The 136,185-nt window shown below is 40.6% G+C and overlaps 3 protein-coding genes across 3 annotated transcripts; 2 read left to right on the top strand and 1 right to left on the bottom strand.

Annotated features, from left to right (window-relative positions):
• The first annotated feature begins 22,810 nt into the window (after positions 1 to 22,810).
• On the top strand, positions 22,811 to 37,230 carry LOC137294857 (uncharacterized). The gene is made up of 5 exons (XM_067825992.1): positions 22,811 to 22,911; positions 23,466 to 23,608; positions 24,151 to 24,514; positions 25,624 to 25,842; positions 31,206 to 37,230. The coding sequence occupies exons 2-5, from the start codon at positions 23,507 to 23,509 to the stop codon at positions 31,421 to 31,423; spliced, it is 903 nt and encodes a 300-aa protein (XP_067682093.1). The 5' UTR covers positions 22,811 to 22,911; positions 23,466 to 23,506; the 3' UTR covers positions 31,424 to 37,230.
• A 1,421-nt stretch (positions 37,231 to 38,651) lies between these two features.
• LOC137294588 (glycogen phosphorylase, muscle form-like) lies at positions 38,652 to 79,191 on the bottom strand. The gene is made up of 18 exons (XM_067825634.1): positions 78,751 to 79,191; positions 62,251 to 62,352; positions 60,960 to 61,142; positions 60,361 to 60,492; positions 53,518 to 53,629; positions 53,016 to 53,098; positions 51,009 to 51,152; positions 49,932 to 50,024; positions 48,492 to 48,638; positions 47,891 to 48,054; positions 46,942 to 47,056; positions 46,153 to 46,254; positions 45,157 to 45,363; positions 44,208 to 44,429; positions 42,577 to 42,704; positions 41,873 to 42,007; positions 40,768 to 40,834; positions 38,652 to 40,521 (listed from the first exon to the last, which is right to left on the bottom strand). The coding sequence occupies exons 1-18, from the start codon at positions 78,994 to 78,996 to the stop codon at positions 40,342 to 40,344; spliced, it is 2,562 nt and encodes an 853-aa protein (XP_067681735.1). The 5' UTR covers positions 78,997 to 79,191; the 3' UTR covers positions 38,652 to 40,341.
• A 49-nt stretch (positions 79,192 to 79,240) lies between these two features.
• LOC137294586 (CCAAT/enhancer-binding protein zeta-like) lies at positions 79,241 to 106,076 on the top strand. The gene is made up of 28 exons (XM_067825633.1): positions 79,241 to 79,380; positions 80,339 to 80,434; positions 80,619 to 80,668; positions 80,915 to 81,206; positions 82,220 to 82,322; positions 83,177 to 83,365; positions 83,915 to 83,982; positions 84,706 to 84,831; positions 85,119 to 85,164; positions 86,181 to 86,224; positions 87,445 to 87,529; positions 87,727 to 87,811; positions 88,152 to 88,248; positions 88,627 to 88,711; positions 89,621 to 89,735; positions 91,330 to 91,471; positions 96,879 to 96,959; positions 97,384 to 97,431; positions 98,737 to 98,902; positions 99,022 to 99,164; positions 99,475 to 99,574; positions 100,191 to 100,311; positions 102,597 to 102,694; positions 103,016 to 103,073; positions 103,372 to 103,604; positions 104,306 to 104,402; positions 104,998 to 105,122; positions 105,743 to 106,076. The coding sequence occupies exons 1-28, from the start codon at positions 79,258 to 79,260 to the stop codon at positions 105,913 to 105,915; spliced, it is 3,189 nt and encodes a 1,062-aa protein (XP_067681734.1). The 5' UTR covers positions 79,241 to 79,257; the 3' UTR covers positions 105,916 to 106,076.
• Positions 106,077 to 136,185: the final 30,109 nt, after the last annotated feature.

The raw sequence follows: 136,185 nt of genomic DNA, 5'->3' as shown, positions 1-136,185 counted from the left end.
GCACCCAAATGTGTGTCTGTTCTCGAGACAGTAACTTGTGGGGTGCGTTCATGGGTGAATTTACTAGAGATTTCAGTACCCTCCCCTATGATCTATGATTGTGCAAGAGGTTTGTTAACCGCTGGTGACAGTAGTGTTACTGGAGCCTTTATGATCATGTATGTGACTGTAACAGAGCTGTCATGACTTTAATCTTTATGGCCATATATATGCAGCTGTACTATAGTCGTAGCCATCTTGGCCATCTGTGACCGATAGCACTAGAGCCTTCTTGACCATATGCGACCGATGGTACTAGAGCTGGTTTGACTATCTGTGACCGATAGTACCAGAGCCTTCTTGACCATCTGTGACCGATGGTACTGGAGCTGGTTTGACCATCTGTGACCGATAGTACCAGAGCCTTCTTGACCATCTGTGACTGATAGCACTAGAGCCTTCTAGACCATATGCGACCGATGGTACTGGAGCTGGTTTGACCATCTGGGACCGATAGTACCAGAGCCTTCTTGGCCATCTGTGACTGATAGCACTAGAGCCTTCTAGACCATATGCGACCGATGGTACTGGAGCTGGTTTGACCATCTGGGACCGATAGTACCAGAGCCTTCTTGACCATCTGTGACTGATAGCACTAGAGCCTTCTAGACCATATGCGACCGATGGTACTGGAGCTGGTTTGACCATCTGTGACCGATAGTACCAGAGCCTTCTTGACCATCTGTGACTGATAGCACTAGAGCCTTCTAGACCATATGCGACCGATGGTACTGGAGCTGGTTTGACCATCTGGGACCGATAGTACCAGAGCCTTCTTGACCATCTGTGACTGATAGCACTAGAGCCTTCTAGACCATATGCGACCGATGGTACTGGAGCTGGTTTGACCATCTGTGACCGATAGTACCAGAGCCTTCTTGACCATCTGTGACTGATAGCACTAGAGCCTTCTAGACCATATGCGACCGATGGTACTGGAGCTGGTTTGACCATCTGGGACCGATAGTACCAGAGCCTTCTTGGCCATCTGTGACTGATAGCACTAGACCCTTCTAGACCATATGCGACCGATGGTACTGGAGCTGGTTTGACCATCTGGGACCGATAGTACCAGAGCCTTCTTGGCCATCTGTGACTGATAGCACTAGAGCCTTCTAGACCATATGCGACCGATGGTACTGGAGCTGGTTTGACCATCTGTGACCGATAGTACCAGAGCCTTCTTGGCCATCTGTGACTGATAGCACTAGAGCCTTCTAGACCATATGCGACCGATGGTACTGGAGCTGGTTTGACCATCTGGGACCGATAGTACCAGAGCCTTCTTGGCCATCTGTGACTGATAGCACTAGAGCCTTCTAGACCATATGCGACCGATGGTACTGGAGCTGGTTTGACCATCTGGGACCGATAGTACCAGAGCCTTCTTGGCCATCTGTGACTGATAGCACTAGAGCCTTCTAGACCATATGCGACCGATGGTACTGGAGCTGGTTTGACCATCTGGGACCGATAGTACCAGAGCCTTCTTGGCCATCTGTGACTGATAGCACTAGAGCCTTCTAGACCATATGCGACCGATGGTACTGGAGCTGGTTTGACCAACTGCGACCGATAGTACCAGAGCCTTCTTGACCATCTGTGACTGATAGCACTAGAGCCTTCTAGACCATATGCGACCGATGGTACTAGAGCTGGTTTGACCATCTGGGACCGATAGTACCAGAGCCTTCTTGGCCATCTGTGACTGATAGCACTAGAGCCTTCTAGACCATATGCGACCGATGGTACTGGAGCTGGTTTGACCAACTGCGACCGATAGTACCAGAGCCTTCTTGACCATCTGTGACTGATAGCACTAGAGCCTTCTAGACCATATGCGACCGATGGTACTGGAGCTGGTTTGACCAACTGCGACCGATAGTACCAGAGCCTTCTTGACCATCTGTGACTGATAGCACTAGAGCCTTCTAGACCATATGCGACCGATGGTACTGGAGCTGGTTTGACCAACTGCGACCGATAGTACCAGAGCCTTCTTGACCATCTGTGACTGATAGCACTGGAACCTTCATGATCATCTGTGACTGATGATACTGCAGCCATTTTACAGCCTGTCTGTGACTCTACTGGAGCTTTCATGACCATATATGTGTTTACCTTAGTAATCTTGGCATAAAGATGTGTGTTGGTGTCTTATCTCAGAGGACCATGTGTGAGTTTGGCTGTACCTGAGCACTGATTATGCCAGCACCGATAATACCTGTATGTAGCTGTGCACGTTGATGATCATGTTTATGTTTTGGTCGCTTTATCCTTGAGGACCATCTGTGTGTGATTGTTCAAGAACCTTCATGACTCTTGTTGTAGATAACCGTGATAACCCGCGTGCCTTCCTCTGAGTGCCCATGCATTGTAGTACCCCACTTGGTGTGTGTTGGCGACCATCTGTGTGTTGTGCTCGAGCCTTCGTGAGTGGTTGTGTCACTCTCGGAGGACCAACTGTGGGTGAGCTAGAGAAAACATTGAGAACCATTTTTAATGTTATGGGGACGCTTGGAATACCTTAACCGCCCAAAGTTTGACTACCCGTGCGTTATATCGTTGCTTTTGTCTTTTGGCAGTATTGACCAAACCACGTTTCATTACGTTAGAGCGGAAAGAAGAATATTTTTTTTCGTGAAAAGAAATAATGCTGTGACACGGTAACGTAGATTTTGCATTCATTTTGAATCTGGTGTTAAGTATTTATACCAGTTGCAAGTTGGTGCTGCTGTTAAGATATCATTAAGAACCACACTTTTGTTTAGTCAATAAATGTTACATATCATCACTGAATGTTTCAGAATAATAACTGAGAAGAGTAAAAGACATCTTACTAGTTAGTATTATTTGAAACCCTAGCATCTGATTCGTTACAGCAAACCTGCAATTCTACCGCCCGTGACTAAGGTGGCGTGCAAACAACTGTGTATGAAGGTCGGAATTATGTAAATACAATCAGGAACCGTTGCCCATCGCTTTTCCCCATCCCAATCATGTCAGGTTCAGTTGGCCATGTTGCCGGAGTGTCATTTGTACTTAATTTCATAGTACTGACAGGGCGTGTTGATGGCAGCCACAACACGTCCAACTTGGCTCTTGTTATAAATATTTGAAGAAGTCATCCCCAAAAGTGCCAGAACACGAAGAGGATCGTCTGATTTATTGATTTCCTGTGTTAAAGGTTTGCGGAAATCGCAGACGTGATACCTCTTAGTCGCTTTACTCAGTGGCAGCAGCGATTGTGTCCATGAATTGTGGCAACCATGGGGGTGTTTTGTGTAGAGACGAGCTATCGACCTGCAATTTGGTCTTCTTAACGAACCGATATCGGAATCGTGTACAGATCAATGGATTTCATTACGACACCATGTATATGTGGTAACGGAAGCAGTCGGGAGACAATCCTGACAAACACACACCAGGAGTCGTAATCAAGCTCATTACGTCACCGACATTGAAATCAGTGTAAACCTCGCACTGATATATGCCTCCGCATAAAGTCTAGCATATCGGTCAATTTTGTGCAATTCAATGGATAATGCATACTCTCTGCATTACGAGAGCAATGTATACACCTGGAACACGAATCGGAACAACTTATTTGTTAGGCAATGACATAAAAAATGTTTACGGGTATGCCGAGAACTTATAGCTACCAGTAAGCGTAACATATTGCACTGAGACAAAAATGTTTACTTGAATAGAAAATAAAAGTTATGTGAGTTTCAGTTATTGCATTTTAGTTTCAAAAAGGTTGTACAAACATTTGAAACGTGCCCTTGAAACGTCAGGTGACTAAGATACTAAGATACTAAGACAGTGCATGTACCATATCTGGACAAGAAATGAAAGTTGCCAAACCAGGTAATAGTGTTAGTATGACGTGTGGCCATCACTCGCTGGGATGGCTGACTCTAGATGTATTCCTGTTGAGTTCAACAGACAGCAGTATCTGTCTCTGAGGTACTTGATTATCACATTAGTGCGATATAAATGACAGTAGCCAGTGTAAATACTAGTACACATGTTGTAGGCTGATCCAGAGATTGAGCCCCACTGGAATATTGCTATAAAGCGGCGTAAAACCAAACTCACTCACTCACTTTCTCAAAAGGCGTACCTGCTTCTGCACGTGCGAAAAAAACATGTCAACACGTTCAAGTTGTCGGTGTAATGTTCGGACTACACACATCCTCATTGATCACATCATTCTTAATATCGAAATGTCGTTTGTTACGTGTTCAAAGTCATGATAGCTTTGAGCAGAGAGCGAAAGGGAATTTATAGTTGAAACAGATTTCCAGTAGACTGTAATCGGCAGGGTCTTCATCACATATACCATTTCTGCCTTCACCATGGAGATTGTCGAGACGGATTGCCCACAGTAACTCACGCGTATGAGAAGAGCAGGATTTTACAGTTATCAGAAATATTCCTGTCACTTCACGACGAGGGAATACAAACCTATCTACCTAATTGTTGTCATGTGGAGAATTGATCCCGCGTTAGAGGCATGGCGACCTGGGTTGTAACCACCCCCATCTCCCCAACCACCACCCCCTTGTATTATGGACCGGACGCTTATAATCTGTGACCTCTCCTAACGTGTTATTAATTCTGTTTACCTTCATCTTCGTCTGTCACATTTCCAATTATTGTTCCTCCCTCGCTGATTCTAGGAAAGCAAATTATCCCTGCAACCTATACTTGTCATGAGATCAAGCTAACATGAGTAGTTTTTTACGTCGTTGTTTAGAATCATCACAACTAGAAGCGGGCTCAACATGTTGTATCCATGTGAAGAATCAAACCCCATGATGAGCGTAAGTAATGTGTCGATACTGCAACCACTAGGCTACACAACCCTTCACTTAAAATAGGCGAGGCTAAGTGAAACGGAAAGGGATTTACTTCGTATTTGAGAATATTTCCTCATATGACGTCGTGCATGTGTGGGTATGTGTGGCTGCTTGTACCACTCCAGACTTAAGCTGGTTTTATAGTGCCAACTCACTGAGATGCCCTGCCGAACATAAGCATGAATGTCCACTCAGACACGATGTACTGACTCCAAGTCGACCAGTCCTTGTTGTACCCGAACTCGAGGCAGAGACCAACAAGTGCCATATTTAACGTGTTTTGGTATGACGCAGCTTCACTTAGGGGTGACGTGAAGAGAAATGGATTTTAACGTTGTACTTCAGATTATTCCGCTCACGTGCGTGCATGTGTGTGTGTGTTTGTGTGTTTGTGTGTGTGTGTGTGTGTGTGTGTGTGTGTGTGTGTGTGTGTGTGTGTGTGTGTGTGTGTGTGTGTGTGTGTGTGTGTGTGTGTGTGTGTGTGTGTGTGTGTGTGTGTGTGTGTGTGTGTGTGTGCGGTTGTTTGTACTAATCCAGACGTATCTGGTTTTACAGTGTTACCTCTCTTAGATGCCATGCCACAATTAAGCACGAATACCCCACTCAGACTCAATGGCGACCAGACCTTGTTGTACCATATGTCGGTAGAGTTACAATACAGATGTAATATTGCTGATTGTGTCACAGGTAACCCCCCCCCCCCCCCCAAATCACCACTCCTTGGCGAAAATACTTCCTAGTGTTATATTCATCAAGTACTAACAGCGTAATTAATAATTCAACCAATTACAACCATATGATCACATCGTGTACTCTGATACTAATTGCTTCTTGGTCAGACAATTTTCAGTGAAAGTGCGGTCGTTAATTAACCCGTGCACATGAAAAACAATTACTAAAGGCGATAACTGGAGACACAATCAGTAATCAGCTCATCCTAGATTAAGTATGACGCTTTCTTGTCAAGGGACGAAGCCACTTTTCTTGACTGCATTTATCTTTCATACGACCACATTAAGCCAGCTCTTATGTTCAGACGACATCAGAGAAGAGCAGACGACATCTATCAATGGATTTGTTTGATAATGATGGGCACTAGTTTCGGCTTGAGCGCATTCGTTCAGTCATAGTTACTGGACAAAGAAAACATATTTCGGGCACAGTAATATTACTGTTACAATTTAGTCTGACAGAATGGTGTGAGATCACAACGAAGACTTTGCAAAGCTTACCTGCAGAAGGTCGTCGAATACGCTGCCTTTGATTTTTCTAGCATAAGCTGATTGTAGTGTGGGATAGCAAGATCTTTCAACTTCTACACATACAGGTGCATCAATAGCGTCATCAGTCTCATGAAGGCGCACCCATGTTGTCACAGTATATGTTCAAATTAATGATGTGCCCTTCCATGCTTACAGGTGAATATATAACCACTTTCGGTCATCCAGCTAAAAGATTCCATTTGGCATAAAACCAAAAATGGTCTAAACTAGAGTCTAAAATTCCATTAACAGAACAGGAAAAATCAGTGGTGACACCAGGTGTTCGCGACAAGGACAAGGCTGATTTAATTTAATATACAGGACAAGTCGTTTGGACGTATCTTAATGTAAAACATCACCACAAATCTATTTTTATTCTGAACCATGTGTTTGTTGATTAACAACCCACTGATATGAAAGCAGTCGAACATTCGATTTTTCTCGGAATGAATTTCTTATAGGATTAACTCGGGTAATTATAAAGCGATCTCGCACAAACCCAATTCTAGAAAGGCAACCCGTGTACACTATCCCTTGGAGGAACTGATGGACAGTTTCCCAACGGTCATTAAAGTCTCGTTTGGACCTTCTTTACCTCCTTTACTGTAATGGGACTTTTGTCTGTTGGCCTACTCTACACATCTTGGACCCAGTTTCCATCACCGTGTGCTACCTATTGAACACAGGCCCCTATCAGTAGAGAGATTGACCTAGTCAAGCTGAAAATGAAAGGCTACTTATCCCTTGGCTAGCTGTAGGTTCTCGAGTGGTCCAGCTGAGTGTGGGAGACAGGGTTGACTGGGCGGCTTATGGGACAGCATTACTGTGGGAATCCAGCTTTAAGCAAAAGATTACTGTTCCCAGGGGTTCTTGTGTCGTTTATTCGAGGCATACCGACTTGCGATGCAGTACTTATTTGCCTCAGGTTTGGAACGAAAGCCAAATGACCTTTAACAAAGTAACGTTGGTCGTATCTCCTTCAACAGGATGTGTGAGTGTGTGTGTCTATGGGAGAGAGCGCGAGAGAGATGTGTGTATGTGCGATGGACGTCTCTCTCTCTCTCTCTCTCTCTCTCTCCCTCTCTCCCTCTCTCTCTCTCTCTCTCTCTGTGTGTACTGGTGTTTGAGCGTGAGTGTTTTGGTGAGTGAAGTGTTTGCGTGTGTGAAATGAAAGCGTTCATATTATTTCATACCTTTGTGTGTGAGAGTTGTTTGTTTGTGTGAATGTATGAATGTATGAGGGGGTGTGGGTGTAAACGCTGTGTTCCAGTGTTGATGTAAGCCCTTATGCAAACGAATACCTGTTAATATATGAATGATATACTGAAATAGTGACGGTGTCATATTACTGTGTATAACATGGAGTATATACTGTCTACGTGTTTCCAAAGCTAGGATTCACAAGACATTTCCAAATGCAAAGTTCAGCAGGCATTTTGACATTTAAACCTCTTTCCGCCCCCTCAAGATTAGGTTTCTGTGATATGTCACTCTGCTCTTTGGTAAAACCGGAACTCCAAACACAGATTCAAATGTTGTCCAATAAAATGCACCTAAATCTGGCTCAGCTCACCAGGACCGGGTATAAACGTGAGCTTTCATCTTGAATGAGTCTTTGATGTAGCTTTAATGACTGGATGACTGTGACTGCGATACAGTTTCAGGGCCACCGGTTTCATATCGGTCAGTCAACGCGCGACGGGGAGAAGGAGTAATATCGGGAAGCCCCACCTTAAGAGCCCCGTTCGACATTGACACGTCCTGACGCAGACTGTGATGACTGTGATGACACGTCCTGACGCAGACTGTGATGACTGATGACTGTGATGACACGTCCTGACGCAGACTGTGATGACTGTGACTGCGATACAGTTTCAGGGCCACCGGTTTCATATCGGTCAGTCAACGCGCGACGGGGAGAAGGAGTAATATCGGGAAGCCCCACCTTAAGAGCCCCGTTCGACATTGACACGTCCTGACGCAGACCACTGGAAGGATAAAGATCCTGCACGGGATGTCCCGCATCTTCTTTACAACATCCTCCTCAAGGTGATATGTCCCTAGCATGGCCGATATAGAATTAAAGGCAGGAGATCTGAAGACCAATAATAGGTGTAATCATTGCGACGTACACCCGCCATGGTACTCTGTTTGATGATTTCAAAACCTCCGTAAATGCCACAACACCAATCAAGCTCCCAACTCCAAACTGATCATGTTGTACAACGCAGCCTGCTGGACTCAAAAGAGGACCGATGAAATGCAGTCTAACTCGTAAACTAATAAACATGTAATATTCAGTGAAACGCTGATCAGAATAAAAACATCAGACCAACTCTGCAAGGCTTTCGCAGAATTGAAGTCCTAAAATATAGGATGGAGCCGACTTTGTCTTTATTTCGTTTTCTTTGGCACCTGGTTGTCCCTTTCTCTGCCCTCCTCCATCGTAACAGACAGTGAACTGTGTTAATATTTTAATGATAGTTTGTTAAACAACGTTGTTTTACTTTTAGGACATAAATTCTGCAAAAACCTCACAGAATTGGTCTGACGTTTATGTCACGACCGGCGTTTCCTCGAGTATTTTGAGTTTATTAGTTTTCGAGTTCGAGCTGTATTTCATCATTCCGCTTTCAAGCAAGTTGTTGGGCAGCAGTTGTCTTATTGTTTTTGTTGTTGCTCAAATCTCGACAGTATCTTGACACGTTTGCAGAAGGCATGTCGATATTCGCCAATCCATTATTTACGATAGTGTTTTACCCGCCTCCAAGGCGGAAGTCCTTCTGTATGGATCTGGCACCGAAGTGCCAGTAAAGACAGCTTTTCCTGTGCCGCCCTCTGCAAATATTTGTCTTCAAGTTCTTTTATGAAGCGACGTCTGCGACATGCCAATGAAGACACCTTGATCTGTGCCATCTACTGATGATCATTATGTTCATGACGGAAAGCCCTCTGCGCTTGGAGCCTTTTTCCGGTGAATATCCGTGAATACACCTTCTTCTGTCCGCCCTCTGAGGATCATTTCTTTCTGACGAAAGTCCTTCTACGTAGAGACACTTGCGAAGCGCCTGTGAATACACCTTGTTCTGAGCCACCCACTGAAGATCATTATTTTCGAGACGGAAGTCTTTCTACGTGGAGACACTTCAATCAATAAGTTACACAAGATTCAGAACATTGCTGCCCGTATTATAACAAGAAGCAAGCCATCGTTTCACATATCACCCATTCTACGATCTCTCCATTGGCTTCATATTCGTGAGCGCATCAAATTCAAAACACTGATTCTCACTTACCAGGCTAATCACAACATGGGACCTCTCTACCTTCAAAACTTCACGACATTGTACACTCCTTCCAGAGCTCTACGCTCCAATGATCAGTTTCTCCCGTGTGTGCCTTCTTATAAACTCAAATCATTTGGTGCCAAGTCCTTTCAGTATGCAGCTGCAACCCTTTGGAACACTCTACCCCTTCATCTAAAATTAGTGCCAACTCTGCCACTCTTCAGAAAGAGACTCAAAGCATACCTGTTTCAAAAGTATGTTTCATAAATCCGTGGATTATTTTGTGCGTATTTCCTGTGACTTGTCAGTGCTTTGAGCATTGCCTCTGTGTGGTGGAAGTCAGCACTATATATTAAATGCTCTTCTTCTTCTTCTTCTTCTTATTATTATTATTATTATTAATGCCTGTCAGCACACCTTTTTCTGAGCCACCCACTGAAAATCATTACCTTCGTGACGGAAGTGTCTGTGATTACTCTTTGTTCTGAGCAATCCTCTACATTTCATGTGGTCCGTTCCCGGTCATTTGTTGGACAGGTCAACTCAGCCGTGTAATGATACCACACACATACGCGTACGTACGGCATAATGAGCCCTCGATGCAAGCACATTCCTTTATTTGTTTCCATCAGTATGTACGTGGGCATATTTGGATCTTCAGTACTGTACAACAAACACATCACCTACAACATAAATACGATTTGGGGTGCGTATAGGAGTCTTGTTGACAACTTCGAGACGAATATGTGTAAAGTAAGTTCATTAAACATAAAAGCGACTAACACTTTCCATATCCAAGAAATCTCACATACCAACAAACTTGAATTAGTGATGACTCTAGGTGTTCGTGAAAGGTGGCTGCGTCCTGCCCCACAGTGACTCCCGCCATTACAGATGCATCTCCAAATGTCTCTAATAGACCTTTTTAGAAGTTTACTTGAGTCTTGTGGTAACTTTGATCGACTTGACAGAAAGAGCTTGTTCCATTGCACCTCGATAGTTAGGAACACCAAATGCTGAAGGGAGGCTGAAAGCTGCAGTCAGCCCTCTAGCTCTAGTCATAATCCTTGCAGAGAAGGGTTTTGTTTGTCACTGAATCTTTATGCGGGGACACTGGTCTCCTTTATTTCAAGCTCAAAAGTTGTGAAACTCCAAATGGTGAAGCGCTTGGGATGTTGCTTAACACAAAGAGAGGCTGGTAGTTGAAGTCGTCCCCCATACATCTTTATGGAGAGGTTTTTTTTGGGTTTTTTGTATGTCTCTGAATCTTTTGTGCGAAGATCTGAATAAGAACCTCACGAAAGCGGCCTCACTGGTCTTTTTCATATCAAGCTCAGGTGGATACATGAGTGGAAGGACATTGGTTATTTGACTGATATCGAACGATAACAGATCATTGATATGTCTGACACTCAAGTTAAACGTCTTGGCTAAATTACCCTGTTCTGATTTTGCAAGACATTTGTGCAGAAATTCTGACTCATGTGTAAACAGATTCACCAGGAGGGAGCATGACTGCTTCACTTGAGGAAGCCCATATCATGTCTTAATGTTTCACACCCAAACAAACTCTGAGAAAGGCCTGTATTTCACATATTGCTTTCTCAGTAACGGTGTTTTTTCACAAAATGGCCTGGTCTCTGTCTATAGATATGCAAGTGTATCTAGGCTCATATTCGTGAACAAATGCCCCACGGTGCATGAAAAGATGTCTTACGTCATTTAGAGTTATTCAAACCCGAAATATAGTTTTGCCAGAGCTGAACCTTTCCAATCATAACTGAAAATCCTTTCATGCTTTTTATCTGACTGGATGTCCATTAAAATAGTTCTCAACTTCATCTACCCAACTTCTAGAATGCCACTGCTAAAACTTTACGCTTTTGAGAACTCTGTTGATAATAATTCCATTCCACACATCTAAAAGCATTCAGGGAATATTTAGAATGTCGTTCTTTGATGTTGTTATGGGTAAGCTAGGTCTAGGATTTGGTGTAAGCTATATTCGATGGAACAAGCTCTGGCATCCTGTACAATGACGAATGAACATTCGTCTCAAAGTGAAGATGATAGAACAACTTTACTCTTATTTTTCTGATAGGGAGACAATGGACCTACAATTCCCAGGGAATGGCAGTTCTTGTGCAAGAAAACTGCTTACAAATATTGCTAAGGCCTGCACTGTTGGTGTAAGACAAAATCCTAAATGCCATAGGCACTATCTTTCAAGGCAGCCAATCTTGATCGTCATTCTAATCACCCTAAAACATTTTAGCTGATAAAGATGGGTCGCTACTTATGGGAGTATTCGCCTCCATAATCACCTTAATTTACAGATCCAAACACGTAACTTCGTTATACTGCCAGAACTCCACCGCAGGGCCAAGAAATGGTTAACACGCTGTGGTTTTACTCCACCGGACAATGCAGCCCAGTAATTACTGCTTTGATCGATAGAGAAGGGCGGTGCCCCGTCCTGGAAATTCAGGTATTTAAAGATGTTGTATGGTTGTCATTATCGTTGAGGAAGGCAATCCTTAAAACACACCCGGCTACTCAAGACGCACGTATGCTACTTACACTCAGTATTTAAAATCCTCTAGGAGCTCTCTCTCATTGTAGCACACACCTATTGCAAGACGAAGCTGAACACCGAGTCACATTGAACTACATGGACAATGTCTATCACAGGAAACTCATCTACATTTAAACTGACGCCCAAACAAGCACTGATGGCTTCGACTGTCACCTGTAACTTCTCACTTTGTCATTTGAGGCAGAATCAGACACGTGGACCACCATAAACCCGTGACAATAAATCATTACACTTGCCGAAAGCATTTCCCGCCATATGTCGGTGGTCGTCTGCTGCGACTGATATTGATCGGACAATGGTCAATAATTCGCCTGACTTCATAACCATTATAAGCTATAAAGCCCCTGACCATCACGTTGTCACGACAGTCACCGAAGGACGTGGACCGTCCATGTCTAACAGGCAGTGCACGGGATCCAAAGGGGGACCAATGCCAAAAGCACCAATGGGATCAGGGAAACAGTCCACATGGCAGACGCCACAGTTCCAGCGGGCCATGCACTACACGTATGTACAAGTTCACAATGTTAAGTAGAAAATCTTCGTATAGCGTTTCCATGGTAACGTTGATAATTTAAAACTTGGTATCAACTATGTAGGTATCCTTCACATGGATTGGTCGATAGGTTCTGATTAGCGTTGTAAGGCTGCCTTAGGTCTTACATAATGGGTCGATATATATATATATAGCTTTGAAAAATGCTTTCAGACTTTAGAAGTCATAAACGCGAAATCTCTTCTGCTTGGAGTAGGTCTCAATGATGTATGATTCCTTGTATTGGCCACGTGAGCATGTAGACGTGCCATTAAGTCCAGAAGTAGAACCATGATTTATGGTAGCAAGGGGTCATATTATCATTATCTACTGTATATCTGACATATATCTTCGCTGAAATCAAATCTGTTCGCCCGAGCTTTGCACACATTTCGTCATTTGAGTGAATGGATCGCCCGTGGGGGGATCTAGATCGGCTACTTTGTATTAAGACACGCTATTGTGTGGTCTAGATTTCCAAGACTGATAGTGCTTGGATAATATTTGAGATGCAGTTTCATAAAATGTGAAATCCTGTGTGTAGTTCCGTTGCAATCTTGATTTGTAACGTCAATGGAACTGCTCCAATCATTTGAGTGTCACTTTCCCTGAATCAGAGCTTCTCACGCCATACACTTTGTTTGTCTGCAAAAGACATGGGTTACACAAATCGTGATGAAATTACTGTCAGATTCCAACAATGGTATTTAGCGGATCTCTTTGTCTTTGAGGACGATCTTCTCGGAATAGGACTGCTTGGATTTACGGGTATGTTAAGCATGTTTTTCTCGATCTTATTTATACTTCCGGAATGAACGACTGATGTACCATATACAATAGGTAACTTGGGTCGTGCAAGTAAATGTTTGAAAAAAATAACACACCTGAAAACGGTGCCTTACCTAGTTCTGAAATGTCATAATTCATATAGTCTCTTTGAAAGCATAATTGTGTTATATTTGCCTTCACATGTAATATTAGTCAATGTATAAACTGTGGCTTGTCACTGATGACGTCATTGCAGTTATTCCTGGTATAACTCAACATACCATATTTACCGTTAAACTCCCACTGACTGCTCACTCGCAGTGCTGTCCGAGTGGACCACAGCAACAGGAACTACTATAGTCTCCATTAATGATTCCGTGTTATAAAACGCCTAGTAACTAATATGGAAATAGGATTGCACTGAATCAATGAATCAGTCATTGAATTAATGAATGGACTATCGGATGAATGCATACCTCAGCAGGAGACTTTATTCAGCTGTAAATTGTCACATCATATTAATCCGTTTAGCAGCGCCAAGAACAACTTCCACGGAAATTTGAAGCGATTTTACCATTTGAAGAATACTTTCCTTTCACTCTGCGGGAGTGTTTTAGATGTTGGTTCCTGCTGATGGGCCGTGGAACAGTTATTCCGATGAAGTACGTCTGTAGATCGTCTTTGAAAGTCCTATCATTATGTAATAGCGTGCTGCGTTTCAACATGGTGTTTTCTGGACACACTGTCACAGCAAAGAAAGTTAATATGTGAGAGTGATCGATTAAACAATCTTTAAACCACTTTGCGTCAATCAAACATGGTTTCGTGGTTTCTTTCTTCGAATATTAATCAAGTTGATATGATTAAAGCGACGTGGAGTATTGGCACCGTGGCACGAATCTGTCACATTTAATAACCATTCTGTACCGTGAGTGCATTCTGGCTATAATGTTAACAGAACAGTCGTTCTAAAAAGTATTTGGCCAATATGCTTTCAATTTAAAGAACGGATCGATAACGAGAAGTGAAGTTCAGTCGCTTGGAAATATAACCTTCGTAAAAGTCGGTAATATTACAGAGGTACCAGATGGAAGCTGAACTGGTTTAAGTGATAAATAGTACTCAGGTTTTTTGCAGTCATAAATATCAGAGATCTGTCAATACACACGGTGATTTTGATGCAGGCTTTGCCGCGCGATGGGAATAGATAGAGTACTAGAGGATTATTTATGTATTTCCCAGACTTTGTTAGTACCGGCCAGTGCCTGTGCAGGCACGAGAAGAGTGTTCTGGTGCAATAGCAGTTTCTGTTTGGTATACTAATTGTGAATTTTGATGTAACAATAAAGCAAAACAAAAATGTTCCTGGTTTTGTTTCGAAATAATCGCATCGGCATGTGTCCTCACCGTATATTAGGGTTATAACCATATACCGTCACATCACGCACAGTGACATTTATAGCCATATAACGTTATGTTCCGTCACAGGTGATGATGCTTACAATGACGTTACAGAGTGTTACAACATGGCTTCACACAGCTCCATGTAATATGTGCAATGCCTGGTAGCATCGTGCACCAGAAAGTAGGCTTATGGAGTAATACCCAAGAGGAAGTTGAATGATAGCATGATGTTACTTCAAGAAGCATCACATCACAAACCACATAACGCCACGCTGTGACGGCACGCAATAGCAACTCACAAAGGAATGAAGATGTCGTCGTGCCTATAACATATTCTATACTTTGATTAACAGCATGCTGATTTCCCGACTGAAAAGATACATCAGTTCATTAAATCTATTTTTAATGAGGTAAAACATGCATAATCAACACCAAACTTTGCAACTCAATTTGAATCAGCTACCCATTCAGAACGAATCGCCTTGAAAATCGTTCCTCTGTTGCAACGGTTGGGTAGCCTAGTGGTTAAAGGATTGCTTGTTCGCGCCGAAGGCTTGAGGGTCCATGCTCCATATATGAATAGGTTTTTTTGTGTCGGGATCATATCAAGAAAATATTTTTTAAATCTATAATACCCGCAAGGACACAAGGGCTTGCGTGTGAGTGGTCAGTGTCTTGACATTACTAATTTAATGATGACGTAGCATAACATCGCTGTCGTAAGTTGTCTTTGTAAACATACGCGCCTTTACTGAAATCAGAACACACTGGCCTAATGTAAGCATATACAAAAGTGCAAATGTAACAGTGAGGTGCATGCCAAGATATATGTACACAAATAGGCTGCGTCGTTAGCTCTCCATAAGGTTCGATGACAGCTCGTTAAGCCATACAACCGACTTAATCAAACACTGATTACGCAAATGGAAATAGCGCTGCCTGTCTGAGTCAGGGGTATTCTGGAACTTTGTGTAGGAAAGCGGCTCGAATATTGCTACAAGCCATATAACAACCATACTCACTCACTCACTCTCTTGAACGCAGATTAGATATGACAATTAATACTGCGTGATAATGAGGACAGGACAGGACTGATGCATCTTTTTAAAGCCGTGATCCTATCATCAGCATGCTGATTAAGGTTTGTATTCATATATTCTGAACTGTTGAACGGTACTCAAGTCTAGAGTATGAGAAAACCCATATGTGAAGTCATACAATTATGACACATGTCTTTTCAAAAGTTCTCAACCTTCGCCGTCTTGTAGTAATGAGGGGTAGACCTAAGTTGCCAATAACGCCTATGATTGACAGTCGGACGTTCGTTTAATCGCCAAACACTAATCAATCTCAAGACAGAACGAGTGTAGTCTTCTTGTATTTCTTTATAGTTTACCCATACACTCCCTACAAGATCCGAATTGATTTTCCCGGGAACAAAAAAAAGATGAGTCTAGGGAGACGTCAGAAGACCTATAGATGGGAGCAACAGCCATCGACTCATCGCGTGTTGAGCCCAACAATGCCTACCATCTTGTTTGGGCAGTTGATGATCGGAGTCTGTTTCCTGAGAGGAATTGATTAAGCAAATTCACACACGGATGTCGCTTACATGTTTGCTTTTTGATGTCGCTTAAGGATCTCTCCCAACGGTATTGGCACGCCGTTCGCTGAAATAACATAGCTTATCAACTACATCTTTGACGTTGAGGAATATTCTCCATAATCCCTCGTCATGAAGCGGATGTGGGCATCTTCACCGTGTCTACCGTTCTAATGATAAGGATATTTGCTTGTATAAAATGCCAGCATATCAGCAGACCTATACATGTACCCAAGAGGTGACAGGCGTAATTGAATCGATTCCCACAGTCATTCTTCGACAAGACCATTAGAACGGCGTGTTTTCAGAAATATGGTCTAAACCATCGTTATAATTCAGAATAAAACTCTATTCTGTTTGGGCGTGTCATGTGTATAGAATGGAACTCTTTCAATCAAATTCGTCCTAAAGGTTTCTTTCCTGAAGTCATTACGTCCCTCTTGAACTGAAAGGGTTCATGGACCAGCTGATGCCGCGCTTCGCGGCGAAACAAAACCAGTTCTAGGTCGTAAAAACAGACCGATGGTGGGAGATTTCTTCTCGTTTACGACCCAACTTGACCCAAAGACGTTTCTATAAACAATTACGTTCTTTCAACACACCCATTTTAAGCCGCTTCTGTCCACAAACCATCTTACCACCTAAATTGAATTCAATTCCGTTTCAAACCACAAATATTTGAGAAATGAACGTGATTACGCAGTACTGTGTTCCCAAACAGAGTTTATCGAACGACCATGTTTGATGTCAATGCATTGTTCCCGCCACTCACTGACCCTGGTGTGTCTTCAGATCCCAACCCGTATGATGATAATTGAATATACGGCCACAGACACACCACTGATAGCATTTCGGGGAGAAATCGATCTGATAACGTTAATTATTTAGGTTTAGTTCGTTCTGTTACATGTACATTACATTTGTACAGTTGGAAAGCACCACGGCGTTAAAATCGTGTAGGCGTTGGGTCATGACGTTTACTTCATGTGCTTCTCACCTCAGTACTCACCTACAGAGGGGACCATTATTCGTCTGCAGTAACCAGATACCTTAAATATGCAGCTGACTTTTTGTCTGTTGGTGATCATTATTGTAGTATGCTGAAATTGACAAGTGACTACATCGGTGATGAAAAGAAGCAAAAATAAAATACAAATCGCAGCAGAGAATGGAAAAGCCTTATGTAATTGTCCATATATATCATTATCCTTGCATACGTTCAAGGATAGTTGACACAGACACTGTATTTCACTGGATCCACATACAGATCCACACTGTATGTCCAGAATATATCTGTTGAACTCCATACACCGATTTATGCTTCCGTCCATTTATCGCTAAGATGGCTTCGGGAAAAGATGGCCCAAGTTGGTCACTGGTAAATTTACCTCGGTCTCCTTCTTTCTAATTTGCATGGACATCTGAAAAGGTCAGATTGAAGTTTCAAGGAAAAGCATGATTAGAAAATACATACAGTCTTACATACATCTTTATGCTTCTTCGAATATATTTCATACCACATTGTAAATGAAAGACCGTTTCGGTCTGGGCAAACGTTTGTTTGTGTTAGGGTTGAGGAATTTTTCAGTCATGCAGATGTTCTTGTCTTGTGTCCGTTGGGACAACATTCTGTGTAGCCAACTTATACTGGTCAGATCAACCAGATTGAGAAATATCTCAACCTACCAGAACTGCCAAGACCAGTAGTTTAGTAAGGTAAATGTACATACAAATTCCCATAAAAGGTAATGGGCAGTTGTTTTATAGATACGTCATGTTCTTCTATCTTGTACACTTGAAAGAGGTCATTTTGTACAGGACATGCTCTTAAACACTGCATATCGAACAAATGATGAACTGTTGTTTGACGTTCTCTGAAACATCGTTCTTTGGGAATAGATGAACCGCTGCTTGACATGTTCTTAAATATTGTCCGTTGGAAATAGATTATATTTTCTTAAGATCGTTCTGATTGGACAGTAGATCGTGTCGTGTGTGTCACGCTCTTAACATCGTACTAAAGACAGAAGCTCAGTTGATTCATGTCTTTTCTTAAACATTGCACATTATACCAAAAGTAATACCATTTACGGGCTTATTTACATTTCTCGTTGAGTGAAGAATGAAAATAGCTCTGGAGCGCTGCTGATCAAAGAATGAGGCTGAAGAACGGTAGACACAATGTGGACAAAGGCCAGAGCTCCACACAGGGTCAATACGACCATACACGAATAGTTTTGCAGACTTATAAAGAGGAGAATCAATGAACAGGCACAACACAAGAAGGTGCAAATGACCACGTGTACGCCCAGGGCTAATGGAGACAGGATGTGAAGCACATATTAGTATGAATATGATATGATTACTTTACCTCCGGCCACGACCGGCGAATAGAGCACTTTGGGGTGTATAGAAACAGTAATTAGACCTCCGCCCTGCAAATACCCTGCCCCCGGCCACCCTGTGAGGATGTGCCCACTCAGACTTGGGTTGACTCCTGCTGTCCACATCTGACGACCACCATCAGAACCACCAATTACGTTAGGCATGCTGCCGGCTTCGAGGGAAAATCAATGGAATAATGATATCGGTTCGTGAAGAATAATGCCTCATTGGTCGGATGATATGGTTGCCGTTGTTTACTTTGTCTATCATATTTGCTTATCAAATGTGTTATCTCCCATCGTGATGATGGGTTAGTAGCGATGGTTTAAATTCTCTAAGGTTTATTTCAGCATTCTCTTTTCGTGGTGGACAAAGTGCGCTTTCAATCTTTCAATATGTAATGAAACATAATACGACCTTGCAGATAACGTCTTCTTCTTGTAATCAATAAAAAAAATTCATTACTGACGCACCAACTTCTAGAAGGCCGATGACTCAAATAAACAAATATATCGCGAAATTCCGATTCCATCATATTCTTCCATCTGAAATGTTCACTCATGTTCACTTGTGTTCACACATATGAAATAGCACAGCACGCGATCTACTTATCATGATTCCTAATTGAGACTTGATGACATTATATCACTTCATTCCAATTTTATTCAGGTTTCTCAGTACATTACACTTGACAAACTATCACCAGAGATTTATCTGTCCGAGAAAGACTTTGCAATATAGAAATGTGTCTCATTTTTTAGACAAATGGGACATATTGAAAAAGAATGCAGTTATTGAGAGCTGGAATTCATGAATAAATTGAAAATATTCAATTCAAATGCTACTATTGATAAGAGCAATGTATATCTCTATGCACTACGGATTTGATCTTTCATTACAGCAAATTGAAAATGCTGACTAGTTTTGGTCTCGACGCACTGGCGTCTTAAATAGAGTTCCAAGTATTGAATGTCAGTCAGATGGACCGGGCTAGAACTCAGATTGCTCAAGGCACTGTCATTGTCGGCCGGTTCACTGTGAATGTGGTCGTCCTCTATCGAGTGAGTTAGCAAGGATGTACGACGCTTTTAACAACATTCCAACAATGTCCATTTCCACCATTTCTGGTGTCCCCCTCCATGATATTACTGGATCGTTGCTAAAAGCGGCGCAAAACTCAGTCAGCCATTTATACTCAGAATCGACCCACGGCCTTTGGCGTGATTTAACTACCGGCGACCCTCTCATCCTGCTGGCCTGTACTGATGCTTATATCATATGCTCCTTGTAGTGTGATGGGAAAAGATTTGTGCTCGAACTATCGACCACCAGTTTATCATCTGGTTACGATCATACCTACCGTACTGCAACACTGCTTCGTCTACTCGGATGAGATTCTGGGTTGTTGAAAGTGTTGTGGGGAACTTTTTCTAGTTTTCTGAGTAAGATCCTTTTGTAAATGAAAGTCCGCTTCGGTCTGGGCAAACGTTTGTTTGTGTTAGGGTTCAGGAATTTTTCAGTCATGCAAATGTTCTTGTCTTGTCTCTTGTGAGAGAACATTCTGTGTAGCCAACTTATACTGGTCAGATCAACCAGACTGAGAAATATCTCAACCTACCAGAACTGCCAAGACCAGTAGTTTAGTAAGGTAAATGTACATAAAGATTCCCATAAAAGGTAATGGCAGCACTTTGGCCCAAATTGACTAGACAGCATTAAAGGATCAGTGTGCACTATGCCCCGAAACAGACAATGAATAAAAAGCCATTTATCAAGAGACTCGTAATTACTGAGAAAACTAGTCGAAATTAGGTACTGTCAGTCAGCTCCGCAAAATGCCCAATTAGTGAAGAACGGTAGATGTAATTGATTCCCCGCCACTTTCTTCCCAGAGTCGGAATCTATCTTCATTGAGCACTTCCGGTTCCATGGCGGGAAGCGCCTTCAGCAGGGCTTTAAAGTGTCTCTTGTCATGGCTAAATTAGTCGCGATTACCGATATCTCCGCTCCTGGACTTACCGTCAGCTAGGGGCCAACATTGATAGTGTTTGGAAATGTCCAGAGATTGTTTGGATTTAGAAATCTCAATCCCCTGATATCGATCCCCCAGTTGTCACCGATTCTCTGAACGTAGGTAAAGTGCACATCAACTAACCCACGTGTGACGGCACTATAAGACCGGCAATAGAAAATACTGAAATTTAGATTTTACAAAATACCTGGATGCAAACAATTGATTAGTGATATTTATTCCTATTATTCATGCAATAAACCTGATGCTCGTGCCTAGTACATCATCATTATATAGCAATGTTTTTCTTTGTATATTTCTGTATATTCAACTTGTACTCCAGGGGGTGTATATAGTATTGTGAGGTGAAATGAGATATTTCCGTCGCGTTCCTTTACAATATTGCGCTTGTATACAGTCAAATACTGTTCTGTCGAGGTTGGAGGGAGCAGCGAAGGTACTTCGAGCTATCCGAAGTTCGACACAACATGAACTATGGAAACAAACCACATGAAAGGAAACCAATGGTTTACTTCGCGTCAGCCGTTAGTTCGGCACATAAAGGTTCGACACCTCGGTGTTTTATCGTATGAAGAACGTGCATGCATGTATGTGTGTGGCTGTGAGTACTGGGCATAAGATGTGACCACACAATCCCCATGTTAAATACCATTTACGACACAGTATACTGGTGATTAGTCAGCCTCGTATTCCCTAAATCATAGTGAACAGACGCAGTAAGTCAGCACAACCATAAATGCCAATTTTCTAGGTCCGAGGTTCTATTATACGGCTTTCGTTAGTAGGATCGCATGATGCCTGGTTATTGTCTCGTCGAAACTTCTCTTCTAGTATTCAGCTTTTGAAGGAATTAAAACGATTTTGTGATCATAATACAACATCACTTGAAAGACATGGAACGCAATGAAATCGATATATCCGTAAATCAAACCCACGGTCAAAGGATGTTCTCTGGCTGACAATGCATCGTCAAAATGACGTACAGCGACCATGCAAAAATCACAATCGATGTGGCATTTAAAAAATCTACTTTCATGTTGAGAAAGCTGAACCGAAAGGCGAAAAAAAACCCCGTGAAAATCATTAACTAGAACACTCAATATTTCTTGTACGATCCGATGAAAATTTTATCATGATAAAAGGCTAAGAGATTTAACTCTTTTTTAACAGTTTAAATGTAGGAATGTACAGAAATTTCTCACGTAACGAAACAAAGCGATGCCACCGTTCCCTTCCTTCCGCTAAACACTCATCTGCCTCTTTGAGGACTCTTTGTCACTGAATCCCAAGTTCCCCAAGCTCTTTGTAAACATGCTAATGAAGCGGCGACTTTAACCAGATTAGGAGTAAGTCAGACAGCTTTTAGCTCAATCGGCACCAGCTTAGTGACAGGCCCCAGTCAGACACATTGTTCTGACTACACTGACCACGACGTTCATTGCAGACTCGTCGTTCTTGAGTACCACACGTTTCAACGAGATGTCCGCACTTGACGAATTTATCCTAACATCGTTTTATACATTACGGTAATGTAATTTCATAGTTTGTATTGTCTTTTGTGGATCGAGAAGTTCAAAGATTCAACAACGTCTGTTGTTTTACATTCTGAAACAAAACAGTACTTATATATATCTCAGAAATACATTGATCAAAGAATTTATGGATAAAATTGATTAAGTATATTCACTTTAAGAAACTGTACTATGCTTAAGATGCTTATTATTTCTGAGGCTGCACTTGACGTTTAGCCTTGCCAGAGGTTTTAAACATTTTGTTTCAAATCTGAACAAGGATTCGAACACATGTTCGAACATTTGCACTGCAGAAATACATTTTAAGAAGAGTTATTTGCCCTTAGCTAATTAGGGGGCCGGCGAATGATTGTTTACCGATTTACATATTTCAAAGTATATCCACTATTTATATGGAGCATGAACTCAGTGAAAAATATAACTAAAGATTAAATATGTTAAATATTACACGAAAGAATATTTTGTTGATATTTCAGTCTGTAAAAAGGCACGATGTAGAAATAAACAATAACCAGTCCCCCGATACATTTGGAACCCAAGTTTCACTTTCGTCTGCTGTCTGCTGTCTGATTACCGGGTCGTCTCGAAACAGCTCAATTTACAGTAATTACAATCATATAGCTAACATTAGTCAACTATATATTAAGGGGAAAATCTGAAATATGCACTGGACTCGAATGCCTGTTCAGGTGGCTAGCGCTTGCTTAGGGATACTGTCAGAATGAATCATTGATTTTGGGGTTGCTATCTGTAATGTGAACTGTGCGTAATGGACTTAGTGTTAGTCACGACGTCTGTTTGTTCCCGCTGCAGGGTAAATGCTGTTGCGCCACTCCGGTCAGAAATTCCTAGCTTGATGCTTGGAATATGGTATCCAATACTCCTATTAACGTTTTAAGTCATTTTGTATCACGGTCACTATCTTAGCGAATGTCTTCAGTTCGAGTTTTCAGAGGCGGGTTTTCATCACAGTATGTAGCTGCTGTATCTTGGATGTGACTAATATTTTTTTTTAAATAAGTTGTATTAGTCTCAGCGATTGTTTCCCACGTTAGATGTCCCAAGTGAAAACAGCTATTGGTGAATCAAGTTCAGCTATTATTTTTCTCTTGTTCAACTCTTTTTGTATGTTGTGATATATTTGTATGTACTTCCAGCAGTGTTGCTTACTGCCTGTCAGGCTCACTGAAGCAATATCATGAATGTGTTGAGCTGGTTTAGAAAGGATCAAGTTCAGAGGAGTACAGAGGACCAAGGGTGCAACATGGAAACAGTCGATGAACTGTTGAGAGAATATCAGGTATTTATCCTGTTGGTGTCAGGGGATCTCTGTTTTCTGCACTTATCATGTTTGTGTATGCTGTTTATTGTGTGGCTTGAACATTTGAATAAAGGATCCATCAATATTCTCTATGTTTTTTTCAAAGTTTGTTTTTTTGAAAAGGATTCATTTACTTAAAATATGTTTTGGGGGGATGATGTTTATGATATGTCCTTTGAGAGAATGAATGTTAAATCCTATTTTCAGTTTGAATTTTTTTTTTACTGTGACAGTAACTTTTTATGTGGTGGGTACTGGTAGCCCAGTCATCTAAGGTAGTACAGTTTACTGTCAAGTGTTGAATCCCAAGGGCATGAAAGAAACTATAATTGTGGGTTCATAGCCAGGTTTGCCCAAATTATTTGTTAGCGCCATGTTTGTTGGTTACACCAAAATGGTTAACATCCAAGACTGTGATCACATCAGTCTTGCCTCCAACATCAAGTTGATACATTGTGAAATAGTTGGTTAAGACAACACTAAACCCAACATATTTCTTTCATTTGTTTTTCATTTTTCAGCGGAGTTGTACCCCAGAGCAAATGGGAAAAATGCTGGAGAAAATCCAGTTACAAAACTCAGTTCAGCATAAATTAGTGCAAAAGCTATTATTTGAAAGAAATCATATCATAAGGATAAACAAGGAACTGAGTATGAAGAACAATGAGCTTGAGAGAATAGTGGAAAGGCAGCGGTGTGAGATGAACAGACTGAAGCAGGAGGCTGGGTATGGGCAGACAGGCTATGGTGGTTTTGGTTATGGAGGAGACAGAGCAAGCTACAATGGAGGAGATGAAATGGCACACTGGCAGACCGGAGTTGATCCATCTCGGATGGCAAATCAGAGGATCCCAGACAATCTTAAACGCAGAAAGTTGCAGAAAGGTAAATTAGTTAGCATGCAGGGATTATGAAAGGGACCATAGGCCATTTTGCACATTAACATGAAAAATGGCCCATTAAAATTTGGAAGTTTACTATTGATACAAGGGCAATAGCCCACTCTAAATTATGTAAATTCCACTGTTGTTAAGATACTTACTGCTGGGTTGATTTTGTAAACTACTGTGGTCTGATTCCAGATGATTGAAGCTTACCTATCATTACAAAATCTGTATTGACAAGGTGAAATAGATTGGTTTCATTTTTTTAACCATGATTTATTGTATTCCAAAATGTATAGGTTTGTCTCAAATTCGGTATTGATGAAAAACAATGTTTTATGAGTGTGTGAGTTCAGTTGAAGACTGCTTTCAACAATATGCCAGCAACAATGGGCTTCACACATTGTATCCATGTGGGAATGTTTCATGAAAAGCTGGTCAAATAATGTAAATGTCCTTAGATGATTTGTCTTGAGAAAAGGCTGATAGACATTGTCCATTGTCTTATAACCATGATCAGTGGATTCGTGTATACTTAATATTTATCTCATCACCAGAGGATGAACAGAGGCATATCATGAAATATGTTACATGCCTAAAGGGACACCAGATGCGAAGCATAAGTGATGGGCAGAACCAAACATGTTGGCAGGACCAAAGTCAAGATTCTTTGCAGCTGATGTTGCTTAAGTTTCAGTGTTTTAGGTCTCATGCACTGTTCACCGGATCATGTGATCTTACATTTAGGCCTTGTTACCATATAAAAGTCTTCTCAGCCGTTACTGTAATTTACAGTGAGCAGAGGAAAGCAGAGTGTTAGGAAGCATATGTGATACATATCTCACCTCAGGCAAGTGTGTTTGTTCAAAACTGACTCTGTTCACCCACAAGAAAATGGGTACCTGGTGGGACAAGTCATGTGACTACAACCTTCAAGCGCCTAATAGGCAGCTTTTGTTATCCGGGTTATAAATGAGCTGTGCTTTTATTGTTAGGGCTATGAGCATACCTGGTGTGGAGTTTGGCATTATATGAATGGACACAGTATCACATTATAATTATTATCCAGCAGGTTTTGCAATGTGACATGTGATGTTGTTGTCATTGCAGTGTATGTGTACCTGTACAGCCCCCAGCGTGAGCAGATTCCCCCTGTCAGTGACATCACATCACGTATCGGAGAAGAGCTTCTTCAAAGGGACATAGAACTTATTCCAGAAACTATTGAAGAGACCCCGGTACCAGAACAAGCCAGACCAGCTATATTGCTATGTGTTAATGTCTCCAGACTTGGCACAGATGTCTCCAATGCCCTTAAAGATGTCAGAGGTAAGTTTTATTGAAGGATCTACTTGGGTTGAATCAGAGATACATAGTAGTGAGTGTGTTTGATTTTATGCTACTTTTATCAATATCCTAGCAATATCACAGCAGGGAACACCAGAAATAGGCTCACACGTTGTACCCATGTGGGGTGTTGAACCCTGGTCTTCAGTGTGACGAGTGATCACTTGAACCACTGGGCTACTCCACCACACCTAGCTATGTAGTATAATAATAAATGTCCACAGGGTGAGGACAGAATTTAATTAAAACTTAATTATTAAGATGCCAACAAACTGGGGCTTCAAACTATCCCCGTGAATCAGATGGGTTTTTCTAAATGCTTTTTCTATTTTACATGTTGTAATTTTAAAGTTATCCTATCTCACATCCTGTACTCTCTCTTAAATATGATGAATGATTGGAAGCGAAAAAACTTGTGAACTTGTCTCAGCCTGTGGTCCAAGCACCTGACCCATGTTGTCCTCATTCCTGGACATCTTGCTGTCTCTCGTGGGTGGCATGCATCACGCTCCACTGCCTATTCACATGGCCATTCCTAAGTGATCATTCTCCCACTTGTCGCTGATTAGTGCAGATGCTAATTTGTGAACTACAATTTTTTCAAAACAAGAATATTGCAAAGAAAGAAATATCTTCCTCTAGGAAGACAAAACTTTGTGATAAATGTAGAACTATCTCTCCTGTTCCTGATCCTGATACATCATGTGTGGATTGTGTGGGTTTTTGTTCCTGGGATAATCATTGTTGCTGTAGTAAACCTCTGACTGAGGAAGCTTTCACTGAACATAAGAAAGCAGGGTCCCGCCGGCATGCAGAGACAGTCAGAAGACATCATGAGAGCATGGCCCATCTTCTTAGAAAGAACTTGAGGTGCGTCAGACCTACGTTCAGTGTTGTTGTGATTACCTACAACACTGGGTTCACAGAACCTACCTATTGGTGATCATACAATGCTTCAATCACCTGCTCTATCTCATACCATACTGACAGTGCTGAGTGATGTGTTGAACCTTTCACCAACAGGTTTGCCGAATTACCACCACCTCCTGCATCGAATCCCCACAAGACTAGGGCATTAGTCTCCAATACAGAGTTAATAGTAATTGCTCTCTTACGATGATTATGGGAGGATGCTTTTGGAAGTCTGACACGGTTTTTTTTGTCACACTAGATCCGAGATGTATAGGTCACTGATGTGAAAGGTTTATGCCAGTTTTGCCTATTGGTTCTGTCTCAATAGTTGTTATCCCATCAATGCAGATAACTCAAGGGACTAGATCCGCATGAAATTCGCCAATTCCTTGTACATACAGAATAAGTTATTGAACCTTACTTCAATCTTTTGTTCTACTTTATTTGACTGGATGTATCTCACTTAGTGTGGCATTAAGGCATGAAACATAGTCTAGGGGAGACTACTCAACATACAATGAGGAGTCTATCGTTTTAATGCAGAGAAACATTGACACTCATGTTTACTGACGTGTACTCATCAAACAATTACGTCAGTGAAGTATGTATTCTGAAAACCAGTGGTTTTCGATATGTTCTACTCACAAGATGCGAACATATATGTGATTAAGCATATGAAAAGGAGCTAGGATCATTTGATGTTGCACTGAACTGAACGTTAAAATAGGGAGATTCCAAAGCGTACCACTTTTCACCTTGTAATCAATGGTGTCAGTGTGTGCGTCCTTGGAGGGGCTGGCTCATCCAGCCTCCCCACTACCTTATATATACATTTACTCCAAGAGGGAGAATGATCTCTAAGGAATGGTCATGTGACAAGGTAGTGGAGTGTAATGTATGCCTCTTGCGACAGAGAGCAAGATGTGCAGGTAGGAGGACAACATGGAGGGCGGGTGCTTGGACCAAAGGCCAAAATAAGTTCACACGTTCTTTAGGGGTTTCCACTCATTCATCAAATTAAAGAGTAAAAGTACTGTAAATGAAGAAATTAACGTGTCAGTAAATCAATGCGCCTTCAAACACACTGCCTAAAATGCGCCAATAAATTAATGTGCACCTATTTACAGAGGTAGGTATACCAGGAAGTGATAGTTGATAATGTGTTCAGAGTTATATAAACAAGTTTGCCATCAAATGTTTATCACTAACTGGCAGTGAGAGGAGTTCATCTCAGGATGTTGTCCCAACAACAAGTACTCAAAACATAAGCCAGTCACCTCGGCTTCAGCTGAAAAGATTAATAAAGAGGAAAGGGCTTATCTAGATTGGCATTTCTCAAACTGAGATGAATGAACTCAGATGATGCATATAAATAAGGCAGTCGACAGGAATTGAAATAATGACCTGTTGGCAATCATGCTGAAGTACGTCATGATTACGGGTAGTTTTACCTGACCCGTCTGCAGAAGAAACTCCTGGGAAGGCTGCACAGATAGAAACTGTCAACAAGGCTATTATTGAACCTACAAGTCCAGAAGATCATGTAATCAGTCGACGTGGCGTCAAGAGGAAGAGACAAAACAACCATTACTCACCAGAAACCAGGGCAAAGATTGCCAAATATGCCACCGAATTCGGAAACACACATGCTACAAAATATTTCAGCAAAGTGTTGGGTGTTAACCTTGGTGAGGGTACAGTATGTGTCATGAAGAAGGCCTACATTGCAGCTAAATCTACGGACAAAACGGATGTAGTTAAAGAACTTGTTAGCCGTCCTCTGTTATTAGGGGAGTTAGACAAACTCATGTATGATCAGCTGATAAAGATACAGGTGGCTGGTGGTATTATTAATAGGAACATAGTGGTTGCTACTGCATGTGGTATAGTTCTCCATGCTAATCGCTCACTGCTTGCAGAAAATGGAGGACCTATCAAGTTAGATAGGAGCTGGTCAGATTCATCTCTTCTCAGGTACAATTGCATCAAGAGGAAAGCAACGAAAACGTCCTGGAAACTACCATCTGACTTCCCATTGAAACGAGACAAGTTCATTAGTGGCATAGGGGAGATAGCTGCATCCAAGAACATTCCAGAGGACTTGATAATAACTTTTATCTAGCTTCATGTAAGAATGTCGAGTTTTGATTGGTCCACGTGACTCTGATAAAATACCATGTACATCCATCACGATGCGCGAGCGGGAGTATAAAAGTCGTGTACTCCCACCATGGAAGTCATACCACCCCGCTATGCCTCGGTGTCGATGCAAAGTGAGAAAAGCGTGCATCGACAAGCCTATAGTAACATGCAGTGCATTGAGGTCAAACAATCAGCCCTACATTAATCTTAGGCAGCACGGCATCCGTAGTGACTCATTCTCCAAACCACTGGTGCACCGAAGACGATGATACAGTACATTGACAATGTTTTTGTTCCGTAACACAAAAGAAGTTAAAAAGAATTTACATTTGCCAGTGCGTCAAAAATCACATCGTTGTGTTTTGGTATTAACACACCTCAAGAAAAGGAGCTTCAAAGTACGATTCGTCCCAGTTGGGTGCACTGGGGAATTACAGCCTACGGATCTCTCTGTAAATGGGGACTTTAAATCAATCATGCGTGAGCAGTTCACCCAGTGGTATGCAGAGAAAATGTCAGAAAACCTGGACAGCGGTGACAACACTGGCGTGGACCTCAGGACTATTGTGAAACCCAGAAACTGTGAATTTGAATGTTATTCATTGCTGTGTAAGTGCTCATGTCTGCAAGAATAAAATTTTGAATCGTAACTTTAATTGTCTTTAGTTATTATCCCATTGAAAAAGTAGACCGAAATGAATTTAAAAAATAATGCGAGCAACAAATACGTGCATGTTTCGCATTAATTTATCATTTGTGTTAAATTCTTGATTTACAGTATATAAGTACACAATTTATGGTTAAAGGTCACATCCAACCAAAAAATCTAACACAATTAAAATACAATTATCACTTATTCATGACATATAATGTACATTGTTGATTGTGAAAAAACAAACAAAATAATAAGTGTGCAATCGCGAATCAAAAGTGCAATATTTTGTACTTGGGTGTTTTCTTCCCTCCACTTGTTTAATTGGCATTTCAGAAGTATGGTGAGTTATGAGAAAGTAAGATTTTTTATGGATAACAACTTCCTTTATTGTATATGATGCGGCGTTTCAGTATGGATTCATATACCCTTGTGAAGCAAAAATGGTAATGGGATAAGAATTCATACCAAAACGTCACATCATATACAATAGAAGTTGTTATCCGTAAATATCGTTTATAGAGATGTTGGGTTTTGTAAATACGTGGTCTCTTCATTTCTGTTCTATCCAATCAACAAATACTGTGATGGCAAACAAAGCAGAACTTGAAACTGACAATGTGTGTTTGCATCGGTTTCCGTCTGATCCAGTCATCATGGAAAAATAGATGCAGTTTGTTTGCAACCCACAGATATAATAACATGTCATGTATACAAGTATCACACCTGTAATTACATAATGTGGCAGAGACAGAACCCAGGTGCACGAGCCATAAATCAATGTATTCTGTTATGGTATATTGTTTGACAGGTGTTAAGTTCAAATTGCATGTGGCCAATGATTGAAGTTGTGTATTGCATATTGTCATTAGCAGACAGGCAGGCAGACATATAGGTATCATTAAACCGGACATTGAGATTTGTCCATGACAGCGACATCTTGTCACAATCAACCAATGTTTCTGTTTCCACAGACATGTATTACATTTCAGTTTTCAAGCTGAGCAATTTTAGCAATGAAATTTGTATTTCTAATGGTACGCTTTCTTGAAAACTTACTTTGCAACCCTGCATGTATGGGACCAGTGTATATCTATTACTGTAGACCCAAGATGCTTGTAATCACAAGAAACATCTCCGTTTTCCAACTTCAACCGTAGCAATAATCCTTGCAAGCATCATTTGCTGTGTTGAGTTACCTTCCCAGTTCAATACACGTGAACCTAATCACTGCATATGTGCTGTGGGTGCAGCACAGCACAACTGGTGAAACCACTTTTTCCCAAAGCACTGGGGGAAAATTAGAGAATTGGTTGAACTGCAATTTTGGAAGCTTTTTTTTCATCTATTTGTCAATTGTATAAGTTGCATTTGCATTTTTTGATAATTTGTTTCTGTAAGTCCATACCTGAAGGTATCAGAATCTGTGAAGTTGTGTTTTGCATTGCATATGACCTTATGGCAAATTTTCAGTTCTAAGCAATAATCTAAGACTTAAGAATAAAGTATGTTGGTTTACATCTGATATATATTCATATAATTTTCTATACGTACAGTTTAGAGAGGTAAGAGGTTAAAAGAGGTACCCTGCAGTTAGTGTTATTATACATGTACATGTATGGAAATTTTCTTTCTCCAGCGAGCGAGGATGTGGCTGTTGTTGTTCTTCATCACAAAGACATCCATGTTCTGCCTAAGCTGTCCAGTGAGAAGAGTTTGACAGGGTCCGAGTTCCAGGAACTTGGTGCCATTGTAGACATGGCCTTCTGGAAGGAGAAGGGGTTACACCAGTGTGATATCAACCAGACTGCTATCATGAAGCTTGCAGACTTTCTTGCAGACTATGCCATTGCATAAAGAAAAGATGAAGGGCCGATCATGTTAAACAGCAACAGTCAGATGCTCAAAGATCAGATGCAGAGAGTTCTAATAGTTAACAATGGTTGCTACTAGCTGTAAGGTAACTACAGAAGTGTATGTTGAGGATGTTGCTGTGATGTCTCTCCACTGCCTGTCAAAGCCCTGTCTGGTAACCATGGTGACATGCTAGAGTCACTGTCATGGCAATTCTTCAACTTCTTACTACTCACAGACAATGGTTGTCTGGTAACCATGGTAACATCTGATGTTCCTGTAGTGCTGCAATGCCATACTTCCTCTTTCTAGGGAGGTGATACATATGATGCCTTGCTTTTACATATAGAGCCTTTTATTGAGTAGATCTGCAAAATAGAAGCATGACTATTTGCCTTGACATCCTGTTTCATGGTGATCATAAAATTATAATGAGGGTGCTTTTTTGTCAGTTATGTCAAGTCACCAAAGACATTGGGAGTGTGTGTGTGTTAACTTATCGGAGGATTTGTGTTTCATTGGTACATTTGCACATGGTGTGTGCTCATTTTGAATTATGACGTTTTGTTTATGCATAGAAACAAATGACATCTTAGGATATAGATGACACTGTCTTGAAAACAACATGATCCCAAGCCAAGCATCCTTCTCACATCAGTACCCTATCTATCTGGAGTAAATATTGTCACATGTTCTCAATGAATGTTCAACCAGGTAAGAGTGTTCTGTCAAGGTGTGCTATTAGTAGTATGGTTTTGAGGATTTAAATACATGATAATGTCAGTAACAAAGGACAAGCAACAGTAAGGGATATCAAAGTGTAAGTACAAGAGATCAATGCAAAGGCAACCCTACTATGCAGAGGGAAAAAAGTAAGAGATCACATAAAAGCACAAGTGTTCCTTTTTATTTTTCCAAAGCTGATAAAGAGAGCTTCATACAAAGCCTGTGAAGAAACCTGGAAACAAATAAACATACACTTGTGCTTTCGTGCGATCCCCGATTTCTTTCACTCAGTATATCATCGAGTATGTTCCTTCTATCCCTTTTATACTAAACATTTTGAAAATGCATATTCATTTTTTTAATATGTCGAAAAATGGCCACTAATGACAAGTTCTTTGGTTTTTTCGTCTGCCATGATATGATCCAGACTGATAATGATGTTATATAGGGACTTCTTTCAAAGAGCTATCGTACTGCTGTGACTGTCATGTCTATGTTAAAATATAGGTGGTAAGACAGTTGTGGCACTACAGTAGCTTTGTGAAAAGGGGCCCATGTCATTCTATGCATTTCCAAAGTACAAAGACCCATCTTTTTCTTATTTCAAGTTAAGGTGATTATGCATTTTCATCTACTCATATTTCCATATATTTCTGTTACATTTCTCTACGTTCCTTAGAATGTAGCTAAATCCAAGAGTCCCATGAAAAGAACAAATGAGATAAGGGAAGAGTTGCTGCCAATGGAGGCCATAAACATGCTGCTCATGGTGTGTGTGTGTGTAGACCTTCAAGCAGCTGATGCAGTACTGCTGGTTAAAGTCATTTCTGTGAGGTAACACAGGATCATATCTATCTCATGACATATTGTCCAGTTGCTAATGGATAAGAGTGTTTGTCTGTTCTGTAGCCTCCAACTGTGCTGTCACAGGGACGACAGTCTGTAACTGTGCTGTCACAGGAACTAGAGCCTGTAACTGTGCTGTGACAGTGACGAGAGACTTTGCCTGTTTTCAGGTTGGAACTAGAGCCTGTAACTGTGCTGTCTCAGGAACTTGAACCCTAACTGTGCTGTCACAGTGACTAAAGACTTTGACTGTGCTCAGATTGCAACTAGAGCCTGTAACTGTGCTGTCACAGGAACTAGAGGCTTTGGCTGTGCTCAGATTGCAACTAGAATCGGTAACTGTGCTGTCACACACGGACTAAATCCTTTAGCTGTGCTCAAGCTGCAACTAGAACCTTTGCCTGACCTAAAATTATGATCAGTGCTCTTACTAGGAGTTGAGTCTTAGAGTTTAAGCTGGAACAAGACCATTTAGCCATGCTCAAGTCAAGACTGAACTTATTTTCAGTGCCCTAACTGGGAGTCGAGTCTCTAGCTGTGCTTATTCTGTGACATGAGCATTTGCCATGCATTGTTTTACAATATCCTTGTAAATAGATGTTTATTTTCAAATTCTGTCCATGAATATACTAATAAAGTTGAACATGTCATCACAGGCAAACTGTAGCGCAAATGAGGTTGTGCAGCAGACAGAAACTGGATGGATGTGAGCAAAGGGAGCACAAAGTGGCAACATACTTCCCTTGGTTTGGTTAGAAAAATGATTTTTATGTCAAAATAAAATATCACCACCATCAACGGTATAAACCCATTTTCTGCACTAGGTTGTGCTCTCAGATTTCCAACCCCGTGGTTAATAATTACTCCCATGAAATATATTTTATTCAACATTTCAACAAGCGCAGCTCATTGTATATCAGATTGTTCTGGTTGAATTGAGTGAAGGAATACTTGTTGATTATATGTTTGCCATATGGAATACTTCTTGAGTTACCTCCCCTGCTTCATTTGCCCACTGTGCCAGAATATTTTGTATGTAGAGTAAATGTTACGAAAACACTAACAATAATGACAACAGATGAGAAAAATAAACTCCAACAGCTTCATGATAAAATTAGGCAATATGGTATTTCTTCTTAATTTTTGCTTATTCTTGCTCCTTCGCTTATAGGTGGGAGGAATGGAGGCGAAGAATAATCTGAATACCATGACTGGTGCTTGAAATGTTGAATAATTATTAAATATTCACGTGAATAATTATTAAATTTGGGTTTTAAAATATGAGAGCACACCCAAGTGAGGAAATGGGAGTGTACCTTTGATGATGGTGATATTCTGTTTTGCCATGAATATTATTTTTTGCACTGAAGCGAGTTAAGTACATTGCCAACATTCTCTCTCATATAAGAAGACTGGTCATATTCTCTGTGTTGCGCAACCCTATTGACACAGACTGCCTGTGATGTCATAAACAGCATAACAGCTCTATTTTGTTTGTTTCAAACAGGAATGATTGATAATGTGATGTATTATATTGGATGGTTGCTAACACTGTTACAGATAAGTTGGAGGTGTCACATTCATGGTGCTATGATAGGAATAAACCCTGAAAATATCACCTTGTAATACTGTAGAGTGACATTGCTGATGTGAAATGTGGACATATATCATTAATATTATCAGAATTCAGTTTTATATCCACTGTCACCATTTTTTGTGATCTAAAGAACTTTAATGTAAAACTAGGTTCTTTTAGCTAGTCTATTCTTTTAGCTAGTCTATCATGGCATGAAAGGCTAATAATAATGATATGACAAAAATGACTGCTCTTTTTTGGTTTTCATGTTTAGTGTTTTGTATCATGTTGATATGTTTAATTTGATTACAGTCAGGATGATGTTATCTAATTATGACTGCAAAAAGTAAAAACTGATCAATACCCAAATTAAAAATAATCGCTTATAGTCTGTAGGTTTTTGAGTTAATTGACAGATGTTTGGTTGATGTTATTCAGGTTTGAATGCATCAAGCATTGTCTGAGGGATATGTTTTTCTCGGATAAAGAAGATGTATTCTATGGTGTATGGTTGCTGATAAATCCTGTCCATAATATTTTTGACTGTGCAGTACTTTACTTCAACAGCCAGGAGCAGCATTTCCTGTATATCTGATGTACCAGTACACATATATATATTCTATTGTTGCTATATAACTAAAGGATATTTCAAAGTGAATGAAACTGACATGTCATGGCGTCTGTCTGCTTGCATGATCACTTAGTCACATCTTGTTTGATGATTGATCTATTATATGGTCTCTGGTGAAACTGTATCAGGTGAGGTCCACACTTATGAAATCCTCATCTGAACATCAGGGCATTATTGTAGCCGAGTGGTTAAGATGTTCCCCAGTCATGCCAAAGGTTAGAGTTCAATATTCCACATGAGTACATGTGAGTTTCATTTTCTTGTATATCTCTGAAGTCTTTTTACATTGAAAGTTTTGTATTGCATTGAGTTGAATGCCCGATGGCATGCCAAGTACATTTGTCAGCTGGTTCATCTAGCCGCCAGCCACTGTGATATCAAGGATAATGTGTTGGTAGCTGGAGGAGACAATAACTGTGTTGTGGGTTTGGTGAGCGAGCAATGTTATTTTGTAAAATTATGATTTTTGTTTAGGTGCTGGGATATTACAGTAACGAACTTGAAAATTGAAAAGAACATGAAAGAATCTATACTGCTCAGAAGAAGTTACAGAACATCTTATTCTTTCATATTACAAAAGTTAAATTGTCATGGCATGAAAGATTAACAATGGTAATGTGGAGGGGTTTGGTGCCTTTAACTTCTTTTGAGTAGAATATATGTTGTATTGACGTGGATAAAGGATAAAGATCATGGGAATGATTAGGTATAATGACTCACATCTCAAAGGTCTTCATATGTATTAAATTTCTGAGGAATTGTCAGTGTTTGGTGAATAACAAAAATATTGCAACACCCAATCAGAGAGGAAGAAACATGACAGGAATTGATTATGAAGTTTATGTACTCATGGAAACGAATAATGGAGCTCATGAAAGTACAAGTGTTCCTTTATTTCTCTCCAGAATTTCACCCAGAATGCAATACACACCTTCTGTAGAAACCAGGGAAAGAATAACACTTGTGCTTTCATATGTTTCCTTATTTGTTTCCATGAGTATATTTTCATCATTGGCACTATCATTCAGCTACTGACACATTCTTGAGAGTGATGCAAATTATTTATGGCCTTGACATACATGTATGTCACAGAACAGGTCTGATGTATTTGACTATTTGTGTACAGACTGTTGTGAATTTGTTTTGTCATCAAGTCTGCACTGCTTCTTTTTGTTAGGTGATATGACTAAGTCAGATGAGAGATCCTGATCTGGAAGAAACAGGTGAAAATACCAAGGACTAATTCACTCAATGGTACATCATCCTCAGTTATTTAGTGTATATTATCATCCTTTCTGTTATGATAAACACCCTGGAATTATTGGCCAACATAGCTTCTTTTCACATGTAGGGGTGGTGGTAGTTTTGTGGAGAAAGGGTCAGACATGTTTCGACTGCCCACATGGGTACAACATGTGAAGGCCTTTTCTGGTGATATTCTTGAAATATTGTTGAAAATGTCGTTAAACCAAAGTCACTTACTCCTTGTTAATCTGATTTGACAATTCTAGTCTTCCAATCTAAGGGCAGTGGGGTAGCAGCGTTTGCTCGTCACGCTGAAGACTCGGCTTCTATTCCCCACATGGAAACATTGAGTGAAGCCCATTTCTGGTGTTCCTTATCATGAGTTTGCTGGGATATTGCTTAAAGCATACTGAACCTAAACCCACTCCTCTGTGAGCAAGAGAATTTGAAGTTAGTGCCAGACGGGTCAGAGATGATGTTACTTTTGAAATGGACTTTGATTGGGTCCAAGGTATTTTCATGATAGAAAGGTGACGGTTTGATTATTTATACACTGTTAGCAAATGGATATTGTTATTGGGTTTACTTCCATCCAAACCCAAAGATATGAAACAGGTAAAATGATGTAAAAGAAGCATGCTTTTAATAATTCACAGGAAGTAGTGTTTATGTTATCTTGTTATCAATTCCATCTGACAGTATCTTGAACATATTTTAAGACCTAAACTGATGAACATGTTTTATGACACTGATACTGAATTTGTAATAAAGTGCATAAACATCTGATCACAGGTGTTTGTTTTGGGTTGAGTTGTAAACATCTTTCAGTATGTTTCATTGAGCACATAGTAGTAATGTGTGGTGATTATGATTATGTCATGTAAATATTATTTCTAAGCATACTGTCTTTGTACAATACTATTACATATACATCCCCAAATCCCCCTTAATGTGCAATTTCAAATGTCCTGTCATGTTTGTTTTGTCCGTGAAAACTGGCCTTCAAATAAAACACATAATGACTGGTTGTTTTCTTTTCAACCATATTCTACTTTTGGTTCCTTTTAGATTCCTGAATCTTGGTGCCAGTGACCTACCTGACTTCAAGAGGTTAAGGTGCACTTCAATAGACAGCTTCAGCTTTTTAATGATGACCTCATGATATTGCTGAGGCAGTCAGTTTTGTGCCATTAACCCACTGTTCATTATGAACAAGCATTTAAACAAGTAAATGGATAAAAATGTAAATTATATGTAGTTAGAAATTATACATCAACCATGAAATGGCTTAAATCAGAGTAACCATATGAATCTGTTGATCCAAGTGGAATCCACTCTAGTTAGAGGTTTACCTCCACAGTCAGATTTCCAAGATGTCCATATTAATCATTTTTAAGTTTACAGTGATGTTTTTATTGTAACTGGGCCTTTTCATCCTGCTCATTTTTCACATAAATGCCCTGAAACAGGACACTTTAAGTGACCTTTGTAGTCGTCCATTACAAACATGTCAGAATATATGTGAGATCAAAATTCATTAAGTCATTTGGGATGCTGCAATTTGCTGGCTGGAGTTGCCTCCATTGGACATATTAGACACCTACAATTAGTGATTGAAATAATTTTTCAACTCAACTTGACAGCCAGGTGGGTGGCCCATAAATGTAACCTTTAAGTAACCCTCTTTTTGATTGGTTCTTATTGAACCATGTGACTACAGATATCTAATCATAGCGTAGCTTACTAAGCCAGCCAGTTTTAGTGTCCTATTGCTATCTTCACTGGCTGAAGAGTTGCCCATGTATAGTTATGGAATATGCTGGTAGCTTTCATTCATCTTTCTTAAATCAAAATATGACATGACAATTTAAATGGAATGATCGTCCTGAGAGCGAACTGAAAGTAGGTCAACCTTAAAAATTTCAGCCAGAGAACAGACAATCGTGCTGGTGGAGAGAATTTCCAGGCTGCCTGACTCAAAATTTACTGGCCACGGCCACTGGCTAGTCGGGCAGTCTGTTATTTCGATCACTGCCTACAATCAGAGGTTCAAATCCCAGTCCTCCACCTCTGCTTACGAGTTTCACAAAAATGTAATCTTTTCAGACTTTCCTTCCAAATTAATTAACATTGTCCTGATAGAACTGTAAAGAACTAGAATACTGTTCTAAGCAACACTGAGGCCAATACACACTACAGAAATTAACTGAGATATGAATATTTTTTATTAAAGACATTTTGTTCTTTGACAACATGAACCTCTAAGTCAACATCCCTGCAACTGGAACTGGACAGGCATATTGCCCTAGCTACAGATGCATCATATTGCAATGCCCATAGAAAATGCATGCAATATCAGCTCTAACACACAGATAAGTAGCACTGGTGCTTGGGGTCAGCAGACATTGTAAATCCATTATGGAACACAAAACAGAATGGTTTGATAATAAAACAAGAAAACAAAACGTAACATCACTGGGAAAAAATAACAAACATGTTCGTAGGGAAAGAGGTAAAACACTTCCATATTACACAAAGTGGTGGATTTGGAATTTGTGTGTATAACACCTTCACGTAACACTGAGCGGGAAAGCGTTGACAAGTTTAATTCACAAATTTGATGTCTGGTAGTAATGGCGTGCTGAGCCCAACTGCCAAAATGAGAGCAGATCTGAACAGTTTTTGAAACAGCAAGTCCATGACTCATTCAGATGCAAGGTTTAGTGCAACAGGATAGCAGGATAATGAAATAGAACCATCATATTCACTTTAGATGTATAGGAAATTCCCAAGTAATCCCAGTTGACCTTGACCTTGTACTGATGTACCAAATAATACAATAATCCTGCAATCTTCAAAGAAGATGCAGAAATATTTCATAGCACTCTATTAAATCACTCTGTAAAATCCACTAAAACCAGTTTCTCAATTAGGTAATGCTGTCAAGATGTCTTGAGATGATTTCAACAACAATATGTTTCTGTAAGCATGGTAACAGGATATACATGATGTGAGAAACAAGTTGGAAGATAAGATGAAGAGAGTAAGTTTCTAGCACTATCACAAGCAGGTATGTCATTCATCAGAAACTAGGTCCTTTAAGACATTAGCCCACAGTTGACATCACACTTTACTCTGGAGTAATCACCAGAACAATACAACCCACAGCTCAAAACTTAACTTAAAGGAAACATTCAAAAAGCCTTCTTGATGCTTAAGCAAAAAGATAGGACTAGGTGGACATGAACCAGTACTGGTGTGCTTTTGTCACAGCACATATTGAGCAAATGTGAATGGCAAGTCAGTATTTTCAAGACAGATTCACTAAATTTTTCAACAGCTTAAATTTTCATTCTTCTAACAGACCATTAGCTTTTTGACATCAAGTGACCCTAACTTGCATAGCTTTTCTCTATCGTGAATGTGGCAGTAAGATCTCAACTACAAGCAAAGCCATAATGCTGGTTTAATAAGAAATGCTAAATGAATAAATACTAGAAATTAGACAATACTACAGATAGAGTATGTATGCAATAAGTTCATCTTATGGATTAAAATGACAAAAAAATGTCATCTTTACTTCTCTGAGGCTACAACAAATGTCTAAATGTTATTTCTAATGAGTTTAACAAGATATACATATCAGTATTAACAAATAACACTGTAATATTGCAAATCTCCACAGCATGATTGTTGTGTAAAGATAAGTCAGGGTAGCAATGTAATGAGGCAAGCATTAATCATAGTTCTAACTGTAAACGGCTTTCAAGAACATCAGATCTTTGGGATTTCACAGAACAGACAGAACACTTGTCTCCAACTGGAGATGACACTGTCACTGTCTCAGTGATACTTTTGACCTGCTGGGCCTGGGTGTTGCTAACTCAAAACCTGTTCCTAAACTGTTGGGATACCACTGTCTGCCCCATCTTTGGTTTGGTGGGGAGCTGGCAGCTTCACATCTGTTGGCTCCACTCCCCAGATTTCACGAGCATATTCAGAAATAGTGCGGTCACTGGAGAATTTTCCAGATGCTGCTATGTTCAGTAATGCTTTCCTTGCCCATGCCAGTGGATTCTGAGAACAGAAAAATAAGTTTCAGTCAGAAACTGTGTACTCAAGAACTGACTCATGCATATTTAATCATCAACACACAAATGTAGAAAATAATCAGAGCAAATCCTACAGAAGGCAGCAACAGTCCTGACAAAATGTCCCATGACAGAATTATGATAAACATGTATCATTAAGATACTGTGAAACAATGTGATACACTTTGCAATAAGGAATGATAACACAAACTGAAAGCATGACTAATGTTACCTTGAAGAGTTCGTTCACGTCATCTTGACATTTTATGTATGCTTCGTAGTCAGCCAACAGACGGAACCTGAAAACATATTTTATTTGAAAATCTATCTGGAAAATGGAATTAACTTATGAACATGTTAAAATGTAAAAATACAGTTACTGGCAATGAACTGAGCAATGTAAATACAAGCAACCTGCAGATTTCTGCCGACAGTCAAAGACAGACCCAACCGGCCCCGGTGTCTGACTAAAAATTTCACAATGACATTGTCTGAAGTTGTTATTTGTGGCATGTGACACTTGTGTGCTGTTATAAATCTTATGTTTGTTAATAATTTCAATGCCAATTATAAGAAATGCTAAAACTGAAATGAGTGTTTAATTTTTATTCTATGAGTCCTGTGAATTTTCAGTGGGTCAGACACGCAGCTGAAACTTTAAGGGCCCAATGTCCTGTTACTTTGAAACACCAGTTATGAACACTGTTAGTACAACATTCTAGTTATGGCTGCCTCTGAACTCATAATGGAAGAAGACCCTAAAGAGATGCATGCCACATACATTTACAACTTTGGCTAAACCAGAAAAAATTAATCAAGTGTTGACAGACTGAGAAATTTATAATTATATCACTGGCTGTCAGCATGTCCAAAGGAAACAACTCTGCGCAATTAATTGTCATACTTAACTGCTCCCATCCCTCCAAATACATGGAAAGACAAGCATCATGTTTATCATTCTGAGAAAACTACCTGTATTACATCATTCACATAAACCATGTGTTTGTGACTGCAGTCACACAAAAAACAAACTTAAGATTTTAAACAGAGGTCCTCTTCTATGTCAAGTACATTAGAATTAGTTGTACCAGCAATAGCACACTGTATGCTCATGGATGGACACTGTTGGTTTTGTAAAACGCTTGTACTCCCTGTTGACACCTTTTTCACTTGTATCCACAAAAACATATGTAAATATGGAAAAAAACAACTTAAAAGCTCTGACTTGTATCAGTGTACAGACACAAAGTATTCCAAAACAAAAAAAGGAATTTATCTATATATCATCAGATGAGAGGCCTTGATCATCAGCCTGCTTGTTGGGGTTGTAGACTGACCTATCATCGTTGATCAGATTGTTGAAGATGTCTTTAAAGAGATCTGGGTTTTCTGGGGAGAAGTATCCATTGTTGATCTGATCCAGAACCTGCCTCAGTTCAGCATTACCCTCGTAGTAGGACCTTGGGTTATACCTGCACACACCAATGTACAACATTAGTCAGAACACGTCTCTGCCTTATTCCACTCAGTCCACTCATTATAATGCAGGGCTCACAGTTTCGAATCTCTCACATAGTCAAAAGTGACATACATTAACATTAACTTACGACTATCATAATGCTAATAGAGCTTCGAAAATCTAGGTCCTGTTTCTTAAACTTAAAATGGTAGAAAACAATAGATTTACCACAGCAATGACACCATGGGAACAAAGTCATACATACTGAACAGCAAAAGAAATGCACGTTTCGAAAAAAGGAAATCTCATAAAAGAAAGTGTTCATGCTTATGTCTTCTATTTTAAAACTTGTTAAAAAGCCAGAGTTGCATTTCATTTGCTGTTCAGTACATTAAACATCCTGCAGTTGTCAGTTTAAGAATTGTTTAATGTTTCAGGGTATGCTATACAGCTCTTCCATCAGTCCCTGGTCATGATCAGCAATGGGATCACAGCACTATGGTGATTGAAACCCACATGTTAACAAAGATCCAAAGCATTTAATGAACAAAATTTAGATGCAAGTTATGAAGAGAGACTGACCCTCGCTTGTTGAGCTCCTCCACATCTTCCACTGTCATTCCAAAGATGAAGATGTTGTCAGGGCCCATTTCTTCCCTCATTTCAACATTAGCTCCATCCAGGGTGCCAATAGTCAGGGCACCATTCAGCTGCAACAGAGACATTATGTTACATTCAACTGAACTGTTTATGATATTAGTCATCACAATGGTCTCCTTGTCAGTAGAGTGAATACTGATGTGTCCGATCAGCTGAATATCAATGGTGTTTAATCCACCACATGTTCACTGTACCAGTATGAAAAAGTTGGTGAGTGAACACAGTGAACTTAAGCATGGTTCTCCTCATCAGACATTTTACACAGGGGTTCAAAAATCCCATTGCCCAATGTCCAGGGAAAGTCAGTTTTCAATTCGGGGAACCAAATAATGGTACCTTACTTGTCTGTGGGCTACTAGATAATTTCCAGCTATGGTTCCAAACTGCAAATAAACTTGGATTTCATTTCATATCTGCTCAAAATGTAGCCATTAAATTTCGCAAGGATAAAATAGTTATCCTTGTTTGCTATTAATCACTTATCAATAAATAGTCCAGTAAACATTAATATCAAATGCCATGTATATTTCTTTCCTTCATATTTACATCATCATGATTATGTTATAAAATCAGGGTTCATGGAAAATGAGTCAGGAAAAGTTACTTTCTTAATGTCACATGCACTGTGAACCCCTGATTTTACATATGTGAAATAATACTCCGTCTTTTGACAAGTATGAAAAATGAGGAAGAACTCAAAACTATATTGATAGGTAGGGAGGTAACATTCAACCTGACACACAAACATGGCCACAAAAGGCCAAACAGGATTTCTAAAAATTCTCACAATTTTAACTAAAATGACATTATGAAGACACATACTGTGAGGTATTTGCTGAACGTTAAGAAAACCCAAAACATATGAATATGTTAGATTACTAATGAGTATGAAGGTTTGACCTGTGGATTTCTACATCTTTATTGTTTCACTATAACTCTTTGGCAAGGCCTTTGTTTGCCTGTATGTAGTAGAGTCTCCCTTTAATGAAACTACATACTCCTAGGCCAACTGTAGAGATAGCATCAAAATCAGGTAATATGATACACCCAGCCTTATCACACCTACTGCATGTCTTGACCATGTTGGACACCATTTCCTGTTGCCATCCAATAGACACACGGTCAATACTCATGCAGTTGGTCTATGAACACGTGGACACTGTTTTAACATTGGTCTGAATCCAGTTTGTTTCTAGCAAACCAATACATGTTGTGGCTAGTTCCATATCAACAAGAATAATTGGACAGGGGAAGTGTCATATACTAATTACTGGGTAACATGTTTACAGCTGCTGAGAGATCCTAAAAGATAGGGACTTTTCTAGCATTTGGCCTAGGACTATACAGCTCCACAAATGTACACATGTAACTTGCAGATGTCATATTCAGAATGCTTAGTACGAGAACACAAGTTCCTCTGTATAAACATGCTGAACTTGTGAAATGATATTCCTGTATATATTCACAGATCAGAATCCACAGCTTGATGTAGACCACAGAGACAATAAAGATGTCGATGTAATATTGTCATTTCTTTAAGGACAGCTTCCTACCTGGAACTTCATGTTTCCAGTGCCTGATGCCTCAGTGCCTGCCAGGGAGATCTGCTCACTGAGGTCGGCCGCTGGGATGATCTTCTCAGCCAGGGACACACGGTAGTTCTCGAGATATACCACCTTGAGACGGTCGCCGACAATAGGGTCATTGTTGATGACTCTTCCGACATTGTTGATGAGCTTGATGATCAACTTTGCCATATGATATCCAGGTGCAGCCTAAATACAAGAAGAAGGCTGATTCTTTTGCAAACTTGACTTATGTTTAATGAGTATTTCATTCAGGAAGAATAGCTCAAGTTTTCTTTGCCCTGATACTCATCAAAATCTAATGCTAAATTTTCACTGTATACGTAACAGGAACGTTGCTGAGATAGCAAGTATACAGCTGCTTCATACACAATAAGAAGAATACTGAGGGAGAAAACTCAAAGGACATCTTACAAGATCATCAGAGTTTATTAAGTTTAAGCAACATTACAGCTATATGATGGCTGCCTATACCTACTCAAAAATATGACAAGTCACTGACTGATGTGAACAGCCTCAAAAGCGACATAGCAAATTAAATATACAACACAAAAAAAAAGCTCAGGACCACACCATTCTTTAACACTGCTGTTGTTAATCTATCATGTTATGCAAGGTTAACTACAGTAATATGACATGAATCATTATATATAGTAACATGAATGAATCTGTCTTGAACTTTCTACAGGTAGCGTACTATCAACCACATCACTGAGTGTGGCTGACCAATCCAGCAAGTTACATATTACAACCAGCGTTGGCTCCTAAGGACCTAAAACCCAGATTCTCCACAAAAGACCTAAAACCCAGATGGGAAACAAGCAGTGCTGGGAAGGTGGAAACTATAGCAAGAAAAAACAAAGAGATAAAAGAACAGTAAACAATCAGAAAATGTTTCTTTCCTAACCGTCCCTACCTTTCCTCCAATCATGACAGTCCTGGGCACAAAGTCCATACTAGGGTCCTTCTTGAGACGGTTGTAGATGGTGATGACGTGGAGACAGTTGAGCAGCTGACGTTTGTACTCATGGATTCTCTTCACTTGCATGTCAAATATTGAGGCAGGGTTCACCTCGATGTTGTACTCCTGCTTGATGTAGGCTGCCAGACGGATCTTGTTTTCCTAAACATACATTAAGAAAAGGTCTAACCCATTCTATGGGGTAGATGAATATGCTGAGTAACTTTTGTGATGCACTTTAGACTGTTCCAGTGTCTGTCATACAAATGGTGTAAGGCTAATTAACAGGATGAGAACCTTGCTGTTAACATAGCAAGCTATTTACTGCTCTGCTTTTATGACATCTAATGGTTGCTTTTACATGACTATGAATCCCTCCTTCAGAAATATCTGACATTGTCCTGCATTCATGCTGAAACCAGCCACAATGAACTCAGAGAACGGGTTATGCCCCTATGTTCCAAATCAATGCCTTAACTACATCAAATATTACAACAACAAAACATTGTATTTAAACAGAGGGAACACTCAACAATCAATAATAATTTTGTTTAAATACAATTGGGTTCATGGGAAAGAACACATATTCAAACAAAGCTATATTCACTTTGGCATGGTTGATCCAACTGTCAGTATTTTACAGGTTTTGTATGCAATACATTCTTCACCAGGAATAATTTCATACAAATAGCTGATTGGCAGAGTAAATGCTATTTCTGGTATATGATCAAGTGACATCCTTGTCAAGTTGGAAGGAAAGTGCTGAGCCAAATCACAAAACGGCAATATGTACCATAGCCATACTGTCCTCTGCTCTTCATACTGCACATGGTTCAGACTACTTCAGTCACAGTCAAATGTCACTACCACACACAAGACTGCAGCTGTGGAGGGATTGGGCATACACAAACTGATAAAGTACAGTTATGTTTGTGTTGTTGAGTTGCTCACCTGCTTCACCCTCATGATTCCTCTCAGGAAGCTTTCGTCATTCACCAGCGGCTCCAGCTGACGCAGTTCACTCAGGTTAGTTACCCAGCCCTCACCGATTTTCTGTCAGTAAGATAGGGAATATGGATCAGTCATACATAGAACATTAACTGGTATTAAATTGATCAACATGGAGAGTAGATGACAAACATAATTAATCAGCATCAATCAAGAACATAAGAACCAACAAGCACTTCACCTTTTTTACTTATAGTATCCTGATTTTGAAATATATATGCCCTTTGCACCTACTCAACTTTTACCTGATGATGGAGCAAGAAGTAGCTCTGAAAAATCTTGCCAAAGAATAAAAGAAGTTATCTAAAAGTGACCAATCCAACAGTCACTTATGTTTTGACCTGCCAGAAATAAGACACTAAAATTCAATATACCCTGTAGACAGTGGTCAAATGTAACATATCTTATATTTGGGATCACTCCAGTAATGTACAGATATAATACCAGACATTACTATCTCAATTGCTTATCTGTTTGATTGGCACTTTAGAAGATGATGGATAATAGAAAAGTATAAAACTTGCATTACTCGTGCAGGAAAAGGGTATAAGAAGCTATACTGAAATGTTGCATCATAGAAATAAAGAAGTTGTCGTCCATAAAGTATTATACCTTTATATCTCAAGCGTTGTCAGCAATACTTTAGCCTGATTTCCTACATAAGTGTCTCACTTTCTACAAGCAACAGCTGTCAAGGCTCCCCCCCTTCATGTTGTAGGAAATGGTACTCACATCAGCAATGGCATCAGATAGGCCCGGGTTACACAGCAGCAGCCAGCGCCTTGGGGTGATACCATTGGTCTTGTTCTGGAATCTCTCTGGGTACATCTCAAAGAAATCCTTGAAGCTGTCAGAGAAAACACCATTTCTTATTCAGAATATGAGTAAAGAGGTAGTTCAACACTGTTGTATACCTCAGCAGATTACTTTCGCCATGAGAAGACTGAGACCGGAAGGGTGTCTCTTAAAGGGAACAAATTTAGTTTATGATGTTCAGAGCTGTTCAATATAACCACCGTTCTCTTCCCACGGAGGTTTCTTCAATGAACCTCTGTTCTAATGCGACCATATTTCCCGGTGCTCATAAACTCCCCTAGAGGCCAAACATTGCAACACAAATTATCTCCCTTCTTTCTATCCAATCAGAACACGTGTTACATCGACTTAGATCCAACTTGACTAATACAAGCAGGTGTGGGGATACAAGTATCCCTCTTCTGCCAGGGACATGTGTTGATGTAATACACAAGACATTTAATGGCTAGCTTGTCTGTTTTCAACGAGGGCTATGGAGACACAGTTGATCTGGCCATAACATGACTGAGTTCTGTCTACATAAAACATTTGCATCGCAATATGGAAGATGTTTTAGTGTTCCCAAAGCATGCAGGAATTACCAAGGCCTCACAAACAATCACTTTTGAAACAACGTCGCTGATGCATTCCTAAATCTGAATGCAACCAATCACGAATCCTGAACACATGCACCATGAAATGGTCCTATTAGAACATAGGTTCGTAGAAAGATACAACAAGTAACCTCTGTGGGAAGAGAATGTACTACCACTTTCCTGAAACTTGTTATGCCTTTTTAACAGATATTGTGAACGCCAATGATACAGGGTGATACAGTCACATGAAAATGCCTGACAAAATAACTCATGCTCTTCCTAAGCCTCACGTTTCTCTCTTGATGATCTCTGAGTGGATAGCAGCCACTCCATTGACAGCGTGAGATCCAACAATTGCCAGATGAGCCATGTTTATCCTCTGTTCTCCATGCTCTTCCACCAGGGACATGCGACGAATACGATCTTCGTCACCAGGCCACTTCGCTCTTACATCCTGTGTGCAAAGAGATATGTTGGTGTCAAGTAACATATAAATTACAACTTATTTCAGCTAGGCCACAAAATATAAATACATTTTAAAAACAAATGACAGATATGTTTTCCTAAAATACACTGTTCCAGCTGTCTGTGCAGAGCAACTGTTTGGTAGGATAAGATATGGAGAGTATTTCAAAAAGTAAAGAAGAGGACCACACAAGGGAAGTGCCTCTGCCATATGAGTTGTGCTACACTGGAAAACTTGTCAAAAATAAAGATGACATTTGTTTGGAAGTTGCTTAATTAGCAGGAGAAAGTCTGTGCCAAGAAATGCATCAGAGTGACTGAAATTATTATGTCACTTCCAAACTAATGATTTTTTGGCAATTGGGTGGAGGGTAATCATTACTGGATCATGAAGTAAGCCGAAGGAAAGAACAATATTGAACCTACCTGCAAGAAGCGATGGTTGATCTCAAACATTATCTGCAGATGTCTGGGCAGGACATTATGGAGGAGAGATGTTGGCCAGCGTTCAAGGGCCTCAGGCAGCACCGTGTGGTTGGTGTAAGCACAGGACCTCACAGTGATATCCCATGCCTGCAGAAAGACACAAATGCTGGCGTAAACAGCCTGCAAGTTTCTTTTGTATCTGGTACCCGTTGCAAAGTGAAAACATCACAACAGTCATTACGTTCCAGAAATTATGTCTCTCACTCCACTACAATGATTGCCCAATCTAAGTGAATAATGGGACCTTGAACCAATCAGATGTCAGTTATGGAGACTGATTTTGGAATAATATCTTTACCATCTTGTACTGGAAATTCATTTCAACAAAAGAAACCCTGATACAGTGAGTGAGTTTAGTCGTACACAGCTTTTCAAAAAAAGCAATATTACAGCAATGTCATGGTGGAGGACACCAGAAATGGGCTTCATACATTGTACCCATTATAGGAATTGAATTCTGCCATTTGACTAATGACTTACTTAACCACTATGTTAACCCACTACCCAGACCCTGGTACTATACAAACGTTTCTTCAATGTTGCATATACTCCTTTGTAGATGTAGCTGCCATAGTTTAAACATGCCACACAACTAGCTGTAAATATTTCCATTTTCTAGAAATGAATGATACGGTATACAGTTATGAAAGTATCTTGAATTATTCAGACTTAATGCTGACATGTTCATAGACATCAATTAGATGAATAACTTTTTAATTTATTACTGCAGTGTGCTATAACAACACATGGCAATATGGTCTGAACAAAATATGGTAAAGTGACCTGAGTGAGTGAGTGAGTGAGTGAGTGAGTGAGTTTAGTTTTATGCAGCACTCAGCAATATTCCAGCTATATGGTAGTGGTCTGTAAATATTCTAGTCTGGACCAGCCAATCCAGTGATCAACAACATGAGCATCGACCTGCACAAGTGGGAACTGATGACATGTGTCAACCAAGTCTGCAAGCCAGACCACCTGATCCTGTTAGTCGCCTCTTACAACAAGAATAGTCGCCTTTTATTGCAAGCATGGGTTGCTGAAGGCCTATTCTACCCCAGGACCTTCACGGGCCTTAAGTGACCTGAACACAGAAACAGAAATTAAGCATCGAGTAGTAGTGTGTAAGGTGGGAATAACGTGAAGAAAAGAACACATTTTCCTTTGAACAATGAAATATAACACATCTATGTCTTTAAGTTGTGATTTACACGTCTTGAAGTTTTGAATCACTTACCCTCACAGAACAAACCATATCTGTTCATATATACATTCTTTATACTGTGACAACTGTTACTATTCTTTACCTGTAATTTAGTGTAAACATAGTTTCAAAGAAAGTCTCTCCTTGAAACATGCTTCACAAGTCAGCTGATGGTTTACCTTTTCCCAAGGAACTCTCTCAATGTCAATCAGTATTCGCATGAGTTCAGGAATTGCCAATGAGGGATGAGTGTCATTCAGTTGGATGGCCACCTAAGAAATAAGGTCAAACATAAAGTTTTGCAGATTTAAAAAGAACCACACCACAGACAAAGTCCTAGATTTGGCCACATGCAATATTTTCAAAATTGTGTGACTATAAGTAGTTTTATTTAGTAATATTTTAACTTCTTTAGCTCTACAGCTAAACAAACAAATCTCCATACAGTTAAAGGGCAACAAGAGTCAGTAAATAATGAAACTTGAGTGAGAGAGTTTAGTTTTATGCAGCACTCAGCAATATTCCAGCTATATGGCGACGATCTGGGAATAATCAAGTCTGGACCAGACAATCCAGTGATCAAAAGCAAGAGCACTGATCTGCACAAGTGGGAACCAATGACTTGTGTCAACCAAGTCAGCGAGCATGACCACCCAACCTGTTCGTCAACTCTTACAACAAGCAGAGTCGCCTTTCATGGCAAGGATTTGTTGCGAAGTCCTATTCTAACCATAAACCTTCATGGGACTCTTTTCTACAGGGGCAGGGTGATAAAAATGTTTAAAGGTAAAAATGAGATATGTATACTGATATATTCAGTACTTAATACATTCATAACTTTCTAAAAGTTTGAGTTCAAACAAGCTCAACATACTTTCATACTTTTTTTTCTAGGATTATACAAAGTTTCAGAACATTTTCAGTCCAAAGTTGTAGCTATAGTTTGAAAGGACACAAATACTCCACAAAAGGACAAAATGCTGATGTGAACAACAGATTCATTATCTTTATCACTACGCTTTAAAAAAGCATCAAAGTTTCCTGGGGAAGGATTTGAAGGGAGGTAAATCTACATTGATATTTAAAACATCATTTATTTGTTACATTTAAATGCAATACGAACAGCAGAGTAGCTGAAAGTTCTTTCAAAATACTATTTCTATTAAGTTCCAGGTATTTTCAAGACATGTATCCAGTGCCTTTAATTCTACAGTCTTTCACGGCATTAGGCATTTGGACACTTCGGGATTACTGACCTTATCTGGAAATGTGTCGAATGAAGTCCTGACCGGATCTCTACAACCAAACTTAGAAGATTTGAACCTGCGTACAATGTCCTGCAGAGTGGCAGCAACAAGGAAGTACTCCTGCTTGAGTCGTAACTCCTTGCCCTCGAACACCTTCAACATAAACATACTCCACATGAGCCAGAAATACATTCACAACATCAAATAGCCTTCATCCCAATATCAGATTCCCCATGAACAGTGACACTGATATGGGTCAGAGTGAGTGAGTGAGTTGAGTTTTACGCCGCACTCAGCAATATTCCAGCTATATGGAGGCGGTCTGTAAATAATCGAGTCTGGACCAGACAATCCAGTGATCAACAACATGAGCATTGATCTGCTTAATTGGGAACCGATGACATGTGTCAACCAAGTCAGTGAGCCTGACTACCCGATCCCGTTAGTCGCCTCTTACGACAAGCTGAGTCACCTTCTATGGCAAGCATGGGTTGCTGAAGGCCTATTCTACCCCGGGACTTTCACGGGTCGATATGGGTCAGAAGTTAATAAAAAAAGACTTGAAGGATTTCTGGATAAAATCATGCAGACTCCAGGTCATATTTTAATGGCCACCACTAAGGCATAAAACATCATATTATAGCAAACATATCATAATATACAGCCCTAAGACAATAAATGAGGTCACATGTATGAGAACAACCCCCCCAGTACAGGTTTACACTGACTTTAGCAATATTAAAACACTATCAAAATGGGGGACACCTGAAATGGGCTTCACACATTACACCATGTGAGGAAACAAACCCAAGTCTTCATTGATACAAGTGAGTACTCTGACCACTAAGCTACCCCACCATCCAGAGCTATTAACAGTTCCAACTACACAACTATACCATCCATTCATGTTTCAAGGTCGTTTGCTTTGTGAATGTGACTGACATCTCGAATAACATGATCTTGTTCTTAAAAAAGTGTTTAAGCCAGATAGATGCACAAGTGTACTATCCTCTGGGTTTGGAATGTCTGCAGTGAGGAGTGTAACAGTGAAGAAAGCATTCCTCTTGTATTGTGCCATGAGTGAATGACAGGACATTAACAGATGTACCTCTAACCTGGATAGCTGCCAACAATCTCCCTGACAATGTACTTGATAACCAACAGTTTACTGTATCAGTTACACCTGACTTTTAACAAACAAGAGTTAGTAAACTATGAATATTATAATTTGTTTAGCTCTATAGTTTAACAAACAAATCCTAATACCGTTAAGCGCAATACCCTGGTAAGGGTGAATAAGTTCACTGTTACCATGGTAGCAGTGTATATTCGGAGAAGGCTTTGTTCTCAAAGAGGCAATAAGTACTACATCTGATAGTTAAGGGTTATTCACTTAATTATATCAGTACAAGTCTTCAACAGCTTGCACATGATACTGCATAAAAACACCAGGAATATGCTTTATGGCAGCGGACTGTATCAAGTCTGGACGAGAAAATCTGATGATCAACAGCATGAACAAGATTCCATACAATTGGGATACAAAGTCAGCAAGTCTGACCACCCGATCCTGTTATTACCCTCTTACGACAAACATGGGTTGTTGAAGACCGATTCTAACCCTTATCTCCATGGGTTTTTTATTATTAACATTTCAGTGTAGATACTGACACTGCTATCAAACATCTGATGTACAACACTGCATATCTGCTTTTGATGAACATCAACTTCTAAATGCCACTAAAACAAGTAAAAGTAGCTGTGCTTCTGTCTTACCACAACCTAAACTAAGGCTTTCATATACATTAGATTCTGATTCATGTAAAGATCGTGATGAAGTACAATGAAGCACACAAAGAAGAGTCTGAATGTTTTTGATTTTCACAACATATTAAGACAACAGTGTCAAACATTTCCATGTCCATCATTACAGCAGCGAGATGTAAATGATGTCAGATACGATCAGAGTGAGTATTGAGCTGTAATCTTCACAACAATGTCTGCACAGTAACTCACATTGTCATTGGGGTACAACACACGGGAGATATTCTCAGCCAGATTCCGGTCACAGACAGCATCAATGTATGCACCATTGTTGACTGAAAACAGAAAGATTTAACATCACTGTTCTTCTGAAAACTTCCTTTTCTGCACTCTTCAAGTTTAGGCGGTAGTTTCCTCTGAACTACTAACAGCAGCTTAGAGAGTAAGTAAGTAAGTGAGTGCTGTATGTTTCTGACACACCAAGAATCACAACCTGGGAAAATGTGAAATTTGAATTCATAACAGGACTCTGCCACATGTAAGTGAAGCAACTCTACACAGACACATAAACCTACCTGCTTTATAGCAAAATCACTCTCTTGCTGTATTAGTAGTTATTTTGTCTTAAGGTATAACAAAAACAAGACAACTGATAAACACATCAAATCAACATTACTTAGGTGCAACTCTATGTAAATTCTAAAAACAAGTATAAACAGGTGTCCAACTACTTATTCATAAAATGCAAACTTACAGAATCTGAGATCGAAGCTGTTGGGTGCCTTTGCTGACCACAGTCTGAGTGTGTTGACTGTGTTGTTTCCATACCCGGGGATAGGGCTGTCATACGGCATAGCGAACACTACCTACAAACACAACCTCATGTTACAAATCTCTTAACTACAGGTTCAGACCTGGAACAGGTAAACAACTGACTTGATTACATTAGCTGCACATCAAAGCAGAATCTGTCCCTGCTATCAAGCATGAATTCTGTAGAGAAACAAGAAGGCCAAATGTCAAAATCTACATTAGAAACCAGCTCTGTAGATGGCCTGAGACAGGGTGAATGAAAGCGTAGGATCTGACGATAGGTCTACCAAATATGCACCAGTGAAGATCCAAGCTAGGACTTCAGCTACCCATGCTTGTAGTCAGAGGCGACTAACAGGACTGGGTGGTCAGGATAACTGGCTTGGTTGAAACGTCATCGGTACATAAATGCATAGAGCATTGCTCAAGTTCTTGATGACTCGATTGTCTCATCTAAACTTATACAAACCTGTAGAGGTTATGAATTCTTTGAAGAATGTCCTCCTTGGGGTACATATAAGCATTTTTATGTCCATTAAAAATCCCTACGATAGTTGTAACTATTTTGATAATAAAATATTTACAAAACAAAAAACTCGTTTTTGTCATGTGGGACCACCTTTACAGGGCCCCCCAGGCCCCCTACAGCCAAGAGCAGGTAACTCTGGCCGTCTACCTCGCACCTCACTTTTCATGCTGAACGTATCAGACAGAATGAGGGGAGGCGGGTGGCCGTACCCCAAGGAGGACATTCTTCAAAGAATTCATAACGTCTACAGGTTTGTATAATTCTTTTTCAGAAGAAGTCCTCCTTGGGGTACATATAAGCATTAAACATACTCCCGAAGAGAAGCAATTGGGAGTGGTATTCTGTCTGACAGCAACAGTCCATTTGATCGAAGTGCAAATCTACAATCACACGGAAATAGAAAAGGCACCGACCTGGTCACCTGACCGCTGATGTCAATCAAGGCGGGGGTGTGACAAAGCTGAGGACCCGCTTGTCAAAGCTTACATGCCCATTGGCTAGAATTTGGGAAATCCCAAATGACAAACCCCGCCCACCCAAATCAAAGTTTGGAGACCTGGACGTACGGGACACTCGCCAAACTGAACCTTGTCCATACCGCACTAGCAAGCTAAGCAGGGAAATGGAGAGGAAAGTAAGGCACCCAGCCAAAGAGGGCGGGATTAAGAAACCATCACCAAATATCACCGCCGATAAAATGGGAATGGATAGTTACCCAACACCGAGTGCAAACAGATATAGTTATCTAACAAAGCTTAATCAGCTTGAGCAGAACTATTCTGTCTACTGCAGGGAACTGACTGACCGAACCGAGCACACTCTCGTGTGTGTCTGTTCAGTTGGTAATGACGGTTCTGACGTGGCCACTGCTCTCACTGAGTGAGCTGACAACCCCTTTTTGGGGAGATAAGCCTTTATGTATATAGACCTTGCAGCCTGCCGATACAATCCATCGGGATGCCGTCTGTGTATCAGTCGGATAGCCAGCCATTCCGCCACCACAACAGCAAAATAGCTGTTTCTCCGTACGCAGCAAGGCTATTCTCTTAAAATAACTTTAAGAGGTTTCGTAACGTCTAATACACGAACCTTACAGTATGTATTATCAGACGACGCAGGCAGCATGCACCCACTTAGATCGATAGGCGCGGTTATTCGAAGCGAATGATCGAATTTTTTTGGGCGGTATGAATCCGGTAAGCGAATGCTAACCCGATCCTTATGGAACATAGTAAGATCCGGGTCTGGAAACATGACGTGTAAGTCGCTAACACGTCTACCAGACGTAACCGCCACTAAAAAGTCGTTTTCCAACTTAACAGTTGTAACGACGGGTTGGCCAAGTCATAAACGAGAGGAGTGGGTAACCATTCCAATACTCGAGACAAATTTCACGACCGGACGCAGTCTGTCCATGCCTGCAAGAAAACGCTGTACCCGGGGGTATTGTCCCAACAAGGCACCCTCAACGGGTATGTGGAAGGCTGAAATAGCCATGGAGTAGCCTCGAATCGTAGAAGCGGCTAAGCCAGATTCTAAACGAGACGGTAAGAACTCCAATACTTCAACTACAGTCGAAGAAAAGGGATCGAGAATCCCTCTATTTCCACACCAGCAGGCATAACAGGCTCATCTATCCTCACACTGTACATTCGTGGAATCCGTCCACGAAGCCAGAATTGTGTCTGCAACTGATGAAGGAATTCCGCTCTTTTGGAGACGATTCCGGACAGTGGCCAGGCCACCCACTGAATCCTGGGGATTGGGGTGAGGCTGGCCGTCCTGGGATAGTAGGTTCGGTCGCCGCGGTAATAGTACCGGCGGCTACACTAGTATTACTGAGTATTACCGGAAACCAGCGTTGAGACGGCCACAGAGGTGCGAGAAGCACTAGTAGCCGCGCTGGTTGGGTGGCAAGCTGAGACAGAACTTTGGAAATTAGGGGAATTGGCGTAAACGCCGTCGACACCCTGTCCGTCCAGTCCCACTGGAAGGCGTCGGCGGCAATCGCTCTCGGATCAGGAATCCGCGAACAAAAACCCCGGAATCTAGTTCGTCACTCCAGAGGCAAACAGATCCACCTAGAACGACCCAGACAACTGGGAGATAATCCCGAATATCTCCCGATCGGGCAACCACTCGTGGGGAGCCAGAACACGTCATGAAAGCGCATCTGCACGCACGTTGTCGACCCCTGGGAGATACACAGGCACAACCCGTATGCTGAACTGATCGCACCATAGTAGAAACTGCCACGCCTCCTGAAGGACCGACGGAGACACAGTGCCGCCCTGCTTCAGAATGTAGGACATCGCCGTCTGGTTGTCCATCTCTAGACAAACCACTCGGCTTCGAACCTGACCCACGAAGCGTTCGAACACCAACGTCACAGCTCTCAACTCTAACACATTGATGTGCAAGGTCGCCTCTTGGTCGGACAATAGTCCCGACATCGCGAGATCGCCCAGGACGCATCCCCCCCCAACCCTGTGAGGGAGGCATCCGTCTGAACTGTGAGCGACGGTACCGGGGTCATCAGAGGTAAACCTTTGAATAGATTCCCGGTATCTGTCCACCACCGCAAGTGACGTATCAACCACTGGGGAATAGCCAGATTCTTCTCGTAGCTCTCCGAGTGGGACCACTGTTGTGCTAACGCCTGCTGAATGGAACGCATTCTCCGACGTGCACGCCAGACTATGTCCACCGTCGCCACCATGTTGCCTAGCAACTGAAGCCACGTCCGTGCTGAGGCAAAAAGGGACTGAAGGAACCTTAACACTATGCCCTGTACCTTGAAAATGCGCTCTTGGGACAGAGAAACCACCCCTCGGGTTGTCTCGAACCTCGCCCCTAAGAAAACCAGATCCTGCCTCGGCACCAGTTGATTTTTAAGATAGATAACCCAACCTAGCCTGGTGAGAATATCCATCACCTTCTGTGTGGATTCTCGACTTAGGTGTTGGGAGAGCGCTCTGAGGATCCAGTCGTCCAGGTACGGGAAACAAAAGTTGCCCTGCGCCCTGGCGACCTGAACTGGTACTAGCATGAGTTTGGTGAACACCCTTGGCGCCGTGGAGATGCCGAAGGGGAGCACACGAAACTGATAACAAACCCCGTCGAAGGAAAACCGAAGGTATTTCCTGAACTCGGGATGCATCGGTACATGGAGGTATGCGTCTTTGAGGTCAATTGACGTAAGCCAATCCCCTGCCTCTACAGACGAGATCACTAACCTCAGTGTCTCCATCTTGAAAGACGGCACCTCTATCAAGTTGTTCAAACCCTTGAGATTTAGAATGGGTCTGAACCCTCCGTTCTTTTTGGTTACCAGGAAATAAGTGGAGTAAAACCCCATAGTCTCCTGTCCTGATGGAACCATCTCTATAGTTGCCTTGTCCAGTAAAGACTGAATTTCGGCACGGAGGATTGCCACCTTCGGCACCGGAGTGCAGCGAATCCCGGCAAAAGGAGTAAGCTCTCGCTTCCACTGTGGCATGTGGCCATCCCTGAGTAATAACGGGAGGCGACCACCCACAGAAATTTCGGGTAGAAGGCAAAGTGTCCCGGCCGACGGCAGAGATTGCCGCTTGCAACAGGACAACTGAGGGTTCTGGAGGTACTCCCTTTACCCCTGCCCTTGCTCTTCCGTGCCTGTAGTGGAGCAGTCCACTTCGGCGCATCCTTAGACTGAGTCGCAGGATAGCTTGAGCTGAGGACCGAAGGCCGCGAGCGAGAGGTGGAGGGTTGTTCAAGAAAGGACTTAAGAGTCCTTGAATTGACAAACGGCCTCCGCGGCCTCGCTAACTCCCGTCAAAGCCCCCGGGAACAGGGTCAAGCCCAGTCGGAAAGGCAGAGACAGCAGTGCCTGCTGTGTAGCCGGTGAATACCTGGCGACAGCCATAACCTACGAAGGCCAATCACAGCATACATCATCTGACTCGTGAACGCATTGAGTCGCGCGTCAAATGTGAATGCACCTCCGTAAGTTGCCGCTCTAACGTGGACGAGGAAAAATCCTCGTCCCCATCCTCCTGTGACACCACCTGCCTCTGCAAGACAGAGAGGTAGGCTGAGTGCACCGCAACCTTAAGTTGCTGCACGGCGTTCCGATATTGCTCCTCAAAGGAGCGGAAACCGAGCGCAACACCTGGTTCGATGAGGTAAAAAGCGGCAAGTGGTGACCCTGACAAGCCGACGCCTGGCAGTGGCCAGACGACCCCCCAAGTGCGATCGAGGCGTACACGCACTCGTCAACAACAGGAGGGTCAAATAGCGCATCGTCCCCCATCAAGTAGCCGGTCAAGCTCCGGGAGATCGAACCGCGAACGGCTACCCTACAGGAGCAGATTAATTACCCCACTGAGGAGTGAAGGTAAAATAGGCAATTGAACCTCAGCCACCCTACATGGAGGAAACGCTTCCCCAAGAAGACGAAACTCCGCGGGATCGGGGGCGTCCGCAGGGACGACCACCTGCGGCACAGCCCCTTGATCTCGGCTACCCTGCACGGAGTAAACACTTCCCAGGAAGACGAAACTCCGTGGAATCGGGTTAGTGCTATCGCGATCCATTCGCGCACCTGCCCCGGGGACGAACGGAGCGAAAAGCTCCGAATCGGCCTCCATCGGTTCGCCGAAAAAAGAAGGCGTCAAGACCTCATGAGATCGACCGCCGAAGTAGGGACCCCGATGCACTGAGCGGAACCGATGCAGGCGGCAAAGCCGGTGCTCGAACCGCCAGTTTGGTTGCCGGTAACCCCGACGCACAAGGGACCCGTCAACAAGGACAACAGACCCAGAAGAGCCGAGTTGTCGAAGTCGGCTTACCTCTGGTTCACTGAAAAACCAGGGTGCCGAGACCCCGTGGTGTCGACTGCCGAAGCAGGAACACCCGATGCACTGAGCAGAACCGAGGCAGGCGGCAAAGCCGGTGCTCGAGAACAACCAGTTAGGTTGCCGGTAACCCCGACGCACAAGGGACCCGTCAACAAGGACAACAGACCCAGAAGAGCCGAGATGTCCGAGTCGGCCTACCCCTGGCTCATTGAAAAACCAGGGTGTTGAGACCCTGTGGGGTCGGCTGCCGAAGCAGGGACACCCGATGCACTGAGCGGAACCGAGGCAGGCGGCAAAGCCGGTGCTCGAGAACCACCAGTTAGGTTGCCGGTGACCAACGGTACGAGACCCGATGGACCGGCGCCGGCAAGCGGAATTGCACCCGAGCCGGTGCTCGGTGCAAAACCCCTAGAGCCAGCGGGGAAAACGACACCAGAGCCGTAGCTTGGATCTGACATTCCCACAGGGACAGCACCCGTGCCTGAGCCTAGACCCAAGACTTGGGTGCACCCCGAAACTGTAACAATCAGAACGAACTAATGGTAACTGATGTACAGAAAACGTATGCAATTGAACACACAATATGCAAAATATAAACGCACGGGCGATAATAAATTGCCAAAATACATTAACCCAGCTAAACAACAAAGTATAAGCGGATAAATGCAATAACAAGTGTGCACACACAAGTGCGTAATGCAATGAAAAAGACTAAACGTCTTAAAAACCAACCTACCCATTTTGACTGAAACAAGAACAAATGGGTTAAGACATCTTAGCATGTAAAACATACTAATAAGAAACACGTAGGAATAAGAGAGACGCAAGCGAAACACTTCCCGCACTAAAAAGAAGCCATAAAGACCGCTATCTTGCCTGCCACATGACAGGAAGATAGGACCCGACCTGCAAAGTTACAACAATATATGAATGAAAATTTCAGCCAAGAAATTCCAACTAACGCCCGTGCGAAAGAAAAGGAACCATACATACAGTAGCTGACTCTTTCTCACTCATAATTCCGTAGGTAGATAGCACAAAAACTATCTAAATGGACCACACATGTCTTTCTAGTTGAACGACAGCATGAAAAGTGAGATGCGAGGTAGACGGCCAGAGTTACCTGCTCTTGGCTGTAGGGGGCCTGGGGGGCCCTGTAAAGGTGGTCCCACAAGACAAAAACGAGTTTTTTGTTTTGTAAATATTTTATTATCAAAATAGTTACAACTGTCGTAGGGATTTTTAATGGACATAAAAATGCTTATATGTACCCCAAGGAGGACTTCTTCTGAAAAAGAATCAATTATTTACAGACTGCTGCCATATAGCTGGAATATTGCTGAATGCAGCATACACCTAAACCCACCAACTTCAGCGTTTTCAGAAATCCAAATGTTACAACAGAATGTTTACTGACCTGTGTATCTACCCACTTGCCATCTGTCATGTTACCCTCAGCCCGTCCATAGAAGTTCACCGGCAGCATGTACTCGGGGCGAGCTTTCTCCCATGGATTGCCATAGCGCAGCCAATCATCAGGCTCCTCCAACTATGACACAAAACAGTTCATCTGGTTATATAGTTGACTGCATTTATATTATCACATTTTAAGGTGAAGTATCAACAAACAATCATAAAACAGAGAGAGAAACTTCACCAATGTAAACTGTGTAACATTGTCCAAAGAAGACTTTCCAAAGAAGACTTCCCCCTTGCAAAACTGTAGGTTTCCTTCTCACAAAGAGGAATTCCCTGGAGGTTGTATCCTCTGACAAAAATAATGCTGTTATTTTTTAACAAATCTGTATGTTTGAGGCCCAACAATCATAAATGTTAAAAACTCAGATTTTATTGTCTGTTTTTTCCCCAGTATCGTTAAAACCCAAACAGGTGATTGAACATATCCATGTCACTCACTATGACCACTCAATCCACATCTTGCAACAAACACTTGACAGGGGGGATAATTTTCATACTACCAACAAGATCCAGAAACCTGAACAGAGACCAACTTACCTGCCAGCCATCACTTATCTTCTGTGTGAAGATGCCATAGTCGTACCGGATACCGTAGCCGTAAGCAGCAAGGCCCAAGGAGGCCATGGAGTCAAGAAAACAGGCAGCCAGGCGACCAAGGCCACCATTTCCAAGACCAGCGTCCTCCTCGATCTCCTCAAGTTCTTCAATGTCAAGACCAAGCTGAACGAAAGGGTATTGGTTTAACATCAAACATTATGGTGATCACAGAGTGTTACAGATAAATCAGCAGCAGAAATAGACTTGGATAATCATTGTCTAACATAGGACACACAGGATATCCCTAACCATGTCTAACAACTGATGTATTGATTAAGTTGCTGTTGGGATATTTAGTATCTAGTCCTCAGGAATAGAGCTGTTAGACTGAGGACCTGATGTTTTGTGCACGAAGATGAGGTCATGAGCACTAAGATGGAGGGCCTCATCATTTGAGCACTAAGACAGAGGTTTCTCATGATTTGAGCATGAAGATGGAGGTCCTCATCATTTGAGAACTAAGATGATTTGAGTACTAAGACGGAGGTCACTATCATTTCAGCACTAAAATGGAGGACCAAGGTTCCACGCAGACTTTGAGAACATGAAGTCATCATGACTCACAGTATTTATTTTCAATATTTGGGAGTTATGAAGATGAAAATGCCAGTGTAATATTCATTAATAATAAGAATTTTGCAAAGATTTTGTTGTTTTGTCTTGCACTTCCATTAATATGTTACATAATACAGTAAGAAATTTTTTCACAGGTCAATTCTGTTGAAAGCATACTGAACAAAATAATCATGCTTGTGATTTATTCACGGTAAGGTATAGTCATAACAAACATATCTATAATGAACACCTTACAAAAATATATATCAAATCGATTTTATTGAACTGAATTCTGTGGGTCACTCATAAAAGTGGTGTCAACTTTGACTCATACAATATTAATAACACTTTGAAAGTTGTTTACAAAAGTGTTGTGTCAAATATGCAGGAATCATGCATCATGTAAAACCTTGCTGAGGACATCATGAGCACTGAGACTAAGGTCTTCATGCTTAGAGGATTTAGACTGAGGTCTTCAATGCTTGACCACTAAGGCTGAAGTCTTCATGATTGAGCACTAAGACTGAGGACTACACGATTTCAGCACATGATTTCCTCCCACATCCAAGGTCTCATAAATTAATCTTTCTTCTTCCGTAATCATCTAACAAAGTGTTCTTGACATGTTCACTCAAAACTCACACATGAGTCATGAAATGTTGAAGTGCAGCATTACCTGGTACATGGCTTCATCACAGGAGCTCTGCATGCCCAGGTTGACCATGGTGTTGGAAAGGGTGCGCCCCATGTAGAACTCCAAGGAGAGGTAGTACACACGCTGGAAACAAAAACCTCATGCAATCATTGTCAGACAGATGTACTTCTTTTTCAGTAAGTGTCACTTGGAAAACAGAAATAATAACATATTATGTGAAAGGTCACAAATTACAGAATTTCAGTGTTACAAAATTCAATGGCAACAACTTGATAGCAGAACAAACTTCAGAAATGACACCAAAGGTTGAAATTCTGAATATTCGTGTTAAGATGCTTGTTATGTTTAGTAATGATAAGCAATGTGACAGAAAACAAACATGTTATATTCAGGATTAGTTTTTCTCAGTATAATACAGACTCATTGGGCTGACTCCCATCAGGGATTCAAACTCAGGTTCACATGATCAGGAAACGACAAAATCAGCGATCAAACCGACCTCAGCTTCCACATCAATGGAAGTCTGACAAAAAAAATGTCAGATTTATAGTTTTCTCTATAAAGTGTAATAAGGTACACTCTTGCCCTGAACTATCATAATTAAAGTACAAGGATGCTAGCTATAGAAATAAATTGAACATAATGTTAGAAAAATGAGACAAATGTAAACTAAGAAACAGGGTACTACAGAGTTGTTTACTGTAGGAGACTATATGAGTTGATTACAGCTGATGTGCTTGATGACCTGGGGTTCCAAGTTTACATTTGACTACGAGGGGGCCAATGAGGATAGTACAGTGACAGCAATCGACAGTGACGTAATGCAAAAACGTAAAGTAGTGTTGTCACATCTTTCAGCAAAGCATCTTTGAAGTTAAGATCATGTTTCTTTGTTACCCCCCCCCCCTCCCCCTCTGACATGTGTGGTTTAGAACTAAACATTACAAGACTTACTGCATGCATTAAGGGTAGGCATCTAATGTTCACCAAACATCTAATCTACACACTTATAATGCCCCTAACAGTCTAAAAATAATCTGTAATGGATCCAATTTCTTCATATGAATACAAATTGTCATGTCAGGAACAAATGACAATATTAAAGTGAATAAATTGGGTTTTAACTTCTTTTAAAAAGTAAGTTAACGACTGTAAAGTGCCTTGTTTAAAATAACAATACTGGAGTATTTATATAGCTATATAATTTGTCTACAATCAAGTATCTGCTGCACAACCATGTATGAGTTGTCAACACATGAACTTTATGCATGTAGCACAAAACCATTACTACGAGGACACTAGTTTACTAATCACTGACAATACCACTAGTAACATGTAGAGACTGTGTTTAACTGCAATCAGTAGTAACAGGTTTGTGTTTCATGTTGCCTTGGTAGAACTAAGATGACCATAATAACTTTTTAATGCTGGCATTGATGCTAAATTTAACATTTAAAACCTGACATTGCACATTCATATTCTTATCTTATTTGCCCCTCAAATCTGCATTTAATACAGCTCTTCATTTACCATGTTGAGTAAACAGTAAGTTTCTGCTGTGTTTGATCAGTGTTGGATAGTAACAGCAAGTCATCCTGATTCAGTATTATTGTGTTTATACATGATCATTCAGAATTTCATCTGTTTTTTTTTCAACATGTCAACCAGCCTGGTGTTGTTTAAGAGTTTTATCAGGTTGTCCTTGAACAAGCAGGACTCTGCAGCTGTCAACAACCTACAGATCATCAACACCTAGGTATTTTTCTCACATACTAACTTACTTGGATTTAAGAGACAAGCATATTCAACCAATATGAGCTAACCAATACTTTGTGTGCTAGGATAACCTGTCATGCAGACACTGAAGTAAATATATCCAAGAAAGCCCACGCAAGTTTAGAAAATGTGGCAAGTCGAGATTTCTACAGCTTAAGAAAGTCTCAGGGCTCTGTTTCATTATATTTTACTTTTTTCTATCCATGGACATTTTTGTCTGTAAAATATGTTCATTTCAGTGACTAGTTGTTAGTTTAGAACTTAAGGATGAAATAATATGATGCTTACAGGAAATTGACCCTCATGATGACACGACATGACAGTTGTAAGCATATGATAAGTGGCTGTTGTATTATACATCTGCTTTCAAACATAGGCTACCAGTCCATCAGCCGTCCCCTTATGTAGAGCTCAACATCAGAGAATAAATACCACGTCACAACATTGTCTGAAATGCGTCTAACATCAAATTGTTCATTTAAAACGTTCAGAAAATACACCACATAAATTCACATTGTTAAACAGGACTAACCAAGCTAACACACTGAAATTGTTACAAATATTCAGAGAACTATCAGTCATGTCTCTGATAACACTGACAATATTTACTTGTTCATGCTAACTATGTATTCTGTAATTTTTTGAAACTGACACCACTGTTTTTCCATGTTTATGAAGAAAAACGACAAAGGAAACTGATGTTGACTTGATCAAGAATACAATATTTCCTCTCAAAACCAAGCTTACAACAAAGCTTCTGAAAGTTAAAGTAAAAAATAATAGATTGTAATTATGCATCTTTGTCATACTAATTTGCGATTTCTGTAAACTCTGATGATGTTTTCTTGATTACTGAACCTCCATATTGTTGACCAAAATATGCACTACTCTGACCAAACAAATAATGTGACAAGCAACATGTGACAGCTAGGAGATCCATTGTTTCCTTGTTACCATGGTTATAAAACTCATACAACATCTGGACAACATCTGCCACTGCTGGATTACAGTTCCCCAAGTTGGACCTTATCTTCTCCACCAGTGCCTGCTTCCCTACTCAGGTCATCAACCATCCTACAACTTACATCACCACATGCTTGCGCATAACAAATACACTTACATCTTTATTCCTACATGATTGCCCTCTCTCTCTCTCTCTCTCTCTCTCTCTCTCTCTGTGTGTGTGTGTGTGTGTGTGTGTGTGTGTGTGTGTGTGTGTGTGTGTGTGTGTGTTTACAATTGCAACAGTTTTTTCTTTACTTGAATGGTCTCATTTGAACTCATTTTACCAACAAAAGTCAATTACTAAACTATCGATAGTCACACATACTATCGATGTATCGATAGTTTTTTGTTTCTACGATTGATTAATTGCCTTTGAAGACTAAACAATGGCAATCAATCGATAGTTGGATGCATCATTACAGCCCTACTAACTGTTCTGTGATGTGACAGCCTCATTATAAGCCAGGGTATAAGATATGGGTATCAATTCTAAATAGCATGAAAACTGATTATAGGACATTCCACATATATCACCTGTTGCTAATCACAATGTAAACTGCATTATACAATACACTATTGACACATGGATCACTTAAATCAGGTACTTGTTAAATTGTCACAATGATGTTCACAAACTTGCACTACCAGGATGCTCTCTGACATCAGACAGGCTGATTGTAACATATTCCTGTTCAACTACATGTACCCTCTAAATGTCGAACAATGACATCTTTTGAATGGATTGTTGATCATGTGTTTCAGCAGCAGTTCAGTAATTCTGCTTTGTTAAACGTCATTAACATTCATAATTGTACAATTATTCAATTGTATATTCATCTATCGATTATGATGAAATGAAGAAATCACCCAAGTAGCAGAAACAGAATTTTCTGTATGTAAGTACTTTTAGTTCCATTCTTTGAATGGCTGATTTATGACTTATTATTATGACATAACTTGAACTGGTTACCCAGCTGATGAGATAGCCTATTCAAGTTCAACAACAAGGAGTTCCATTAGCACAGACCTATTGTCCATATTCTGATGGTCCAAGGACTGACCTAGAGCTGTTGATTTCCTGGTTATTTCCTTCGAGGGGCATATAGCTAGCTGACTGTAAGGATGCTGACTATTACGATGCCAAACATTACAAATCACCTTAATGTTGCTGGTGATTATTAATGATGATTTCTGTGGACTAAACAAATGTGATCAAAATGAATGTGAGAACATTAGAAATGCAAAATCCACAATCTATCTGCATTTTTGGAAGAGAAATATCAGGTACATATCAAGCACTGGGTTAGAGAACTTTGACAATGGGCCATTTTCAGGATTATTAGCCATTTTCAGAATTTACAATGGGCCACTGTCCTTATATAGTAAACTTCAAAATCTAAATGGGCCATGTTTTATTCTAATGTGCAAAATGGCCCATGGCCCCTGCCTTTACCAATTTTAACACATATTATGAAAGCTCTAACTGACCTGGGTACATCAATCAGACGTAATTTTACTTCCCTTTAAATGTTCCCAGAATATGTATTACGACAGCTCATCTAACAGTCTGGACAAAGGTTTACCATAAAGAAATTCTCTCAGCACTATAACTGACACACTGACAAAGCTACATTCCATGGGACATGCGTATTCCTTGGCAGATATCAAAATCTGGAAATGTTCCCATGCAACTTGCACAGTGTTCTGGGATTTCCATCAAGCAGATCATTTCCAATGGAAAAAGAGATATGCATATGACCACATCCGTGTAACGTGGTGAAAGTGCTTACTTAACATTTTACACAACTGTGATACCTAAATTAGAATGCTTGGTGTGAGACTACAAGAAAAATATGCCAAACTTCACTGTGCAACTACATCTAACATTCTTCCTCACGGTAATGTGACTAAATACACAAAGAAAATCTAAAATGCATGCACAATGTCACACGCATACTCTGATCCACATAAGTATGTGTGAATAAATCATAGAGCATAAATATGACTCAATACAAAGATTTTTTTAGATATTGTAGGAAGGCCAGGATGTGGCAAATATGTCATTAAAGTTTAGGAAGCACTGATATTTTTATCAAAAGTATCTGGATTAGCATTATTGCAGGAAAATGGGCTTCATGTATTGTAGCTGAAGTTGTACCCATATGGGAATTGAAACCCTTTTATTTGTATGGCAGGCTAACTCCTTCACCACAAGACTACCCAGCCATCCCTGCAATGATAGTGCACTCAATGTCATATGTAATGACTGATATGTATGAAAAACAAGGATGGCGGAAATCTATCAAATGTGTCATTTCAGCATGACGAAGCAGATTCAGGCAACATGATCCCTACTTCACGTTTACTTTCATGAAATACACTCTTAGTCAGCACAATCCTCCAGGACCCAGGTAAATGTATACTGTCTGTCATAAACGCATTTCAGTGAAGCAGTGAAAGGAATGACTATCAGTAGCCAACATGATCAAGGTCAGAGCTCCAAGTTGACAAGTGTGTTCCTGGCCTTGCTTCACCTTCAAGTCAATCTATGCTTTTACACACTTCATAGACGTTCCCACTCTGTAGATCAAAAGCTGGTCAATGTAGCATGGACAGCACATAAAGAAAACATCTTTCAGCTACCGTCAGGTTACTACATGGAACAATGTGCCACACATCACCAATCTCCCCACAAATGGGACATGTCTGACTGCCTGTATATGTACTGGTAGATAAAACATCCCTGTTTTTCAAGATTAGACAGACACAGGTTAAAATACACTGAGCACCAAACATTTGTAATTAAGCATGAAGGTCAAAGGGTACGGTCATAACAGTGATATGAAAAATGTTACGATGAAGGGATCCCTTAAAAACAATGCAATGAGAAAACCTCAAGGACATCCCTTATATTTCTAACAAAGGCAACTATTGACATGATTGAGGACATCATATTGAGTTTAATATCTCATAAATGTCATAGATTCAGAAGGTCCCTGTATTCAAGTCCGAACACAGAATACAGTCAAATATGATTTCATAATTATTGTTCATATTATAGTACAGTACTATTTCATTCAGATGTAAAATCATATTAATCAGTCTGTTAGTGTCACTTCACAAGTATAAACAAGAGGGCCAAACAAAAGTCTAGGTAACAGGAAACTTTCTACGAGATCAGTAGCTTAACCCATGAATGCAAATGCATACTACATACTTAACCTTTAGCCTGCTGAATTAATTTCAGCATAAGGCGCTAATAAGAGGGTGGGTGATTTCAAACACTCAGTGCGTCACTAAATAAGGGACAACTGAAAAAATATTCAGCTCATTAATACTACATACAAAAATAAACATTATTATCAAAAAATATCCAGATAATTTCAAACGTACAGATATTAATTACAAGACAAACATAAATAGAGTAAATTTTCCTGAATTTACCGGAATCACTCGATTGGTAGCCGGATGCGTTTTATACTAGGAACCGTATAAATTGTCCAATTATCGCAAACCGATTTCAATATTCTTACTACTGATATTTCATAAGTATCTGACTTTAATTTCGTATATTTGTATCGGCAAATATCCGCGCGACGACAAATTAAAAAATAATTCTGAAAAAAAATAATCGAAAACGTTCGTCGTAAACAAATAATATTTTCGATGTCATGACAGGTCTTACTGAAATGGCACTATTACGTTTATTTAAACGTGTCATGTAATGAAAATAGCAGAATAAAATACATGATTCATAAGCATTCATGAGTGCAAATATCAAGTGTTATGGTTCATTAATTTTTGCACAAACCCACAAAAAGACGGTGTTAAATCGTGTTACGCATACGAAAAAACAAACATGGCGCGCTTCGTCGAACTCCTACATAAAATATAGCTTTTTTGGTCAGAAGAAAGATTACAGAACTCTTCTGTGTAAGACCTGGTGAAAGAGGGAGAATTTCTCATTCTACAAGTGTTCCATGTATCATTTTCCGTTTAGTATGACGAAAGACGGACGAAAATTAAGATTGTGAAATCTAACTTGTTTTCTAGTAAGTGCAAAGGTCACCGGATGTGATGTCACAGACGGGGATTGCTTGATGAAATTCATTCGCAATTGAATATGAACAGAAAAGTTGGAGATATTTCGCCTGAATTTAGCACAAATAACTGTTTAAAGTGATTAATCAGAGCTCATAGAATTTTCTTGGTGTATTTTTGACTATATAATTCGCACATAGCCGAACCAGTTTGACCTTGTATGCTCCCGTGACCCGGAAACAGTAGTCGATCAACACTGCCGATGCAAGTTTTTCAGTATCTTTTATTTGAATTTTTGTTCATATTAGGCACATTACTTTATTGTCCACTGAATATAAAGATAGCAAAGATATAATTGTGATGCATGTTGATCCCAGCTTATTCTTTTTTTCACATGGTCCAACACAGAAGCGTGTACAAAGATCATTCTCAACAGGTGCGCGGATATGGGCGTGGCATTTGTGTTTCAAAATAACATTCATGCTTTTCTTTTTATGACGATGTAGTGTAGTAAGAACTGCAGTATACATGTTTTATAAACAAAAATATATTTTCAGTTATAGTTTCACATGAAATCGGAGATGATTTGATAGAAATTGCGTTCATATTACATGATTGGGAAAATTATATGTCTCACTTTAGAACAAGTTGAATTACATTCATAATTTTATGCAATGAATTAACGTTCTTGATGAATAATTACGATAGATTTGTCAATGCTTTATGTTTCATACCTGGTTACAACTTTAAATCTTTACATACACTTTAATATGTTAAATGATATTAATATTATGACAATTATTTTTCTCTCTCAAATAGACAAAGGCAAAGACACTTAAAATCTGTCAATGCATTAGCAACGTGTAAATAACCAAATTTTAATTAATGTCTTTCAGTAATGTGGAAAGCTGACAGTTTTGCACAATTTTTTATTACAACTACATGTATGCCATGAAATATATGGATAGATGTTACAAATTATTTTGTGTATTTTATTTCTTCATAATATCGTGCCAAAATGTACATCAAATACAAATGGGTGATGAGTTATTTTTGTTTTCAGCAGTACCACTTTGTTTGGTGAATTATTTTGAATCGCACATGACAAATAATGTCATTTATGTTGTTGAAGTAACAGTACATGCAAATTTATCGGAAAATGTTATCATTTGATAAAAAAGAAACCATATACATATAAGAAGTTATATTGTCTCTGGTGAAAGTAAACATGCTTCATATTCTGTAAATATATATTATTCTACCTTATTGTCTTTTCCTGGGTTTTGGAGCAATGTCACAATATGAAATGGGTCTAATGAACTTTCAAGGATTGTTTCTGTTTGCTGAAGTGTTTGATGGTGATATACTCCAATTATTTAGTGTTCAATAGCCTAAACCATCATGAAACAAGAAACATGAAGAACAGTCTTCCTTGAATAACAAAGTGCTAAGGACTGAGCAGTCTTCCGTTAAAGATCTGGAAGCATTTGATATATATGTCTTTGCCATATACACATGGCAATGAAAAAAAATCCAAATTGAAATCTTAAAGAATAGCTCCAAACTGGACAACAAAAACCACTCACTGCAGAGCTCAGTATTAGGAAAAAAGAAATTTACTTGCCACCACATGATTACCTTGATGCCAAAGACTAACATAGGTTGCACCTCCTACTCAACACTTAATTATCTGTCACTTGTAGTTTTGATATTCCATATTCAAAACATCACTACGACAAAATTATTCTAGATCTGGTATGATAATTTCACATTACTTCATGAAATTTCATCACAAGAAAAAAATGAGTCTGTCTTTCGATCACTGTCAGTGTAATCACTGCTCCAAGAGTTTGGATCATCAGTCTGTTTCCCAGATGAAGTCTGTTTTAACAGTAAAATATGAACATAGACAGTGTGCAAGTAGGTAAAAAGTATGGCCATAAACATGAGGTACATTTTGCAGTTCAGATTGCACTAGTGCAATATCTAAAAGCTGTATGGAACCACGGACTGAGCCACATGACATGATTTTTTTATACAAATATGCACACACGTCAAACAATTTGATCTGAAACATTACCTGCATTATACTAGGAAGAATTAACTCCGAAAGCTCAGCTGTTTGGAGTAACAAAATAATTTCAATTTTGCTCCAAATTCGTGAACAAAAGATGTGATGTTTAGCTGTTTTAATGTCTAAAATAAATACTGATTCACAAAGACGATGACAGTTGTTTTCTAAGCAGTAATTAATTTCTATGAAATACATTTACTGTACGTTACATTCTCACACTAGCTCTGGTTTCGTTCGTTTCTGCAAAAGGAAAAATGATTTTTTTTCATGAGATCTTCAATCATCAAAATTGTTCTTCTTGTAACGATATACACAGAAGAATATTCTGTTATTGTTACGACACACTGACAATTTATATGTCTCCCCGTGTCAGAACATTCTTTGAAAAAAATAGACCGCGAAAATCATCGACTTCGGATTTGCTAAACTAAAGATCAACACATCGACGGCTAACTTCAGGAGAAATACTACAACACAAGCAACAAATGACAACTGCTATTGAACACAACTAATAGTAAATGACTGAGGATGACTGAAAGGTAATTCTGGTGTGTAGTATGGATCTTACGGGAATTTGAATCAGTTTAGAAACTGTATCAATGGTCGTTTTCCAACTCGTTCACATTTTACTTCCACGAGTGCCATGCCGTGTACGTGCTTCCGGTTTCATCAAGGGTGGGTACAATTACAAATATTGTGATATTGTTTCATGATCTGCATTATATAGGTATTGAGTCGTTTTCTTTCAATGTATATGTGTTCAGATTCTGCTTATGAACACATATTTTCAACATCCTTCGTATCTTGTCACTTAGTAAGACCGCGAGTTTGGCCACGCCCTTTCGGGTCAACAACGGCTGTCAACTTTGTGAATGTTGGAAGGTTTATCAAACCAAATCAAAATAAAATCGCTAAATCTGGTAATTTCTGTGCAGAGGCAATAACATTTACCTATTCACACCGTGTAATTAATTCCAGATAAAATAATTGAATATGTCAAAAGGATGGCACATTTTCTTCGGCATCACGATACATGTGGAGTTGTTTGTTTACCGCCGTTGCCATGATCGTTCCTGTTCGTCCAATCGATGATATAACATTGAGATTGGTTTTGTTTATATTTATTTGAGCCGAAAGTTACTAATTTTTAGAAAATGGGAAACTTATGAGCTTTCTCTTCGTCAAGGAACAAAAAATATCGACTAAACTATCAAAGAATATTTCATTATGAAGAAAATATTAGACTGGGTACCACACGGCGTGGTGCGCTGGAAGTCAACAATGGCCGTTATTTTCGACTGCGTGCCGAGAAATTCGGCGATCTCATTTTTATTTCGCGGTCGTTTCGTTTTAAGGTATATAAACGTATTGAACATTACATATTTAAAAAGGTGAGAATTAGTGCATTCCATACATAATTCATATGACACGTAAATCCGACTCGTTGAATAATTATTGCAAGTTTTATTTGGAGATGTCATTATCCTGCACTCCTGTCGAATGGGTTCGACGATAGCATTGAGAGGATTAAGTAGGATTTCAAACAAAAGTTCTTTGACAAACAAACCTTTTCCCAAAAACCAAGGTCAAAAGATCTTTCTTCTACATTGGTCCTGTTTTCAGTGAAATACAAGTCATCCCAACAACATGGTTACTAGAGCTGTGACAACATACTGCAGTATCGATAATCGTGATAGATGCGTAATCGAATGATAAACATATCAATACTTTTTGGCATCATGATACGTATTGTTGACCTAATAAAATTCACTGTCACTAGAAATTGACGGTTATGTCAATATTTACACCGTTACTTGATATCAAAATATATTTTTCTAAAGAAAATAACTGAAGATAACATATTGTGATGTGTATTGAATCGTATCGTATTGTTCCAGGATATCACTATACACACCGTATCGTAAATATTCTGTATCGTCACACCTCTAATGGTTACATGTTTATCTTATAACTCTTGGTATTAGCTGGTTCAGGGATTGGGAAAGGCAAGACCATGGGCCATTTTGCACATTCGAATAAAAAATGGCCCTTTAAAATTCAGAAGTTTATTATTGATACAAGGACTGTGGCCCATTCCAAATTCAGAAAATGGCCTATTATCAAAGTTCTCTATCCCAATACCTGCTGGTTTAGCTAAATACCTTCACAACGAGTAAAAATTAGAACATGTTGCCATAGGATGAACTCATGATTGTAAACCCATACTATCTGACAAACAATATCAATGAGTGAGTTTATTTTTACGCCACATTCAGCAATATTCTAGCTATAAGGTGGAAGTCAAATAATTAATTAAATAATTGAGACAATCCAGTAATCAACAAAATATATCAATATCAAGTTATCACTAAAATACATTGTCAACTACATTGATATTAATGTTATCGCAAAGCAAACAGCAGCACCACCCAGTTATCACTAGTAATATCAATATCAAGGTATTATCAGCGATACACTGCATCAAGATCTACTAAAATGTCAAATGGGGTCTTGACCACATCAAAATCATGTGTCAATTGCTTTCCTGAATTGTGAACCTGTTTTGTTACTTGTAAATCAAATTTTACAATATAAATAGGTCTTGAGGATAGGTAAGTTGAATTCACACTAAATGGTAAATGTTACTTTATGTTAAGATGTGGGCGTTCAATCACATCTAAGCAATAAGATTTCTTTGTGTAACATGGGTTACAACAACATGCTGCAAGGAAGCAAGCTGCTGAAACAGATAACTGTACAGTTCAGGGCTTGATCATGTCTACAGCACAACTGATGGGCACAACATCCTATTATCAAACCCAACATACATCCTTGTTATCTTGGTTACTGCTGGGTCAAGAGTAAAGCTACTTAACATACACCATCAGATCAGGAACAGAGATAGTATCTGCACTAACATGTCTCGAAAAATATTGTTTATGAATAAGGCTAAATAACTGTCATTCTACACTGAACAAACTAGTCAGTGGAAACTATCAAGTCTCTTAATTTTGTAGGGATGAACCATGGTTCCTGACAAGGAGATGAGAACATATTGCAGCATTAAAAATGTGTCTATCCTTGATGATAATGACTGAAAATGAGTATATTTCAAGAGCTCTGGATTTTTCTCATATCAGTTGTCAACATAGTGTTTGTGTTAAAGTTGATTAGTGGGTGAAACATTTTTGTGGTCAGTGTAAATTGTAATGGTCATTTTAACTTAGTTATCAAATTGAGGTAGGATGTATCAATGAAAAATGCCTAATAACAATGTTAAATCTGTTGAATATTCACCACCCATGATATGTATGCAGATAACAACAACATGGCACCTTCTCCCAGATTCCACTACCAACCAGTGTATGAAATATTTTTTCAGGATTGCTAGTAAACCTGACTAGGAAGTTGTAAAAGTTACTAGCCCGAATGAATATTTACTAGCCAAACTAAATAAAGATACAAAACTCTCAAAGTAGTTACTTATTGTTTCTTTCATAAAGTTAAAAGTTAAGCACCCAAGTTACAAACTGTCAGGACCAGATGATTCAGCACAAATTTCAGGTTTATAACTATTCGATCAGTGGCAGTCCAGCTGAGCACTCTGTCAATCAGGGAAGAAACAAGACCATTGCGCTATTTGCAATTGAGAATTTTTCACAGACTGAAAATTTACACTAGCAAGCAGGGCTATCATCGTATTTTTGCTTGCACAGGGAAGTTTTACCAAGTATCGGGTTACCGGCTAGTGGTTACTTCGAACACTGCTTAGCCAACCATCATGTAATCTGTCATACAGGTCCTGAAACTAATATTTTCAATGGAACCTATGCTATGAAGCATGCCAATTTAGAAAGTGGTAAAATGTAATACATTGTATTAGGGGATAGACTAAGAACGTGGGTAAGAATCCCGGATGGGATTCACCTAACAAAGTACTAGAATCTGTACCTCCATGAGTCAGTGTAAACCGAAAAAATCACATTTATGTTTAGCCCAAGTATGTTTAGAATTTATAGCAAATCTAGACTTATGCAGCTGAAAGCTCATTCTTTTCCCACAGCAGTTACTTGTCATATCTTCCTACGTAACCTCTGTTCTAATACGACCCTTTCATGGTGTGAGTGTTTGAGACTCGTGATTGGAGGCAATCAGATTTAGTAGTGCAATCAGCGACCTTGTTTCAAAAGTGATCGTTTGCAAGATCTCAGTAATTTCCGGATGCATCGTGAAAACTAGAACCTCTTCCCGACTGCGATACTCAAATGTTTCTTCTAGACAGAACTCAGTCATGTCATATTTGTTTCTCCACATTGCTTGCATTTGTCAAGTTGAATCTAGGTCGATGTAACACGTGTTCTGATTGGACAGAAAAAAGGGAAATAAATCTGTTGCCATTTTTTGCCGCCAGGGGATATTATGGCCGTACTAGAACAGAGGTTTGTAGGAAGATATGACAAGTAACCTCTGTGAGAAGAGAATGCTGAAAGCTCTGAAAATGAACAAAGTCTCTTTACTCCTTTTTATCATATTTTATTAACATAGCTTAGGAACTGGGTTGTTTTGGGTAAAACATGTTTATTTCAGAACTAAGATGCTAGAGTAACCATCATGGCATCTTTGGAACAACAGACTCATAGATCTGCTTCTATGTTGTATTCCTCAATGAAATAATCATGTGATAGAATGACAGTTTCAAATGTTCATTACGAACACCTCAAAAGAATACATAAATATTCAAAAAATACTTTTGGATTTAGAAAAGACAATCAAATATTGTCATGTGTTAGAATAACAATGTGATAAGATATCCCTGTTTACCTCACACAGCTGAGGACAAAAAGGTGCAATATACTGAAACCAGAGACCGTATATGATATAATAGATTATATGGTCTCTGCTGAAACCAACTGAACATGTTGTGTCATCCCATGTACTCATATTACCATGATTAAAAAGTAGGTAGACAAACCTTGAACATTATCAGTCTGGAAACTAAACCCGTCCTTGGCCGTATTATTTTCATGCCAGTAGTTATATACTTTAATGTTAACAAGCACAACGGATATTCACAGGTAAACCCTGCTTATATGACTATGAGTGACTAACTGGTGTCTAATGTAGCTTATGATCTGCAAATGGGAGTTAAGATAGACTAGCAATATTAGTATTAACCTAAAAACTTCATTGTAAGGAATATCTAATTGACACCAAGAGCCTACTAATCAACATCAAGATGTTACTGGTAACCCTATGTCGTGATTTCACACATAGCACCTTTGCATCAGCTAGAAATGTGCACAGGACATAACGAAATCTCTCTTGTCTGTCAGCACGATTATCATGATTATGTTTCACAACACTGCACCACACAGTGACACATTTATCTGCTAGGTTACTTCCCCATGGAAAGAAACAAGACAGCATCTCATCTCAGTGCATTCTGAGACACACCAACTGGACCAATATATATATACCTAAAATGACCAGTCTACAATCATGAATATATGTGGTGTTCTGTTGTGAATAAACAAACTTTACAACAAAATACTGAAGATACTGAGGTTACATATATCATTTTGCCCTTGATTTGTCTTTATTACAAAAAATCTAAGAGTAGTGTACATAGTGTAGGAAGTTTGAGAAACTATTCCCTTCTCATTGTACAAAGGTTCTAAAGTGACACCCAGTAAAGTTTTAAAGGTCACATGCAACGTAAAACACAACTTTGCAGATTCTGGTACCTTTCAGTATGCACTTACCGAAACTAATCATAAAAAATGCCAATTCAACCTATAAAGTTGAAAAAAACGTGATGGAAGAAAAGCCTGCGAAATCGGAGTTCAAACGTTTCACTAAATTCCCCCCAGCGCTGGGGGGAAAACTGGTTTCAACAGCTGTGCTCCGCTGCGTCCATAACGCATGCGCAGTGAATAGGTTCGTGGAGCTTGAAACAGTATGCATGCCCAGCGTCTTAAGTCGTGAACAGTAGTCTAATCTTGGTTGTGCACACAAACAAGTAAATAATCTACTCGTTACGTTAAAAAAACTTGTTGATTGTGGTAAGCAGTCTCTGTCACAGAAAAAGCTCAGTGTCTGGTTTATTCACACCTATATGTCTGTCTGCCTGTCTACTTAATGACAACATGCAATACACAGCTTCAATCATTGACCACGTGCAATTTGAACTTAACACCTATCAGACTATACGACATAAAGTAAACAAGTTGATTAATGACTCGTGCAACCGAGTCCCGTGTCTGCCACATTATGTAATTAGGCACGTGTGATACACATGACATGTTTTTATGTCTGTAGGTTGCAAACAAACTACATTCATTTTTTTCGGATGACTGGATCTGACGGAAACTGGTGCAAACTCTTGTCAGTTTCAAGTCCTGCTTTGTACTTGGACAGATTCCAGCCACGCACTAGTTTACCATCCCTACTGACATGATATTTGAATGGATCGAGCACAAATGCAGAGAACATGTATTTTCCACACCCAACATCTCTATATACATTCTTCATGGATAACGACTTCTTTTAGTGTATATGATTTTGTTTGACAACAGTATATGAATCCATACTGAAACGATGCATCAAGTACACAAAAAGAAGTTGTTATCCATAAAGAATCTTACTTTCTTGTGACTGGCTATACTTCTAAAATGCCCATCAAACAGATCATCTTTCTGTACACACAATCAACCCTCAGCATGTCAGCAAATGAAACAGCCAATCTGAAGCCGTCGTTACACTTGAGTGCATATCCACCCTCTATGACTGGGTTCAGTCTCCCGAGGGCTTCGTTTCGGGAGAAGTGAGCCGAAGTACAAAACATTGCACTTTTGAATCGCGATTGTACGCTTATAATTTTCTTTTTTTGTATTTTTAAAAGCAGCAATGTATATTAAATGTCATGAATAAGTGATAAATGTGTTTTGATTATGTTTGATTTTTTGGTTGCATGTGACCTTTAAGTATCCATCGGCCTATCCATGACATAACAGAAACTAATTGGATCTGGTGGTCATACTTGGTGAATTGGTTGACTGTATATTGTTGCTGCCCAACAGAAAAGGCTACAGTTCATGATATCAATCACTGGTTCTGACTTTATCATTTTCACATATTTAACATACACGGTTCAGATCGACCCTTGACTACCCTTAACAATTTGCGGGTTTAGTATGATCTACCGAAGTATCATGTTAATGGTTAGATTAGTTTACCTCTGCCTGAAAGACAGTGTAAAGGTGGTTGTGTGTTATTTTAAACCTTGGAGAATGAACAAGACCTTCAACCACGATGGGGTAACAGGGATGTGCACTGCCAGTGGTTTTGTCTTTCGCAGACTGACTATAAACATGATAAAGTCACTTTTAATGAAATTAACATGACATAATTAACAGAGGTCACTGATAAAGACACTGAAATTACGTGTGTTAGGTGCATTTACATGATTAACAGTTACATATTATGACAATACAAGCCAAACAATAATATGACTGTCAAGGTCACTGTACTTGGCCTTATTCGGTTCGACCTTTCATTACCGAATCAGCTGAGTGTCAACTTGCCGGTTTTGCATTAACATAACTGCATATTCAAGAAACTCTCACCTTTGGGTCCATTTCATAATAATACTGTTGGGTTCTAATCCATCTTCCGACTAGGTGGTCACGCACTGTGTGCGCTAGAGCGAAATAATAGTCTCTGGGGGTCGCAACATTTCGATCCTTCACAAGGGTGTAGTGAAGGTGCCTGTTGAAAGTGGACTTCACATTTGATACATTTTCCACAGGCGCAATCCCCCGAATACTAATTTGCTTTCTTTTATCTTGGTCGGACTTAGGAGCTGATGCCATGCTTTCCGATTGACTTCAGCTGAGCGATTCAGTCAACCTGTCAAATGGGTTCCGTCCGTGAACTGACTGCGTCTAGCTCCTGCCCTTCCTTTCAAGGACGAACATTCAGTGTCAACCATACAGAGTTATCGCTCCGGTTGTTTGTTTTCTGCACAATAGAGGGCGCTGCGGATATCGTTTTTCATTCAGAACATACCACTCGATCGGACTTTCTCGATGTCTTTCCGATATAACAGGTTCCGGTTCTCCACTTCCTGAAAAATGGCTGGAAAGTCGAAAAAGAAAACACGTGTTTCCAAACTGGAAAATAAGTCAGTAGACCTGCCAAAGAAAATCAAAGAAAAATTAACAATAGATACAATTGTTTCACTTGGTGGCAATAAGGTAATAAGAAAGAGACGATACAATATACAAAAATTAGAAAAACAATTATGCAATCGAATAGACTTACACTAAGTTGCAGACAGAAATGCTTCCTTTCATGACGGATGGCAGCAATTACACAGCACCGCGTGCTGTGTATAACCCTCCTGCTCCGTCTGTTGCACTTAACATACATGCATCTTTCTGTTCAACCAATGATATATCCATGTTGCCGCCGCCATATAGCTGGAATGTTGCTGAATGCGGCGTAAAACTCAACTCATTCACTCACTCAGCATGGTGCATAATTGATGGATACTATGAATATTCATTTATTATTAATGTTCAAACTATTAATTTGCCATCAAAGGCGACTCAGCTTGTAAGAGGCGACTAACTGGATCGGGTGGTCAGGCTCGCTGACTTGGTTGACACATGTCATCGGTTCCCAATTGTGCAGATCGATGCTCATGTTGTTGATCACTGGCTTGTCTGGTCCAGACTCGATTACTGACAGACCGCCGCCATATAGCTGGAATATTGCTGAATGCGGCGTAAAACTAAACTTACTCACTCAAACTATTAATTGAGGTTTTTCAAACGTTTTGTATAAATATTCGCCCAACAAAGGTTATGAGAATGCGTCTGTGACTTGTTCGTGATGTGAAAAGTTGTTTCCAAACACCTCTGTGAAACAACAGAGTAGTTTATTTCTGTGTTATGTCATTCCAAATTACAAACTGCCATAAACCATATGTATCTCTACACACACTCTCACTGAATAAATCCAGTGATGTTGTGAGTTTACAATATTTGTTAACTAACAATACCAAGCAGCAGTACATCCTGTCATTGTTAATAACAAGAACTAGTTTTTGAAAATATCTTGTTTTTAATAATATCCAATCCATCCAAATACAGAAATTCTGTGATGGCTTGAAGATATTACATGTCCTTATGTTTTTGTGTTCTTGTGCAGAATGACCTGCAACTTGTGGCAGATTTGGAGGACACTGAAGAGGACATTGAAGGCTTTGTCGAGGACTTTGATGCAGAACCAGTCAAACATGATGAGGTACGACATGCACTGCAACTGTGAATAGGAGGAGTTTTCTCCCTTTTCTACCAGTCAGCATGATAAGAGATTAGGTCATTTGAATGGCATCAGTTGTATTTCTCATAAAATGGTTTAGATGTCTCACATTCACAATGCTAATGTTAATGTATCTATGCTTTATGAGTTTGTGATTTTTGTCTAGATCCGTGATCTCATAAAGAAACTTGACCTACACAAGTACAGAGACCAAAGGTAAGTGCTTCAACCTTCATGAAAATTCTTTCATTGCTATTGAAATGCAAAACTGGCTTCCATGGAGCTCAGAAATCATATTAATGCGGCTTGTTTGTAGAATCTGTAAGCTGGGTGATTTTGGATCACTGTCTTAATTTTACTTTTACTTAATTTTACAAGCGATGGGTTAAATTGATAATCAAATGCTGTTTCTTCATGTCATCTTGAATGTTGGATCAAAGAAAATCACTATGTTGTATGCAGCATCATTGCTGATGAAGATGAAGCTGATGATGAAGATGTATCAGCTCCAAAAGATGAAGACAAGGATGAAACAGTGACACAGGAGGAACAGATAAAGGCTGTGTCCAGTTCCACAAAAAAGAAAAAAAAGAAAAACAAGTTCAAAGTCCAGGATGATGAAATTTCCAGTTCCACGGATCCTGTGGACTACAGCCAACTGAGGACAATCAGGGTGGACTGGGACAAACATATCACTACCTACAAACCCCGCAAGTACCTCATCCTGAAGGGAACAGAGAGATGGTATGATGAGGTAAGGTGTTTACATACCTTCATGACACATCAACTTCACTACTTGTTTTCCTTACAGTATCCTCTAGCGGGTTTGGAAATAGAGGTGTAAGAAAGGTGTCCTCAAGCCCACTGTTCAAAATGTGGTCATTGCAATCGCTAAGAAGTCAGAAAGTGCAAATGACTTCCTTTGAAAAGACGTACTCATCATTAGCTTATCAAGAAGAATTTTTTCAGGATAGGTGAAAATGGGCTCAATGAAAATATGTTGGAACGCATTTTAGAAAAATCGTTGAGGAATTTCAGAATGAATACTAGTATTCTAAGTAGGAATTACTTAATTGTCAGGATCTTGCTTTGTTACTTTTACCTTTTCAACAAAACCTTTGTGGTGTTGATCTGTTGTTTTCATATTGAGACCATTTGCTTACTATGCATATCACATTCTCTGTCAACTTACCTAATTAGGTGTGTTTACATGTTGACAAACTGGAATACCATCAGGATGATCTGTAAACAACTACAGTGTAATGCAAATTTTGATATATATATAGCTAACTGACATTCATTGTCAGCATTCAGTTTCATGGTGTAAATGCAGGGCAAAGGTGCTTCACCGGGCATTGCAGAGTTACCTACCTTAGTCATATCAGAATCCAATTGCAATGATTGTGTTTCTTATTCTACTCAGCTGTGCACATTATTTTCTCTTATGCTCACACATAGTGATATAACAGAAATGTTGTTCATGGCAGTGTTAAACCAGAAGGAAACTTCTTTTGATATGTCATCAATTGACATCCCATATAAATTATTTTCGTTGCAGGGGAATGGGGTAACCTGGTGGCCAAACCGTTCGTTCATCATGGCAAAGACACGGGTTCTATTCCCCATATGAGTACAATGTGTGAACCCAATTTCTGGTGTCCCTTGCCATGATACTGCTGGAATATTGCTGGAAGAGACATAGAGCTAAACTCACTCACTTTTCCACTGGTGTAACTATTTTGTAATATTTGACTTCTGTTTTGTCAGGATGAGGCTCCCAACATTGGCCAGACAACTGAGTCTGTAGTACAACAGATGGAGTCATTTGCATCAAAACTGCTGGTGGATGAGGTGGCTCTCTATGCAAAACGTGAGAACATGAGGAGTTAATTATGTTTTAAATCTTTGAGGGGCATATAGAAGTGGAATGTATGAGAAAAGCAGAATTTATGAATGTCAATTTCTTTGTTGTGAATAACATGTCTGAAATCACCTGATGAGGGAGCATCAGAAACATCAGAAACATGTTATTCACAATTAAGAAGTTGTTCTGTCACAGATGTTCGTGGCACTGTCATCTCCAGCGGATAGATAGCACACAGCAGCAGGTATAGTGTCATTGCTGCATGGGATCTTGGTCAGTTAGTGAAATAGCATCAATGATACATGTCAGTGCAGCAAGGTTTTGTTTCATCAACAATGACTGTATGTCAAGTCATTTGATTCATAATTGATGTTTACTTAGTAATTGTTATTGTTGACATTGTTTAGGCCTAATTGTTAGGCTATGTATTACTTTGTGTTTCATAGGATCAGAATTTGTACATTACCTTACTCTTGCTCAAGGTTGAATATCGCTCAAAGAACCAGTGTAGGAAATAGGTATTGGCCCACTAGCCTGTGGCTAGTTATAATCCAGTTTGGCCAGTAACTATCCACAGTCACTGGCTCGACTGGCTATTGAATTATTACAGGGTCATTCCAAAAATAAATCATAAATAAATAGTGAATTATTTTGTTATCTAGTAACTCTCAGGCGAGTCTGACTGGCTAGCAGAATTTGGAGACTATTTTGGCACAGTGCATAGAATAACATTTCGGTGTAGATTCATCAGATAAATATGGCCTCCAAAGCAATATTTCCTCAATATACATGGAAATATTTCACTACCTTAAAGACAAAAGAGTCCTTTTATGACTATATGTTGGCATACTCTACTTCAGAACGTGAAAACAGCAAGCGATCAGATACAAAATGGATGAAGACTGTGCTGGCATCTGGCACGTCATCTGACAAGATCGCCGCCCTGACACTTCTGGTCGGGGAGTCCCCTGTGCACAATCTTACCAGCATGGAGACTCTTCTCAATATGGCCAGGAAAAAGAGCAAGAGGGAAGCAATGGCTGCTGTTGGTAATTAGCTTTTATCTGGTCCTATCTGTAACTTTGCCGTGATTAGACACCAACTTTTTCCATTTTTCTCCACTAACTGCAAACGTTATGCTGATTAATTGAACGAGGATAATGCATCAAATGCTAAAGAGAATGTTCAAGTCTCATATATGTAACCAACTGCTTTCTTAAAGTTTTTTGTAGAATTTGGGGTTTTTTTAGTTTCATCTTTTATGGAACTCATGACAGTAATCTTTTCAACGTTACAAACTTGTTTTACAATATACCAATTCATGTGTAAATAGTAGCTATAAACTGTATGGATTATTTTGCAAAATCTAGTTCAGAACAGTTCATGAGGTGACATAAACAAACGTCAAGGGTCCATCAACCCATGGGCCCCGAGGGATCAGTGAACAACATATTTATCTAATGGACCCATTCTCCTACTATGCTCTCACCTTCTCTTGACCTGGTGAGCTGTTAGGTTAGGTTAGGTTGTCAAGCTACTGTGTGCTTCTTTTAGTAAAGATATGGTGTCTTAATCACGTTGTCTCCCGTCTCTGCCAGAGGCCTTGAAGGACCTGTTCCTGTCTGATCTGTTGCCCAGCCACAGAAAACTCAAAAGTTTTTATCAGGTATGATTTTAATGTCGTAATTTTTTTCTTGTCACATAGAAACTTAAATACTTAGTTCCCTGAAGAGAGCATAAAATCACTTACCTACAGGTTGCCTCCCCTTTCTTGCCAAATCTGTCTCACATGACCTGAGCTATGCACCTTGAGGCCTACAGTGAAGCCCATTGTGCCGAGAGGTGAGGGTTGGGAGGGCCCTACGAATGATAAGTCAGGATAGGTATAAAATATCAACTGACATTGTAAAGCAATACCAGAGTAATAATGAATATTTACACTATATTAACTGCAGTAAATTTAATTAATGAAAGAATCTCTGAGGTTGATTTGTGTTCTGTTCTAGCACAATGGTCAAGGTAAACTTTGCTTAGTTGTGTCATGACTCACTGACTTGGCTGTTATGTTGTCATGTCCAAATTGCGTAGATCTATGCTTATGATGTTAATCACTGGATTGTCTGGTTCAGACTCAAGTATTTACAGACTACCGCCATATAGCTGGAATATTGCTATGTGCAGTGTTAAACTACACTCACTCACTCACTGTCATGACAGATGTGAAGAGCTTGAAGTCAGAATGGTTAAACTATTATCTGAAATCAATATGAGTATTAGTGTATTGTGAGATATAGTTAGGATATATGGAAATAAAGGGAGGGAAACAAGTGTTCAAACCTCTGTGTCCAAGTACATCCATTGAGTGAGCTATCTGTACGTTCTCTTACAGCAATCTTTACCTGGACTAGAGAGACTGGCTAGTGGAAACAAGGACACCATTGACAAGACACTTCTGCTGTGGTACTTTGAAAATCAACTGAAGGAGAAATATGCTGCATTTATTAAAGCTGTTCATGTGAGAAGACTTCCTGTGTGTTAAAACACTGAACTTCTGTTTTTTTTAATATTAAAAATGAAAACTTATATATCCATATACATTTGCCTCTTGATCATTACACCAACTTCCAAATGCTTGTCAAAGAAATTCTTCAAAACATCTGTTTGATTTCTTCTGATTTTAACAGTGTGAAATGTAGTGGCATAATCTGTGTGGACGCTACTTATCTGCAGATGAAACTGTTACATGGAGTTTGGGATTATAGTTTTGTTTGTCATGCTCTTAAAGTTGATGTTATGCTTCAGACGATGTCACATGATACATTAACAACGCCCAAAGAGACAGCTTTAAGTAAGTAAAGTGTATTTATGTCACAGACAATGTCTTCCTCCCTGTATATTCCAAATAAGATCTGTTCTGCCTGTCGACCCGTGAAGGTCTGTGTTAGAATAGGCCTTCGGGAAACCATCCTTACCATAAAAGGTGACTATGCTTGTCCTAAGAGGCAACTAACAGGATCGGATGGTCAGGTTCACTGACTTGGTTGACATGGTCAGGTTCGCTGACTTGGATGACACATGTCATCAATTTCCAATTGCGCAGATTGATGCTCATGTTGTTGTTCAGTGGATTGTCTAATCCAGACTCGATTGTTTAAAGACCGCTGCCATAAAGCTGGAATATTGCTGAGTGCGGCATAAAACTGAAGTCACTCACACTCCCTGCCAGTCATTTAAACTGACTGAAGGATCTGGGGTCAAGCACAGTGAACAGATCAGATTTATATCAATCATTATTTGTTTTGGTCCAGACACAAATGTTTAAAGGCTGCTGTCATATACCTGGCATAGATTTTCGAAGATCTTTAGCACGAAGATAGTCGTAAGTTAATGTTAATACATGGCACTTATGACTGTCTTGGCGCTAAGAGAGCTTCGAAAATCTGGGTCCTGGAGTATTGCAAGTGTGAAGTTAACAGTGAACACTGACTTTAATGTGTTTTGTGTGACTTTGAAATGATTAGATTCAGGGGAGTAGCTTGGTGGTTAACACATTTGCTCGTCATGCCAAAGACCCAAGTTTGATTCCCCCCCACAGCTGCAATGTGGGAAGTCCAAGTCTGGCGTACCCTGCCATGATATTACTGGAATACTGCTTAAAGCTGTGTAAAACCAAAGTCACTCACTCAGTTGAAATCATAATAGAAATGAGATATTACACGTAAAATAGGATAGCCTTCTTGTCATAAACTTGTGTTTTTCATTCAAAATATACATAGAAAAATTGGATATCTTGCACTGATAAAACTGTACTGTTAGCCTAGTGACACATCCACACGTTAAACTGTATGACATTTCCTTCCCCAGGTACAATATACTACTTGTTGGCCAACAAGCCGGAAGGGGAGAAGGTGAGTGTGGATCACAAGACCTGGTGGGGGAAGGGGTCCAGATTGATTTGGTTGTTATTTTCTTTATACCAATTTAGGCATCTCATTGCTCTTACCCATGACAAACCATCATATGGCTGTACATATGGCTGTAATACTTGGACAAAGCATCTTAGACTATCTAACTCAGTTTGTTCCATGTTTTTTACCACCTTACTTGACATGGTAAAAGTGGAATTGTTTGGACTTACCACATTGATAATCCTTACTTTCATCTCACAGTTTTGGGTATTCTCCTTGGGAGAATATTTGCCATGTGTCTGTTGGTGAATAATTGCCATATGTCTGTTGGTGAATATTTGAAATTTTGTGTATATGAGTGAATATTGGCATGGGTCTATATGTGAATATTGTCCATGTGTCTGTAGGTGAATATTGGCCATGTGCGTATTGGTGAATATTTGTCATGTGTCTACAGGTGAATATTTGCCATGTGTCTGTAGGTAAATATTTGCCATGAGTCTGTAGGTGAATATTTGCCATGAGTATGTAGGTAAACATTTTCCATGAGTATCTAGGTGAATATCTGTAATGTATCTATAGGTGAATATTTGCCATGTGTCTACTGGTGAATATTTGTCAGGTGTTATGGGTGAATATTTACCATGTGTCTATGGCCAAGTGTCTATTGGTGAATATTTGCCATGTGTCTATTGGTGAATATTTGTAATGTATCTATAGGTGAATATTAGCCATGTGCCTATTGGTGAATATTTGCCATGTGTCTGTAGGTGAATATTGGCCGTGTGTCTGTAGGTAAATATTTGCCATGAGTCTGTAGGTGAATATTGGGCATGTGTTTGTTGGTGAGTATTTGCCATGTGTCTGTAGGTGAATATTTGCCATGAGTCTGTAGGTGAATACTGGCCATGGGTCAATAGGTGAATATTAGCCATGTGTCTGTTGGTGAATATTTGCCATGTGCCTATTGGTGAATATTTGCCATGTGTCTATAGGTGAATATTTGCCATGAGTCTGTAGGGGAATATTTGCCATGTATCTGTAGGTGAATATTGGCCCTGGGTTTATAGGTGAATATTTGCCATGTGTCTATTGGTGAATATTGGCCATGTGTCTGTAGGTGAATATTGGCCATGGGTCTGTAGGTGAATATTTGTAATGTAGCTATAGGTGAATATTGGCCATGTGTCTATAGGTGAATATTGGCCATGTGTCTGTAGGAGCTGCTGCCCATGTTGGCCAACAAGCTGGGAGATCCAGACTACAAAATAGCTGCCAAGGCATCATTCCTGCTCACCAGGCTAGGTAAGCAAACAATAGCACATCTAATCCATCCTAACCTGTATAAAACATCTACCAGTGATGACTAGCAGACCTGCAAAAGTCCACTTGACTGATTGAAGTTCATCAAATATAGTATTGTTGAGTTTGATGTTGTTGAGTGTCAGTTCATCATCCCAGCTTCATAAACTGATATCAGTTGTGTTGTTCCCCTCTTGTAGTGAGTCAGCACCCAAACATGAATGCTGTGGTGGCCAGTGCTGTAGAGGTGATCCTGTACCGGCCGAACATCTCTGAAAGGGCACAGTGTGTATTGTCAATTCTTAATCTCAACAAAGACACTGTTCAGATTACTTGACGACAACATAAAACAACAGATTATCTTTTAAAAGCTGTACCACCTTATATCTTTTGAAAACATCTTTTTGAAATCTTACATATTGGGGGTTTTTTTTGTAACCCTTATAAGAGAGCCTTTTTCAGAAAGGGAGATATTTTGTAACTTCACAGTATTTTCCAAAAGCCTCCTAATTATGTTCCTGCTGTAATAATGTGTCATTAAGAAACAAAAACTCATATTGTAAAACATCCGTGATTTTTAACTACTGCGGATAGTAACTGCCAATGATGATTTTGTTTGTTTCAGATATTATGCAATGTGTTTCCTCAACCAGATAGTCCTGGATGCTGAGGATGAAGAGCTGGCTTCACAACTCATTAAGATTTACTTCTCCTTTTTCAGGGTAAGCCACTCACTCACTCTGTTTCTGTCTCTGTTTCTGTCTCTGTCTCTCTCTATCTATCTCTCTCTCTCTCTCTCTCTCTCACTCACTCTTTCTTAGTTTCTATCTTGCTCACTCTCATTCTCGCAATTTCTCTCTCTCAGTCACACAAACTCACTCACTCACACTTTTTTTTACAATCCTTACACCCATGTCTTATATCTGGAATATTGCTGAGTGTCTTATACCTGGAATATTGCTGAGTGTGTTATATCTGGAATATTGCTGAGTGTGTTATATCTGGAATATTGCTGAGTGTGTTATTCACCAACAAATGAACAAACTTTCCTTACTGGCTTCTACCTTGTTCAGATCAGTGTTGTTACGTTTGTATTCCAGGCTTTTGTCCAGAAAGGGGAGATTGACAGCAAGATGATGAGTGCCCTGTTGACGGGAGTCCATCGGGCTTTTCCTTATGCTAAAGGTGAGAGGAGTTCTAGTATCTGCTGAACATATGTGACTGGTCACAATAATACTGAACCTTTTCTTACATAAGTCGAACTAGAGGCTAATTATCTGACATGGTCGAGTGACTAAGGGTTCTAGATTTGACAATGCAGTGTCAGTAGGCTTGATTCTTTTTCAGAAGAGGTCCTGATTGGGGTAAAATGAAACATACAGCTTTATGGATTACAACTTCTTGTTTAGTACTTTGAGTGACATTTCGATGTGGATTCTTACATCATTCTCAAGCTAAATGTAAATGATCATTTGAAACATTTCAGCCTTGCCCAGGATGTATACAGGCGTTTCCTGTTCGTGCGTTACTTAGGATATTTGTGCGTTACTTAGAAACATTTCTTATTGTGTGAATGCTTGTTGTTTTTAAATGAAGGGACTCTTCCTCTAATGTCTGTATCTATCAACTGCTTGATCCAGCAGGTGTATTACCACTTTGGATCTTGGTGAAAAACAAGGTTGTCCGCCACTGACTTAATGAGTTATCTCCCATTCTCGTGGCTTAATGAGGAAGTAACGTTATGAAGTGTAAGAAAGAGGAATCCTATTGGAAAGGGTGGGAGAAAGTTATCATTTGTCCAAGTTGGTAAAACCTTACCCATATTAACAAAATTTTGATCATTCACAGATTTGGGCCACGTCCTAGTTACTGGTCAATGATGTAAACAACCATTTACTATCGTGCATCGGCAATCTCGGCAGGAAATGTGTTTACCGTTAAAATAGGAAACCTGCAACAATAGGAGATGGACCTGTACATCACACCCATCATACTCATTAAATACTTTGACTGCCAAGACACTGAGTGATTGTGGTGACTTGTGTATCAGATATGGATGTCTTGTATTCGTGATGTGATTGTAATCCTGTGCAGGTGAGAAGAGTTACCTGAGCGAGCAGCTGGACAGCCTGTACAAGATTGTGCACCTGGTCAACTTCAACACTAGCGTCCAGGCTCTCATGCTGTTGCATCATGTCACAGACTCGAGGTGAGAGGTCCTTTTATCTCTGGTTCGTCACATTTGAATTCAAACTAATTCTAAAGATATCCAATCCGCAAGTTAATATTCCACTCTCCTTTCGTAAGGATGTATTCAGAATCTCTAGTTTGCCATTGAATGATGTGAAATTGTTGCAGTTCAAATAAACTGGCAGCCAAAGAAACCCCACCAAAATAAAAACAACTGTAAATTGTCAAACTAATTGTCAGTCTGTTTGAAAATAGCTATAAACACATAGCTGGAATCACAGGCAAGCTGTAGCGCAAATGGGGTTGCGCAGCATAGAGAATATGACAAGTCTTCTTATATGCAGGCGAAGCGAGCAAAGGTTGGCAATGTACATCCCTCGTTTCGGATCAAAAATAATTTTTCATATCAAATTAAAATATCACAACCATCAAAGGTACACTCCCATTTCCTCACTTGGTTGTACTCTCACATTTTCTACCCTATGTTTAATAATTACTCACATGAAATATGTTTTATTCAACATTTTAAACACCACTCGTGGTATTCAGATCATTCTTCGCCTACATTACCCCTGCCAGCTTCAGGGTGAACGGAGTGATGGAACAAGAATAAGCTGAAATTAAAAAGAAATACTACATTGCCTAATTTAATCATGAACATGTTGGAGTTTATTTGTCTTATCTGTCGCTGTTGTTAAAATTTTTGCAACATTTATTCTACATCAAAACACTTCTGGCGTAATAGGTGAATGAAGCAGGGGAGGTAACTGTAAGTATTCCATATAGAATAATACCCTCCTGTTCCTTCACTCCGTTGAGCCGGAAGCTGGCAGGGCTAATGGAAGAGAAGAACTGTCTGATATACCACAAGTTGCGCTTAAAATGTTGAATAAACAATATTTCTCATGAGTAATTGTTCAGCATGACATTGGAAATGTGAGAGCACAATGAAGTGAAGAAATCGGTGTATACCTTTGATGGTGGCAATATTTTATTTGGACATGAAAAATATTTTTCGAACTGAAGCGAGGAATGTACCTTGCCAACCTTTGCTCACTTCACTCGGTTCTCTATGCAGCACAACCCACTTGTGCTACAGAGAGTGAGTGAGTGAGTTTAGTTTTACGCCGCTTTTAGCAATATTCCAGCGATATCACGGCGGGGGACACCAGAAAATGGGCTTCACACACTGTGCCCATGTGGGGAATCGAACCCAGGACTTCGGTGTGACGAGCGAACGCTTTATCCACTAGGCTACCCCACCACCCCACTTGTGCTACAGTTTGCCAGTGCTGGAATAGAGCATGTCTATTCCCAGTGAACACTGGCATTTCTTACTTTAGAACAAAGACGGATTTCCCTCAGCACTGAGGGAAAATTAGTGAATTGTTTAACCTCTGATTTGGTGGGCTTTTTTTCATTGTGTTCTTTTTTTTCAATGTCATAGATTCAATTGGTATTTTTGATAATTTGTTTGGATAAGTGCATACTGAAAGGTATCAGAATCTACAAAATTGTGTTGCACGTTGCATGTGACCTCTAAACCAAAACATATTTTGTCCACTATTTTTGTAACTCTTACTTATTTTTGACAAGTTAAGTATACCTTCTAGGGAGACTCTCAGTGACCGGTTCTACGTGGCGCTGTACAAGAAGCTGGCTTCCCCAGCCCTGAAGACATCATCTAAACAAGCCATGTTCCTCAATCTCATCTTCAAGACAATGCGCACAGACATGTCTCAGAAACGTATCAAGGTGTGTTTTATATTCTTTCGTAGAGATTGTATCTGGCTGTGTTTTGCAAATCTGTTTAATTCTTATACACACCTACATGTAATCATGGTGACCACAAGGGGTTGTTAAATGCTTTGTATGAACCTCCCAAAAATTTCCGCCAGACCACAATGCTGGTTAAATGTAGAACTTGCTAGCCCTGACCAAAGGTTACCTGCCCATAGAATATTTTCATTTGTGTAAAATTGTTTACTTACCTTACCATATATCTATAACCTTACCATATGTCTATAACATATTACCTCAAGCTTCGCTTAGTAGGAGATCTGACAGTGTTGAATTGCTATTCAATCTTGAATGGCTTCCTCGCAATCGATAACTGTCGTGATACGGAAGTATCTGGATCTCCTCACTGCGCATGATTTTACTTCAAGTGTCGTCTGGTCTAGATGCGTTTGGGTTGCTATCTCTTTTTTTTCAACTAATAAAGCTTTGACTTACTACGCTTTACACTGATTCCTTTACAAGTTCTTGGTGTTGTGTGTGTATTTTCAATCTTTGTGTTAGTTTTAACGTATAAATTCGTTAATGTACACTTGTCGGCTAGCTGGTACGAGACACGGTATCGTGTCTCCTAATTTAGCTGTTGCCTCTGTAAATTTTACAGGATCGGTTTCAATTATCAGCGAATTCTTTTCGTATGATAGTTTTCCGCTGTATCTAAACTTTGTGCTCTGATTTTGTCACTTAGCGATGTATGTAGTGTAATTTTTGCTGTCCCTTTCAGAGTGGCAGCCATTTCACTTGTCTATTGCAAGCATGCTGTTGCACGTGAGAGTGGAGCAGTCCATTACGTGATAAGGGGTATTTTTTCTTTTATCCTTATTATCACATTTATATTTCGGTTTATTACAGTAGTTGTGCATGACACGTCACTTCGTGTGGATTGCAAAGGCCTCAAGTCCGGAAAGTCACCCTTACTGCCCGGACTGTGCTAAGGTGTTGTGCACCCTTCAGCAGGGCTGTGCAGCGTGTACAGGGTTATCAAGAGCTGAGTTTAAGGCATGTTTGGCCGTGGTCAGGGAGAGGAAGACTCAGAGACTGCAGAAGATGTCACATTCCCCTGCATCCTCTTCTGGATCCAGATTATCTGTTCCCTGTACACTGGAGGTGAGACAATGCAGGAGGTACCTGGGGCGGTGTCTGATACTTCTGCGAGGGTGGAGCCAACGCTGAGGCAGACTCGGATGACGCTACTAATGGCGACGTCTATGCCGATCCCAGACAGGAGGTTGGGTGGAGTTGTTTAGGCCTGACGCCCAAGCATGCCCGGAGGTGCAACAGATACTTCAATCATTACTTGTACCTGCCCCTTCGATGACATCAGGTGTATCTCAGGATCAGGCGGTGCCTCCGACTAGGGCTCCTCTGTTGGTTCGTGAAGCAAGGCTGAGTGAGAAGCGCATCCAATTACCGGCGCCAGTGCCTGTGGGCTCATCTCAACTCACCGATACGCTGGGCTTGGAGAGATCGGCGCCAGGGTTGGACACACTGGCATAAGGAGCACTGAGGGGCGCCACTACTATCACCAGCGGAAGAGTAAGTGCAAGGCGACCGGGTGTCAGGAGATCAAGATCTAGGAGTCCCCGGAACAGCTCGTCCAGTGTATGTCGGTACCGCCATTCGTTGTCCAGATCGTTGGGGCAGATCCCTCCACCGTAGAAGAAGGAGTCGCCTCCTTGTGCCAGACAGTCAAAGCACAGAAAGCAGGCGTGTGAGCACAAGTCGGGCATCTCCTGGAATACTGACGGTCTGTGATCAGGTCTGTGATCCCGCCACATCCCACGGTGGTCGACGCCATATCCTCCCTGAATGAAGACTTTGCTAATCTGTCGTTGCATGCTACGATCAGGGCGCCCAAGTCGAAGAAGCAGGACTATAACGGGCATAGTCTTGACTTTGCGAACTCCTTGGAGGTGTTGGATGAAGCCATTAGAAGACTATCTTCCACCACCATGTATAAGGTACAGGACAGATTACAGGCCATTGACACGGAGCTGCGGCGCATCCTGAAGCCAGTCTCAGTGCTAGCATCAGCTACATCAGCGACGACTGTGGATTTGACGGAGCCTAACGAGTCCAGATTGGAACATTTGTCATTGCTAGTCCTATGGCAAGGCAAGGATGCTTGTTCATGGCAGGAAGAATTCAAGAGGTGTCATAAAAGAACTCCCTTCTCCTCAGAGGCCCTCTTCAGGAATGCTATTCAAGAAGTTTACAAGGAACATGCAGAGTTAACTAACACAGAGGTGTCATTGTCAGCATTTGAGGCCCTATTGTCTGCTTTTCGTGATAGAGCGGGAACATGCAACAGAGGGAAGAGACGCTACATTCCGAGGAGGGAATCCGTCAGATCCGCCTTTACAAGAGGTCATGGCCAGGGCAACGTCGCAGCCGATTGTTGCAAGCCGTCAGACACAACCAGGGATGCCCCTGCCACCCCCGGGAAGGGGAAGCGCCCCTATTCAAGACGTTGAGGGTGTCACCAGTCATGACTGGGATCTCTTGCCCCTAGCCGTGCCAGTTTACCCTTCACCAGTAGGCGGGAGACTGGGCATCTTTTGGAGGAACTGGTCCATCCTCGAAGATCTCTGCATTACCAGAATCCTAAAGAAGGGCTACAAACTACCGGTCATACAGTCTCCACCATTGACATCTCAGCTGTCGGCGCAGGTGTATCCAGAGGCGCAGCGTCAGTTGTTAGCAGACAACATCAAGGTGTTATTATTGAAGTGCAACACCGAGAAAGGGCTGGACCCACACCTTTCGCCAGGGTTCTACTCTCCGGCCTTCCTTATTCCCAAGAAGGACTCAGACAAACTATGCATGATTCACAACGATTCACAGCGTTCAACGATCGTTACTTGATGGAGCCTCGTCACTTCAAGATGGCATCTCTGGAACAGCTGCACCTCAAGTTGGTCCCAGGAACATGGCTGTGCAGTATCAACATACAGGATACATATCTGCATGTCCCCATCTACCCAGCTCACAGGAAGTTTCTGAGATTTGTATTCGAAAGTCAACATTACCAGTGGTGGGTCCTGTCGTTTGGCATTTCCACGACCCCGTAGCTGTTTACCAGAATCATGGCGCCTATCAGTCGATTTCTTCATCTCAGGCAGATAGAGTTCGACCTATACATAGACGATTGCCTGCTCAACCAGTTCGAACCTCAGTTGCTATGCAGACAACTAGACTTTGCCATCTGTCTCCTGGAGCAATAGGGTGGAAAATCAACTTCCCACGCTGGAATTGGTGTTTATCGGGGCCTGTTCCAGACACAGTACGACCGTGTTCGGATCCCTCTCGACAGGTGGGAGAAGATTTCCTGGTTTGTAGCGAAGGGACTGTCAGAGCCGTTACTTCTCAGGGAGTGGCAGTCTCTGTTGGGCCTACTGACGTTGGTGCAGGACTAAACGTGCAGAGGGCGCTGATGTTACGACCGTTACAGGGGTACCTCCTCCCATACATACAGGCACATGATGTTACGACACGGCTGTTGCTTCCGGTACATCTGCACCAATACCTGCGCTGGTGGACGATCGAGTCAAACGTCTGTGACAGAGTTTGCTTGACCAAGTTTATGGACGATGGACGCTCTGTCGATGTCTTGGGAGGGACTGGACGTATATGCCTTCCCACCACCAGTACTAGTACCAGCGGTATTTGCAAAACTCAAGCTCATGGTGAGGATCCATCTGCCTTTGGTCGCGCCCTGGTGGCCATCGAGGACATGGTTCCCAGAATTGTGCCGCCTCACAGAAAAAGATCCGTTCCAGCTTCCAGAGTGAGATCAGTTACTGGGACATCCCCACAGTCAGACACTGCATCCGGACCTGGCACGGTTTCATCTATGTGCCTGGACCATTGGCAAAGGACTTTGAGGGCCAAGGACTACTCGTCTCAGTTGGTGAAGATCATTGCACAGGCGCACAGAGCTTCCACCCAATCACTCTATGATGAAAAGTGGACTACTTTTGAGAAGTTCTGTGCCCAAAAGTCGCGGGACTCACTGCTAGTTTTTACGTTATTTGCGGTGCTCGAGGAAGCTTGGGGCAGTACTATTGAGACTGACCTGTCAGCACATAAATTCAGTGTTACCTGTCAGAGGTTATAGGAGGGTCTCGAAGATCCCTGAACTGGTCACTATGTAGAAGGCATTCTAGCTGGAGGACCAAAAGGTTAAGTTCCAAACGTTGAGCTACAGCACTTGAGAGGTCACCCCTACGAGCTGCTGAACAGGGCATCATTTGACAACCTAACAAGGAAGATGGTGTTTCTGTTGGCGCTAGCTACAGCGACGAGAGTTAGCGAAATTCATTCGCTGGATGTGACCAGGATCCGGTTTTAACAGACTAGGAGGCATGGGGCTGTTCTCTTTCGCCGTCTTTGGGATTTCCTGGCTACCAGACAGGAATATATTGAGGGGCTACAGTCTTTTCGGACTGTTTTGTGGTTGCACAGCAACTGACGCGTCCGTCCACCCTATAAGGTACGATTTTACTTACCTTGGTCTATGAGGGTCTTGTACTTACGGGAGATAATGTACCATACCCCTCCGGTGGTTAATACGCGACTACTCTGATTCTGGTTCCAGTGGACCTTCCCAAGAGATTGTTGCGGCAGACTGGTGTACGGTGAATCAGTAGTGGTCTGGCTGCCCCGAGGCATATGTGGGATGTTAAGAGGCTGACGGTCCTCTGGAGTCCTACACCACTGTCCTGTCTGTTGTATCCATATGCTATAGTCCTGTTGTAAGTAAAGTAAAATATTTGTTTAAATCTAAATATTTTAGATATTTAAATACTTACCTTACCATAGGGCATTTAGTCCCTCCCAACGCTGGATCCTCCTCCCTACTACTGACTCTTCGAACCTAGAAGTAAAAGTGAAGTTCTCGTGGAGTCTGTGCGCATGCGCAGTGGGGAGATCCAGATACTTTCATAACATGACAGTCGTCGATTGCAAGGTAGCCATTCAAGATTGAATAGCGATTCAACCCCATCAGATCTCCTACTAAGCGAAGCTTGAGGTAATATGTTATAGACCTATGGTAAGGTAAGTATTTAAATATCTCAAATATTTAGATTTTAACAAATTTATCCAGACCATCGCACAGGTGAATTTGAGAATCTGGCAGTCTGTTTGAAAATGACTTGTCACGGGCGGTCAGACAGGCAGGTATTTCGAACACTGTTATATGTTTATCAGTTTTAAGAACGTTACATAGCAAGGCATATTTGAATATGATTGTGCATTTGGTTGTTAAATGTTCAGGAAATGTGAATCCCTAAGTAGCCTCCTTTCAAACTGTATAATAGAAGTAAGCAAAAGTTTGATGGTTGAGTTGCCTCTCCTGTTCCAGGCTTTCATCAAGAGGTTGCTCCAGGTGTGCTCCTACCACAGTCCCCAGTTTGTGTGTGGCGTCCTCTTTATGCTGTCCGAGGTGAGGAGTACCAGCCATTCAAGTCGTGGGAACATTCCACATGCGGTTGCTGTCATCATTTGACAGAAAAGACTATAACATAACTCCAAGGGGTAGTACTCCTACCCCAAGCCCCCACTAAATACATGCACAGTCTCACAGCATCCTCAAAACCCAGACAAACACAGGGACACTTTTACACACTCTCTAACGCTCAGCCTTTCTCAATTACTCCAGGAATATAAATCCATAGGTGCAAGGTTTTCATGAAAGTGAGTTCCCTGTACTGAAGTGAAAATGTTGCGTCTCTGAACAGCATCTCACATAAGAGCAGTTTTAACACAAGCAGTTTGTTCTAGTTGTTCTAGTGATTTCTGTGTTTCTAACATACAATGCTATTTCAAGTGAATACTGTGCTATTAATACTCTTACTGGCTTGTTTCAGGTGATTAAGAAAAGACCTGACATCATCAACTTTTCCCAGTCTTTTGAGGTAAAATAATACCTATGAGTTGCAGTGGGGTAGCCTAGTAGTTAATGCATTTGCTCATAACACTGAAGACCTTGGGTTCGATTCCCCACAAGGGTGCAATGTGGTAAACCCATTTCCAGTTTCCCCCTGCTGTGATATTGCTGGAATATTGCTGAAAGCAGTGTAAAACTAAACTCACTCACTTTTACCTACCAATGATATTTAAGCGTTTCACTCAGCAATATTCAAGCTACAATGATGGCTTGTAAATAATTCAGTCTGGACCAGATAAACCCAATGTCATGCAGTTACTGTGACCTGCAGTGAGTCACTGTGGTGGCCTTCAAATTGTGGATTTATATCATTTGAAAACAAATTCCCATTGCTATCCACTCTATCGACCCAGACCACTTTGCAGATATGGAAGAGAATGACATGAGTGACTGTGTGTCACCATTGCCCATCATTGTTCACTAGCCTTACACCAACCTATAACATCCATGTGCAGGGCAGTAGTCAGTCTAAGTAAACCTAGTCTCAGTGTTATTCTCTACACTCCACCACAGAGTCAAACAAACCCTAGTAGAAGGTCGTGTCAGGTAACCTTTGAGCGACCTATGACCGTCCAATCAAATGCTAGACGGTTAAATAGATTTAACCAATCATACAACGGCTACTACTTAGGTCACTGACACAGATCTCTCCACAAACAAATGCATATAACACTGTTGTCTTACCTGCACTATATATGCTTTAGGGTTTCTGTTGACATGGTTACCATTAGCTAATTTTTCTGCAAGCTGACATCCTTGAATATTGCCAAAAACACTATTTTCAGTGACTGTTTGCTCACGGTGGTCATGGTTGCAACGTGCAGCACATGCATCACCTGGAAGCGAGCGTACGCTAAATATAATTTGGTATCGTTCGGGTACGAACCTTTTCGAGATGAACAGTTCAAAAGGTATTTGCGAATGTCCACTTTCGCAATTTGGTAAGCTGTGTTCTGATTAGTCAGTCTCAAAGGTTACCTGACATTACCCCCAATAAGGTCTTGTTAGACTCACTAGTGCGAGTGCTGTTATATCATCTTACAAGAAGACCATTTCAGGATGGGTCTGGCCTTCTGTACTGGCCTTCAGTAACCCATGTGTGTCGTAAGAGTCAAATATTGGGATTGCGTGGTCAGGCTCGCTGACTTGGTTGACAAATAACATCAATTCCCAGTTGCGCAGATCAATGCTTATGATGTTGATCACTGGAACTAAACTCACTCACTCACTCACTCACTCACTCACTCACTCACTCACTCACTGTCTTGGTCAGGACTCTGATGATGAGGAACACTTTGTGGACCTGCCAGAGGAAGATGAGATGCCATCCCAAGCAGCAAGAGAGGGAGGGGAGGGTAAGTCTGAGGTCAAGGTCAAGGACAAGATGGAGGTCAAGAAGAATCTCAAGTCATCATGGGTTCATCGGAGGAACAAGCAAGGTGTGTATCTTGGTAGAGAGTCGAGGAGAAACACTCACTGAAGACTGAAGAAGAAATAGATTCTACATGTATGGAGTGGGGTCCGGAATTAATCACAAAATGTGAATGATGTTTTTCAGACAAGATGACACTAGGGACTTATGACCCGTTCCACCGAAACCCAGTGTACTGTGGTGCTGATCAGGCCTGTGTGTGGGAACTGGAGAAGCTTGCAAACCACTTCCACCCCTCGGTGGCACTGTTTGCCAAAACACTGCTGCAGGTGAATATACAAGCCTTGGGAAGAGTAGGCAGGTTTTGGACACTGGTTGTTCCTTGGACATTTGTAAGACAAGATGATGCCAGAAGAATGTAAGAGTAATTGTCAGAGATTTTTTACACTAGTTTCATAATAAATAGAAACATAAGTTGTTCTTGAGGGATTTTTAATGTATCTTGTGTGAGGGAAATCTATGATACTGTTTGTTCATGGGTGATTTGTAACAAAACGTCTTGCTGACATTAATGATTTTCACATGTTATTGCTGTTTGGTTTGTGGAACCAGTTTTTCCTGATACACTAACATTTTCAGAAATCCCCAATTGTGTACACAAGTGACCCTCTGCAGGATTTCACCCTCATCAAGTTTCTCAACAGATTTGTGTACAAGAATCCCAAGAAGCTGGAAGCAGGTAAGCTCCAGCTAACTTCATGGTCCTCACTCTGGGGTGGTCAAAGTGTCTCATGTTTTCACCAGCATCTACAGTTCAGGTGCATCTTGTCTTAGGGACCACAATTGGCAGATTTGAGATACAAAGTTAGAGGTTGACACAAGGTTTCAACATTTGCAACCTGCTGACTCAAAATGTTGGACCTGTGAAGGTCCCAGGGTAGAATAGACCTTCAGCAACCCATGCTTACCATAAAAGGCGACTAATTGGGTGGTCAGGCTTGCTGACTTGGTTGACACATGTCATGTGTTCCCAATTGCGCAGATTGATGCCCATGTTGTTCATCACTGGATTGTCTGGTTATTTACAGATCGCCGCCAATTAGCTGAAATATTGCTGAGTACGGCATAAAACTAAACTCACTTACTCACTCACTCAATAAAATATAGTAGAGAGTGGAGACAGATGATCCCAAGGGGGACATCCTTAACTCTTTGTTCATGTAGACAAGAGTCTGACTTTAGATCCGAGTAGGGACTGGACTTTTGTGGCCCATATTTTGATCCTTCTGCAAAATCATGGAGAAAACAAGCCTACATTCCTCCCACACTTGCAATATCAGTGTTTCATTTTGCAGTTTCTAAGAGCGTGATGAGTGCCAAACAGTCTGTACCAAAAAATCAGGTTCCTGTGACCAGTGACAGTTTCATAGACAGAGATGAGAACAGCATCCCCGAAGATGAGAAGTACTTGTACAAGTAAGGCTCAGCTTGTGTTTGTGTGTTACCCAACCAGTCACCTGTTTCCCTGTCCATGTCCACTCTGTGATTATGTACAAGCAACTACACTTGTAGAGAAGTGAGTTCACTGATTCATGTCAGTGTAATGCAAGCAACTGGTTAAGTCTGAAACATATTAATTAGATGACCTCTGCCCCTTACACCAGTGTAGTGTCATGGGTAGCTAAGATCAAACAGGCCTAGCTGTCACTGTGTGAGGATTGCTTGTCCTGCTACAGATACTATTATTCACTAGCTATTGAATACACCCAGAATGTCCACTTACTGTAGCTTGAAGCATTGACAGTGTAGAGATAGTACGTAGTCCTGTCATGTCAAGCTTCAGAACAGTGATGTTGGTGGTCAGGCGCTGTTGCATCATTATAAGCCCAGCTACTATGAACATCAAGATCAAGTGTAGTGTACAGTTACTTCATTTTGTATGCCCACCAATCGGAGTTGATAAAGTTTTTTACTACATTCAATAATTTGCTCAATGACAGCATGAACTTTGAAATAAAACATCACTACATTTGATGGTTGACAAATTCAGTGACCCCTTGTCTGTACCATTTTTTATAGCCATTGCCTGTGAACCAGTTTTACTCTTACCATTTATGTCTGAAACACTTGATATCATATTACAATCAGTTTGCATTATCATATTGTTACAGTTAATAAATTGCCTTGACAAAAGTTATAAGAAATCCCCTTTGAATCAGCAAAATATAACAGACAAGTCTAAAATATTGAATAAAATATTGAGAAAACAACAAACAAGTTGAAATGAATCACAATACAGATTTCTAGTACAATGCAGTTGAGTCACAAATCTAAGGTTATGGGTCACAGATATAAAATATTAACTCACCAGAGTCTACTGTGAGATCTGATATCCTAAATGGACTTGTTTACACAGAGAGCAGTTAGGCACGAAGTGTCAATCTAGAATGTAGATTGTAGGTCAGATGTTTTAGCAAACAGACGATGTTGATAGGCAGTGGCTTACAACTTCAGCATAATTCCGAGTGTAATTCCATGTGATATTCCCCGTCCACACTACACATTCACCGGCCTTTATATATGCTGACAGTGTTGGGGACATTTGAGCAAAGCGTGATTGTATTGCCATTCACTTAGAACTTTCTCGATAGCCGCAAGTCAACAAGATAAATAACCAGCTGAGGGAGGCAACTCTGGAGGGCTATCAAAAAAAGGCATCCCGCTAAAATACTGTTGCCATTGAATGTACATGGTGCGAATTGCAACCCACAATCCACACTCGAAACTCTAAACATTCTGACCCAATAATAACTATCACTAAATGATAATGCAAATGAGAAACAACACTATCTCGTAGCAATATATTCTCTTAAAAAAATATAGGGGATCATGAAATATATCTGAGCATCACCTAAATTATTGTGTGAATATTTTTTATAATCATGGCAAACAGACCCCACGTTTAATAGAAGTTTTGCATGGGACTTTTACATGTGATTCTTGAATTCAAACCGTGGGTATTTTCTCAGTGTTTTGTGAATAGGAACGTGAAGATAGTCGCATTGATTTAGAGAGCATTTTATGTCAGTGAGAGTTTCATTTGAAAGCCTCTACTAGTGTGTACTTGTTTGAGTGAGACAAGTCTAATACTGACCCCCATTCTCCATTTCTTTGAGGACTAGGAACAATCGGGAGTAAAATCACAAACCAGGAATCTGAAAGGGGAGTGATCGCACTTTTTTGAGAAACTCCATTATCATTTGCCTTAACTTAGCTAGTGTGAGCAATTTGATGAAAAGAACTCATGATATTAGAAGTAAGTCTTCTAGTAAAAATTGGGAATCCATGGTAATCACAAAATTTACTCAATACAACTCAAGCAAAGTATTACAGGAAGTATGATGGCTCTTGATGTCCTCAGACATGTAAGGGATGCTGGCAATGTCTGTGATGTATGACCTTTTCTTGATAATGCTGCTGTGCATCAGGAGAACAAATACTATACGTACATTACCATGGCTACGTCATTTCTTCACTCAAGACAGATAATATGTCTCATGGCTCTTTGCTTGTTATGTAAGCTCGTATCTCCAGGTGTGTTAATGGTGTGGTTGTAATGTTCACTTTTTATTCCAAAGGCCCAGGTATGATTTCTAACATGCTACAAATTTGTGAAACAGATTTCTCTTGTTTCCCATTGTGATGTTAATGCAACATGCAGTAACAAAGCTGAATAAAACCCCACTCACACCTCTCTTCAGGTACTTCAGCCAGAAATCTGTAAGAGATAAGTTGAAAGGGAAAGATGACGGCAGTGATGTTGACAGTGTCAGTGATGGAGAGTTTGATGAATACTTGGGTAAGTGTCTTCATTTGTCCCAGTATTGTGGTGAACTTAGACAGGAAACACAAAATCAGTGCCTGTCATTAGCAGCCATGTTGACATGTTTTGAATCAGCCTCTATATAGGAAATTCGGAGGTCAGCAGTTAGCAGTAGTGCAAGATGTCAACTAGAATAAGTTGGTAAGAAGTCAGATATTTTAGCAACTCATTAATTAACCACCTGTTCCCTTCCTGAATCAATTCAAACTTTAGTATATGTGTTAATACAGATGAAGAATGTGTATACAATTTTGTAAGTCAGCAGGACTGAAAAGTGTTATTCTTTCTTCACCACAGATAAGTTTGAGCGAGGAGCTGACCAAGGGGAGGACTTCTGGGATTTCGACTTTGCAGGGTAAGTCGAGGGTAGGAACATCCTCAGTCTTCGTTGTGGTATGTGTCAATGATAAGCAGGTGAAGAATGTTCTTTAAAACTACATGGAGCAGTTCCATATTGTCACAGATACAGTAGTTGGCCTAGGTAGGGTGAATTTGAAGACATGCTTTTTGAAGTCCAACAAAGAGTTATTCATTTGCCATGTTCTTTATCATTATTAAAATTTCATATGGGTATCCACAGAAAACTGAGATATCCTGGTTTGTGCATTTTTCTTGTATAGCTGCTCAGTGAGCTATTTCTTTTCCGTGTGAAGGGAGTTTGGCAAAAAGAAGAGTAAAAGTAAGAAAAGCAGCAAAGTCCCAGAAGATGAAGAAGAAGAGAGTGATGATGATATTGATGACATTGATGATGATCTTTCCGGGGAAGAGATGGATCTGGATGATGATGACTTGGCTGCTGAGTTCAAGGCAGAGATGGAAGATGCAATGGGAGATGGGGAAGAGGAAGAAGAATTTGATGAAGAAGAAGTGGAATTCTCAGATGAAGGTGCTGAAGAATACTTTGCATTACTGATCAGTATTCCATGGGAATTGTGGAACAGTGTCCATTTTATAGATTCACACTGCAAAGGGACGTTTGTTTTGTTATGGTTGTATGATGTTTGAACAGGCTGATGTTCATCATACTATTTATCTCATTTTCATAGTCCAAGTGGGAGCTTTGTGATAGCCAAGTGGTTAAAGCTTTCGCACATTGTTAAGTCCATTTTTGTTGTCCCTTGCCTTGATATTTGATGGAATATTACTAGAAGCAGTGTGAAACCCCAGTGACTCTCTCACTCCAGTCCAGTTAACTGGGATGAAGCAGTTATTCCAATGGGTTAGGTTTCCACCACTCAAAGAGAAACTGAGAGAGCTGAGAACGTGAAATGCTACTTTACAAAATGCTGTTACGTTTTGCCCTCTATTTTACTGTCTCCCATACAACCAGTTTGGATAATGGTGGTGTATTACTGTCACTTCTTACTGTGGGAGCAGTAATTCTTCCTGAGACAGTGTGTACTGCAAGGTGTAGATGTAACATAGGTCCCTATTCCTGATGGAAACATGGTCTGACAGACCCTGTGTTCACCTGTCCAACTGATTTACTGGCCAGTATGGATATGCTAGGGAGCAGAAACACTGGATGGATGACTGTGAGAGAAACAGTGTGCAGTGTGATCATCCTGTTATGTTTGTCAATTACAGATGGCTTGGAAGGACTGAGTAGTCGGAAGAGAGGGGCTGATCTTGGGGAAGACGACTTCATGCCCACTCAGCGAAAACGAAAGAAGGATAAGTCAAAGTGAGTTTCAAATATTGTTGAAAATGAGGTCAGCAGATTCATGATCAAACAAATATACAAACACCATGCAGCTTTTGTCCCTGCCTGTGATCCAGGCTGGTTGATTGGCTGGTTGGTTAACACCCCACTCTGCAATGTTCCAGCTACATCGCAGTACTCTCCAGATGCGTAGCAAGCCAGTTTTTTCGTGTAAGCCCAATAGGTGGCAAAGCTGAATATTCAGATTGTTTTGAGGGCTTGTCCAACCTTTTCAGTGACAATCCTGTGTTAGCCAGGGCTATGTTTTCTAATGGCAGCTGCACCCCTAGTCTGTGACCAATCAAGTCTGCTCCAGACAATCCAATATGCATCAATCTATGCAACTGGGATACAATGATGCATCAACCAGGTCAGCAAGCCTGGCCACCCAATCCCATTACTCGTTACTCATCTCTTGAAACAAGCATAGGATTCTGAAGACCAGTTCTAACTTGGAACTTCATGTGTTGAGTCAGTCAGGAAATTCATAGTGAAGTGACAGAAATAGCGAGATTTTAGTTAATCTTCTTGTTAGCAAATGACTAGTTGTTGATTTACATTTGCCGAATGTTTCCAGACACGATAGTGGGAGTCTGTTTGCTGCAGCCGAGGAGTTCTCCCACCTGCTGGACAGTGAGGGGGTTGGGGGTCAGGCCCTGCTGGCAGGGGGCACCCACGACATGTCCAACACCGACAACTCAAGTAAGTTGGCAGCAGTTGTCTATCTGGCCTCGTGGCAAGAAATTCATCTCGAGCAAATGTAGCAGGGCATGGAATCATCCCACAGATGACATCCTTATCTTTTCAGCGTGCTGATCGGGTTTACTTCTTTGATCACATGGACTTCCAACTTTGGATCAGAAGCTCCATGGTTTGAATCCCAACATGGGACTCGGAAAGTTTATGGTCGCTACAAAAACTTGAATTTAGTATATAAGTTCTAAAACTTGAGTTATGAACATTTGTCCTTTAAACAGGGATGAGAATTTTCCGTGAAACAGCAGAATTCTGTGTATTTGATGGCACTGGTGTCTTTCATGATATATGTTCTATTGTTTCAGTTAACATGACTCCAAACATGCCCATCCCATTTTCCTCTTTTTTTCACTCATTTTCACCCATTCTCATCCCTGTTTAAACATTTGCTCCAAACAGGATAAAGAGGAGGTGAACTTATAACTTGATGACCTTACAGGTAACATTCAAATTCTGAAAAATAATAGATATGCATGGACAAATTGGCCCAGGAAGGTGATACTTTGATGTGTGAGACATGTTGTTGTCATGTGCTTGTTGACCTCTTCCTCATTCCCTCGTTAAAGGTGCGAAGCAGCTCAAGTGGGAGGCGAAGAGGGACCAGTGGATCAAGGGAGACTCCTGGAAGTCTCGGCGGAGACAGAAGGGCAGCAAGGGAAACTTCAAGCACAAGAAAAACTTCAAAGCAAAAGGGGGATTCAAGTTTAAGGGTGGGAAGCAGAAAGCAGGGAAAATGTAGTGATTGGCATGAATGTCATTGTTAATAATCTGTTGTTGAAGTATTTCTGACGTGTTGTTGTTATGTTATGACCGACAGAGTGATGGCAAGGCATTGTCACTGTATTGTACTGTGAGATATGTGTTCAAAACAGTTTGTAAATAAAGGCTTCTATATATTGACCCAGGTTTTCAGAGTTTTACTCTCCGGGGCCAAAAGATCCAGTTAGTGACCAATGGGCAAGGCCGTTTGCATACCATCCTCAATAACAGGGTCTACGTTACGATAAATCTCCACTTTACCCTGGATGCATCAATGGCTCTGTACCTCCCGATAATTTCTGCTGGCTCCGCATTCACAAAGTACCTGATCAGTTAAGCCATCATTACAGACAAGCATGACAGAACAAAGATAGCAGTAGCAGCCACAAAGATTTGCTCTCAACATACAAACTGACAGGTCCGAAAATTAAAAACAAATATGTGCAAGAACTCTTTCTGCTTCTTTCAGAGTACCTCTGCATCATTTGTGTTGCCAAGTTTAATCAGATACTTTAAGAAGCGAAAGTGAGTTGTGATTGGTACCCTAAACTTCTTAGTATAGACACCTGATTGAACAAAAAGCCAGCTGATGGAGGTAATGAAATCATTGGCCGTGCTGTAATGAATCTAGAATATAGTGGATATTTATTGTAGTGTATACCCAGGAGATCATTGAGGATGTTTGTATACTTCTCATAATGAAATAGCAAATAAACATTGTTTTGTTGCATAGTTACTTTAAAATTTCATTTGAAATGATATCAATTTATTTGGAGTAGTATGTCTTCAATCCTTTCATGTTTGACTGCATCACAGAAGCCACAAAGCTGGAAGCTGAAAACAGCATGACCGTTGTGTAACAATACAGTGAGACCCAGAGGGACTAAACACTTATGATGAAGGAAGCTTTACGCATCTGGCACATTTAACACCAATACTATACCTTCTCTTCGAAGAACGGGGATATCAGAGAACCATTTCATCCTGCTTTCATAGTTTGGATGTTTAGAAGCTGTTACGTATGAGCTCTTTATTGAGATCATGAACTATGGATAGAAGCACTGGTAAAATATCACACCCAGCGCCAGTAGACAATTGCTTATCTTGATTGCCCCGACAAAACAGCCCCAGTGTGAGGACGGCAATAATCACGACATTTACCACAAAACTCTTGTTCCTGAAATTGAAATCAGCCATATTAGATCTGTCGGCACAGATCTTGATTTCACCAAAGTAAACATCTGAAGTATTGATTACTTTACCAAAGTAAACATCTAAGGCTTCGCTACCTTCAACTTCCACCCACACTGTCAGCTAAAATACTGTTCAAGGCAGTGTTATCTACTGTATTAAACTGAAGGGCTTCCCACTTTAAACAGAGATTTCAGTTAAAAAAAACCCACGTAATTCGGTTTTTTTCACATCTTCTAGGAATGTTTGGGAATGGTTTTCACGTGTAATTAGACTTTCGTAAACATAAGACACGGACAAGGCACTGGGTTTATTTCCAGACTCTTAACCAAGCCAAGGATTGTCTCAAATCAGACTGAAGTAAATAAGATTGCAAATTATGTTTGCGTGTTGTGCGCAACTTAAAATCCAATTACCATTGCGAAAGAAAAGCTATCTGTCTCCCGGGAATTGTAATTACATTTGATGCATAACAGTTACTACTTGTGTCGCGATCAAATCAATTTGAAAAGGTTACATGTTCCCTGTGGACAAGGTTCTCAATGCGATGTAATGCCAATGGTGTTGGCAGGAATATGATCTGATCATCAACGGAATGCCAGCTGTACCATAGCGGCCGTATTTGAAGTTACTGTCCCGGTACACCACTGGTCGAAAGCAGGAGCAATGGTAAAATCCGGTCGGGGCTGTAAAGTTTTAATAGGTGGCATTTCTGGAGCAAGCATGCCTGTTATCAACAGCACAGCGGCTGTACAGGCAGGTTTTGGCCATTCACAATGTTGTATATGAAGCATTTTTTTATGTTTCAGGCCTTTCGATATAAACATTCTGGTGTTGAAACCCGGTGTAATCTAAAGGTGTCATATTGGTGTTGTTTGTTGTTTAACGCTATACTGAGCAACATTGAAGCTGTGTGTGGCGGCGGTCTGTAATTAATGGAGTTTGGGCAAGGCAATCTAGTGATCCAACAGCAACAACATCAAACTTCACAAATAGGATAATGTGTCAACCAAGTGTTAGTATTCAGTGCAGTTTGATGGCCTCGAAGATCTTGCTACTTCCCACTAGGGTAGTAGGCATGGTTATAGGGTTGGGGATCTGTGTAGGAACATCCTAGTCGTCTATGGCCCCGCAATACGTTGTGCAGTGTTGCGTCTCATTGGCAAAAACCAAAACACTGGTGAAACAGACAAGCCCTGATCTGTGACAAACCCATTATCACAGTTTTAGCAGAAATTTCAGATGACGAGCCACCCTTGCGCCGCTGCTCTAGTCGCGCTCGACTAGTAGATCAGCTGATCTGGCTCTATTTCTTTAATTATTCGTTGTTTAACAATATTTCATGACTGCATTTTCAAAGTAATCGAGTATGCACCAGTGATTGACAACACGAACATCGGTCTACTCATCAGGCAGACGATGATATATACCAACCGGGTATGCGAACCTAACATCCTTGTTTGTTCCTTCAAAAAGGGGCGGTGGGGTAGCCTAATGGTTAAAGCTTTGGATTGTCAAGCCGAGTGCCCGGGTTCGATTCCCAAATTTGGCACCATGTGTGAAACCCATTTCTGGTGCCACCAGCAGTGACATTGTTAAAAACTGCGTAAAACCCAAATCACTCACTCTTTCGACAAAAAGCATGGGTTGCTAAAGACCGTTTGTTTCCCCGAGCTTCACTGGCTAACAGAAGGATGACATCTCGACCGTAGGTATGCTCTAACTGCACGCTCATGTCATGAAAGAAACCTTCGATCTTAAGTTCGAAGTATTTAGACATATCTAATACATCGCTTCAATGAGTGAGTTTAGTTTAGTCGCAGTCAGCAATATTCCAGCCATATGGAGGCGGTCTGCAAATAATCGAGTCTGGACCAGACAATCCAGTGATCAACAGCATGAGCATCGATCAACACAACAGGGAACCGATGACATGTGTCAACCAACCAAGTCAGCGAGCCTGACCACCCAGGCCTGTTAGTCGCCTCTTACGACAAGCATGGGTTGCTGAAGACCCTATTCTACCGCAGACCTTCACGTGTACGTCGCTTCAATGACAACGTCCTGTCACGTTCGGAATTTGTCTCAGCTCCCTTGACACAAACCAGTTGTAGCTTTTACAAGACAAATCTTATGGGAAACAACTTCTTGGTTTATATTTCACAACGTTTCTGTGCTAGTTCTTGCCCCTTCGTCAGGTGGTGACGTCAGGTGGTCGTCAGATGGTCGTAAGGTGGTGACGTCAGGTGGTCGTCAGATGGTCGTAAGGTGGTGACGTCAGGTGGTGACGTCAGGTGGTCGTCAGATGTTCGTCAGGTGGTGACGTCAGGTGGTCGTCAGATGGTCGTCAGGTGGTGACGTCAGGTGGTCGTCAGATGGTCGTCAGGTGGTGACGTCAGGTGGATGACGAAGGGGCAAGAGGTTGCACAGAAACGCTGTGAAAAATAAACCAAGAAGTTGTTTCCCATAAGATTTGTCTTGTATTACTACACCAACTTCTAGAATTCCTTTGAAGAATCACAGTTGTAGCTTCTCATTAATTCCGTGATGTCGTGCCACTGATCAGATTTTATCATATACATATATTGCCCTTGGTCAGGGAGATGTGTTCTGTATGGGTTTAGACCGTCAGATGCTTCTAAACCATAGCAGATCTAAGTACGCGTTGTCACTAGCAACTTTGTCACATTAGCTTATTAGCAATTCTGATCCATTGGTTTTATAGATTTTCCTATGCAATAACTTCACAGACTATTCTAATGCATTTTTGTACAGACGTCTCGAAGTATTGACTTCACAAACAATTTTGATGCATTAGTTTTACTGACTTATCGATGCATTGACTTCACACGCAACTCAGATGATGCATTCACACTAGAAGCAAATAACATATTTACTGTGGCAAATGTGATGTTGCTCTTACGCAGCTGTGAAATGCCACCCTTTAAGAACACCGGTGTTACTTCTTTAGTAGTGTTTTAGACATTTCCTTTTGCTGACAAATGAAATATTCACGTTACGGAAAACTGTAATCCGTTCACCTTATGGAACCTGTGACACATTCCTTTCACGGACATCGGTAATATGTTTGCTTTGCTGCAGGTGTGATGCATGTTCCTTGATTGGCATTCTAGGAGTAGAGGATATAAAGAATGAGAACTTTTTTTATGGATGCATAACTTCTTTATTCTGTATAGGCGACTTGTCGGTATGGATTCTAAAGTCGTTGTCAAGCAAGTTAGAATATATGTCGAAACATCACTTACACAGAATACAGAAGTTGTGTATCCATAATTGTCATTATTCTTCAAGTATGACATACTCACTTCACGGGTAGATATGATACATTCACTTTCCGAAAAACTGTAATTATTCTTTACGGGAAACTAACTGACATTCGCTTCAAACGCTGTTGTAATGTATTCCCAATACACCTCGTTTGATACATTCACTGCACGGGCACTTGTGTTATTGCAGTGTATGAAATAAGCCCCAAACCTAGCTAGACGTGAGGGCTGGTAACTTCAAATCAAAATGTTATCAGCCCTATATGGATTTAACCACTCCAGACACCAAGATATGATGCATTTACTCCGGGGTATGGAACATCTATTTTTTTCCCCAGACCATCGGACTTGCAAGTTGTAATGTAGAACTTCCGTCAGAAGTTCAGCCCGTATCGGGCGGTCGGACAGGTCTTAGTTACAAAGTTTACAGTCCCTTTACAACAAGTTGTAATCACTGTGCGTGCCCAAGTGGGCACTTAGGAAGTATTTAGAGGGGTAACATATCATGTCTAAATTAGACGCTGAGTGGAATCATGAAACATTATACCGTTTGATTTGCTATATACGATCACCTACTTGACATATGAAAGTGTGCTAAGTGAACAGAATCGAAAGCAACCAAAGTTACAAGTACAGAGAGAAAACTATCTAGTGATTAAGTCATTAAAAGTGTTGAGGCATTCAGACGTCAGGGATGCTATTTTGGTTTTTAATCTGTCTGTAGGTAGAAAATCGTTTAACAATTACACCAATTATGGATGGCACTTTCGTGCCAGAGTCGTGTAAGCTGTTCCAGACCTAACCAAAACTGTCATCGCGGCCTGTCAACATCTTGTCAATCGATGCAGAATCCCTTTCATTTGATCATCAATCTCTGACGGGCATCCTGGCCGTATTGTCCAGCCATTTGATCGTTTAATGGACAACAAAGTAGCCTTTGTAGAGAGTCGGCAGCGAAGGGACAGACAGCGTGGGAGTGCTGTTCCGCTCTCTAACAAGCAATATTCGGTAAACTTCGTTTCACTCAATTCATGCTCAGACAAGTGGTTTTGTCGTTGGAATAAGAAACGAAGTTATTTTTATGACTGACAGAACCGATTCCAAGTAGTATGCACGTATAGAGTTTCATATAAGTGATTGGTATTATTGTATTTTGTCATGGTTTGCATTTATGAGGTTTATATGTGAGTGGGTTTGGTTTTACGAAGCTTTTTGCAATATTACAGCAATATCATGGCAGGGACATCAGAGTGGGACTTTGTACCCATGTGGGAAATCGAACCCGGGTCTTCGGCGTGACGAGCGAACAATTTAACTAGAAGGCTATCCCACTGCCCCAATACACATTATCAAAGGTTATGATTATAAAACCACATGTTACTGTTTTCATTTGTGTTAGCGTTGTTTAACGACACACTGAGAAATGTACTAACTAGAGGACAACTGTAAATACAATGTAATGGAATCTCGACCAGATAATTTGCTTCCATTAAAATGTATCACAATTACCATTGCTCTGAGCTGGCCCCAGCTGGCGGTTTGTGTTTGGATGTGTACAATGCATTAACTCTAGGCGACATGCGGTTTTGCATTCAGCATAATATCCGTGAAGCGAATGCCATTCGGAAGTGGAATATGGACACATGAAAGGGAGATCGTCGACAACCGCCGAGAACGTTCGGATTGCTGTCGTGCTTGATCCACACATGATCCACACAAGCCACTTGAATCTCTTTACACGTAAAGCTATCAAATAACACAGCACGGCTGAAAGTAGAAGCAAAACAATTAAGATTTAGATCTGTTATGTGAACAGAAATAATCGTAGTTCCATTATACTCTCTCTCTCAAATACAATAGCACTCTAACAACACCAGGTTACAATAAATGTTTATGGAACTCGGGTTGCATCGCAATACCTTTTTAAATTTGAAAATACTTGTTTCTTGAATGCAGTTACAAAAGTAATACCTTAAGGAATTCGTATATGGACCTTGGGGGGATTGTTCTACATACCTTAGGCCAGCGGAAAGGTATGAGCGTTGACCTCTGTTTTTCTTGCCTATGGATTGACTGTCCCACTGTCATATTTGTCTGTCTTGAGATGTTCTTTCAGAAATGTCCTACTGTTAGGAGGTTTCAGTATTGGTCTTGAATTGTAAACCCGGAATATTCTGTTAGCACTCACCCAGTCTGGTATTCAGCAACCAATGCCAGTATGAGAGGTGATTAAAGGGCCGGGTAGTCAGGCTTCCTGATTTGTTGACACATGTCACCGCATCCCATTTGTATAGACCGATGCTCATGCTGTTGATCACCGGCTTGCACGGTCCAGATTCCATTATTTACAGACAGGCATCATATAGCTGGAATACGTCTGCGAGCGACGTTACAAACCAACCAACCAACCAACAACCAACAAACAAACAAACATAACTTCAACCATAAGCTAAAAAATCAGGATGATGGACAGGATGATCGTTTCATAACTTTGGTGGTAATTTATTGGTTTGGGATATATATAGTGACAGTGTTGTGTTACAACAAATTTTCAAATAGCGATATTATCACAGAAACTGTTCGCGTGTTGTGCCCTTGAACCTGCAATCTTGTTATACATGAGTACGTGTGTTGTGCCCTCATACGTGCTTCTCGCCTTGAGGCTGGTCCTGCAACAGTTACTATTACTTTACCATCATAGCCACGTACTTCACATGGAGAATCAAATCACAATGATGATAATTTGTTAAGCCAGTTTTTATTTTGAAGACAACGTTATGAAACATTTTGCCAGAATTGATCTATTGTTTTCATTACATGCTGCGTTGAAATGATTGTTTCATCACAAACCAATTTGGAGTTAGATTATGATTCATCGGTATCATTTTGACCCAAACATACTAATACAAGGTGTGGTTTTCAAAAAATAAGTCACTTGACCAGTCATTAACATATCAGCCACCCATGTCCATCTTTGGATTCGAACCCAGCTCCTGGTTCCTTGGCGTGACTCCAATGCTTTCAACACTAGACTATCGCAGCACTCATTTGATTATCTGTACGACTTTCATAACACGTCCAGTATAATATATACAATACACGGTTGTCTTCATATTCACATATCATGGTTTTCAATAAACATTTCTGAATTACCTGCCCTAAAGGCGCCCGCAAGATCGGACCTCGCATTAGGATGCATGGAGATTCCAAAACGTCATGACAGTGCCATGCCGAATGTTGATTTGTGGTGCCAAGTCTACGGCCGAGCCAGCGTTAAGGGACACATCAGTGTCAGATTCCTGACACCCTGTAACCTTCAATTTCAAGATGATTAATTTCAGTTCTTTGTTAATTTCCTGTCTGAAGATAACCATTTCTACCAATTATGTGAATGGAAGTTAGGAGATGTATATTAACTTTATACTGCCCAGAGACCCCCAGTCTTCTCGTGCTGTCAGCCTACAGGACTACAATCAGACCAGAGTCGTCATAACGTGTGTCCTTTAACTGAGGGTTAGTATTGACTAGAGATGTGTATTGGCAACAAAATTGTATTGCAATATATTGCGATATAGGTACCTATATTGCGGTATATTGGGACCAGTATTTTTTACAGTGAGTGCTACTAATTGTGCATGTCAGTTATGTTTTCTACATTCTAAGTGCCTAAACATATTTTGTTATGGTTCTGATAACAGCTCAAACTTAGGGTGCATAGTCATTGACAGTATTTTCCTTTTTGTACAATTTACAGTTTTGCAGTGTGCAGTTTTGTCATTGAAAAATGAAGGAAAACATAATATTGTGAGTAAAAGTATGAGTAGATTTTAATTGAAACATAAACACTATCAGAAAAACTTCACAAATGTTCTCTACCCAATATACCGGTTCTCAGAAAAGATGTTGCAATATGTATCGTTTAAAAGTCGCATTGCGATATAACGGTATACCGGTATATCGGTACTACCGGTAATACAGTGCAGCCGTAATACTGACCTCTGATGCCAATCTTGAATTATATCTGAAGAGTAGCACTAGGAGATAAGGCATGGTTGAGCATCCTGCATATTGACATATTTAATAAGTGATTAATATTTGACATATACTTATCTAATAAACATGATATTCGAAATTATAAAATCCACATATGTATCTTTATAGCTATTCTCTTTACTACAAACAGAATTTCTCACTTAAGTTGAGAAAGCATTCGTGAAATGACTAAAGACTCAGCCATTTTGCGTCATTTTGTGCAACAACAATCAATATGCTTCAGTCATTTCATAAAATATAACGCGCTACCAGAAAATGTTCGTGTTTTCTGCGGTTGACCTGCCTGCTATGGAATCTGGTATTGTTTTACCATCATTCTCTGTGCCTTAAAAAGCCAAGAGCTTATCATCTGTACTGGCCTATGACCACCTGGATCAGACTGACAAAGCTGACAGCGACTACCTACAGTAGTTTCTACAGTAACGCGATATCAGAGGACGTCGACAGCACCACCAGCTGTGGAATATGGAAGGTTATACAATATTAAATTCGGTGCACTATTCTCACAATATGTGGGCGAAACAAGTTTTATATTGTTGATGATCAGTGTATGAAACTTCTTCAAAAAGACAGGAAGCCCACAGGGTTGATAACTAAAAACTGTATATAGGAAATTGAGATATGGTGTTAAAAGAAAGTAATTAATAAATTACTTGTACTGAGGTAAACTTCAACTTGCTCAAAAGCAAACTTATTAAAACCATGACATGGTGGTCACTGTTACTTCATTTAGTGTCACGGCCATCACTACGTGATTGAACACTGTATGCATACCTAGTTTTACGTATATACAGCGCCATTTTGAAATCAATTCTCATAATATCAGTGTCAACAATATTAACTTCTCGGAATTCTTATTCGATCACCAGAACAAAGATACATTGAAAGAATGCGAAAGCATAGACATGGTGCGACGCGATAATGCAACACAATGTCCGCTCATTTTAGTACTAGCCAATCAGAAAACAACAGTTGTTCCGTAGGCATGGAAACAAACGCTGCAAGTGCTCGGTTAGTGCATCACAGAAGATAGATCCCCAGAGATTACCAAAGATCATGGAGACCGTCACCTATCACAATACAAGATATTGTTGATAAAGTACATCATATGATTATGGAGGATCGCCGAGTTTCCGTATTCAATATAAACGGTATCATCAGAGAATTCTGTGAAAAGCACTGAGGAATGAAATCAGAAACAAAGGTTTCAATATGCTGAGTTCCTGAGTTCCCACTCCTAATCAGAAACGACCTACGTTCACGTTTATCATCTCTCGCGAGGATTTACGTGGTTTTACGTGATTTGCGGAGCGACCTTTGACTTCGGATGAATCTTGGGCTAATCATTATCAGCCACGGACAAAACAGCCCAAACCCAAAAACTGCGGAGTCTGTTCACCAGATGGAAAGATCCTGATCAGATTTTCGAAGCTCTCTTAGCGCTAAGATAGTCGTAAGTGCCATACATTAACATTAACCTACGAAAATCTGGGCCCAGATCAGTAGTATGCCAGTCTAGCCTACATAGGCAACTGCGAGGGAATGATGTTATGTTCGGTTCATATATATATCCTCATCTTCTTTGTTATCATCATATATACAGAGATATATAGATCAACCCTTCGATGCTTTTAAGTGTCTATTAATGATCCCTTGTAATTGAAGTTATGTTTCTTTGTTTGTTTATCACGCCGCTTCCAGCAATATGGCGGCGGTTTTGTCTATATTCGGGTATGGACCAGACTTTACAGTGGTCAACATCATGAGCATTGATCTACACAATTGGTATCCGATGACAAGTGTCAAACAAATGAGCGAGCGTATCACCCGATCCCGTTAAGCGCCTTTTGTGTTAAGCATGGGTTACTAAAAAGCAGTACTAGACGGTATCTTCACAGTTACGAGATAGATAGATGGATGGATGGATGGATGGATAGATAGATAGACAGATAGTCAGACAGATAGATAGATAGACAGATAGATAGATAGATGACGCCATCTTCTGTAAATAATGCATATTTGCTGTAAAACATGCAGCGCCTCACACAGTCTCACGGATCCTACTGTAAATCTCACATGTCTGACTAGCGGCCATCGGTTTGATACACATGACAAAGAACATCGTGATAACAGATTAACTGTATAGCATCTAGACCTGGCTTCCTTCAGCATTTGGGCTGCCATATCGATCTCACATAAATCTGACATAACGACAAGGAAAATCAATCTTTCAAATGTTATAATATAATTCTGAAGATGTAGAATGCCGTTCAACAAGGGTTTAAAATAGTTTGTAGCCTACTTGATCAAAGCGAGACGCCACAGAGATGTTCCAACGGCCGTCTCTTCACCAACCCTTTATGTTTGAAGAACACGTTGATCTGGGCAGGTCACGTGTTCCAAGAGAGAGGACGCTATTTGTTGTAAATAAAATAATGGTTTCTTATAAATTTGTGAATTGATTACTTCCGAACTTTATCTCACGTTGTGAACATGCCATCATAAATGCGATATGGTATGCCTTCTGTGTCCCTACAATAGCTTGTCATTTAGGCTTTGGGCTCAACGGCTTAGTACTACTTTCAGAATCTCACCTATGATTACTGAGCGTAATATTCAAGGGATACATAAACCACAGATGTTAAATATAGCTACGATAACATTTTAGATAATTAAAGATGACAATGAGGACGCAGAGAATAGTTGATTCGCTGACGTCTTACAGTCTCGTTTACATAAACCTATGCGTTTAGCCTTGGGTTGTTTGTTTCTATCCCATAAGATATGTTCTCAATTAATTACCAATAGGTATTCATGATTACAAGCCGCCATGTGAGCGTGTATGTCTTCATATTATTGATGTCACGTATCAAATACTAATGATTCGCTACATGTCAGGAGCAAGTGATTGGTTGAACGCTCATATCAGCATTCCGCGAGCCATTGGGAGTCCAGGCTAGACATGGTCCTCAGAAACATATGCTAGTCACACAGGCGACTAACTGGATTGGGGGTCCTAGATGATGGCGGCTTGTGAATCGTCAAGTCAGCGTATGACACGTACTCAAGTCACGGAGTGTGACCTGCCGATCCTCTATTTTTTTCTTCTAATACAAATGCGACAAAACGCTCTTCCATGTTCGTGAGAAATCTCTGTAGAGTCGCATGTATTGTTACACTATATAACGAGCATGTGTTTATGAATCGTTGCCAAATAGTCATCATGTCAGATTAATGTAAGTAAATCATTAACTTCGGCAAACAAATCAGGTTTGGAGACAAGGCATACCATGATAGAATCGTGGATCTCACATCCCACTTGTAAATAACTAGTGTATCTGTTTGTTTCAATTCGGACTCAGAACATTTTCTTGAAAACACTCATCGAATTTTTTACTGAACAGTTTATAAATTCGCAAGAAAGCTGTTTGGTAATTATGAGTGTCTCCCTGTTTCGTATGAAAATCGACTTCACTTTCTCTTCGCCTTTAGCTCTGTGTTTGAAATCTCTGTTGAAGCGATTGGCCTGTATAATCTATATAATCTGTATAATCCTCTTCACCTATAAAATTAGCAATATCACATATGTAGAAAGTATCTAACTACAGTGGAAGCTGTCTAAACCAGCATTCACTGGGACTGAAGATATAATCCGGTTTGGGCAAAGTGATGGATTGTAGAGCTGATGGTAAATGTACACGCTATGAATGGAACTGAGATTCTGTGCCGGTGTTGACAACTTGCCGGATAGGACAGATGTCGGTTTAGACAGCTTCCACTGTATTAGCATTGATATCAAATGTTGCACTGACTCGCAATGAATATTATTCTTAGGGTTTTCGAGCCAACAGCTTTCAAGCGAAAATCCCACATTTTCCCTGTCAAAATTGGCGATGATTCCTCACAATATAGAGTTGTCCTTTTTTTCCTTGTTAAGAGACGTAACACTGTCTCATTGGATTTCATTGAAACCAGAGGTAATCGATGAGTAAGCGTCAAGCGTACATCACAAATAGTACATATAGGGTCACAGAAACTGTGATCTCTACTTCTCAATACACGAGAGGAAATGATCAATCTCGCGAAAACCTTGGTCCCAAATATATTGAATTATTCAGTAAACTGCAGCCGTGTTATTGATGGCCTTATCGCAGCTCGTGTGGTTAGATGCCATCTGAGCCGTTGATGTACATTATAAAAACCGATAGACTTCATTTAGTGGTAGAATACACCTGCACAAAACTCGTCAAGGGAGACATATTTTGTTCGTGTTGGACAGCTGCGGATAACGGCGAGCTGAGCGTATTTGCCTCGTCACGTCTCCGAGTGCTTACATATGTTTACAGAACCCAGTTTGCAAGAATCAATAGATGAATGTTTGTCTTGATGCTCGGGGATGGACAGGGAGACAGTAATTAGTGACATCAGCATGTCTGCTTTCATTGATAGAGAACTGTTTTATATCTACATCCGCCATGCGCGAGCTAGGAGACCTGAGATGTGTTGTCACTTGCTTTACCGATGTGTTAGAGAAAAACGTTGGCGTCGTAAGATACTGAAATTCCAATCCATGGAATAAATTAGTGTATGGTTTTACATCGCCTTTTGCAATAGTTACGATGTCGAGTTAAAAGGGAAATTTTGCTTACTGGCACCACGAAATTATATCGAGATATCCTAACTGTCGAGACGTCCGTATTGATTTAAAAGTGTTTGAATAATGATAAATTATGAATTATTTTGCCGGAACTAAGATGTTATACAGAAACAACCGAGGTATCGAGTTATCAGAGGTCGACGGTGCTCGACTGCAACATTACCAGAAAGGCGTCAAACAACATTACCAAATTAAGAATCGAAGTTGACCGGGCCATTCGTAAGTACTCGTCTCTTTCCGTGACCAGAATGACACGAGTAGTTACGAATGTTGACCGGGCCTCGTTTGGAGAGATTGTTGACTTTATTCACTGGATCACCCACCTCTACGCTGTTTTGAGCGTACCTCTACGCTGTTTTGTACCATTGACCAGACTGAACGGAACGAATTACGGCACATCTAATTTAACAAAAGCGTGCAGTGTCTACTCGGTGACAGTCCGGGCAAGCCACATTTTGAAAATGACGATTGCCGGGAAGACCACACTTTATTTACATGGCTGTAGCCGGTAAAGCCACATTTCCAATACGTTAATTAATTAATGGAGTATCGTAACTGGTAAAATAGCGTCCCCACTTTAATTGACAGTGAATCAGTCCTGTTTGTCTATAACACGTTAGTGACTTCTTGCACTGCACAAAACAACTGTATTACCCAAATTTGCTAATGTTAGAAAGTCTACGTGTCATCCGGCAGTCATATGAACAACGTTCGAAATCTACGTATCACCTGGCTTTCAGGTTTACGTACGTTTAAAGCGCTGTTACAATAAACAAACAATCAACTCTGCATTTATATGTATTTCACAGGTGTGTAAATCTGGCCATTGTTGTCATGTGCATTCCAGCATGTGTAACATACGTGTCAGTGCTTGGTGCCTTTTATATATGAGCGGTATGATACCATTTAAAGTCCGAAGATTCCTCTGGGTAACACCTGTATGAGTTATTTCAAGCCTGTTTAAGTGTATATTTATTCTGGGTAACACTTTAGCTTACGTACATAGAAATTTCCGTTGCGTGGTGATCACACAAGGCGATGTTACTGACTTTAACGACCACGGATATATTTGGTGGTGTACTTAAAACGATCGGTTAAGTTAAACTATGGATTTTCTGTCAGGACGAACATGATTTCGTGCCAAGGGACATACGAGGTGCCAAGTAACGTCGAAGGTGGATTGCAACTCGAAGTGTACAGGGTTTCTGACGTAGAGAGAAGGCATCTGTTACAGGCGCGCATGTAGTGTGTATTTCATTAACTGGAGATCAAAGTCGCCGTGTTAACGAGTGCATGGGTGGCCTTGTAGTGGAGGGCCTTTAGTTGCGCCTCGTAGATGTGTCTTTCTCTTAATCCGTACTTCCAGAGTAACGACTTGATAGGACATATTCCATCACCCCTGGATAGCAGGGACGTGGACATCCCTTGTCATCTCTGGGCGGGATGGACTGAACCTTTCCTGGCACCATTAGATAAAACCGAACTGACACTCTCTTGTCACTCGTACATAGGGTGGACCGAATCCCTGTTGTCACTCGTACATAGGGTTGACTGAATCCCTGTAGTCACTCGTACATAGGACGGACTGAACCTCTCTTGTCACTCGTACATAGGGTGGACCGAATCCCTGTTGTCAATCGTACATAGGGTGGACCGAATCCCTGTTGTCACTCGTACATAGGGTTGACTGAATCCCTGTAGTCACTCGTACATAGGGCGAACTGAACCTTTCTTGTCACTCGTAGATAGGGCGGACTGAATCTTTCTTGTCACTCGTAGATAGGGCGGACTGATCCTTTCCTGTCACTCGTAGATAGGGCGGACTGCACCTCTCTTGTCACTCGTAGATAGGGTGGACTGAACCTTTCTTGTCACTCGTAGATAGGGCGAACTGACCCCTTCTTGTCATTCGTAGATAGGGTGGACTGAACCTTTCTTGTCACTCGTAGATTGGGCGGGCTGAAACTTTCTTGTCACTCGTTGATAGGGCGGACTGAACCTTTCTTGTCACTCGTAGACAGGGCGGACTGAACCACTCGTGTCAACTTTAGATGCGATGGGCAGAACGTCTCCTGAAATTCGATGTCAGACTGAACCTCTCTTGCCAACTCCAGACAGAATGGACAGAACGTCCTCTTTCAACCCTAGATAGGATAGTCAGAACGTCTCTAGTCAACCCTAGATAGAATGAACAGATCGACTCCTGTCGTTCCTCTATAAGAGAGACTGAACTTTTCCCACCATCCCTAAACCTCTCCCGACACCCCAAGATACGATGGACTGAACCTTTCTCATCATTCCCTCGGTACCTCTCAAACAAAAGCAGTCAGCTTTCGAACCCTCCCGTCCATGTAGCTCCGTCCCTGCAAAATTGATTGCGCTGATGCTTCATCCAGCGAGTGCTACAATAGCAGAGGCAATGTTTAACGACATACAGTCTTCTCTTCTGTGGTAACAACGTCTCCGTACATATTGGTGTTTGCCCTTACAACAGTATCTTCGTTTCTCTAGCAGCCTCTTCTCAGCAGGGCATTCCTACTACTCGAATGACAAAAACTGTCATCTTTCAAATTCACAGTGACTGTTCAAATTGGATCAGTCCAAATGAAATCCGCCTTCACGAAATTCGTTTGCTTAGGCGACAAACTGCTACTGAAGAACCCGTGGGCCTTAAACCATCACCTACCAACGCAACCTAATAGAGGAACTGCCTAGAGAATTTGGCAATATTTGGCAAGACAGGGTCTCCTTGATAGCGCAGTTGCTATGGGACTCGTCTTTGTTTGTGTCTTCCAAGCAAATCCCCCGCTTCGTGAACACAGGATACATGCCTAAAGTAGCACGGATAGGCACCGAAGGATGGGTCTTGAATTGTGAGAAAATTGCTAAAACACCCAACTGTTATTTGTATTGAAATAATGGCGGCATTCCTGCGAACCAATTTGCGCTCCTTTCTCAGCGGCATTTTTTGTTAACAATGCCATTCATCTACACGGAGGCCTATTAGGAGGCTACTTGCAAATGCAATTACGCACTGTCTCAAATTTCCTTTCTTCCTAATGTATCTGAACGGTGGGTAATAGGTTTAAAACTGTTAAAGGTGAGCAGAAATGCTGCATTTCTCACAGTGCTACAACGCTACGCAAACCTTTCGTTTAAATGATGTGTCCAGAAACATTCTACAACAACGCAATGTTTCTGATAAGATGAAATGCGAACTATTAGCTATCATGCTGTAAAACTGGTTTATTGTAATAGTTGCTCTATTTTCTTTTGTGTCTTTTTAAATGTAGTATATAGATAACAATAAAATATAAAATTTCACACTTTATTTTGATCAAATTTTCAAATTATTTCCCATTTGCGAAAGAAAAATATTTTATGAGCAATCTTTCTGTGGGTTTAGCTTTACGTTTGATAAATACTCTCTTTTATATACTCTGAAACATTTTTCCACTGTCGTTTTATGGCCTCGGTGTAGACATAAAGGTCCATTAATTGATAAATTCGGTAAACAAGATCTCCAGAATTTGAGAGAAGAGGAGAATCTGAGAACTACTTATCATTTCTTCTTATATTGTAATGTGAGCAAGTCTTTACCCAAAGCTGACTTTATAGGTAAAACGGCACAAAAACAATGTGTAGATGTTATGAAACACGCAAATATCAAGCTACTAAAGTAAAACAAAACAAATTGTGCACAGTCTTTATAAGATGAGCTCTTCTCTCTCTCGTTACTTTGACATCTAGCTCCTGACGTTTGTTCAGCGCCCTCTAGGACATTAAGGGAGCTCTCCGATATCGGATGTCCTCTGATGTAGACAGCCCTTAGTCTACTCCAACGACACAAGTCACCAGCAGTGGTAGTCATTGCCTTATAAAATTCCAAATGCGCATTGTACTTGCATCAAGAATGACTGACGTACTTCTGGTAGGTGGACATTTCCATAAACATGCGGCATGGCAACTGAGTGAACTGAGTGCTTTCAAGAAAGTCAGTCTTACTGTCTTGTAGTTCAGTCGCTTATACAGCCAGACCCCGTTTACTCGGAACACATATATCCCGAAATATTTTAGGTGTAGATCGATTTTTGAAATAATGTATTTTATGCATTAATGCAGTTTGCATAGCTATGTATACATGAAAGGGAAACACGACACTACGGCCTAAGCTTAATATTTCTGTTACAAATGTCAACACGCAGTATATCGCCATCTGGGAATTAGCTCTTAATTAAGATGAAGTGTACGTTGGCGAAGACGAAGGCACGGTTGAGTTTAAAGGTTTAGTTGGTTCCATAAGACATGACATAAGCATATACAGTGGAACCTGTCATAACCGGCATCTGTCCAGTAAGGCAAGTTCTCAGCATCAGTATAAAATCTCAATCCCGTCCATGGGTTGTACATTTATCATCAGCTCTACTATCCGGCGTGTTGTCTAAATTGGATTATTTCTTCAGTCCCAATGAGTGCCGGTTTAGACAGCTTCCACTGTATATTTGAATGAGGTGAGCGGAGTTCCAGCTCAATCCCAGGCGTTACAAGTGAACGGCATACTTGTTGTCGCGGTGACCCCTACACAGACAGTCGGAATTTTTACTCCTCGACAGTATAGATATGAACAATATTGTTGTAAACAACAATGGACAGGCAAAGAGTCAGCAACAGACAGACAGGGAAACGATAGCACTCTCTTGTACAGTTGATGCAATGACAGACATAAAGGGGATGACCAATAAAGGCATAGATGCCATATGCAGCAATAAATGACAGTATCAGTTGTACTGAACTGGACACAGTAACAAAGTCCCTTCGTTCCGTAAAGCTTGGGCCACGAGCTTAAATAAATTCAGTCTAAACTGACAGGAGTGAAGCTACATAAATACCAACAGTGCGAATCAGTAAATAATCACTGATGAACAATTCTTGGTGTCTTTGACATCCCGTGCAGCAAATATATATGTGCACCATCATATCAAATAATCGTTGTCATGAACATTTCAAATCCAGGTATTTACTACTTCGGAAAGATTCAATAAATATTTTAGGAAAATATCTTTGAAATCAGGAGTCTGTTTTTGCGTTGAGGCTCAGCAGCAAATAATGAATAGCGTCTTAGAAAGTGCACATATCAGCAAGTATTTGGCATAGCGAAATTTGAAACCAGGAGTCTAACTGCTGCCCGACTCAGGCGGTACTTGTGGGTACTGTTGCCCTTTTAAGTATAATGCGTGCTTTCCCCATGTCTGTGTCGGAGCTTGCCCACATAGTGCTCTGTGCCAGTAAAAAATAATCTAGCATGACTGCTAGATGTTCCAGAAATTTGAGGTTGCGGGTTCGAGTTCTATATCGGCCAAAATTATGTGTTTAAGTCAGTGCTGTACATGTGCTCTTGTTTTTCACCAAGTTAGTATACTTCAGATCTCAAACCAACGCAGTAACGTGACAAATTCAGTTTAAGGCCGCGTTAGACATTCTCTCGGTTTCTAGCAATACAGCTGAGTGGTTGATTGAGCGCTAAAGCACAAACTACTGAATCAGTTTATTTCTAAGTTTCGTTACACCAACCGTGATTGAGAGCGCAGTCGCATTGGGGGAAAATATCGCATAGCAACGCAGTGTTTTTGGTTTTCGATCTTATCACTCTAAATGTTTCTTCTAGGTAGGACACCATTATGAGACCCTACCCCAGTAATTTGACGATCTGACAACCATTTTGATCACGGTGCACTTAATATCTTCACTCCCAAGTTATTAAATGACGGTTTCGTTGACTGTCAGCCATTTCACATTGCAATTGATAAAACAAACCTTACAACAAATACACGAGTATGACCCCTTGAGACAGCCAAATACAGTTTTTATCTAAACCTCAAACCTATTTTCTCCTTCGTTAGATACCATAGATACTCTCATTACTTCAGCATCCTAATTCTCACCTTTGTGTCCCGACGTGAAATCAAAATGCCAGTTTAATCTTGTCTCGGTCTCTCGAGATGCTTGGGCAGAGACACTTTCTGGGAGATTGTCTAGTGCATCCATGTATACAGGTGACTCATTTCCAATATCAGTATCATTTATCAATATTGTGTTAGAGAAAGCTGATATTCCTCGTGTAAAAGATTTCAATTTACTGCACTTTGGAGCGGAAGAAGGTACACGGTTATTATTTTCAATTCCCGGTACCTCATCTGGGAATGGATGATGGACGGAGAAGAGAAAAGCATCCGGTTCATTGTTGCCTTGAATACAAAGCCTACATATCAACGGGCATTGTGTGACAATACCTAGTCCTTTTTAGACTCCGAGTTGCATTCTAATCCGAGGCATTATCATTATCCGTATATTTGCAATATGTTATTAGAAACAGTAATTTTTTGGTGTGTTTATTTTGTTTCGAGAAGAGGGGCCGATCCATTTCGATGTCCTAATTTAGGTGATTTTATTCGCAATAAACTGCACATTAACAGGAGAGTCTCAACTAGCTCAGTGATGCCACATGAAACCAATGGGAACCAGGATCCGCGTCAAAAATTCATTGCAGAACACTATTGTTTCCTGTTTACTAGGTTCCGTCCTACTGCGCAACTCCAGAATGTTTAGGCGAATTCATGTAACTGCATTCATAAGTATTAATCAGTATGATTTGATACATCTAAGGAATTGTGAATTGCAACAACACGCTCCTTTTAATCCTTGCAAACACGTCGCACAGCGAGCTCTGACATACGGAAACCTGGAAATCGTGGAAATCTCAAAACGAGGCTCTGCGGCTAGAACACTTTGGCGGTCTGGTACGGAAGTGATACTATACCAATCTTACTGTACGTTGTAGTACCACACTGAATGAGCGCTAACAACACATAACAGGTGTAACCAGTGATCCAGATGCATTATAAATCATTTTACGACAGCAACAACCACGGAGAGCATGTGATATCTCAGTTAAGGTATGCTGCCTAAATCTCAACATATAATATAGGGTTACGGTGATATTAAAATGTTTTAAATTAAATTGATTTGTAAATAACATTTTCTTATGGTGCTAGAATCTGCACGTGACATGTCGGTTGTAATTGTGATACACAAGTTGCTCGTCCATTTATCATATCCTCTAGTGGTTTCAAGGTTTAGAAAACCAATTTGGAAAGCTGCAGGAATTATCACGAAAAAAAAGAACGAATGAATGAATGCATCCTGCAGATGAACGTGTTTGTCAAAATGTCATTCATGTATTGAAGTGAGAAGTATTATTTGAAAACTCTGGAAAACTGGTGCAAGGATAATGATGTATAACTGTATTTTTGGCGTCTTCGTTAATTAAGTACTATTATAATATCATGGCTAGCTTTCCTACAAGCCCGTAATGATGGTGATCTTGCTGATGTAATGTGTTTTCCTTCACTCTCTCTCCTGTCAGTTGTGATTTTTTTCTTCTCACATTGTTCGACCTTCTGTCAATGATAACATTATTTAAAACAAAGCCCAAAATAAATACATTTAACTTCCAAGAGTTCTCTTATTTTTGTAATGAAGCAACGACAAGCATATTCCTTTAGAGACTTACTTCATATTCGTGCGTGACTCTTTTATACAGGTGTAATGTGTTAAAAAGTAGACAAATAACTTGAACTGTTTTTGATTATAAGAATTTCTAAGACATACACGAGTAATAATAATAATTTTGCTCACTAGGACGTAAATAGGCACATAATTAAACGACATTGGAATACCAATACTTACAAAGTCGTAAATGTTCATCTCTAGAAGATTAGTCTGATGCCCATCCAGACGGATTCGCTCAACGTGCCATAAACCGTCATGTTACCATGGATATTACTGATTTTCCAATAGCTAGAGATGACATTATTGACAACCTATGCCGCCATAAATATAACATAACAACTGGTATGGATGGTACTTATCCAGATTTCTTTCAACATTGTTCAGATTTTTTACTTCTATCTTTGGAATAATATTTCATTTGAAATTAGAAAAGAACATTAAGAATTCATGGTCGATCCAGAATTCATAGTCCACTGAACTTATAGTCTCAACCCATAAACAGGACCCGTGAAGGTCCCGGGGTAGAATAGGCCTTCAGCAACCCATGCTTGCCATAAAAGGCGACTCAGCTTGTCGTAAGAGGCGACTAACGGGTGGACAGGCTCGCTGACTTGGTTGACATATGTCATCGGTTCCCAATTGCGCAGATCGATGCTCGTGTTGTTGATCACTGGATTGTCTGGCCCAGATTCGATTATTTACAGACCGCCGCCATGTAGCTGGAATATTGCTGAGTGCGGCGTAATACTAAACTCACTCACTACCCACGTAGATAGGGTGATAGAAAAAAGGGTTTTGGGTTTAGGTAAGACTGGGTTCTGTGTTGCACTTGGGTTCTATTCCAAGACTCAAATGTGTGCAACTGAACGAGACTCCATCACTTTGATCTTATCTTGACTCACCGCTGGAGACAGTATCAAAGTAATCTCGATGGTCAGACAGACGCGTTTCACGGGGCATGACCCTATTGTTGTGCAGTATTGTTGTCAAAGAATCAAAGAAAATACAGATCAAAGAAAACCCAGGTATTACACCACAGTCAGATTTCACACATTTCTTTCATTATAGGACAATGCCATTCCATTAAAAAGAGAGAACTTTTACAAATACAGCACCCTCCATCCTCGGATCGAATGCAACGGTTGCTATTCAGAGATTCACCGTTTTGGACAGGTAGGATCATATGTATGGCACTATGTCCGCCGCTCGGCTTCAACGGGATAGTACATGGGACTCTCCTGCTTAGAATTAGTGTAATGTTCTACTCGTACTCACTGACACCCAATCACATCTGCTAACGCCCATTAACACTCAATCACATATACTAACACCCAATCACATCAACTCACACCCACTAACACCTAATCACATGTACTAACATCCATGCACATCCACAAAACACATTCACATCAACTCAGACCCACTAACACCCAATCATATATACTAACACCTAATCACATATACTAACACCCAATCACATATACTAACACCCAGTCACATCTGTTCACACCCAGTCATATCTACTAAAACCAAATCATATTTACTCACACCCACTAACACCCAATCACACCTACTAACTCCAAACACACCCACTAACACCAAATCACACCCACTAACTCCAAACACACCCACTAACCCCAAATCACACCCAGTCATATTCACTAACACATAATCACATCCATTCACACCCACTAACATCCACTTATATCCACTAACACCCAATCACATCTACGAACACCAAATCATATCTACTCACACCCACTAACACCCAATCACACCCACTAACTCCAAACACACCCACTAAACCCAAATCACACCCAATCATATTCACTAACACCCAATCACATCCATTGACACCCACTAACATCCACTTATATCCACTAACACCCAATCACATCCATTCACACCCAGTCACATCCACTAACACCCAGTCACACCCACTAACACCAAATCACACCCACTAACTCCAAACACACCCACTAACCCCAAATCACACCCAGTCATATTCACTAACACATAATCACATCCATTCACACCCACTAACATCCACTTATATCCACTAACACCCAATCACATCTACGAACACCAAATCATATCTACTCACACCCACTAACACCCAATCACACCCACTAACTCCAAACACACCCACTAAACCCAAATCACACCCAATCATATTCACTAACACCCAATCACATCCATTGACACCCACTAACATCCACTTATATCCACTAACACCCAATCACATCCATTCACACCCAGTCACATCCACTAACACCCAGTCACACCCACTAACACCCAGTCACATCCACTAACACCCAGTCACACCCAGTCACGCCCACTAACATCCAGTCACACCCACTAACACCCAGTCACATCCACTAACATCCACTAACACCCAGTCACACCCACTAACACCCAGTCACGCCCACTAACACCCAGTCACACCCACTGGCTGCCTGTCTTGTCACCCTCCAGTTCCAGTCCCTTTCATCTAACAAGAACCTTCAATAACACAAAGTTTTTTTCTTGACACGAACTACTAATACTTCTCCCTAGTGGTTTTCAATCCTCAGTTTATATCACTTAGTGTAGTTCCTTTCTATTTTGTACATCATAGGGTGAGTGAGTGAGTGAGTTTGGTTGTACGCTGCCTTTAGCAATATTCCAGCAATGCCACCGCGGAGAACACCAGAAATCGGCGTACACAGAAAATGCCAGAGTGAGAATGAGCACCAAGTCTCACCTCAGAAACAGATTTCATTGGTTTTAAAGGCAAGTAAGTCAGTAAATATCGTTCAAGGCAAGTAAGTCAGTAAATATCGTTCAAGTCAAGTAAGTCAGTAAATATCTTTCAAGGCAGAGAAAGCGTAACTAAATCACTAATTCATGCGAAATTTGATAATCGGAAACATCAGTCGATTCTGCTTTAGGCGGAGGTTTCTTGTGAATGTGGAAAGAATTTTGTCGATTTCAATTCATTTTTGGATGGAAAATAACTATATTTAGTTGGCAGTTCATCAACGAGACCACATCCAACATTCCTTCTCGGAGCCTCAGTCTAGGTGAGTGTAAGCGAAACAAACACCCCTGTTCCCAACTAGACCACCAAATCAGACCCTTCTCCGACAGCCGTTCTCCAGGAACGCCAGATCACCATGTACAACCAATAACCCCTGACATGCTGTTGGCCAGCCAGGCTGCATGTAGACTTTGCCCACGTTGTAGCATGGCTTCATTGTTTATCGAACTGTTTCATGTCGGCTCTCCAAGCCGCTGCTTTTTCTAAAGCATGCAAACGAGCGTTTTTTAACTGAGCGTCTCCCTGACAGTTTCGCCCTCTCTGTGTTTTTATGTGTTTAACAACCTTGCCGTTTTAAGGTTCAGACACGAACCCTTTGTAGATCTTTAAAATTGCGGGGGTGGAATGCACACAGGTCAGTATAGTTTGTACTGTAGTTTTTATGCTTTGAACTACCTGAAGCGTGTTTAAATAGTTTCGACACATTTGCCATTTAGTACAGTTTTAGTACGGATCCGTTGCAGAGTACAGATAGATGCATATTGTCAAGTCAAGACGGTAATGCGGTGTTATAAATGGTGTGACCTACGTTGTTATGAAGGCAGTGGGATTAAGACATATAAGGACTGCTTCGTGGAACCTCTGTACAGAACAGCTGCAAAATCGAAGTAGGTGTCAACATAGCTCGAACAAAAAGACAAAATACAAAAGCACATTGAATGTCAAAGCTGTTTAACCCCAGTTTTCGTCATGACATGCCAGACTTCATGATGTAGGAGAAAGCTAAAAATATATATGTTGGGTGATTACTAACCAAAGTTCGATTCCATTATCAACGTCGTACGTGCTTGTATGTGCGTGTGTGTGCTTGTATGTGCGTGTGCGTGCTTGTATGTGCGTGCGTGTGTGTGCTTGTATGTGCGCTTGTATGTGCGTGCTTGTATCTGCGTGTGCGTGCTTGTATGTGCGTGTGTGTGCTTGCGTGTGCTTGTATGTGCGTGTGCGTGCTTGTATGTGCGTGCGTGTGCTTGTATGTGCGTGCTTGTGCTTGCGTGTGTGTGCTTGTATGTGCGTGTGCGTGCTTGTATGTGCGTGTGCGTATGCGTGCTTGTATGTGCGTGTGTGTGCTTGTATGTGCGTGTGCATGCTTGTATGTGCGTGCTTGTATGTGCGTGCTTGTATGTGCGTGTGCATGCTTGTATGTGCGTGTGCGTGCTTGTATGTGCGTGCGTGTGCTTGTATTGCGTGTGTGTGGTTGTATGTGCGTGTGCATGCTTGTATGTGCGTGTGCGTGCTTGTATGTGCGTGTGTGCTTGTATGTGCGTGTGCGTGCGTGTGTGTGCTTGTATGTGCGTGTGTGCTTGTATGTGCGTGTGTGCTTGTATGTGCGTGTGTGTGCTTGCGTGTGCTTGTATGTGCATGTGTGCTTGTGTGTGCTTGCGTGTGCTTGTACTAGTCCGGACTTACATTCCGCAGTTCTGTAATTCCCAACCTAGACTCAATATCCCGACACCGAGTACACCAATCCTTGTACACCTATCATATGGCCTGTGTCAGGCAGGGCAACAACCAGTACCGTCGTTTAACATACCTTGATGCGAGAGACATGGAATATGCGACCATACGCTCTCCGGCAGCTATGTCCACGAGACCATGGCGACGGTCGTCAAGCCGTTCCTGACAGAGAGAGGTGCTGCACTCGACCACCCAAGACATTTAGGACGACGGGGAATGAGAGCAAACGGTGTGGCTATTTGAACAAACACCAAAAGCAAAGAGAGAACAAGGTGAAAAGTGTATTTGAAATTGTGGAGTCACAATTTCATAAAAGAGAAGAATATGAATCAGGATCAGTATACATCGTTTAAGGCAAAGGAACGCGTAACTGATTTATTAACATATGCGAAACTTGATAGTCATAGACATGAGTTGTTTCTGATTTGGGCGCAGGTTTCTTGTGAATTTGGAAATATCGAATAGGTAGAGTTCATGCTTGTCGTAGGAGGAGCTCTGTGATAGTTGGTTGAGTTTGTTATCGAAGTGCATGAGCGTGAAGCGTTGCTCATTCTTTCTCTCACCGGTTTCCCTGGCCTGTGTCCACAGTGATATAGCTGGACAAATATTAATCGAGGTGTATTCACATTCATTCAGGCATTTTCAGAAACTACCAGATACGTACAGATCAAGTAACTGATGAGCACTGTTAAGAGTTACAGAACTCGGTGCCTTCAAGTATATTACACAAACAGCACATGTAACCTGACTCTGGGAAGAGATATATTTTTGCATATATTCAAAGCGATGTCATGTCATTCTTGCAGGAAAAAGGTAATAATTGATGCCATTTGTCCCATGGCGTTAATTTCCCCCACCGACTTATGCCTTTGTCTCCTGTCACGTGACACTCTTTTGATCCACCGTCCACCTATACCTCTGTCGATATATTGACGTAGTTGATGTCAGCGTAACGAAGTTTTCCACTGTTATTAGCAATCCATCTGTAGTTCAAAGACGTACATGTCGTCGTCATAAGCGAGGGCAGGAGATGTTTGCGCTATAGAAATGTCACGGCATTTAAAGACGCCCCGAAGCAATCTGTCATGTCTTTGTGAAAGATCAATTAAAAAGCACATTGAAATGGTTCGTATTCATGTGATAATCCGCCGTAAGAAAATGACGATTTGAATTCGATAGCGGAAGCGCTATGCAAGGAGGAAGACGTTTTTCTTGCATGAAATGTAGGACACTTATCGGCTTAAAAGACAATCGACTAACTGCTTAAATATATATCGACTGTGGTGATTTAAACACACCATGATATCAGTAAACGGTTCTCCTAACATTTAACAGTTTGATTTTACAGTATACTGCCAATATTAACATCTCAGTATTTGATTATACCATCACACTGCTTATCTTAAAACCTCAGTATTTGACAAAACCATGATACTGCCTATCTTCACATCTCTGTATTTGACTATACCATCAAACCGCCTATCTTCACATCTCAATGTTTGACTATACCATCATACTGCCTATCTTAACATCTCAGTGTTTGACTATGCCATCACACTGCCTATCTTTACATCTCAGTATTTGACTACACAATCATACTGCCTATCTCAACATCTCAGTATTTGACTATACAATCACACTCCCTATCTTTACATCTCTGTATTTGACTATGCCATCATACTGCCTATCTTAACATCTCAGTATTTGACTATACCATCACACTATCTTAACATCTCAGTATTTGACTATACCATCATACCGCCTGTCTTTACATTTCAGTATTTGACCATACCATCATACTGCCTATCTTCACATCTCAGTATTTGACTATACCATCATACTGCCTATCTTCACATCTAAGTATTTGACAAAACCATGATACTGCCTATCTTCACATCTCTGTATTTGACTATACCATCATACTGCCTATCTTACATCTCAATGTTTGACTATACCATCATACCACCTATCTTAACATCTCAGTATGTGACTATACCACCATACCGCCCATGTTAACATCTAAGTGTTTGACTATGCCATCACACTGCCTATCTTAACATCTCAGTGTTTGACTCTACCACCATACCACCTATCTTAACATCTCAGTATTTGACAAAACCATGATACTGCCTATCTTCACATCTCTGTATTTGACTATACCATCATACTGCCTATCTTAACATCTCAGTGTTTGACTATACCATCATACCACGTATCTTAACATTTCAGTATTTAACTATACCATCATACCACCTATCTTAACATCTCAGTATTTGACTATACCATGACACTCCCTATCTTTACATCTCTGTATTTGACTATGCCATCATACTGCCCATCTTAACATCTCAGTATTTGACTATACCATCACACTATCTTAACATCTCAGTATTTGACTATACCATCATACCGCCTGTCTTTACATTTCAGTATTTGACCATACCATCATACTGCCTATCTTCACATCTCAGTATTTGACTATACCATCATACTGCCTATCTTCACATCTAAGTATTTGACAAAACCATGATACTGCCTATCTTCACATCTCTGTATTTGACTATACCATCATACTGCCTATCTTACATCTCAATGTTTGACTATACCATCATACCACCTATCTTAACATCTCAGTATGTGACTATACCACCATACCGCCCATGTTAACATCTAAGTGTTTGACTATGCCATCACACTGCCTATCTTAACATCTCAGTGTTTGACTCTACCACCATACCACCTATCTTAACATCTCAGTATTTGACAAAACCATGATACTGCCTATCTTCACATCTCTGTATTTGACTATACCATCATACTGCCTATCTTAACATCTCAGTGTTTGACTATACCATCATACCACGTATCTTAACATTTCAGTATTTAACTATACCATCATACCACCTATCTTAACATCTCAGTATTTGACTATACCATGACACTCCCTATCTTTACATCTCACTATTTGACTATACCATCATACTGCCTATCTTCACATCTCAGTATTTGACTATACCATCATACTGCCTATCTTACATCTCAATGTTTGACTATACCATCATACCACCTATCTTAACATCTAAGTGTTTGACTATACCATCATACCACCTATCTTAACATCTCAGTATTTGACTATACCATCATACCGCCCATGTTAACATCTCAGTGTTTGACTATGCCATCACACCGCCTATCTCTACATCTCAGTGTTTGACTATACCATCATACCACGTATCTTAACATCTCAGTATTTGACTATACCATCATACCACGTATCTTAACATCCCAGTATTTTACAAAACCATGATACTGCCTATCTTCACATTTCTGTATTTGACTATACCATCATGCCACCTATCTTAACATCTCAGTGTTTGGCTATACCATCATACCACGTATCTTAACATCTCAGTATTTGACTATGCCATCATTCTGAGTTTCATTTCCCTTGGTTAAACTGTAATGTTAAACGAGTAGAACGAGTAGTTTTGCATTTGCAATTGCCCTTACAAGTCCTAAGCAGATTCTTTAGGGTTTGGTGAAATGGTTCCATGGTGTGACTCTGGATGGTAATCGTTGCGGTATACTGAGTGATACCCAATTCATGCATGGCTTGGAGGAACACGAAGTTGGGATACGTGGCATAATTGAATGAAACGTGGAACACCAACACCAACCAACATGCGTGAAGAACTCAGTCAAAGCCTTACAGATGCTTGGAGCTCAATATTTCTCAGAGGAATAGCTTCTGGAAAGTTAGTGCGCATTTGATTGTCAACATGTATTGCCTGGACGAGAGCTACGGAATGATCTAACAAATCTATTAACAATGGTTCACCAAACGCTGGTGTCCGCCTCTCAGGAAGTGTTACAGTCCCGTGATTACCTTTCAATACAACCAGACAGGAAGTACATGTCCAATACAATAGCCGTAATTCGTTCTGAATTCCTAGGTCCCGATCCACAAGGTGATCGCCACTTTACGACATGTCGTAACTATGGTGTATCATAGGTTTGAGAATATCGTACACACGATTTGTTGATCAGGATCTAGGGCCTCATTCCATAAAGTGATCGTGGGGAAAAGCCACTCGTAGCTCCTACGCTCCTAGGCAGACCTCACTCTTAGTGAAGCGCCAGTCCATAACCAGTGAACTGGACCGACTTGGGGCCGTCCGGGTGTTTCCTAAGGAAGTCTTAGCGTAAGATAGTCATAACTCCCAAACCCAACACAGAGTTACAGCAGTCTTAGCGTAAGATACAGCATCCGGAAAATCAACATGGCGGTCATTATGTGCCGTTTCGCTTCATTGAATTTTTGTATTAATAAATTAAATTAGGTAAGTAAGTCCCAAGTCGCCTTGGGGTGGTGTTGTAGAGCGATCTGATGTACTGGACAGACATACCTTCCCACACAGGAAGGATGGAATGTTCCAAGTCGGCAACACTATTTATATTTTGAACATTGTTCTGATTTTCCTTTTTGAAGTTTCCACCACACATTTTCAATAATGTTTAAGTCAGGAGACTAGGCAGGCCAGTTTAGACTGTTGAAATCGTTGATGCAGCGAAATTCCTGCACTACATGAGTCCGATGTACAGGTGCATTATCATCTTGAAAAATATAGTCATTATTTGGACAATGACGAACAATAACTGGCCAGATGTTGTCATTTAATATATCAATGTACTTCAGTGCGTTAATATTGCCGTCTACAACCGTCATTGTCCCCACGCCTTTGTAGGTAATGCATCCCCAACTTATTCGTGATGGAGGACAGATACAATCATCTAGCCATTCTTCGCCGACTTTTCTCCAGACTCTCACACGACTGTCAGGGTCCACTAGAACTTCAGCATTCATCGCTGAAGATGACACAACTCCAGTAATCAGCAACATTTTTCATTCTCTTTCCTCTGCACCACACCACACGATTTCTACAATTCACCTCACGAATT

This window comes from Haliotis asinina, chromosome 8 (assembly GCF_037392515.1).
Source record: "Haliotis asinina isolate JCU_RB_2024 chromosome 8, JCU_Hal_asi_v2, whole genome shotgun sequence".
Lineage (NCBI taxonomy): Eukaryota > Metazoa > Mollusca > Gastropoda > Lepetellida > Haliotidae > Haliotis > Haliotis asinina.
This window is presented reverse-complemented; position numbering and strand designations above follow the sequence as displayed.

Bases quoted from the DNA above. Each gene is read 5' to 3' on its own strand.
- LOC137294857 (XM_067825992.1), top strand. From the start codon at position 23,507: ATGAATGTGTTGAGCTGGTTTAGAAAGGATCAAGTTCAGAGGAGTACA. The intron at 23,609-24,150 runs GTATTTATCCTG...TTCATTTTTCAG, and splicing joins AACTGTTGAGAGAATATCAG to CGGAGTTGTACCCCAGAGCA. The intron at 24,515-25,623 runs GTAAATTAGTTA...TTGTCATTGCAG, and splicing joins ACGCAGAAAGTTGCAGAAAG to TGTATGTGTACCTGTACAGC.
- LOC137294588 (XM_067825634.1), bottom strand. From the start codon at position 78,996: ATGGCATCAGCTCCTAAGTCCGACCAAGATAAAAGAAAGCAAATTAGT. The intron at 50,025-51,008 runs GTCAGTAATCCC...CTTATTTCTTAG, and splicing joins TCGACACATTTCCAGATAAG to GTGGCCATCCAACTGAATGA. The intron at 48,639-49,931 runs GTAAACCATCAG...GTCTTTCTGCAG, and splicing joins AGAGAGTTCCTTGGGAAAAG to GCATGGGATATCACTGTGAG.
- LOC137294586 (XM_067825633.1), top strand. From the start codon at position 79,258: ATGGCTGGAAAGTCGAAAAAGAAAACACGTGTTTCCAAACTGGAAAAT. The intron at 85,165-86,180 runs GTAAGTAAAGTG...TTCCTTCCCCAG, and splicing joins GCCCAAAGAGACAGCTTTAA to GTACAATATACTACTTGTTG. The intron at 89,736-91,329 runs GTGAGAGGTCCT...TATACCTTCTAG, and splicing joins CATCATGTCACAGACTCGAG to GGAGACTCTCAGTGACCGGT.